This window comes from Myotis myotis, unplaced genomic scaffold (genome assembly GCF_014108235.1).
Source record: "Myotis myotis isolate mMyoMyo1 unplaced genomic scaffold, mMyoMyo1.p scaffold_m19_p_21, whole genome shotgun sequence".
Classification (NCBI taxonomy): domain Eukaryota; kingdom Metazoa; phylum Chordata; class Mammalia; order Chiroptera; family Vespertilionidae; genus Myotis; species Myotis myotis.
Window position 1 is genome coordinate 8,415,838 of NW_023416326.1, and position 144,179 is coordinate 8,560,016.

The 144,179-nt window shown below is 43.3% G+C and overlaps 1 protein-coding gene and 1 long non-coding RNA gene across 3 annotated transcripts; one reads left to right on the forward strand and one right to left on the reverse strand.

The window, feature by feature from the left end:
* Positions 1 to 323: 323 nt before the first annotated feature.
* On the reverse strand, positions 324 to 17,122 carry RRP15 (ribosomal RNA processing 15 homolog). Of its 2 annotated transcripts, XR_004975056.1 has the most exons (6): positions 16,953 to 17,122; positions 13,467 to 13,741; positions 12,271 to 12,368; positions 9,612 to 9,813; positions 1,680 to 1,977; positions 324 to 1,543 (listed from the first exon to the last, which is right to left on the reverse strand). XR_004975056.1 is itself a non-coding variant. In XM_036354971.1 (5 exons), the coding sequence occupies exons 1-5, from the start codon at positions 17,095 to 17,097 to the stop codon at positions 1,837 to 1,839; spliced, it is 861 nt and encodes a 286-aa protein (XP_036210864.1). In that variant the 5' UTR covers positions 17,098 to 17,122; the 3' UTR covers positions 324 to 1,836. The 2 variants fall into 2 exon arrangements, 1 of the variants encoding a protein (XP_036210864.1); XM_036354971.1 differs by having other exon boundaries at positions 324 to 1,977.
* A 66-nt stretch (positions 17,123 to 17,188) lies between these two features.
* Positions 17,189 to 90,981, forward strand: LOC118678844. Its single transcript, XR_004975048.1, has 8 exons — positions 17,189 to 17,248; positions 19,394 to 19,561; positions 77,409 to 77,490; positions 80,383 to 80,479; positions 82,179 to 82,414; positions 85,850 to 86,028; positions 87,811 to 87,872; positions 90,790 to 90,981. It is a non-coding gene; the product is annotated as an uncharacterized LOC118678844 (long non-coding RNA).
* Positions 90,982 to 144,179: the final 53,198 nt, after the last annotated feature.

Consider the following 144,179-nt stretch of genomic DNA (forward strand, 5'->3'; position numbering starts at 1 on the left):
TTTATCTAATAGATGCCAGAAGGATTTAGATACTTAGGGTAGAGGTCTGTAAACCCTCACCTAAAGGTACAGTTTCTAAAATCACATGCTCGTCCTTAGATTCATATTCATATATGGTGGCATTTTGCTTAAATATTTTCTTTATAGCCTCTAACATGTACTTTTTTTTTGTAGTGGCAACTCAATTTTATTTTGGAATAAAATAAATTCTGAAAGAAAATCTGCAAATATGTTTTTCCTCACCTTCAGTTTGAAAATCTTGTTCATTTTTTTTTTTCTAAATTAACCTAAGCACTATACAATAAGTACATTCAAAAACAACGTTTTAATAATGACAAGTTATTTGTCAGTTTTACTCAGAATTTTTGCAAAGGTTCAGTATGATGCAGAAAGAGTAATAAAAAAATAAAGCGTAATTTTTAATTCTGGGGAGAAAACAGTATTTTGGTGCTATATATATATATTTTCCCCCCAAATCACCTATGTGTTAGGTTATATGGAACTGAATATTCACCTGCGTTAAGTTACAAGTGGATATTTAACCCTCCTCTGCTACTACTGAAGAATATTTGCTCACATTTATTTATATTGCCCTGACAAATGGCAGTCCTATCATTTAATAAGGCACTCAAGTTCAAAAGCTGGAACAAATACAAAAATGCATTTGAGCTTTGCTGGTTTAGTCACCTGATATCGTAGGTGTACACCTTCCTTTATGATAACAAATGCCAGGCCGTGGACTAATTTAACTTCAGTTATGCAATGCCTGCCACACTCACCGGCTGAAGAATATAAACATCCCTTCTCTAGCGGAGTTTGGGGAGGGCTCTCCTTCGGTGTTTAACAGAGCGAGTGTGTGCATGGGTAGCAGGAGGGACCCATCTGTACTACGCAAGATGGACACAGGGACAGAGCCTTTTTAAAAAAGGGAAGAGATCACATTTATTGAACAATTCCCCTACAGATTTAGATCTTAGGCCCAGTTTTACAGAAATTTTGGAACAACACTACAGTCTATCTTTGCATTCTCCTTTTACTTAACAGACCCCTTGTTAGTTAACTACGACCTCACTGGTCATCCAATCATGAGAGAGAATTGAAGGTAACTCACAGTGTCTCTCTCTCTCTCTCTCTCTCTCTCTCTCTCTCTCTCTCACACACACACACACACACGCACGGAACATGTCACATGTGCTTCCTAAGAAATGACACGAGAGCAAAGATAGCCCAACACTTAAAATAAATCTTAAGGCATTGTTTATGTACATTACTTAGCACATAAAAGTAATAGAAAAGTATAGATTTGACACGTTTCTTATATATTTGCCAGAATATCTAAAAAAATATAAAAGCATCACTCCAAATCAGAAATACTATAATTTAAAACTTTACTACCTACGTTTTCTCAATAGGTCACCAAAACAAACACCAACCTTCCCCCCACAAACTATAATGCACAGATCTGTAGGTGGAGAACATTAACGTTGAGTTCATTTTCATGATGAAGAACACTGCATTTCCGGAAACGCTGGTAGTACAATACCTGCGACAAGACACCAAAACCCAAGACCAACTTGTAACCAGTGATGGGCAAAAGGAGCCTCTCGCTGGACAAGTCGAAACATTTCTTTTCACAAATGTTTTGAGGGACATTTCTTTTTACAAATGCTTAAACTTACACACAGGTCGAACACGTAACTTTAACAAAGCTTATGTGAGAAGTGCAAGTCTTCTGGCTTCCTGACACACGGCATCCTGATGGTCCGCCAGCTTCCGGAGCGAGAAGTGTTTCTCTAGGAAGAACAGAGCCATGTCGCGGCGCCTCCTGCACGTCCACTATGTGTCGGAGTCGCTTCCCCCGCCCGGGCTGCTGCCATCCGGCCCGTCACTCTCTTTGTCCCAGTCCTTCATGGACGCTCCCATCATAAAGTCGTCTCGGAGGATGCTCCATCCTGGGCCCTCTTCTCTCGCTTCAGTCTGAGGACAATCACAGAAACACAATTAAATTCAAGAACCAATTTAATTGCAGGGAGACCGAGAGAGTCCATGTCACAAAGCACACTTCTCAGCAACAGGAGTGAAATCAAGACAAAGCATAGAGTGGCCTTATTCTTACACTGTAATCATATATGTACAAACAGCTAATAGAGCTATCTGCTAGCGAAAGAATCATGGAAGCAAACTTTTTTTTTTTTTTTTTTGCAATAGGGAGAAAATATAGTAAGATCTAGGTTTGGTATCAAAAATTTTTTAAATTTATCTTTATTGTTCTAAGTATTGCAGATGTGCCCCCTCCCCGACCCCCTTCCTCTGCACCCACCCCTCCCAGGCCTTCACCATATTGCTGTGTCCATGGACTATGCATTTAAGTTCCCCAGTTAATCTCTCCCACTCACCTTGCTACCCCACCTTCCCTCTCAGATTCCTCAGTCTGTTCCATGCTTTTATGTCTCTGCATCTAGTTTGTTCATTAGATCCCATACATGAGTGAGATCACGTGACATTTGTCTTTCTCTGACTGGCTTGTTTCACTCAGCATAATACTCTCCAGGTCCCTCCACGCTGTCTCAAAGGGTAAGAGATCCTTCTTTTTTGCTGCCACATTGTATTCCTTGGTATAAATGTACCACAAATATTTTATCCATTCATCTACTGATGGGCACTTGGGCTGTTTCCAGATCTTAGCTATTGTAAATTGCGCTGCTATGAACATAGGGGTGCATACATTCTTTCTGATTGGTGTTTCTAGTTTCTTGGAATATATTCCTAGAAGTGGGATCACTGGGTCATATGGCAGTTCCAATATTTAATTTTTTGAGGAAACGCCATACTGTCTTCCATAGTGGCTGCACCAGTCTGCATTCCCATCAGCAGTGTACTAGGGTTCCCTTTTCTCCACATCCTTGTCAGCACTTGTCATGTGTTGATTTGTTGATGGGAGCCATTCTGACAGGTGTAGGTGAAACCTCATTGTCATTTTAATTTGCATCTCGCTGATGATTAGTGACTTAGAGCATTTTTTCATCAGTCTCTTGGCCTTCTGTATGTCCCCCTTTGGAGAAGTACCTATTTAGGTCCAGAAAAGGCATCTCAAAACTGTCATTACTCACAGGTAACATGATATTGAACACAGAAAACCCTAAAGACTCTATCAAAAAACTATTAGAATCAAAATCATCAAAGTGTCTATACTACCCAAAGCAATCTACAGACTCAATGCAATCCCCATTAAAATAACAATGGCATATTTCACAGATCTAGAACAAACACTCCAAAATTTATATACAAAAAAAAAGATCTCAGATAGCAGCAACAATCTTGAAAAAGAACAAAGTTAGAGGATCACAATCCCAGATATGATATCAATTTTTAAAATCTTTTGACAAAACAATCTTATAATATTATTTCAAGTTCACTGATAATTTATTAGAAGACTTCTGGCAAATTATTTAAAGACAAATAGAAATTTAACGAAGGCCTTTTACCCAAAGTAAAGGAGAGAAAAGGAAACCAACTGGGCTAGGTTTTCATGGATTCTATCTCATTTAACGGCTGGTAGAATGAGAAACAAATGGTCTTTATTTGGGTTATGGTCTCACTGTCTGACCTAATCATGTAATAAGAAAGCCTAGTCACATGCTAAAATTACAAATGAGTGAGTGAGCAGGCAATAAGCAGAGGTAGACAGTTTGTTGTTTCTTCACAGGATTTATGTAAAACTACACACAGCTGAGCCTAAGACAGCCTCTCATTTCAGGTACAACAGCACCACCGTGTGGTGGTAACTGATACAATCCGTGCAGAACTACAAGCTCTGGGATTTCTTTCCCTCTCTCCGTAAGTATTTACTGAGAACCTGTATGTGTCTAGGGCTAGGCTCTGTTCAAAACAGAGTCCCCGTCTCCGTGAAGCTAAGAGTCACTGCTTTCCTATTTATTCCATCCACAGAAATACACAGCGCTGGACAAACCTCTCTAAATATGAAAGATCCCATACCTTTGGTTAGAACATACTATCTTCATGGGGGTCATAAACCATATAAAAAGGAATTTTTAAGAGAAACGATATTAAAGACATTTGCTGGGTTGCCAGGGTTTACTTATTCTGCTGCACTTCCCTTTTAAGAACACAGCCCGGAAAGTCATTCCATGTAGTCACAGGATGCGTCACAAAGAGGAAAGTGTCCCCCCGCCCCTCCTCCATCTCCCTGGGACCAAGGGATGAAACGGGGCTGACAGCACAGCATGCGAATGTCCGCCCAACTGCAGAACTGACTAGAGAGCCGGACAGTGCACTCGGTGCTAAAATAAACAACGTGAAGACACACAAACACCACATGTGCTGGTCCAAGAGCGACAGGAAGACCGCCCAGGGCCACCCCCGCAGGACAGCGATAAAGGAGGAAGGGCAGTTTTAACCCCTTGCCTGGCACACGCTGACACCGCCCGCCCCTCACTCCTACACACCCAACCCACTGCTCTGATTACAGTCAGCTACCCAACTGGACAGACGGCCATTTTCCCCGATGCAACCCGTGTTCTCTGCCGGTCTCCTCACCTCACATAAGAGAAAGAGCTGTTCCCAGTGAACACAGGTGCCCTTAGGAGCAGCAACTCTGACACCTCTCCTGCCAAATGCATCACTCACACTTTCAGTGAAATCCTAAAAAGCACACGTTTCCTTATCCAAATGTCTGACTGACGAGGAAAGGCTTGTCCTGGCACCGATGTCTGTGTTTACATGGGAATGCGCACCATCTCAATGGCAGCCTCCGTCTAGCTAACTACACCCAACATGCCATCCACATGTCACCAGCTGGAGCGGCGGACGCCCCATCACCGCCCGAGTGCAGAGTCCCACAGGAGAGCTCCCTGCCCGTTAGCGTCACAACAGAAAGGAGGGAGGGACGAGCAGGGACAAAACACTAAACGAGTCCCTATCCTTACCCTTGGGGATACGTTCCAAGACCCCCAGTGATGCCTGAAGCGGAAGCTCGCACTGAATTCTGTATGTACCGTTTCTATACCTATCCATGGCCAAGTGTAATTCATAAATCTGCCATAGTAAGAGACTAATGGTAACAATAATAAAACAGACCGTAACAGTGCACCGGAACAGAAGCTACGTGAATGTGCGCTCTCTCAACATCTCATTGTCCTGTACGCACCGCTCTTCTTCTAGATGGGAGACGACACAGGGCCTCCGTGATGAGATACAGGGGCGTGGACTTTTCCAGTGAATACCTTCCGGCTTCAGTTACCCTGGTAACTAAATCCATGGGAAGTGAAGCCATGGGTAAGGGGGTGGGGCACCACAGCAGTGGAGAGAGAGAAAGGAAGGTCAGTGGGCCAATGGGAAGAAGAGTTCGTTAATGGAAATGTCACGATCAATTGTCTCACCATCCTGGTCTGGAAAGACAATTACGGGTGTAAACGTGTACTTTAGGCAGGAAGATCCACAGCAGGATAAATTCAAAGCCCCCTGGCTTGTCCAGCCTGAAGGGGGACAGTGAAGCCAGGCTCTCTGGGAGCAGTGGGGTGTTTCTGCTCTGAGCAGTCAGGGGCAACGTGCTCTCCAGGTGTGGGCCCAGGCCAGACAAGGGCATCTCCATCACTTAGTAGAAATCCATTCTCCCGGGCTCCGTTCCTGCTGACCCAGAAACTCGGGCAGAGCCCAGCCATGGGCCTTATAAGCCCTCGAGGTCCTGATGGAGCGAAAGCCTGGGCCCACCAGGGTAAACATAACCTAAGACACAGCTAACCGTGCCGTAGGGGGCAGCCTACAGGGTCGCGCGCTCCGTGCCCACGGCAGCTGAACAGTGATACTGATTAGATGCAAAAACCTAATGAAAACCACATGAGGCAGGGAAACAAAATATTCGCCGCCCTCCTCGGCCTGGCTTTCCACAAATATTTCATTGAGATCACACAGCAGTCTGTGCCGATCTAGAAGACGAAGACAACGCTGAGAAATGTCCATCAGCTTCCACTTCAAGGTTCCAACACCCACGGGCAGCTACTGCCCAGAAGACGGAAGTGAGGCTTGGGATTCCTCATTGGTCTCACACCGAATAGTGACGAGCTTAACTGCACCCAGCTTTGAAGGGGAAAATTAGAGTCAAACCCTAAAAAAATAAACAACATAATCCATCTGCATTTCGCAATCAGCAATACTTGATTTCTTGGCTTTTACCCAGAATGTTCAATTTTCACTTTAATTTAGTTTCACCTAAATTAAAAAAGGTTCTGAACGCTGGCTAAATGCATCTTAATACCTTTGTTGTTGCAAACTTACAGTGTAAGCTCTCTGCAACTGTTGTTAGTAATCTCCCTGCCAACCATTAAAACCCACCTGAAAATTCTGCCTGAAGTGAGGGTACGAGGAGAATCCTTTATCTAAACTATTTGCAAAGATGGGAACATAAACAGCATGGTGGAGAAACCACTGAGAAACCCCTTTCCTGGGTGAGTAAAACCCTGCAAGTCACAGTCAGCTCAGCCGTAGCTTGAAATGGGGACAGAGCTCTAGGTCTAGGCCCCCCAAATCTAGTTTTACTATTTTGTAAGGATTATACATTACTAGACCAGACACACCTAAAACGAGAGAACATTCCAAATCTAAACACAAGCTTTATTGAACTATTAGAGAATTCTGGGGTCACCCAGTAATTCAGAAGTAGTCAGTTCCCTTTCAAATTGGATTCCCACCACAGCTTCATCTTTGACTACCATCTGGTGGGAACAATAAGAACGACACGTAAAGAACTCATTCTCAGGACACGTGTTTGCTGTGAGCTCAGCATGGCTCCAGCACCACCTGGGTTAAGTCCCGGGACCCTCACAGTTCAGGAGGTGGCTGTCACCACTGGAATGATGACCTGAGAACAGGTTAGAGGCTGACGCACAATGTGGGTGAGGGACCCAGAGGGCGGGCCAGTGGCCTGTGCCACTGTGTACAAAGCATCGTGCAACCCCATCAACATTCTCAACCGCCCACAACTCAAATTACTATTTTTTGAGCAAGAAACAGTAAAATACTCTTTTCAATTTTAAAAATGCACCACAGCCTGACCAGTGCGGCTCAGTAGCTGAGCAACAACCTATGAACCAGGAGGTCACGGTTTGATTCCCAGTCAGGATACGTGTCCAATTGCGGGCTCAATCCCATCGGGGGTGTGCAGGAGGCAGCCGATCAATGATTCTCCTCATTGATGTTTCTATCCTTCTCTCCCTCTCTGAAATCAATAAATATATATTTAAAAAAATGCATCCTAAGTGCAAACACGTGGTACACGACCCACTTTATGCAGGACAGTCAGGTTTTTAAAGGGCCTCAACCTCACTGGTGAGCATCCTCTGCGGGCAGCGGGCAGCTACTTCACAGAGAACAGTTCCTCAGAGAGGCCCAGCAGGTGCACGGCCCACCGTGAACTTTATTCTAAGGTAACTAAGGATTCCCACCGCCGCTCTGGAAGGGTCCTACGTCCTCCCCTGACCCACACTCCCCGAGTCAAATGCTGCAGGTGCCACCCTGCCCCACCGGCTCACGCTGCTCGCACCAGACACCGCCCCAGAGCAGCTGACCGGCCCCATTCGGAGGCGAGCACAATGGGAAACTGGCTTTCGCGCGTTCCCAGAGACAGCCATGCAATGCTAGCTCTCAGGCAAACTCGGAGTCTCCCTTTTGTCTAAACTCTAATCTATTTAGGCATTTGCCGTAAACAAACATTGAGCTGGATGATTTACAAAGCGGGGATTCCACGCATTCCTGCGAGAGCAGCTTTGATGTGAAAGCAGCCAGTTGCCATGCGAGGCAGGGGCAACCTGAGGACAGCACCGCTCTGCCCCTGCCTGCCGTCCACACCCCCCTCCATGGGAGAAGCAAGGCCCAGAGCTGCTGGGACCACCTGGGGGCCAGCGTGAGGCGCCCCCCCATTCCTAGCGTCCTGCTTGGGAGCAGGACTTCAGCCAGGCCATGAGCAGAGGACTGGACTCTTTAAAAGGAGATGGCAATTGGAGTCTAGCTCGCGTCACTAGGATCCCAAGAAGCCCGTATGCCACAGGCATTCCCACCCCTGAAAACCAGCTCTGAAGGATCACCTGGTTGCCATTTATGAGAAATGTATGCGGACAGAGCCCCTGAACTCACTTCTGTTTGACATTCTTCACAAAAACAGAAAAATAAATAAATACCTAGTCTCTCCCAGTAACTGATTTAACCGAGGGATTTTGACTGAAATGTGTTGCCCCACAATCCATCACTAAGAAAGCCCTTCCTAACAGAAACTGCCAGCACTTTCCTGTTCTGCGAAGTCCCGAGTGTGGTTTCCTGACAACAAAACAGAAGCTGACAGTGTCATGCGGGCCAGTTCAAAGCAATGAAGACCTCGCACACAGCCTGTAATTCAAGACATGACACAGTCAACGCTTTCCTATCAGCAGCCAATAGGGGCTCCTTCGAGGAATCCTACGGGCTGAACGCTGGGGCCCCAGGCTGTCCCTACAATCTGCTTCAAGAAGGTTGGCAGCGAGTTCCTCCGCCACGTGCAGGCAGCATATTGTAGGTTCTTCCCTGGAAAACTTTCAGGGCCCCAGAAGGAACAGGACAGGCCCTGCCAGTGGGCACCCCCCATGAAAGAACCAACGCCCCTCAATCCTGAGCTCAGCACCCAGAAGCCTCCGGGCTCACAGTGGATGGTCAACCAACTCTATCCACGTCACTCTTCAGTCTGAGTGGAGGGAGAGGGTCACCATGCAGACACAGGGCGTTTCTTTTCCCATTTCCCACCCGCTCCTCGTGCAAAGCGGCGGGGTCCCCCCCCAGTTCTCGGTGAAAGGTCACCAGTGAGAACACGCCTGCCTTCTTACCTGAAACGTGTAAATCCCCAAACACAGCTTTCACATGTGTGCACTTCCTTCTGACCAACACTAATTACATAGATCCACCATCTGGGCCCTTAAACTTGTCAAAATTAGGCAAAATGGCAACTAAATCAAGGAATTTGGAAAAACACCTCAACACTAGACTAGCATGCAATTCCTACATGCTCTTCCTGCCAGGGTTCTTTCCCCCAAAACACACACACACACACACACACACACACACACACACACACTGACGAAACTCTCACTTCCTGACTGAAGTTCTCGGTTGGCAACAGAAAGAAGCCAGCATGTATAACTATGTACTTTGCTTTACTTATTTCTTTTTAAAACAGTCCTCCTGAGATGAAAGCCCATTTCAGAACTTTCACCTGGTACATCATTACAAATGGAAACTATGGGGGCCCCGGTCAGAAAACCAGACCAGCTCAGCCGCGTCATGGTTCTGCTGCCAACATAATGGAAGCTGCATGTCCGTCTTCAGACAGGACAGGTACCTGAATCTAGTGGCCCCTGAGTTCTAAGAGCAGGGGAATGGCATCCATAACTGGCAATTCCCACACTGAATAAACCACCCTGAAACTTAAGAATCCACGTTTACTAGGCTGTGGGCATGTAATTGTAATAAAATCTGAAAAGCACTGTAATTCTACCGTGTGCCTTTTCACCCCCAGACGCGAGTGTGAAAGCTAAGAGGCTGATGCACTGAACTTGGTATAAAAGTCTCACCTGCTTGGCCTGTGAGCTCTTTCCGGTCGAACCTTTGTCGCTGGCACTTCCGTCCATGCCCCTCAGAACGCTGATGAAATCTTTCTTGGAAACGGTTGATATCAACTTCGCACGCTTCCTGATCGAGCTCCCGGCCTCCTTGACCTTCTCATCAACGTTCTTCTGATGTTTCTGGACGGCATTGAATAACTGCACCACACCCCTGGGGACCACACGGTGGCAGAACAATGTAGTTAACAGCGATGACACTAGACCAGCGGTCCCCAACCTCTCGGGCCTCACGGACCACCAGTGGTCCTCGCGCCACCGGTTGGCGACCACTGCTCCAGACTACAAACTCCGAGGATAGAAACAGTGTATTTGCACTGCTTAGGAGAGAGGCAAGCATTGAGCAGGCAAGCCGATGAAAACAGCTGACTGGTTAGATACTTCAGGAAAGTGATCACGCATTTCAATGAATGAATGGAAGTTTATGAACGCATTAATAGATGAACATATGTGGATTGATATGTGATCTGTTTTGTTTCAGTTCGGGTCTTTCTCTATCAACTTTTATGCAATCAGAACTAAGAATTACTTTTAACACCAGCACCCATTTCTCCAAGTGGGACTATATGCAGTTGGGGCTCTGCAGCGAGTAGGAGCACCTGATGCTAGGGAAGACTTTCTGGGTCTTCATTTCATTGGGAAAGGGTTAAAGTGACACCCAAGTAGCTCAAAAAGTAGTCAGCTACACTATTTGTAACTCTTAGGATATAAAACTAATCTTAAAACCCAATTTTTAAAAATATTTGAAGACTCAGTATGAAAAAGAATTTTAGAATCTCAATAATTGTTTTATATCGATAACATTGCAATAGTAATCATTAGAATGTACTGGGTAAAATCAACATGTTATTGAACTTAACTTCACCTCTTTTACTTATTCGGACAAATCTACATGACGTATGTGGCTCACGTTCTATTTCCACTGGGGCAGCACTGATTTAGACCATTCACATCCCTCCCAACTCTAAAATCCTGTAACCTGTTCATTTCCTGCTACGAGAATCACAGGGAGAGGCGATGCGCCACGGGCCTTACCACCCTGCGCCCTCTTGTTGGGTTTTTCACCAATTCGGGCCCTGACTGCTCTTTAGCCAGAACATTTCTCAGGGTTGTGTTTGCAGCACGCAACCTTGAGAAATGAGGTAACGTCTCCCCCAGACAAAGAGCAGGCTTGTTCCCATTCACCGTAAAAGCAAGAGCATTCCCCGCACAGCGTTCCCCTCCTGTAACATGAACCACTGCACGAGCAGGCGGCCACCGAGGGCACCTGCCCGGCCGTGGGGACAGGGGGAGCCAGTGGGAATGAGACGCTCGGCGACCACCTTTGCCGTGAGTAATGGAGTCCCGTGTCTCTGACCCAGAAGTCTCTTGTCTCCTGTCAGCATCCAGGAAACTCTAACAGGCGAGTTTAGGCTGCAAACAGGGCAAAATCCCATCCCCTCCCAGCAGGGCGGGACCAAGGTGAACAACGTGAGGTGCCCAGGACATAAAACTAAAGAGGCACTTACTCCCTGCACCAAACCTGCACTTTTCTAAGCTCTTCATTCAGTTCTCAGAGAAACCCTATGGGGAGGTATGATATTCTCCTGGTTTCACAGATAAATAAATGCGGAGACACAGAGGCATTAAGTAACAGGCCCAAGGGCACAGCTCGTCCGTCAGGCTGGAATCTGAACCTAGCAGACTGGCTCTCCCGCTCACACACTTAGCCATCACAAGATGCCTTAGAACAGCGGTTCTCAACCTGTGTGTCGCGACCCCTTTGGTGGGTCGAAGGACCCTTTCACAGGGATCGCCTAGGGCCATCAGAAAACACATATATAATTATATGTTGTTTTTGTGATTAATCACTATGCTCTAATTATGTTCAACTTGTAACAATGAAATTGGGGGTCACCACAACATGAGGACCTGTATTAAAGGGTCACGGCATTAGGAAGGTTGAGAACCACTGCATTAGAAAATGACCCAATAACGCAGGTGACTAGGCAGTTAACGTCAGTCCACTACACATAACTGCGATGTTCTTTAGGGAGGAACGAAAAGCTACCTCCGTGAACTTGCCCGACTCCCCTGTACCCTCTCCTGGGACCTTCCCCATCACCAGATGCACCTCGATTCTCAGGCGACGAGAACTCCTCCGGATGGGTCGGGCAAGGACCCCTCAGCGGCCACCAGATTCTACTTATCTGGACACACAGGGCATCAAATAAATGTGTGGTGCCAATGATAAAAAAGTGCAGACTGAAAGGGTAGCATGAAGCTGCTATAACGTGAAACCCACGCCATAAATATAACGCAAGATAACAAAAATCGCCAAGTGCCATAAATTTAGACACCAGCACGAGAGCCATGCAGTGAGTATTCTGATGACACTGTTCTCGCGACTACAAACAACATGATGTGAAATAGGGTCGTGCCGATCACACACTTAGCACATTGTACTCCTTCCCAAGAGGCCCACAGCCTCTGGCTGAACTCGGGAGCAGCAGGCTGGCTTACACACAGCCACTGGCTCTGAGAATCGAGTGTGTGTGTGTGTGTGTGTGGGTGTGTGTGTGGGGGGGGAGTGCAGTGTACTGAGGGCTTAAGGGCCACACCTCTGCCTTACCTCGTGGCGATCCTCTGCAGATTCCTCTCGGTGTCTTTGTCGGTGACCACATCTGGCTTGACCCTGCACATCATTTCCCACTCCCGCTTCTTATCGAGCTGTGTGACAGACAAGGTTAGGAAAGAACCTCAGGCATTTCGGAAGGGGCAGCACTCGACACGATCCTCCGAGAGGACAAAGGTCACCAACCATCCGGCTCGGTGTGTCTCGGGGACTTCGAAACACCCGCGCTTTAGGGGTTCCACACGGGAAGCCTGTGGTTAGCACTCAGCCTGGCATGTAAGAGGCACCGGGTGGGTTTCCGCCGGGCTGGCAGCGGGGCCCGGGACCAGGCAGGTGTGGGAGCTGTGGTTCTGATCCGCCCTCACCGATCAGAGGGGGCACCAGGAAGACCCCAAGCCCCCCTCCTGTAACCACAGTTTACACACTGTCGCTTTTTAGAAACGGGCCTCGCCAGCAGGCAGAAGGATGAAGACTCTGTATCAGCTTTTCAATGGACAGCGTCATATCCAGATGTAGCCTATTTACACAGCAGCTGCTTTCCTTTTCTGGAAGCATTGAAATCCACCTTTTACGGCACATCTGACCATCGTCCTGGCCACATGTGGCAACTTGGTCGCAAATTACAGCACACAGATTCTTTCCCACCATGCAGAAGCAGAAGGGGGCCCAGAAATAAGAAAACCCCACAGATAAAATAACCTAATTCAAAACCGCCTCTCCAGACCCCCTTTAATGCGTTACTCTAACGCCTATCATCAGAGATTTGCCCAAAGGTAGACTGAATTCAAGGCAATCTAGCAGCGAAATAGTCGGTTTTCAGAACTGCAACCAATCCCTAAGGACTTCGTCACAGATCTTTATTATAAAATAGGTTTTGGCAAAAAAGCAACTAATAGGATGATCAGCCCAGCACCTAATAAAGTTAGCACATGGCCAGCCTAATGGAATAAAAAGACAGGGGTCAGAGCCACATGGGTAGTTCCTTGATTTTAAAAGGATAAACTTCCTTGGAGTTTATATCTCTGTTGCTTTCCAGGTGATTATGAACAGAACCCTGGTTATCCAACCCCACAGACAACAAGCCCAACGCTGGAATGTTCATTGAGCAAACACTGCAGGGACAAGGCGGCCAGATAAGGCCTGAGAACCAGGCAGACACACAATCTAATCTCCAGAGCAGCCGGACGACATACCTGCTTCCTCTTCTCTAGTCTCTCCTGCTTTAACTTCTCCTTTTCCTTTTCCAGCTCTCTGTTTTTGACCAGGATGGTGGGTTTGCTCTTAGGGGTTTTCTTGTTCAGGATTTTAGCCATGGCGTCGGCCCAGCCCGAGCTGGTCCCCGCGGCGGCTCCAGCAGCATTTTCGCTGTCGTCGTCACAGGGTTCCAGCTCATCTTCATTGTCAGCCTCCGCTGCTTCGTCATCAGAAGAAAAGTGTCGCTTTTGTGACGCACGCCTTCCTGTGGAACCTAAGAGAAGGAACAGGTTAGACTCTGATGCTGGAGGCAGAGGTGGCCCTGTAACCGTTCTCCATCCGCCCCCATTCTCTGGGACAGTGACAAGTACCACAGCTGCGGGGACAGTGGAGAGCAGGGACAGTGGGACCCTCCACCCTGGCCGCCAGCCTCTGAAGGTCTGGCTCAGCCGTGTTGACAGGGGAGGCTGTAGGGTCACAGGAGCCAGGACCCAGGCAGCAAAAACCCCCCCAAAAAACAATAAAAAAAATCCAATCCCAGAAGTGGAACTGCTGGGTCATAAGGCAGCTCCATTTTTAAGTTTTTGAGGTAATTCCATACTGCTTTCCACAGTGGCCGCACCAATCTGCATGTGGAATCTAATGAACAAAATAAACTATCAAACAGAACAGAAACGGACTCATAGATAGAAAATAGACTGACAGCTGTCAGACGGGAGGAAGGCTGTGGGCCTGAGTGAAAAAGATGAAGGGATTAAGACCTAAGAACTAGGCAGACACACACAAAAACTCACGGACACAGAAAACAGCAGGGGGAATAAATGGTGATGGAAGACCTGGGGTGGTGAGCACACAACACAATATACAGATGATGTATTATAGAATTGTACACCTGAAACCTGTATAATTTTATTAACCAATGTCACCCCAATAAATTCAATTAAAATTTGTTTAAAAGAGAGAAATGATGGAAAGAGCTGACCTTTTAGCTGGTCGTTATAATACTCCCAATGTTGGCATTACCTTTGCACAATACCTTTATTTTTGAAGTGCTGACAACTCATGAAAAGGATGTAAAAAGTAAATATTTAATATAGTTCAAAAAATTTGTAACGTATTAGAAAACAGCCAATAAAAACACAGTAAGCATTTATCTAAATGTAAAGAACAGGATGGCTTAAAGGTTTATCAGTGAAGAATACGGGGTGATGAAAAGCAGAAGTCTTGACCAACTACAACACTGACATCTAGTGTTTTGTCCTGATGAATTCTCACACGAATCGCAGCACATTTCACGTTTTTTCAGCTGCACTGTAAAGGCGGCCAAAGGCTTCGCGATTGTGTAAGCCACTCCGACTCTCCACTTCTAAACGGACTATTTTCTTTGGTGTGTTTCCTCCCCAGCTTGGCTACCATAACACTCACATATGGGAACATGATACATCTGTGAAAAGTTTTCTAACGCCAGGTTATAAACCAGCACTCACCCCACCAATTAAAAAAAACAAACCAAAACCCAGAAGAAGTCACTAATGTCATAGTTTTTATTTTATTTATTTTTTTAAAAAGAAGCTTTAGCCCAGAAGATTTAAGCCAGGCATTCACTGCCGATGGAAATGATTTTTATGTAATTAAATGAAAAACGCCAATACAATGAGTTCTTCCAGCCACTAGAATGCAGGGCAGGGCCTACTGCTAGGATACCAAAGAGAATCACCATGCGGATCAGAAAGCAGAACTGGTTCTTAAAAGTATACTGCATCACATACAGGTGAGATTTTTTTTGTTTTCAACTAAGTAATCTTTATTTTATTTTTTTAAAAATTCTTTATTGTTTAAAGTATTACATATGCCTCCTTTTCTCCGCATTGAACTCTCCCCGGTCACTCCCACCCCCTAAAATAAGTGATCTTTAATAGCAGGAGGTAAGTGGATATAACCACAGGTCTCAGGGAACCAGATACGAAAAAAAAAAAAAAAAAAAATTCCTCTGAAGTCCTGTGCGTTATTTTAAACATTAACTCTAACCTGAAATTCTATTTTAAAACTGGAAATAAGGAAGGACTAGAGAACGCCAACATTGGAAGTATTATAACGCTACTGAGAATCACCAGGAGAGGCGATCCACCACAGGCCTGACCATCCTGCACACTTTTGTGGGTTTTTTTGAGAATTCGGGGCCCTCGGGGAGCAATAACCAAGGGTTCCAAGTAGACCTTTCTGCATTCCCGGGAAGCCTCCTGCACGCTTCAAACCTGGAGTTTTACGTTTTACTTCATTTTAATTCATGGCTAACATCTAGGGCAGGGCAGCAGACACTGGCATTTCTCATCTCCTCTCCCTTTCAAACTCGCCATCTGTCCCTGATCCCCAGATACATGGCCACAGGCCGGCAGGAGAGCGAGCCACTGACCTTATTCGCCTCTGGAACGGGGACCCAGTTTTTTCTTTTTGTTTTTTTTTTTAAAAAAAATTTATTTTATTGATTTATTTACAGAGAGGAAGGGAGAGAGATAGAGATTTAGAAACACCGATGAGAGAGAATCATCGATCAGCTGCCTCCTGCACATCCCCTACTGGGGATATGCCCGCAACCCAGGTACATGCCCTTGACCGGAATCGAACCCGGGACCCTTCAGTCCGCAGGCCGACGCTCTATCCACTGAGCCAAACCGGTTTCGGCGGGACCCAGTTTTAAGAAGCCTCCCAGCCCCTGGATATGATGCGCTGAGTCCTCAGGGAGGATGAGGGAGGAAAGGGGAAAAGAAAAAATCCTCCAAGTTTCTCTCCCTAAAGCAGTGGTTCTCAACCTTCCGGCCCTTTAAATACAGTTCCTCACGTTGTGACCCAACCATAAAATTACTTTCGTTGCTCCTTCATCACTGTCATGTTGCTACTGTGATGAATCGTCATGTAAATATCTGATATGCAGGATGGTCTTAGGCGACCCCTGTGAAAGGGTCTTTCGACCGCCAAAGGGGTCGCGACCCACAGGTTGAGAACCGCTGCGGCCTAAAGGCATCACACGCCTTGGAGGGTAAGATAGATCAGTTCAACCAACTGCAAAAGTGTGTGCAATGTTCTTCTCAAAGAAAGACAATGAAAAAAAGAGCGACCGTTTGGGGGTATCGTCCACAAAGCTGATACGCAAGTTTTTGTTTGCTTTTTTAAGGGTAGAGCAAGGGTTTGAACAAGAGACAAGAGAAGGGAGGAGGCCAAAGAAGTCAGATGCCGTAACCCCGGCCAATGCAGAGGCCGGATCAGCGCGTGCAGAACCAAACTCATCCCGATTGGGGCCAATGCTCTGTACGAAGATGGAAATTGCTATCGTAAAGGTCATGACTGTCATCCCAGCCATGTATTATAGGGCGCCCCGCGGGGGTGAAGTCCGGGCGGCTCGGAGCCAAGGCGCCGCATCCCCGGCTGCCCGCAAACTCCGCCCGGCCTTTGCTGCGATCGGCCACCGCCCCGCCGCGGCACGTTACCTCCCACGTCGGCAGCGTCTTGGCCCTCATCTTCCAGCTCCGATGCTGCAGCCTTGGCTACCGTTTTCATCTTCTTTTTCCTCTTGACGGCGTGTTTCAGCTTCTTCCCCGCACTCCCACGTGAGTCGCGCACGGCCGCGGCCATGTTTTCCCAACCGGAAGTGCCCCAGCAGAGCTGCGCCGGATGGGGAACGCGAGGAACCCGGGCCTCGAGTTCCGGCAACACAAGGTTCCGGGGCGGGGCCAACTAGCCCGGAAGTCGCGGCGGCAGCCTCAGGCTTGCATTGCAGAGAAAGGTCTGGCTCCCAATTGCAAAACGAATAATAGAATCTCGCGTTCCCCCCTCGGGTCCCGCGTGGTCAGGGATTCATCTCACTTTTCTGCCCCAGTGCGCGGGTCCCTCCTCCGCGGGGTGCTCCTCCTGCCTCCCTCCCGGGCCAGCTTAGCCCTAGCAGCGGTTCTCAACCTGTGGGTCGCGACCCCTTTGGCGGTCGAACGACCCTTTCACAGGGGTCGCCTAAGACCATCCTGCATATCAGATATTTACATGACGATTCATAACAGTAGCAACATTGCAGTTATGAAGTAGCAATGAAAATAATTTTATGGTTGGGTCACAACATGAGGAACTGTATTTAAAGGGCCAGAAGGTTGAGAAACACTTCGGGCCTAAGGTGAGCTAGTCACCTGCTGTTGCAGCCTCATGCACCCTCCAAGCAGCTGCCACAACCGAGCCCTAATTTCCTCCCTAAATTGTTGGCTCCTTGAAAGTAGGGACCATATCTCATTCTCCAGTTTATCCCCCATGGCCAGCAACGGGGTCTGGCCCACCTTGGGAGCCCTCAAACTATTTTTGGAAGGAAGAAAGGTAAGAATGAGTGAGTGAATGACAGAATACATCTATTGGTAAGGTTAATGAGCCAGACGGATAAGATTAATAAACCCTTGCATCGTGTTTTATTTATTTTAAAATATATCTTATTGATTTTTTACAGAGAGGAAGGGAGAGGGATAGAGAGTTAGAAACATCGATGAGAGAGAAACATGGATCAGCTGCCTCCTGCACGCCCCCTACTGGGGATGTGCCCGCAACCATGTGCAAGGTACATGGCCTTGACCGGAATCGAACCTGGGACCCTTGAGTCCGCAGGCCGACGCTCTATCCACTGAGCCGAACTGGTCAGGGTCTTGCATGTTCTAAAGCAGTGGTTCTCAATCTTGGCTGCACATTAGAATCACCTGGGAATCTTTTTAAAATCCTGATTTCTGGGCCTCTTCCTCCGGAAATTGTTTCTTTGTTTCTAATGTTGTGGCCTCACCCCATAACCAAGAAACAGAATTTTTTGTTGTTTCTGGAAGCCCATGCTGCCCGGTGTACACCTTTACCCGCCCTTGTGTGTTGGCCTTGAACCTGTGTCCTGCTGACTTTCCTATTTAGCCCTTTTTTTTTTGTCTGGTGATATGGAGTTCAAAACCACGTTGGGAAAGCATTGGAGAACACCATAGAGAAGAAGCAAAGTGAGAGAGAAAAATGACTACAGAGAAGAGGAGAGGGCCATGCATAGGAAACACCATTTATTAATATCATTTGGTCATCACCAGTCATGTTTAGAGCATTTGCTATCATAGTAGGATGGTTTATGTGGGGGGATTTACTATGATTAGTTACAATTTAAGAAATTGCTTGGTGGGAGAGGCGGGTGAGGTTGGTTGGTTTGTGACATATTCAAGTTTTTCTTTAAAAAAATAACAATAGGCTCCAGGTTTCCCTGCAGAAATCTGATTTTTCAGAAAGGGATTACTGCTAGCAAGTGAGATATTTCCATGTTAATTTATCTAATTGGCACAGTAAGTTGGGTACTAGTGTTCCCATTATACAGATGAGGAAACCGAGGCACAGGCAAGGTGAAATCATTGCTCAAGGTCATTCAGCCAGTAAGTGGCGGAATCATATTCAAACGTAAGCAAAACCGGCTCCAGAGTCTGTCGGTTCAGCCACTGGACAGGCTTGGGTTGTGCTGGCCTGTTTGCACTTTCACACTTAGCAAGGATGTCCTGAGAACAGACAATGGAAATTTCTGGCAAGCCCTGGGATTCATAAATTAGAAAGAAAAATACATCCTGGCCCTCACAATGAACTAAAATAATTGACAGGATGCAAATAGAATGGGCACCGAATGGCGGGAATAACGGATGTCACCCGTATACTCGTATGAGGATTTGTCCGGACACCCCTGTGCCAGTCACCAGCTTACTGCCTCTCAGCTGCACGTGCATCCTTTTTGGCTGCTCGGTGAAAGCACAGTGGACCCCTTTAAATATTTTCCCTCTGCCCGAACCCTCCGGATGTTCAGTTTTGTCAGCAGAGGGCACTGTAGTGACTCTAGTATAAGAAGAAGGAGCCTGCTTGCTGGTCACAGTGTGGGTCTTTCTGTCTGCAGGCTCCTGGGGCACAGGCGGCTTCCCCAGCCTCTGACTCCTGCAGTGGCCGGGGGTCCCCAGCGTCCAGGGGCCAGCAGCTTCCCCAGGCCACCCCCTTGGGCAGTTTCATCGCACAGAGCGCCTCGGGGACACCTGCGGGCGAACACCTTTCTCCGGCACCTGAAAAGGTATGAAATTTGTCAGATGTGCGCTCTGCTAACAGCAGGCGCTCATTATCCTACGGGCTACCTGTTTTTGAAACTACCTGTGGTCTAGCTCTCCTTTACATCCCACGTCTTACTAACTGTGGACATAGGGAGGGAGAAATCTAGAAGAGAAGCTGAATTTGTGTTATTTCAGCCCGTCTGGGCCTGTGAAAAACAATACTGTTGCTTCGCTCCCACCCAACCGACGCTAACGAGGAAAGCATGGGAGTCTTGAAATCCATGCTGGCAGGTGGAGTTGAGCGAAACTCAGGTTTTTCAGTTAACTCTGAGCTGTAACAAGTCCTGGGGCATCGGCCTCAGGAGTGGTGGACACGGAGCTTTAGTTTTTGCACCTGTTCTAACCTCGGAGCCTTTTACTCACGTGCGACCTGTGTTTGTTTGCGAACTGTAGGTAGAGCTAACTTAAAAGCTTGGTTTCATAAACATTTAGCCTCCCCTTTGCTCCCCCCCTCACCAAAATAAGGCACAGACCTGACCTCTCCAATAAGATCTGGACTTGGGTTGCGTGTGTGTTTGGCGGGGTTCGAGGGGGTGGCCTCTTGCTTGCGGTATGATGAAGACCCAGGCAGTGGCCTCATTATTCCTAACCAGACAGGGGCGATAATGTTTGATTGCCTCTTTATTTTTTTTAAATATATTTTTATTAATTACAGAGAGGAAGGGAGAGGAAGAGAGAGATAGAAACATCAATGATGAAAGGGAATCATGGATTGGCTGCCTCCTGCACGCCCCCCACTGGGGACCAAGCCCACAACCTAGGTATGTGCCCTTGACCGGAATCGAACCCGGGACCCTTCAGTCCACAGGCCGACGCTCTATCCACTGAGCCAGCGGTTCTCAACCTGTGGGTCGCGACCCCTTTGGCGGTCGAACGACCCTTTCACAGGGGTCGCCTAAGACCATCCTGCATATCAGATATTTACGATTCATAACAGTAGCAACATGACAGTGATGAAGTAGCAACGAAAATAATTTCATGGTTGGGTCACAACATGAGGAACTGTATTTAAAGGGCCCGAAGGTTGAGAACCACTGCACTAAGCCAAACCAGCCAGGGCTGATGCCTCTTTAGAAGCATCCCCGTAAGCAAGGACGGGGCAGATTACATCATCTGGTTGTGTTAAACAACGGAGCAGGTGAATTCTGGCAAGACTTGAACAGATTACTCCTGGTCTCAGAGCCTGCGTTAGTGAGACGGGTTTCCCTGTCAACAAGGAGGCAAACTTCACCTGCATAAAACCTTTCCATTAGACTCACCTCGAGCCCTAGCCGGTTTGGCTCAGTGGATAGAGCGTCGGCCTGCGGACTCAAGGGTCCCAGGTTCGATTCCGGTCAAGGGCATGTACCTTGGTTGTGGGCGCATCCCCAGTAGGGAGTGTGCAGGAGGCAGCTGATCGATGTTTCTCTCTCATCGATGTTTCTGACTCTCTATCCCTCTCCCTTCCTCTCTGTAAAAAAACAATAAATTATATTTAAAAAACTCACCTGGAAATGGGAGTTAGCCATCTCCTAGGTGGTATTCGTCAGTAATGACAAGGTTTGTTTGTCCAGACTTTCTGAATGATCAAGAAAACAGAAAAGCAGGCTACCTCTATCCTTCCGGGCCTTCAGATTCTCATTTCTGTTAGTCGCAAGTGTCCCCCAAATTGTATCCAGGGGACCCACTTCCCTTCCCACTGTGATGGTTGAACTCATCCTATTAAAATTTCGATTTTCCAGTTTCTTGGCCTCCACTATTGAGGTCAGCTGCTCGGGCTGTGGTGATGTCATGATGAAATTTTCCCTCTAAACTTAGGATTCCTCCCTGGGTTTTCCTTGTGAAGTGAATCAGGGGAAGGTGACAGGCCTCCAGTCATCCTGCTTCCCCCCCCCTCCCCCCAGGAAAAACAGGGGGAGCCTTGGAAGGGTTGGTGTGCCCTGATTGTCATCTCAAGAGGAAACGCAAGCAACGTCCTTAGGGTCACGGACAGTGTCAAGGTCAGTCTTAGTAATAAAAAGTGCTGAGTTAGAAATTACAAAGAGAGCCCGGCTGGTGTTGCTCAGTAGCTGAGCGTTGGCCTATGAACCAGGAGGTCACGGTTCGATTCCAGGTCAGGGCACAGGCCCAGGTTGTAGGCTGGATCCTCAGTGTGGGGCATGCAGGAGGCAGCCGATCCACGATTCTCTCTAGTCATTGATGGTTCTCTCTCTCTCCATCTCCCTCCCTCTCTGAAAGCAATAAAAATATATTTTAAAAAATTACAGGGATAAGCCATAAGTAACAAACAAAGCAGATCTGTTGAATCTGAGCAAGAACGCAGCTGACGGAAATCAGGTGGGGAGTAGCAGGAGCCTTGCTGTGGTGGCTCCTCTCCAGGCCTTGAGCAGGGACAGACACAGTGAAAAGGATCATAAAACAAGGCACAGAGCAAGACTCTCAATACAACTTGTCTTCCTCTCCTAACACCTCATGCATCTCTCAGCGTCTCTCCATCTGGAGGCCTCTTTCTTGGTCCAAATCTTCATTATCCCTCCAGTGGAGAACTTCTTGCAAAGCCCCACCCCCCTCCCAGTCGGTCTCTGCATGTACTGAGCAGATGGAGTGATTTTTTTTCCAAATACAAATCAGATCCCACGGACTAATCATTCCCGGCGTGGCCTGCAAGGCCCTGCAATGGCCTGGGGGCCCGGTGGTTCTCAGTCCCAGTGAGTTTGTTCCCCAAGGAGCCATTAGGTGGGACAGAGGTGACAATGTCTATCATAAATGCCTAGTTCCAAGAGGGACAGTTACCGGATTCCAGTGTTTTCATAGTTTTGATGTAATTAAAGGAGGCCCCCCTACTGTCATTGAACCCGTGAACATGAGAAAGTGTATCAACCCCACAAGTCACATGTGTCTTGTCATGGATGTGATGTGATAAAGCCATAGTTGATAATTTACTGTGTAATCAGAACTTAGTGTTTTTTTAAAAATATATTTTATTGATTTTTTACAGAGAGGAAGGGAGAGGGATAGAGAGTTAGAAACATCGATCAGCTGCCTCCTGCACACCCCCGACTGGGGATGTGCCCGCAACCAAGGTACATGCCCTTGACCGGAATCGAACCTGGGACCCTTCAGTCCGATAGGCGATGCTCTATCCACTGAGCCAAACCGGTTAGGGCGGAACTTAGTTTTTTATAAAATAATAAAAGCCCAGATTTGGAAGGAAAAAAAAATTTTTTTCTGCTGACATTGGAATAACAGGAACTAAAATGGAAGAAAATTATGCTCCCGAAACTCGATCGGAATAGCAAGAAGTAGATAAAATGCTTTTGGCTTCGTTAACATCGTTGCATGGTGACTACAGCTGTTATTAAAGAGAGAATTATGTATAGGACATTTTTAGCACAAAATAAAATTTCTAGGCATCGGAAAAGCTATGCTTTCAACCGTCTTCGCTAAAGTAGAGATCTTAAGAAGCGAAAATAAAACCGGGAAAACCATGTTAACGTTGACACAGGAAGCCCCTGATCCCATGAGAATATCCCCATCTTGCCTCCTTCATGGTGATGTCGCATTTCCTGCGTGGCGATCTTCTTGTTGTTGTTTTTTTAAAATATATTTTATTGATTTTTTTTTTTCCCCAGGAGGGAGGGAGAGGGATAGAGAGTTAGGAACATCGATGAGAGACATCGATCAGCTGCCTCCTGCACACCCCCTACTGGGGATGTGCCTGCAACCAGGGTACATGCCCTTGACCAGAATCGAACCTGGGACCCTTCAGGTCTGCAGGCCAACGCTCTATCCCAAACCGGTTAGGGCTCTTGTTGTTTTAATGGGCGGACATACAGACCTATTTCCATGGCCAAGTTCAAGTACGAATGGCATGACGTCGAAGGGAGTGGCCCTTTCCAAGTTCACAGCCTTCTGTCCCGTAAGACCACACTGGGACTCAATGAAATGCACAGCCACGTCTGAAATGTGCACACATACTGTCCCCCACCCTGCGCCCCCCGCCCCCCGCCGCCCTGTCACCCCTGCCATGGTCAGCTCTGCTTCCCAAGTAGCTCCTTTCTCCCTCTCCCCGGGAAGGGAATGCCACCCGGCCTCCCTCTCCGGGCGCTTTATTTGCATGCGCTGGCCTTTTTATTGCAAATAGGGCTCTAAATCTTCCGTTGGAAATGGATATTGCCCAGTGTGCGAGCGCACGCGCGAGCCAGGCCATCAATAACGTTAGTTATGAAAACCTGATCATAAGTGTTTTTAGTCCATTAGCCATTTCCCTTTATTTATGTCCCCTCTCAGGCAGGATTCGAGGCCAATATTCCAAAGATGGGGTTTGGATGGAGAGCAGCACAAGGGGTATAAAACACTGTCACGTTCTTTCAGGCTGGGAAATACTTCTTCCTTATGTTATTTCTTCACGCGGTTCCCAACAGTCCAGTAACCCCTAGGGCAGTGATGGCGAACCTATGACACGCATGTCAGAGGTGACATGTGAACTCATTTTTTTGTTGATTTTTCTTTGTTAAGTGGCATTTAAATATATAAAATAAATATCAAACATATAAATCTCTGTTTTACTCTGGTTGCAAATATCAAAAAATTTCTATATGTGACACGGCACCAGAGTTAAGTTAGGGTTTTTCAAAATGCTGGCACACCGAGTTCAAAAGATTCACCATCACTGCCCTAGGGCAAGCATGTCCAACTCAAAGGCTGACACGGGCCAAATAAGCAAGGTTTAAGTATATGTGGGCCGCAAAAAAAAAACAAACGCTTCCATTCTCATAGAAACGTAGGTCTATCTCGATAGAGACATGCAGAATACAAAGGGCTGAAATAAAGGAGTCGTCGTTAACATAAAATCGTAGAGCATTTTAATAAAAATTAATATTTTTTCTTGAACATGAACTTACCAGACACTGAATAACTGCACAAATTAATAAGTGTAACGCAAATAAACCTATTTTTCTTGTTCTCCGAAAGCGAGATATTTCCTGTTGCGCACACCGAGTCAGTCCAAGACTAATGACGTGGCCATCGGCTGCTAAAATATTCGCTGCTGGTATTAGTGGGGAGAAATGGTGTGCCTGTGCGTAAGGCGCGTGTGTAAGGCGTGTGAGGGAAATGACTGAAACGCGATTATAGTAACCAGTCATTAGCGGATGTTGTAGTTCGTTATTAATAATTATGTATCACAGGATATTGTAAAAATTAAGTTAAAAAATCTTTATTAAAACGTTTCCAATATACCATTATATTGGCTGGGCCGCGGGCCCTGAGTTTCACATGCTTGCTGTAGGGGAACGAGAGCAGAATGAGGAATTGGGCTGAGGATAGGCAGTATTTAATATCTATCTATTTATCATCTATTTATCTTCTTATCTATTACCTACCTATCGTAATATCTATGTATCTATTATCTACACATGTACGTGTCTATCTTTCTACCTATATCTCTTATCTAGCCATCTACATATTATCTACCTATCTATTATGTCTCTATGTATCTAGCTATTATCTATTATGGATGCATGTATATATCTATCTAGCACCTCTTTCTCTTTTCTATTACTGCAATCATTACTTTTAACGAACATTACCACATTTCAGAAAAACTTATGACGCCCCCAATAAACGTCCCTGTTGGCAATTGTGAGCTATTTCGCTCCATATCAGCGTCGAACAGAAACCCAGCTGGTGATTGGTTCATAGAATCCCGTTGTTCTTGCCGCTGCTATGTCATAGCCTGCAGCCTGGGCAGTTGGCGCTTCAAAGAATGTGTCCCATGGCTTTCCTGGCACGCTCAGTGGCTGTCAACTGTTGAGGCTGCCGGTGTGTGGGTACCAAGATAATGTACCCTCAAAGCCCTAGTGGGTCCTGCCCCAGCGGGGAGTGTGTGGAAAAGTCAGCCCAGGGACTGGTCTTAGTGCATCACCCCAGCCATGGGCAGCAGGGCTGTGGGCACCATTCCCCGAGCTTTGCCCAGTGAGCCAGGAGAGAAAACAAGCCTGGCTAGAAAAAGGGTGCTTTGCATAATCTGTCTTCTCTGTCACATTAAACCCCATCATAACAGAAATGCAAAAGAGAACGCATGCTCTCCACTAGGTGAATAAGCATTTGGGGGTCTTTTAAGAAAAGAATCAGCCCTGACCGGTTTGGCTCAGTGGAGGGATTATCAGCCGGCGGACTCAAGGGTCCCAGGTTCGATTCCAGTCAAGGGCATGTACCTTGGTTGCGGGCACATCCCCAGTGGGGGGTGTGCAGGAGGCAGCTGATCGATGTTTCTCTCTCATCGATGTTTCTGACTCTCTATCCCTCTCCCTTCCTCTCTGTAAAAAAATCAATAAAATATATTTTAAAAAAAAAGAAAAGAATCAAATGTTTGGGCCAATGTCCAAAAACAGTCGGCGACGTTGTAACTCAGTGTTGGGCCGGTTGCCTCATTTGAGCTGCGCGCACATCCTAGGGCAGTGATGGCGAACCTTTTGAGCTCGGCGTGCCAGCATTTTGAACAACCCTAACTTCACTCTGGTGCCGTGTCACACATATAAATTTTTTGATCTTTGCCACCAGAGTAAAACAAAGACTTATCTTTTTGATATTTATTTTATATATTTAAATGCCACCTAACAAAGAAAAATCAACCCAAAAAATGAGTTCGCGCGTCACCCCTGACACGCGTGTCATAGGTTCGCCATCACTGTCCTAGTGAGTGTCCGACGCCTTTGCATTCATTCCCGTGAATGAAAATGCAGATACGGTGTTTTAAGTCCTCGCCGTGCGGACTCAAACGAAAGCCAACACAACCAACACAGGCTCCTGGAGTCGCCCCGTCCTTCTCTGTGGAATCGCTCCTAATTGAATGTTAAGATCAAAGTTGAAGTTTATAAGAAAGAAAAACAAGTTCAGATAAATAGTTATCATCTGACACCCTTATGAAAATTCACGACCTGCAGTTTTATCGGGGACCTTAGAAGAATTCTGATGCGAAGTGTGCGGAGCTATTAAATGGCTCGTCCGCGCCAGTCTCTTGGTAAGAAGTGAGTTAAATAATTGTCCTGTTCCACTTGTGCTTGTTAACCTTTAAGGTCAACTAGTTGGAACATACGTTTAATGAAATTCTGGAGCCAGAATTTATGATACTGCTGCTGAATGTTAAATTGGACAATTTACATAAGCAGGACATTAACCTTCTGAGCGCTAAATAGCATTTTAGCACTTAGCCGCTGGGGACGAGAAGGGACATGTTCTATATATTTGTGATTAGCTTGCCTGGAAACTCTCCTGGTGACCAATTGGCCTACCAAGTTTAGCAGCATAATTAAATGAATGGACTCGGCCTAAGTAAATTATCAGTGCTGTGTATAGTATATCATTACAGCGCGGAGGAAAAGGAAGATATGAATAATTTAATAATACATGACTAATTTATCAATGCTAAGTGACTTCGAGGAGGCTCTCTGTAGTAGTTCATTGTTTTAAAGCTGAGATTTGATTTGCTGCTTTGGGGATTAAAATGGAACCGATTTCATTTCTTACCAGAAATAGATAGAAGCTGTTGGTTTTCTTTTCTTGAGGCGAGAGGCGTGGTGCGTTTTGCTTTGGCGATAGGAACAAATACCTACTACGGTGCACTGATGAACATGTAAACTGGTCATTTGTCACAATCAAATGCATGTGGTCCCTACCACTTGGGAGCCTTCCTAAGGGGAGGGCGGGACCCCGTGTTGCTCATAAACCCGGCTTAGGACACCGTAACCATGGTCATTATGGTTTGGAAGGGCCAGGCACCAAGGAGGGCAATTGGCACTTCAACTGAAAACATTCCTAGTGATTATGGATGCCCAGTTCACTGCAGGTGCATTCTGTAAGCTCGACTAACATCCGGGTGCATTGAACTTCCACGGCTGACTACCCATTTGGAGAAATAGTAGGACACCCTGAAGTCAGCCGGGGCCCTGCCTCTTAGACGTCTAAAGTGAACCTGGGCCCTAGCCGGGTTTTCTCGGTGTCGGCCTATGGACTGATTGGTACCGGGTTCGATTCTGGTCAAGGGCACGTACCAAGGTTGTAGGCTCCACCCCAGCTTGGGCCCTGGTCAGGCGAGTGCAGGAGGCAACCAATCTATGTGTGTCTCTCACGTCGATGTTTCTGTCTTTCCCTCTCTCTTCCATCCTCTCTAAAAATCAATGGAAAAATATCCTCGGGTGAGGATTAAAAAATAAAAAGAAATAAATGAAATACAGTGAACCTGGCCCAGATCTCCACCCGTGTAGGTGATGGTCCAAGACTCTTTCCTTTCTTCCTGAAATGCCCTAGGTTTTGACTTTCTTGTGCTTCTCTCTCTCAATCTCTCTCTCATTCTCCTTGTCTCTTTTGTCTTGAGAAACCTATAGATCAGGGGTCCTCAAACTACGGCCCGCGGGCCACATGCGGCTCTCCGAAAACATTTATCCGGCCCTCCGGGTGTTTTTGCCGCCGCTGTGTGCAGAGGAATTTGTTCATAGTTTCTTTTTTTAAACTATAATCCGGCCCTCCAACGGTCTGAGGGACAGTGAACTGGCCCCCTGTTTAAAAAGTTTGAGGACTCCTGCTATAGATACTGACTTAGCCTTTTTACTGGCTTCCCCTGAATCTACTTAACTCCTCCCAAACTCCAAACTTAACTTCTTCTCGTTGTTAGGCAGCCACTTGGTGCTGTAAGACCTCCTAGACCAGTGGTTCTCAACCTTCTGGCCCTTTAAATACAGTTCCTCATGTTGTGACCCAACCATAAAATTATTTTCGTTGCTACTTCATCACTGTCATGTTGCTACTGTGATGAACCGTCATGTAAATATCTGATATGCAGGATGGTCTGAGCCAACCCCTGTGAAAGGGTCGTTCGACCACCAAAGGGGTTGAGAACCGCTGTCCTAGAGCTTTCTACTGGGAAAACACGCTTTCTTCCGACTTGAAACCTGATGGACGCCTGTGTTGACAATGTGGCTCAATGGTTTTCTCACCATTGTCACCACTCGGGTAACATGCCTTGAGCTGGCTCAGCGGGAGCTGTTCAAACTCCGTCCATTTCCTTCTCTTCCTCGCCTGTCTCCCTGAGGCCTCCAGCACATCGCTGCGTGTTCTGGAAATGCGCAATCGCTAGAACAGCAGCCACATCGAAATGAAATGAGAGAGGCAGCTGGCTTCGGAGAAGCTCGATAAAGCTTGCTCCTGCATTCAGAGCTGAATAGACGTGGTGTATGGGTTAGCGGACAGTTCGGATGAACTAAACCGACAGTCTCCTCTAATAAGTTTGATACTCACCAGTTAAAGGTGTCAATGCTGGCTTGAGTCTTGAGTTCTCCTAATTCTTCTAAAATGCTCCCTTGTTTAAGGTAATTTCTGGCCAACAGATGTGGTAAGATAGTATTTCCATTCTGGCTCCCACCTCTTTTGTGGCACACCTTATCTTGAAAATCCTCCTATAAAATAAAAGGCTAATGTGCAAATTGTCCCCTTAGGAGTTTGACTGAGAGACTGGGAGTTCAATCGCTCGCTATGACGTGCGCTGACCACCAGGGGGCGGCACGGAACGAAGGAAGGCCCTGATCGGCCCTGATGGCTGACCAGGCCTAGGGACCCTACCCATGCATGAATTTTGTGCACCGGGCCTCGAGTACATCTATAAGTTAATTTTTTTTAGAATGATTAGGCATGAAGAATAACTCTTTCCCTAACTGGTTTGGCTCAGTGGATAGAGCGTTGGCTTGTGGACTGAAGGGTCCCAGGTTCAATTCCAGTCAAGGGCATGTACCTTGGTTGCGGGCACATTCCCAGTGGGGGGTGTGCAGGAGGCAGCTAATCGATGTTTCTCTCTATCAATGTTTCTAACTCTCTATCCCTCTCCCTTCCTCTCTGTAAAAATCAATGAAGTATATTAAAACAAAAGGAATAACTCTTGAAACAGGCAGATCTTGTAACTTGGAACCCAAGTAGTATCTATTTCAGAATCTCTAGCGCCCCCTACTGGTTACCATGCTCATCCGGGAGTTACTGAGCCAGACAGGAGAAGAACATTCATTCAGAATATTTTTCAAAGGATACAAATAATTGCATTGCCCTCTTTTTATGGGCTGGTATCATCTTCGCTAGGAATGCTTTTCAATAAGCATTTGTGCCTTAATAAGCAGATTTCCTTGTCTCTCCTTTTACTCCTCTTTCACGTTCCCTGTATTTTCTCCCTTTTGGGGCTTGGAATATATTATTTCGTTGAGCAAGGATAACGTTACATTATTCCCAATCAACACCTGGCTGGAAACATATGCCGACAGATTTTTTTCATCGATAAGGACAAACTCAACTTGAAAAATGAAAGCGTTGGTGCAGCCACCTGAAAAGACGTGAAACATCCTGCCCACTTTATTGCAACCATCAGACACTTTGCAAAGAACCCACTTCCTGTTACCAGGAAGGAGATGCAACGTCTCTGACATATTCCCCGTTCAGCCTTTTGTAGAGAATTCCTTTCATGGCTTTGGGAAGTCAGTCACACACACAGGTTCCAGTTATTCTGTCCCTGCCTCGGGCTAAATAGCGCCGGTGACAAAAAACCCTTTCAGGTTGGCAGGTGTTAACGTGAAACACCCCGAGACCCGCGGATTCATCTTCATCTAGTTGACGAATGCTTTCCCCGTGCAGTTACATGTTGGTAAATTAAAGAAACCTCCCGGACAGAACTGTCAACAGTTTACTAAAAGGCTCCTCGTTCGTGAGGTTGAGCCGTCACGTGCGTGTAATTTAATCCTCTTGAATTATCACTCAAAAATGCCCAAGTGCTTGGTGTTTAGACACCGGACGGGAGGTTTGCCGGTGCCATAGTCACGTTTCCAGCTGGTGAGAGGGGAAATGAGCAAAACATATGCAAGCCCCCTGTCCCCTCGCCCCCCTCAATACAGTGATCCTCATGTCAACTCCCGAACAGAACATCGCTTTCACTGTAGATGAAACGCATCCCCGTGGGTCTTTATCTTTGAAAACCCAAGGAATAAAGGGTGAATGCGGATTGATGCCTCCCTTATTTCCTGGTTCACTAACGGAAGGAATCATTGCTGCAGAGGCTGGCCTGAGCGAGGGGTTCAGTTCTCAGAGTCTACGTGTGGCATTTCTCTGATGTGAATAGAACTGCTTACCGAGGTGTTACTATGTGTGAACAGCTGGAGGTGGCGTGGTGTTTGATGGCTAGCAGAACGGCACATGAGATGAATTATTTTCCTTTAGTTGTATCTTCATTGCTGTTGTACGCTGTTCTGAGGTGAGCCGTGTCAAGGGCAAGGCAAGAGCTGATTAGCAAAGACGATGTATTATCTACAGTTGTACACTTGAAACTTCTATAATCTTATTAGCCACCGTCACCCCAATGCACTTCATCCAATTTTAAAAAAGGAAATGAACACAGACTGCGTAATGCCCCGGAGAAATGCCTTGTTAAGCTTTCCTGTCCGGAACATATTTGCAACTATTTCCTCAGTTATTCAGATAATTATGACCAGATGGTGAGTTTTTAACAGTTGTGACAGGCCAGGTTGATCAGCTTAACCCAGCAGTTCTCAACCTGTGGGTCGCGACCCCTTTGGCCATCAAATGACCCTTTCACAGGGGTCGCCTAAGACCATCCTGCATATCAGATATTTATATTACGATTCATAACAGTAGCAACATTACAGTTATGAAGTAGCAACGAAAATAATTTTATGGTTGGGTCACAACATGAGGGACTGTATTTAAAGGACCAGAAGGTTGAGAACCACTGGCTTAGCCTATAGAAATTGGGGAGAGTCTCTTTAGTAGCTAAAGACGAATGGCTGCCTGGCTGGCATGGCTCAGTGGTTGAGCATCAACCTATGTATGAACCAGGAGGTCATGGTTTGATTCTCGGTCAGGGAACATGCCTGTGATTTGGGCTCAATCCCCAGTAGAGGGTGTGCAGGAGGCAGCCGATCAATGATTCTCTCTCATCATCAGTGTTTCTCTCTCTCCCACTCCCTTCCTCTCTGAAATAAATAAAAATATATTAGCCCTAGCCAGTTTGGCTCAGTGGATAGAGTGTCGGCCTGTGGACTGAAGGATTCCACGTTCGATTCCAGTCAAGGGCACATGCCCAGGTTGGAAGCTCAATCTCTAGTAGGGGGCGTGAAGGAGGCAACCAATCAATGATTCTCTCTCATCGTTGATCTTTCTATCTTTCTCTCCCTCTCCCTTCCTCTCTGAAATCAATAAAATATAGATATTTTAATAAAAACATATGAAAGATGAATGGCCAAAATATTATAGGTTGACCGAAAGAAATTAGCCTGACATAGCAAAGATACACTGGTGAGGTATCCTATATAATAAAAGCCTAATATGCAAATCGACCGAATGGTGGAACAACCAGTTGCTATGACACACATTGACCACCAGGGGGCAGACACTCAACACAGGAGCTGCCCGCAGGCCCCAGGCCAGCCAAGGCGGGTGCCAGGGGGGGCCCCCCTGATTGCCCCGCCAGTCTCCCCACAGATCGGCCCTGATTGCCGGCTAGGCCTAAGGACCCTACCCATACATGTATTTCGTGCACCGGGCCTCTAGTCTATCATAATTATAAATACTAAGCTAATCAACTTTCTAAGCTATTGTTTAGTATGTGCGCACATAGGCCACCCTGGTACTATGCATTTTACAGGGATTTGGTTTTGTTTGTTTGTTTTTTCATTTCTCTTAATAGTCCCAAGCATTTGACCCTGTTCTTCTGACCATTCCATGGTTAAGGAAGCTGCAGAGATGTAGCTCCTCAGGTCATCCGGCTCACAATGGCAGAGTTGGAATCTGAACCCAGAGCCTCATGCAGCTAACAGCTCTGTGGCATTGTGGTAACAGGTACGAAGTCCCAGAATCAGAGCCCGATCCCAAGTTCTGGGCATTGTCACCCGTCACTGGGGTCGGGTCTCCCGAACAAGGTTGGCCACCAGGCCATGCCAGTCCTGTCACTTGCACTTGGCCTCCTGGTTTGGGGGAAGCCAAGCTGTAGTGTTGTGTGTCTTTCCTGCTCTGTCATAGAGATTGGCTGTGGTCCTATAGGGGGGTGCAGGTCCTGGGATAAGGAAATGAGACCCTGTAGCTTTAAGGCCTTGCTAGCACCCCCGTGACAGGGCACTCGACCTTATCTGCTTGCTTTTCTGGGCGTGCGGGTTGTAAATTATATGGCTGCTTTTGTAGAACCTCTTACCGTCTTCCAACCTCCCTCCACTGACCCTCTGTGTACCTGTCAGGCTTCCCCAAAGAGGCACTAAATTCTACGTGGTGGGGAACTGACTCTGCAGAACATGTGGGTAGAAAGGTCCATGGAGTCTTCCGTTCCCATTCAGACGGCAGCCAACTTTGAATACGAAGGGAACTGCTTGGGAGAAAAAATCACCGAAAGAACACATATGTTCATACTCATTTTTAAAAATCCTCACCCACGGATATTTTCCCCATTGAATTTTCAGAGAGAGTGCAAGGGCAGGAGGGAGGCAAGGTGGAGGGAGGGAGAGTGGGAGGGAGGAAGAGAAAGAAACATTGGAAGCATCTGAAATAGCACTGGCCTAAACATTCCTTGCCAGATATTTAATTTTATAACATGCTGCCCCATAGAAAGGATCTCGACATTTCAATGTGACTTTTCAGTGATAGGAATGAAAACTGAGAAAAAAATTTCAGGCTTGCCTACAATCCAATGAGTATTGGTTGAATACCTCCTGTGTGTTCCGCACTATTCTAGGTACTTGGGACAGAGCAGTGACCGAACCTTCTTCTGTCCTTAAAACGTATACGTCCAACATATTCATTTGAGACTGGAGGAATATGGAAGGAATAGCTACTAAACATTCTGTTTTGCGTTTTTTGACATAGCTAATTATTTGATGATTGGATTGCATAGGAAAGAATTAACTTCATAAGGAAAGAATGATGGATTATTTTTGTATTCTTTCCAAATAGTTGAGACGGAATGGGTTGAAAGCCATTGTCTAGAATGCTCCAGTGGTGTATCGGTGAATTCCTACATACGATGATGTTGTACTCTTTCTAATTTAGTGTCTTCCTTACATTTAACCGCCGTTCATTGCCTGGAAGAAATATAGTAATCACACATAGTGTGACCTCGCTACATATCTAGGTGATATTTTCAAGGTTTGCTCTTTTATTTTGAAGCTAGTGGCCCAGCGTGCGAAATCATGTGCAGTAGGCCCCCCGTCGCTTCTGTGGGAGTTGGCGGGAGCGAGCCGCCGCCACCGCAGGGAAGGCTGGGGGTGGGGAGGGACTGAGAGGTGCTCCATGCATCTCCTCGTGACCGGTCGCGCATGCAGCCCTGCCCACCTGCACACACCTCGCCATGCACACAGCCCCGCCCACCCGCGCACGCCTGCTGCACACGCAGCCTCCTGCTGACCGGTCATTACGCGTGAGGGCGTGACCACCATTTGCATAATAGCCTTTTATTATAGAGGATAAACGCACAGAAAATTTATCCTAGGATAGGGAAAAATAAGCACACACACAAAAACAACCTTACCTCTGGTCATTAGTGTAAATCCAGTTGTCTGTGCATTAGGGGGAATGTGTCGCTTTTTAGAAAGAGCTTTTAATTGCTGAATCTCAGCAGTGTGGGCCATGGCAGACGTGTTTTATTTTAGGGCCTCTCTAGCCCACTCAGAAGATGTAATGGACCTCATTTTCATTTAGTGTAGGTCCGTGCAGTTCCTAAAACAGCTAAATGGCTATTAATTTAATCAGGTAATTTAACTGTAGCTCCAGAAAAGGCCACCAGCTAGTTGTCATGCAATGATTATGAAGATGACATTTCTATCCCAGGATGCCAGGGGCAGACTTTGATACATCATTTTCTTTTTGAAGGTTAAACTCAGATAACCTGCCTTTGGCATTTAATTAGCTACATATTAAACACTCTTTTAATAATAAAATGATTAAAAATTTTATTGCTTCTCAAATGAGGCCCTTTCACATAGATTTAATGACTTGGTTAGAGCTCTGTAGTTTGCGAACCAAACCATACCGAGGCCGGCATGTTGTAATGATATGCTTTACAGCTTGCAAAGTCTGTATTTTATTCAAATGATGGCCATAATCATTTCGGATAAAACTTCTAATGCTTTCCTCTGTATTTTTAAGTCTCGCTGTTAAATGTCATTGGACAATAACCAGAAAAAAAAAAAACACCCATTGATTCCAAACTCCCAGCGATGATCAAGTTCAAGATTAGTAAAGAGACTCTGAAGTCTGTCTAATGCGCCGAATCTTATATCCGGATTGTTTACCCTTTGAAGAGTCATTCGTCACCGTAGACCACCTGCCAAAAAAAAAAAAAAGTTATAAAAACTGTGTAGAAATGACGGAAAAGTATGAGTGGACTGCAAATCGCCATCCGTATTTTCAGCGAATATTAGCCGTTCAGGGAAAACGATCAGCAAGAGGCCATTCACTGTCCGCCCTTAGCGCGAGCTGGGAGGGAGGAGGGGGCGCTAAGATATCTGTAAAATAGTTTTTGAAGAGACAGAAGGTTAGCACAAAAAAACATGGAGTGCCAAACCGGTTTGGCTCAGTGGATAGAGCCTCGGCTTGCGGACTGAAAGGTCCCAGGTTCGATTCCGGTCAAGGGCATGTACCTCGGTTGCGGGCACATCCCCAGTAGGAGGTGTGCAGGAGGCGGCTGGTCGATGTTTCTCTCTCATCGATGTTTCTAACTCTCTATCCCTCTCCCTTCCTCTCTGTAAAAAATCAATAAAATATATTTAAAAAAAAAAAAAAAAAAAAACATGGAGTGACTTCAGTCTGAATACCAGTGACCATTTCCTCTTTACGCCTTTAAAGTTTTCATTTCACCTTGAGTTTCTTTTACTTTGAGGATGTGCGCAGGGTGAAGTGCCCCGTTCAGTGAGATTTGATACAAGTATATATTCCTATAACGACCACCTCAATCAAGTTACGGAGCAGTGAACTCACATTTTTACCCCTAACACCACCTCTTGCCTCTTTCCCTCGGCTTCCCACCACTGCCCGACGATTTTGAATCCTGTCCCCATCACAGAATTTTACTTATTGTATAGAACATCTTGTAGATGTAATCATTGATGTCCTCACAGTGCCTCTCTGGGCATACTTTTGCTGATGACATTAATTTTTACGTTTACACCCGTTTCTGTGCCTACCAGCGGTTCATTTCTTGTTACTGCTGTGCGAAGTCCCATTGTGCGCGTTCGTCGCAATTGTTTATCCATTCACCTGTTGATGGAGATGTAGGTTGTTTCTGGTTGTTTACTGTTGTTAGTAAAGCTATGAACATTCTTTTTTGAGCACATAGTTTCATTACTATTGAGAAAAAGCATCACGGGTCGTTAGAATACTTCTATGTTTCCCTGGAGGAGAAACTGCCAATACCTTCAATTTGTTTTTGTTTTTTAATCTTTATTGTTGAAAGTATTACAGGTGTCTGCTTCTCCCCCCCCCCCCATTGACCCCTTCTTGTCCACCCTTGTCCCCCACCCCAGGCCTTCACCACCCTATTGTCTGTGTCCATGGGTTATGCATATGCATACAAGGTCTTTGTTTGATCTCTTCCCACCCACCCATCCACCCTCCCCCGCCTTCCCTCTGAGATTCCACATCTGTTCCATGCTTCTGTGTCTCTGGATCTATTTTGTTCATCAGTTTATTTTGTCCATTAGATTCCATATATGGCTTATTTCGCCCAGCATAATACTCTCCAGGTCCCTCCAACTTCGTTCTTCTTTCTCAGGATTGCTGCAGCCATTCGGGGTCTTTTGGGTTCCATATAAATTTTTGGAGTATTTGTTCTAGATCTGTGACGTATGTTGTTGGTATTTTAATAGGGATTGCATTGAATCTCCAGATTGCTTTGAGTATGTGGACATTTTACTGATGTTAATGCTACCAATCCATGAACACGGTATATTCTTCTACTTGTTTATATTTTCCTCTGTCTCTTTTTTTCAATATCCTGTAGTTTTCCAAGTACAAGTTTTTTACCTCCTTGGTTAAGTTTATTCCTAAGTATCTTAGGGTTGGTTTGTTTCATTGCAATGGTAAATGGGATTACTTTTTTAGTTTCTCGTTCTGAGAATTCATTATTGGTGTATAAAAATGCCATTGATTTCTGGGTGGTGTTGTATCTTGATACATTGCTGAATTGCTTTGTTAAATCTAGTAGTTTTTTGATGGAGTCTTTGGTTGAGTTGTATTGGCCTCTTATTTCTGGTTTCTCTCTGGAGAATTGTCAGGGAGCTCCCATGATTTCGTGAGGTTTGAAGAAGAGGTTTATTATAAAAAACAGATGCTCATCAGCTGGCTCTGTAGGTCATGGGCTTCTTTCTCAGGGTAGGGGTCGACCAGAAGCCCAAGCAGCCCTTTCTCCAACCTCCTCCTGGCTTGGATCAAGTTGCTTCTCTCACTTTCAGCTTAACATCTCCAGCTCCACTTGTCTGCAAGCTATAAATCAGCTTTGGAAAACATGTTTTTCTCCAAGTCCATAGGAAGAGAAACATGAACTTGATTTCCTCACAGTGCCTCTCAGGGACAGAGCGAGGTTGATTTGTTTCCCAGAGCAACAGGAGTCTCATCAGTGTGATCGTATTAATCTACTTCTCCAGTCAACAAACATTCCCAGCAGGGGCTTGGTTACTTGTAAGGCACAAGCCAAATGCATATTTAATGACCGAGTCCATATTTTTAGTTTTCAGTGTGACATCTGTAAATTGGAGATGTTTATTAAATGTAATATAGAGTCTTTCTTCTATTAGAGCCTGGTGACTGGTTTGATTTGTATATATATTTGTTATAGTTGTTGCTCTGGAAACAAAATTGCAGCTACTTTTTAATGTGAACATTGGGACTGATTAAATAACTTACAATATATCCATACTACAGCCATTAATAGAGAAATCTGGGGAATATATTTGTAGACACAAAATGATGTTCGAAGTACGTTCTTAAGTGAAAAAAAGGGAAATTACAAAACAGTATCTACAGTATGGTCCCAGACTTTCAGAAAAATATCTGAGTATCTAGACACCAAATTATTAATTATTATTAATTGAAGTTAGTAGGAAATGGGAAAATTTTTTTGTGTGTTTTTTTACATGTTCTCATTTTTATACAATGAAACATGTTTATGAAAGATATGTTGAATCAAGCTAAATACACAAATACAATGAATACTGTAATTAGGCATTTTGCAATTTTAATTGACATTTATCAACATTGAATTGATATATTTGTGAACATTTTGTTCTATTTATTTTTAAGTATGTTTTTATTGTTTTCAGAGAGAGGCAGAGAGAGGGAGAGAGGGAGAGAGAGAGAGAGAGAGACATCAATGATGATGATCATTGATCAGCTGGCTCCTGCACTCTCCCTGCTGGGGATTGAGCCCGCAACCTAGGCATGTGCCCTGACTGGGGAATTGAACTGTGACCTCCTGGTTCATAGGTCGACGCTCAACCATTGAGCTACACTGGCCGGGCAACATTTTGTTAAAAAATAGAACAAAAAGTAATATGAATTAACCTTTCAACAAATACTGCAATTTCTTAGGTGCCTACTGCTTGGGAGGTGCTAATTGAATTATATTAAAACGTTTAGGGTAAATCTTATTATACCTACTTGACTGATGAGGAACCTGAATTCAGAGAAATTAAATAACGTGTACAATTCCCTGGAGTTTGTAAATAATTGAGCAAGGATTCAAACCTGAGTCTCATTCTGCCACCGTAACCTACCTCTCAAGATGAGGGCCACAGGCCTCGAATCACTTTTCCACTGTCTCAGCGAACACATGGCAGATCTGACTTTTACGTGGGTCTTGCTGACTCCAAAGCCCAAGCTTTCTCTACCCCACTGCTCTGGGGTGATGTTTGCTGATGTCCTATTGGTCAAAGCAAGTCATGGCCAAGTCCACAGGCAACTTAGGAAGGGACTAAACAGTGGGGTGGATATTGGGCGGTGTACTTACTTAGAGGCCATTATTGTGCATATAGATTACATAGAATGAAAGAAGTTTCGGAGAAAAGTAACTAAAATGGTTGGGAAAATGTGACTGAAGAAAATGAGCTGTTCTGAGAAGACTGTCAAGGTTAGGGTTTAAAGTCTCCCTAGTTTTCTTGCCTCTGGCTGTTTCTTTTGCTGTATCCCTACCCAATAAGGCTTATCTGGGGAGAATATTCTTACTGCCCTTACCTAGACCAACTTTCTTTCCTTCCCTGATGCAGGGGCATTCCTGTGACGCAGTCCTATGATTTGGGAGGGGGTTTTGGTTCTGTTGAAATCTCTGTGCCCTTTGTGGGCCTCCTGGGGTTAGAACCAGCTCCTGATGCTGGCTGTGAATCCCTGTTTGAATGAAGAGCTGGGGATGGAGGGCAGAGGGCATCCTACTTCTCTCTTGATTTTTAAAAAATATATATTTTATTGATTTTTTACAGAGAGTAAGGGAGAGGGATAGAGAGTTAGGAACATCGATGAGAGAGAAACATCGATCAGCTGACTCTTGCACACTCCCCACTGGGGATGTGCCCGCAACCAAGGTACATGCCCTTGACCGGAATCGAACCGGGGACCCTTGAGTCCGCAGGCTGACACACTGTCCACTGAGCCAAACCGGTCAGGGCCTTCTCTCTTAATTTTGCAGGACCTATGTCTTTACTTTGCTGATCAGGAAGGAAGCCTCAGATGTTAGAACATCCACAGATACACATGTTTTTGTGTGTGTTTTTTCTTTTTTAAGACCAAATACTCACTAGAGGAGAGGGCCATCCTGCCAAATGCACCCCCCACACAACGCTTGTAGTTGCCAGTGGTCATTAATGCTCTCAGCCCGAGAGCACATGCCCCCCTCCCACCCCACACAAGGGTTGAAATTGCTTCCCAGCTGTGGCCATAACAGGGCATCGATCCTCATCTGTTCCCCACCACTGAGTCCTCCACTGTGAACGAGGAGCGAGCAGCGCCCTCCGACACCAGGGGACCTGGCTCTTAGAAGTAAGATTGAACGGCTATTAGACGGGGCGACGGGCATGACCTAACACTGCACAGGGAAACTGTGGGGAGGAAGCGACACAGGGCCGGCGAACGGTAGGCCCTGGGCCCCTTGGCCTGCGCAGGTGAGAAACCCAGGTCCAGAGAGGTTAATGGACTCACCCAAGGTCCTGTTGTGAGTTATCGTCCTTTTGTTGTTCCAGCTCACCCTTCAACAAAAACATTTTTTTCCCAAGGTTTCTAAGAGTTCAGAGTTCATCGGCTATCATAGTTTGAAATGCTTTTTCCTGAGAACTGATTCATTCGGCAGTATTTAACGGGAACCTACCGCAAACGTGTTCCATGTATTAGAGGCGATTAAAAGAGAACAGAGGTTCCTGCACTTACAGTAGCTTACAACTTACTATATTCAGTGTTTTCCATATATTATCTCACTTCATGCCCCCCATCATCTTATGAGGTGGGTACTGTCATGATCCCCATTATCCAGTCAAAGAACCTGAAGTTTAGGAGGTTCAATCGACTGCCTAAGACATATCTAGAAAACACGAAAGCTGAGATTTAAAGCCAGTTACGTCGACCTCATGGACAATACGCTAACCATTACACAGTGTTACCGCCTGGCTTGCGATAGGCTAGGAGGCTAATTACTTTTAAGTTGCTGTGGTCAACATGCTTTATGTAGGGGTTGGGTGAACAGGAAGAGCAAGGAGTGTGTGAGACGGTGATAGGGGTTGGGTGAGGGGAGTGGTTCATTGTTATTGACTCCAGCCAAGTGTATTTAACGCTAGATTGCCCAAGGAAGTCATTTTGACTGCTTTTTAATTTCAATTAGAAAAACAATTATGTATATAAGGACACAATGTCTTAGAATTTTGTGACTTTGTGTACAACATATAAATGCGTTTATTAATAATTGTAGTTACCTCCCCCCTCCTTCATTTCCGGTATATATATATGTGTTATACCTATATTGCCCAAAAGCAGTCATTTTGACTGCTTGGGGGAAATTATGACTCTTATTATTGAATTGAGTAAATTTCTTATATGACCAGTTCGGCTCTGTATTGAAATAACAGTTTTCATTTTTTTTCGATTACCGTCACATGATAACATACAAGTACATGATAAGTTGTCGATACTTGATAAGTTGCAGTTGCTCAATAAGCTAAACTAGTACTTGTTATTCGAATCTTTATGCGGCGATACTTGTTCTAATAAGTTGTTTATTTTCTTTCTTTTGCGCCCTAAATTCAGGAAAGAAATGTCGAATAGAAGTGAGTTATTGGAAAAGCTAAGGAACATAAGTGAAGAGTGCTCCGATATTATTTCACAATGCAGTCATTTTGACTGCTTTTGGGCAATATAGGTATATACTAAGTTTCAGTCTTTCTAGTGTTAATGACAGTCTTTCCAGGATTTTTGCGACTGGCCCATGACGCCGGTCTTTCCTATCCCAGAGGCAGAGGCGCAGGTGCAAGGGGTAGTAGACACGCTTCTGTCACAAAACCACGCATCTCCTCACCCAGAGCTCCGAAGCGATCTCATTATTTAAATTTCTGATCTGCGGTGTCGTATGAAATACTGTTCAGAGCTCTGTGCTTCAGGATCTGTGGAATAGCAACACACTTTCCCAGCCTGGGGCTGAGTAAGGTATGTGACCACATTTCCCTTCCATTTCTCAACGCTGTTCAAAATAATGACATAGAGCACCCCTGCTCTCCAAGAACGTAACAGGCCAATTTATGATTCTAATTCTCTGTTTGGTCATCTGAAATATGCGATTTGAGCAGCTTTATGCCTCTAACTGGTATTTCTTAGAGGCAATTCCTTCTTGCATTACCGTGCGTAAATGTTTTGGCTCCAAAGCGAAAACGTGCCCTTCAAACAAGTTGGTTTCTTGCAGGGTTACCTCTGCGTGTGCATTCCTAGGTGCTGACGGCCCCGCGTTCCCTGCGATCGTCTTCTCAGGGTTCAATTCATTACCCCTGTTCATTATTCAATTTGTTGGGCTCTGAGCACCTGAATAATTGAAAGCGATGCAAGTATTATAAATTATATCGTCCACGTTCATCATCCCCATTTGAGAGTTTATAGCTTCACCGTAAAAATTCACGGTGTTGGAACCTGGCATACAAGGTCTTATATTGAAAACAAATTAATTTATAAATACATTTTTTTTTCTTCCCCGGACTCAATATTTATCAAATCTTACATTTTTCAGTTGTGGTTTTTATGGCTTTTACTGCCACAGCAAGACCACTGGTGGAAGAAATTGTCTTACGTATTCACTTCTTCATTCTCTTTTTGCAACAAATATTTATGGGAATGGCTGTTCTTTTGACAGTGGGAGGCTGAGGCTGGGTCAGCCTGATCTCTTTGAGAAGAATATGAGGGTAAGCAGGCTTGGTAGGCCTGGAAGTTATGGCTTCCACCTCCTGCAGGCATTCCCAAAACAAATAAACAAAAAAACACACAAATTGTCAGCAGCCCTATTTCTGTTGCTTCTGATCCTTGAGTCTTCCTGGGGACATGAACTTGATGGTTCTCTAGTCTCCTTGAGACAGGTTGCCCAATTCTTACTCTGCAAAGAATAGTGGAATACATTTCTTAGTGAAAGTGACAGAACTATGCTTTAAAGCTTGAGAGAGAGAGAGAGAGAGAGAGAGAGAGAGAGAGAGAGAGAGAGAGAGAGAAGAGAGAAGAGAGAGAGAGGAAACATGTGGGTGAGTTTTCATGGACTGAGGCCTGAAACGGAAGGCAGGCTGCAGGTTCAAGTCTTGGGGATGCAAACCCAGGGGAGTTTTAACTTGATCAGCGCTACCTCCGCATTTGCGTGATTGAGGAATTTAATGGATTTGTTTTACCGCATTAAAAATAGCTGTATTGTTTTCCCCCCTAATTATAAAAAAAGAATGCACACCAGTCTCCTTGTAAAAGGGGAATCCGTGGGTGAACACATAAAGTGGAAAGTAAAAATCACCAGGACGTGAGTTTGTTGAGCACTCGTTCAATAGGTGTTTCTGGAGCACACGTTCTGTACCACGGGGCTTGGTGGTAAATGATACAGATGTGGTCCCTGTCTTTAGTTAGCGTGGACTTGGTGAAAGACACAAGTAATAAACAAGAAAGCAAAGAAATGAATGTATATTACACTTTTATGAAGGCTGAGAACAGAGAGTCATGACGGGAAATCAACAGCGGAGAGCCGGCATACTGCTTCCTACGTATATGTTTAGACACTTTTATTTTTTACAAAACCAAGATCATATATGCGTATTGTTTTGCAACTTGCCCCTCAGTATAACCATGTTCATGTAACTCTTCCATGTAAATAAGTGTAGATTGAGAGGACAATATTGCATGACTATACCATAATTTTCAAAAATCAATCCTCTATTGACGATTATTGATTTGTTTGTGGCTGAGACAAACTCCCTTCAACAAATCCCTTGGGGTATATTTATTATTATTTCTTAGCACAGATATATAGACATGGGATTTCTTTTGTTTTATTATCTAAAGTTTTACATATGTCTCCATTTTACCCGATTGACCCCCCCCCCCCCCACCGAGCCATTCCCACCCCCGAGGGCAAGCCCTCACCGCCCCAGAGTCTGTGTCCATTGGTTATGCTAACATGCATGCATACAAGTCCTTTGATTGATCCCTAACCCCCCCTGCCATTTGCCTCTGGATCTGTTTTTGTTCATCAGTTTATGTTGATCATTATATCTCACATATGAGTGAGATCATGTGATATTTATCTTTCTCTGACTGGCTTATTTCACTTAGCATAATGCTCTCCAGTTCCATCCATGCTGTTGCAAATGGTAAAAGTACCTTCTTTTTTATAGCGGCGTAGTATTCCATTGTGTAGATGTACCACAGTTTTTTAACCCATTCATCTGCTGATGGGCACTTAGGCTGTTTCCAAATCTTAGCTATTGTAAATTGTGCTGCTATGAACATAGGGGTGCATATATCCTTTCTAATTGGTGTTTCTGGTTTCTTGGGATGTATTCCTAGAAGTGGGCTTACTGGGTCGAATGGGAGTTCCATTTTTAACTTTTTGAGGAATCTCCATACTGTTTTCCACAGTGGCTGCACCAGTCTGCATTCCCACCAGCAGTGCACGAGGGTTCCTTTTTCTCCGCATCCTCGCCAGCACTTGTCATTTGTTGATTAGTTGATGGTAGCCATTCTGACAGGTGTGAGATGGTATCTCCTTGTTTTGATTTGCATCTCTCAGATGATTAGTGACTTGGAGCATGTTTTCATATGTCTCGTGGCCTTCTGTATAGACATGGGATTTATGAGTCAGAAAGTATGCACATTAACAGTGTACATACATGTTGTCAAAATGCCACAGGGACACCTGTACTAGTTTATACTCCCTGTAGCATTGCGCTCATGTGGGAGGCAGAACAGGTGGCTGATTTCAGAACGTGGGATTTGGAGTTAGATCGCATGGGTGCGAATCTCTGTCCAGCACTTATGAGTCAGGTGACTGGACTGGTTCCATTCCCTCCCAATATCTTGGTTTCCTCATCTAGAATGAGGCATTAGTGAGTTATGGATAATTGTGAAGATGAAGTGAGGTAACCCATTTTAAGCCTTTAACATATGGCCTATGTCCTCAATCAGTGTTGGGTATTGCTGTTGTGTCCCCTATGCCCTTGTCAGTACTGGATACTGTGATGTCCCTGTGTTCCTCCCCATGACTGCCATCTTTTCCTTACCCCAAGGCAACCACTGTGCTAAATGTAGTGCTCTCCATTGCCACACATTTATTTCTTAATATATTTTTATTGATTTCAGAGAGGAAGGGAGAGAGATGGAAACATCAATGATGAGAAACATTGATCAGCTGCCTCCTGCACACCCCCTACTGGGGATCAGCCTGCAACCCGGGCATGTGCTCTGACTGGGAACTGAACCGTGACCTCCTGGTTCATAGGTTGAAGCTCAACCACTGAACCACACTGGGGGGCCATTTCCATACATTAAAAACTAACATATGCAACGTGTAGTGTATCATACAATAGCGAGTGTTGCTTTCATTGTTTAAAACTATACATACACTAGTAAATGATGCACCATTGGGTCTTGTTTTCTCAATATTTTATTTGGGAGAGGCATGTGTGATGACCCCTGGAAGGAAGGTTAATGCTTTTCCACTGTTCTACAATCCCGCCTTATGGGAATATACCACTATTTATCCATTCTTTTCTTTTTCTCCTTACAAACTCTGTTGCTATGAACATTCTTGACCAAAAGTGTAAAACGCAAATTGCCATTCAAATGGTTGTACCAATGCATACGCCCACCAGCCCTGAAGGAATGATTTTATATCATTGCAAACCTACTTAACTTGGGAAATCAATTGATCCACTAATATTTATTGAGCACCTACTGTAAATAAGGATCATGTCCTAGGCATTGATGATAAAATACAAAGAAATACAAGGGAGTCAGTCCCTGCCATCTGAGCTAGAGCAATAGGAGATATATGCCCCGTGGAGTTCTTTATGGATAAATAGCTTGTTAGATAAATACTACATGCCGGGTACTGTCCTAGGCTTTAGAATTACCAAAATGATTCAGAAGACAAGATCTGAGCAGAAAGGTGAGGACAGAGTTGGAAAGTAATTGGAAGGTATTCCCAGGAAGATACGTTCCGAATGACCATTCAGAATGGCGAATAATATACCACACTGATGAATTCTCCAGTTACCAAGCAGGACAACTGTAAAAAGAAAATATGTCATACATGTTAAGAGATGGCTTGATTAAGGATATTTTGTTAAATTGCTATTGGTAAATTCCAGCATCTGAGACAACATGTATATTTAAGCAAGTAGACTTTTCATTGTTCTAAATGCACTTTAGAAAAGTCCAGCTTTTGTTTGCTGAGAGCAAGAATTGTTATAAGAAGATAGAAAAGCTACTTATTTTTTATGGGACTTCCGCATAAATCTTCTCCGGATAACACGATCCGGCGACATAAATTTCAGGAGCTTGTTGCTGCCTCACCTGCTAGGGAGCCGGTGCAGGCCGACAGCAATATTCAGGCCTGGAATTGAGCCATTTGCCGGGGTCATAAATAAGAAAGGATGTCATGGCTGTTTTCATTTGACTGAGCAGTAATGGAGTTAATTATACTTTCCGTCTCTTTGTTTTTGATCTGTGTTTCCAAAGTCATCTAAGCTTTGGGGAGTTCTCAGATTTTAACTCTTCCCTGGGCTGACGGGATTCTGCAGTGATCAATGATGACTCTAAATTTTCGCCTTTATTTGCAGCTGGGTAGCTTGTGTTTCGCCTGCATTCTTCTGCAGAGGACTGTGACAATTGACTTTATTTTGTACTTGATAATGTAGCTTTTCATTTGAGCATTTTGTATACCGAATCTATAGGGAGGGAAGGATTTTGGTACAGGTTTCTAGTTGAGACGGACACAGGAAAGACAAGTGACTTCTGTAATTCAAGAAGATGTCAGGAGTGGAATTGAAATTTTCTAAAAATTTATTTTATTGTTGGAAGTACTACAGATGTCCCCTTTTCTTCCCTGATTCACCCCCTCCATCCCACACCTCCCCAGTTTTGTTGCGATTAGGAACCCTTGTTGAATGCAAAAGGGCTTCCATGATTTTTCTGCCAAGCCATTATTGAATTGAGAGATTATCTATAATAATAAAAGCGTAATATGCTAATTAGACCGGACAGCCAAACGACCTCCCGGATGTCCTTCTGGACAACCTTCCGGATGAAGCCGGGGCTGCGAGGGCCGAGCCCCTTGCACAAATTTTGTGCATCAGGCCTCTAGTATTACGTAAGTTAGATAAATACACATGTACATACAGGGTGGGTCAAAAGTAGGTTTACAGTTTGTATGGAAAAATAACACAACAATTAGTAAATAATAATACAAGAATTAGCTGTGTTTTGCATACTCACAACTGCAAAGCTACTTTTGCCACACCCTGTATAGTATATAAACATTTGGAGCCATCAGACTAATTTCCCCCCCCATTTTTTAAAATCCTCATGTTTTTTAATCCAAATGTTTATTTATTTGGGAGAGAGAAGGAGAGAGAGAGAGAGAGAGAGAGAGAGAGAGAGAGAGAGAGAGAGAGAGAGAGAAATAATTGCGCCCCATTTGGTGACCAAAGTCACAATCTAGGTATGTGTCCTGACTGGGAATCGAACCTGAGACCTTTTGGTGTACAGGACGATGCTCCAACCAACTGAGCCACAGCAGCCAGGGCACCAGACTCATTTTTAATATCTATTGATTTATTTCTTCGAATCTACATAGCCTGAAATAGATTATTAAATCAACATGGACACTTTAGTTTTAATTGATTATCCTCTAATTTTTTTGTCTATGTAGATATTCTCTCATTTAACTGGCAGCTAAGCTTCTAAAAACTTTTTGAGGAAAAGATCATTTGCATGTTTTATTCTTATGACAATAAATAAAGAAATATTTGGAAATAAGGAGATTTAAAATTTTTCATTTTTATCAATTCCCAGACAGTTTAGATAACTGAACCATGGGAAAGCAGTCTATGCTATTCTCATACATATACACACATATACATACATAATAAATATAAGAATAGTAAAACAAATCTACAATTTTATGGTTTCATTTTATTTAAAATGTGACTTTGCTTTTCAAGAGGTACAGCTTTTCCTTGGTAATGTTCCTTCACTAATGAACAGCTTCCCACAAAAGCTTTCTAATCCATCATTCAGGTTGAGATTTGCTTTTAAAGGTGATTTAAAGCAATGCTCAAGCTGCTGATTTTGAATCCAATTAAAAATAGTTAAGAAATCCTGACATACAATCACCTCATCTTGTCTTCTGTCTCCTGCACAAATGACGTTTCCTCGTAATCATGCTCTTACCATGATTGCCATCGTTTTTATGAAGAACCCGTGAATCAGTTATTTTTCATCATGAAAGAAAAAAAATAGGTGAAATCAGAAGAACTACATTAAAAATAGAGCTGGGCATCATGGAGAGATTTTGCTGAAATCAAGGGAGAGGTCCAGTAGGGATCCACTGTAACGTGGAAAAAGATTTTTCAATTTTGGGCCTGAGATTTTACCCTAAGAAATTCATGTCATTCTCTTCGTAGGCAGGAGTGTGGATGGGTTGGGTTCGGGTTAGTTGGCAAGCATTTTGTTCAGACCTGCGGAGGATAAAGTAGCTCTGGGTCCTGAGGAATGACCCTACTTGGTGTCTTTGAAGGTTTTGGTTGGATTTCTTGTTGTTTAGGTCAACTCTGAACTCACTATAACAGATCCAAGCGCTGCTCTGGCAAAATCGCTTTGCAAACTGATAGGGAAGTCCCAGGGTGAGACTCCGCACCTCGTCATAGGACATACCTGTTCAATGAAACCTTCTACTCGGAAAAAGGTGTGTGTGTGTGTGGGGGGGTCAGCATTTTGCCCTAATGTAATGGCTTGATTTTGACGTGATCTCAATTCAATTGGAACTGCTGTTCAAAAGAAAAGAACGGAAATAAACTCACCCAGCACATGCCCCAAAGCGTGGAGTTGAAAAGGGTAAATCCATCCACCCCAGGCCCCTCAGTAGCTGCTAAATTTCAGCCTCAGCGTTGTAGGCCTTAATGTGGATGAGTGGGGGCGTGGGTCTCTTGTTTTGTAATGGGAACATGTTCCCATGATGAGCTTCAACCGGAGTCACTGTGCAATTGGACCCATCTTTGGCATTTAGAAGAAAAAAACATTGCAAACTCGAACCCCAGCTTGCTAGTGTTCCCGAAATTCCGTGCTTTAAAAAAATGAATGTATCTAAGCAACTTTCTCTGAGGAAGGTCACATTTTCTTCTCGTTGAACTCTTTCAGGCGCCCAACCTGGTTTGCATATTGAGCTTCCAGAACTATTTTCAACTGCCCGGAGCAGCTGGGCATGAAGAGCACATTCTTATGTCTTTAGCTACAAATTGGTAAGCAAATGGGCTCTGGGAGCCCTGGAGGGAGGGGGCACCCCCCCCCGCCCCCTTAAACCCAGTCTGTTTATGACGGAGGAAGTTCTGATCAGGTTTATAGTGTGAAAGTCTCCAACATATCAGCTCCGTCGGAGAGCGGGACAAGCCATGGTAAATAGGAGCCATCAAAGCAGTAGCCATTGCAATGAAATGAAGCAAATCAATTGTTTTTGAGAAAGGTGCCTTTCAGGTCTCCTTCCTCAGGTTCTGGGCTTCTGAGCCAAGTTCATAAGGAAACAACTGGCGCTAAGAACTTGGGGTTTCAGCTCGGGATCTTGGAAGGTCAGGGAGTTGGCCGGGAAACCATACTTTCCCTAACCTGTGGCCAGGGAATCAGCTTGTGACTTGAAAGCCATTTAAAGAAATTCAGTGACATTAGCCTCAGAATAAACAAATGCCAAAGGGCTCAGATGAGTATAGTTTCTCATGTGGCGAGTTTGCTTCTACCCATCAGTTGCCTGCTATTTAATATGGCATTAATTGCTTTTCCCTCCAAAATAGGTTATGGTTGATGAGAATTGATAACTGTGTCAGGTGCATGTAGACTTAGAGATGCTATTATTTTTTTTTTTTTGCGGGGGGGGGGGGGAGAGGGGAGGAATCAAAACATCTTGGGCACCTTTATCTGAGCTTTGTGTTCTGTAAGATAATTTCAGCTGCCAAGAGAAAGCAGAGTGTGGTTTCTCTATAAGCCAGTAGGGGAGTGATTACTATATCCTGATGACTTCTTTTAACACAGCAACAGACTGCCTTTCATGTAGCAAACACTGAATCGCACGCCCTCATATGTACCGGGGAATGTGACTATGATCACCTCCATCCGCTGTGGGGCTTACAGATCAGAATCTTGTTTTGTAAATCTTTGCTGAGCCTTAGGACCAAGCGAAGTGCCTGGCCTGTCGTAGGTACTCAGTCTTTCTATTAGACTAGAGCAGTGATGGCGAACCTATGACACGCATGTCAGAGGTGACACGTGAACTCATTTTTTTGATTTTTTTTAAAATATATATTTTACTGATTTTTCACAGAGAGGAAGGGAAAGGGATAGAGAGTTAGAAACATCGATGAGAGAGAAACATCGATCAGCTGCCTCCTGCACACTCCCTGCTGGATATGTGCCTGCAACCAAGGTACATGCCCTTAACTGGAATCAAACCAGGGACCCTTGAGTCCGCAGGCCGACGCTCTATCCATTGAGCCAAACAGGTTAGGGCTGATTTTTCTTTGTTAAATGGCATTTAAATACATAAAATAAATATCAAAAATATAAATCTTTTTTATACTATGGTTGCAAATATCAAAAAATTTCTATATGTGACACGGCACCAGAGTTAAGTTAGGGTTTTTCAAAATGCTGACACGCCGAGCTCAAAAGGTTCACCATCACTGGCCTAGAGGCCTGATGCACGAAATTTGTGCAAGTGTAGGTCTTCCTTCCCCTAGCTGCTGGCACCGGCTTCCCTCTGGCACCCAGGTCCCGGACTTCCCTCGCAGCCCAGGCTTTTGTCTGGAAGGACGTCCGGTCTAATTAGCATCTTATACTTTTATTATTATAGATAAATAGAAATCAATGTAGTGAGCGTTTAAGAAAATTAATTTTGGGACTGAGACTTTGAATTCAAATGTTTAATCCTTCGGAGAGGGCAAAACCAAAGGGATGAACTGGCAGACCTCGCTGTCCCCATGTGGCCACACCAACATTCTCTCGTGTTTTGGAGGCGAAGGCCCCTTTAAAGTTGGGAAGGACTGACAGGTAAGCAATACATGTGTTTGTGTTTCAGAAGGTATTCAGCATAAATATGTACCAGTAGTGAGGTAGACAGTTTGGTGCTTGCCACTGTGGCCGGAAGGCAGCGGGCTGTCAGCCGGTTCAGGTGGGTGGGTAGGAGAAGGCTTGGGGGTGGGGGGCGGGGGAGGGGGAACTCTAAAACCTAAAAGGTTTGCCTTCCCGATTCACCACCTCGAGGCAAAGAGGGGCTTCTCAAAAATGTGTGCGAAGGAGCGTTTTGGAAAGAGCCCTTGGCTGCAGGGTGGACACCGACCGGATACCAGGTACATCTTTTAAAAGGTGGAGAAGAGGAGAGATGCAGGGATTTGAACAAAAAGTTCCGAGACAGAGGAGGTTCAAGCAGGACTTGGGGTTTCTGATTTGGGCCACGAGGCGGGGATGGGGCTGTGGTCCACGGACATGAGTTAGAAAATACGCTCACCTTAAAACACCTGGATGGTTGGGAATTGGGATTGAATGAATACAAAATACTTTAAAAAGTATGAGATTGAGTCCGAGGTCTGTTGTCGCTTCGCTGTGTGACGGTGGACAAGTTACCTAACTTCTCTGTGCTTCAGTTTCCTCCTTTATAACATGAGGGTAATGATGGCCTATTTCGATGGTGCCAGGAAGGGTTTAGTAAATAAATAGGCTGCCGTTTCTTCACTGACTCGAAATACCACCTGTATGATAGGGTCATGTACTAACTACATAATGACATTGTGATCAGTGACGGATTGCATCTACAATGGTGGCCCCGTGAGGTGATAATGGAGCTGAAGGATTATAATTTCCCAGTGACATTGAGGCCATTGTAACGTGTGGTGCAACTTACTGCTTACGTGTCTCTGATGATGTTGGTGTAAATAAACAACTTCACTGCCAGTCTGACATGAAGTGCTGCATACAGTATTTTCACTGTCCCCTTTCTGTGGTTAGAAATGTCTAGATACACAAATACAACTGTGTTATAGTTGCCTACAGTGTTCAGTACAGTAACATGCTGAACAGGCTTACAGCCCAGGACCAATAGGCTGTACCATGCAGCCTGGCTGGGTCGTAGCCTAGACCAGTGATGGCGAACCTTTTGAGCTCGGCGTGTCAGCATTTTGAAAAACCCTAACTTAACTCTGATGCCGTGTCACACATAGAAATTTTTTGATATTTGCAACCAGAGTAAAACAAAGACTTATATTTTTGATATTTATTTTATATATTTAAATGCCATTTAACAAAGAAAAATCAACCAAAAAAATGAGTTTGCGTGTCACCTCTGACACGCATGTCACCTCTGACACGCGTGTCATAGGTTCGCCATCACTGGGCTAGACCATCTAGGTTCGTGCGAGTGCACTCTCTGATGTCCATGCAATGATGAAATCACCTAATGACACATTTCTATAGTCCCTGCTCTTTTTTAAAAAAAAATTATTGATACAGAGAGGAAGGGAGAGGGAGAGAGAGATGGAAACATCAATGATGAGAGAGAATCTTTGATCGGCTGCCTCTTGCACACTCCTGCTGGGGATCGAGCCTGCAACCTGGGTATGTGCCCTGGCCGGGAATCGAACCCTGACCTCCTGGTTCATAGATTGATGCTCAACCACTGAGCCATGACAGCCAGGCCATCCCTGTCTTCAGGTGACACATGGCTGTATATTGATTTCTAGGTGAGTCACTGGGTATTTGTCCAACGCATCTGTATGACACAGGCAGAAGGTCAGTGTTTGAGGATGATGGGACTGGCACAAATCAAAGAAATCTAGAAACTCTCAGGACGCTCAGATAAGTGTGTAGCTGTTCCCATCCTCTACGGTAGAGGGATAATAGTACGGTGTCTTGGGTGGTTTATTAGAGCTCCCAATTCTTGGTCTTGTTGGCTAATACACACTCAATAATAATTCAGCCCATCTTATTTCCTTATCTAGATGGCCGAATTGGCAACTATAATGGGAGGAACAAATGAAACATGATTTTTAAAAATTATGCTACATATGTCTCTCCCTTTGGTACTTGGATTCGTATAAATGAAATGTGAGTGGCCAGTATAAGAAGTCGGAGGTCTTGCCCTGGCCGGTTTGGCTCAGTGGATAGAGTGTCAGTTCTCAGACCAAGGGTCCCGGGTTTGATTCCGGTCGGGGGCACCTTGATCCCCAGCCATAGTCGGGGCATGTGCAGGAGGCAACTAAATGGTGTGTCTCTTTTACATTGATGTTTCTCTCTCTCTCTCTCTCTCTCTCTCTCTCTCTCTCTCTCTCTCTCTCCTTCCCTCCCTCCCTCCCTCCCTCCCTCCCTCCTCCCTTCCACTCTCTCTAAAAATCAATGGAAAAATGTCTTCTGGGGAGGATTCACCTAAAAGAAAGGGAAGTCAGAGGTCTTTAAATTTACATCTATTCTTTTTTTTTTTAAAATATATTTTATTGATTTTTTACAGAGAGGAAGGGAGAGAGATAGAGAGTTAGAAATATCGATGAAAGAGAAACATCGATCAGCTGCCTCCTGCACATCTCCCACTGGGGATGTGCCCGCAACCCAGGTACATGCCCTTGACCGGAATCGAACCCGGGACCCTTCAGTCTGCAGGCCGACGCTCTATCCACTGAGCCAAACCGGTTTCGGCTACATCTATTCTTTATTATTATTATTATTATTAAACCCATGACTCACCCTGGTCGGTTTGGCTCAGTGGATAGAGCGTTGGCCTGCAGACTGAAAGGTACCGGGTTCGATTCCGGCCAAGGGCACATGCCCGGGTTGCAGGCTTGATCCCCAGTAGTGGGCGGGCGGAAAGCAGCCAATCAATGATTCTCTCTCATCATTGATGTTTCTATCTCTTCCTCCCTCTCTCTTAAGTCAATAAAGAAATATATTTTTAAAAAAACCATGACTTAAAAAATAATCTACTCTTCCCCTTTTCCTGAAGGAAATATGGAAAAATGTGTCTGAGTGGTTTCTGACTATGTGAATGTGAAAAAAAAAAAAGAGAGAGAGACGTGGCTTCTGGCCTATAAATCGTTCCTCCCCTTCATTGGCTACTGTCTATTTTATGAGCTTTGGCTTAGCCACAAATACTCGACCAGCATCAAGCCCTCATTTAGTTGAGAGGCTAAGGAGAGAAATGTCTCCTACATTCTACAGGCAGTGAAACACCCTTTCAGGTAACATGGTGATGGTGTTTGCATCCCCCCCCCCCCCCCACACACATATCCAATCATCCTGAATGAATTAATGGAGGTCCGAGAGTAGAAAATGTACAATTACCTGACACACGTACGCAGCTCACAAGTATAAAATATTCGCGTTGAGCTCCACTCATCACATTGATGGTATTTCCCATGTTCGTTATGACTGTAGGCTCAAATGCTAACGGCCCTTTGCCTGGCGAAGACACTGGGATGCAAGCAGTTGTGTGGCAGTGAATCCTTCTAGATTCATCTGGTTTCCACAGGTTAATGGAGAATTTAAGATTATTATCTGTCGCCCTAGCCAGTTTGGCTGAGTGGATAGAGCATCAGCCTGTGGACTGAAGGGTCCCGGGTTCGATTCTGGTCAGGGGCACGTGCCCGGGTTGCGGGCTCGATCCCCAGTAAGGGGTGTGCAGGAGGCAGCCGATCCATGATTCTCTCTCATCATTGATGTTTCCATCTCCCTCTCCCTTTTTCTCTGAAATCAATACAAAATATTTTAAGAAATATTATCTGTCACCTTAAAAATACATGAGTAATTCTTACCACTGAGAATATAAGAGTAAATGAATGTAACAGATGAATTAGTCAGGGTTGGGTCAGAATATGCTCTTTCTGGTTCCAGCTGAGTGGTCCTTTCCCTGAACATCCCTGTTTGGCTGATCCCCCAACCCCATGTTTGTCATCTATCTTTTATTACCTACTTGAGGCCTGGTGCACGAATTTGTGCACGGATGGGATCCCTTGGCCTGGCTGGCGATCGGGCCGATTGGGGCCATCTGGCCCAGTCCCAATCAGAGCCAATCAGGGCCAGCCGTCCAGGGGGAGGGAACGCGGGAGGTTGGGTGGCTGCGGGAGGTTGGCTGTGGGAGCACACTGACCACCAGGGGGGCAGCTCCTGCATTGAGTGTCTGCCCCCTGGTGGTCAGTTCATGTCATAGTGACCAGTAGACCAAACATTCGGTTGTTCAGTCACTTAGGCTTTTATATATATAGATAACCCTTTGTGAACCTTTCCATAGCTCTGATTAATCGTATGGAAATGACCTATTTTTCTAACTTATTGGCCTATAGTTTTTATTTTTCTATGACCAGTGCCTAGAAAAATACTTGACACATACATACTTATTTATTCAATAAATAAGTTTATTGAACAATAAATAAGTTTATTGAATTTATTCAATATTTATTGAACTAACCAGCAGGATAGTTTTTATAGATAATGTCTATTAAACCAAGTATTGTATGAAGATAAATAAATTGAAATAAGCTTTTCTGAGTCTATAAAATATAAGCATCTCGCCTGGCCAGTGTGGTGGATTGGTTGAGCCTTGACCTGTGAACCAGGAGATCACGGTTTGATTCCTAGTCAGGGCACATGCCTGGGTTATGGGCTCGATTACCAGTAGGGGGTGTGCAGGAGTCAGCTGACCAATGATTCTGTCTCATCATTTTGATGTTTCTATCTCTCTCCCTCTCCCTTCTTCTCTGAAATGAGTAAAAACATATTTAAAAAATTTTTTTAAATATAAGCACCTTTAAATCATTTTCCTCATAATTTGGCAGGGGGGACTGTATGATTAATTTTTAGAAGGGCCGGCTGATGCATCAACCTGCAGAATGAGCGAGAGTGGCCTGGAGGTAGGTTGAGGCGATGCTGGTCAGACTGGTGAGGAGTACACGGGATCCCAGAAGCTCAAAGGAGGATGGGCTCAGATGTGTGTCCTTACAGGTGACTCCTGACTGGGGGCTTCCTAAAAGCAATAGCAAGTATTCACTAAGAATGACTAGATCTGCCCTAACCGGTTTGGCTCAGTGGCTAGAGCATCAGCCTGCAGACTCAAGGGTCCCAGGTTCGATTCCGGTCAAGGGTATGTACCTTGGTTGCGGGCATATCCCCAGTGGGGAGTGTGCAGGAGGCAGCTCATCAATGTTTCTCTCTCATCGATGTTTCTAATTCTCTATCCCTCTCCCTTCCTCTCTGTAAAAAATCAATAAAATATATTTTGGAAAAAAAAGAAAAGAATGACTAGATCTGTGCTCTATATTGAGAGCCCCGCTCCTCCTGCTCCCCAAATCTACAAACACCCGGTATGATAGACCCAGACAACTCCTCGTGCCTTCACGTTGCCAGGTTGGTGCAACTCTACCCTAGAAGCCATGAGAGAAAATGTGTCTGGCCCCGTCTTACGTGAATCTGCTTGTATTCTCTCTCATCATCTTGATTTGTGTTTTCCATTGATTTTTCTCCTCTGTAACCTGTACTGGGGCATCTGTTTTCTTGTATCAGTAATTTTAGGACTGGCAGAGGGAATTCTTGTTCTCATTGTTTGGACTGAGACTGTGAGGACAGTCTCTTGGGTTGTTAATGGCACAGAAAGTGGGAGACTTCTGCACAGTGGTGACAGGTTTTTATTAGGTCGGGACCAGCGCCTTTGTCCATAGAACAGTCCTCTCTGCAATTCTCTAATTTAGGGTTTCTTAATCGGGGCTGCAGAGGAGAGCTCTGGGAACCCATGGGGGGTATGCAAAGTTTAATCTTTTGAATAAAAATTGCTTTACCTTTTCACCTCCCTGATCCTACCAAGGTAATCACTTTTAACTGTTTGTTTTAGGCCTTCATGCATTGATTCTTTTTTAAAAATTACCCATTATTATCTGAATATCTATGGATATCTATCTATCTACCTATCTAATTCCATTTCATTTTGAATTCACATGGGGATTAATTTGGATTGTACTTGGAGATAGGTAGGTAGATAGATGATAGATTGATAGATAGATCTATAAGGAATTTAATGAGCGTTTTCAGTGTGCAAATCATGTTTTTTGTTTTGTTTTGTTTTTTTAGCTCTGGAAAATGTTTGTTATCACTTATCTGTTTCTTATTTAGCTTTTTCTATCTGTTTTCGCTTCTGGGCTTTTGGGTTTGGTTTTGCTTTTAACTCCTTTGGACTGAGCATGTGACTTCCTTGGTGCTTCTACGTAGCTCTTAACATTTACCTGGCTCACTTGCATCTCATCAGCTCTGAGAGCACAGGCTCTGCGTCATCATCATTGCAACATCTCCAGCCCTTGCCTGACTCGGAGTAGTTACACAGGAAATACTTGTTCAGCCAAGGAGTAAAGGGATGGACTTCCCCCTCACTTGTCGATGCTCTACATTCTTCATTTTTTAGCCTTCACGTCCAGGGTTTTTTATATATATTTTTTTATTGATTTCAGAGAGGAAGGGGGAGGGAGAGAGAGATGGAAGCATCATCAATGAGAGAGAATCATGGATCGGCCGCCTCCTGCACGTCCCCTAGTGGGGATTGAGCCCACAACTCAGGCATGTGCCCTTGACCAGAATCGAACCCGGGACTCTTTGGTCTGCAGGCCGACGCTCTAGCCACTGAGCCAAACGGGCCAGTTGTTTTTTTAATAGTATTTTGATTTCAGTAATCCTATTTTTAATTCACTAGAGCTCATTCATTTTTTTTCATTGGTCTTTTCTCAAAGAAGTGCGTTCTTTTATGAATTGCAGTATTGCCTGAGCTCTCTCTAAAGACACGGCTTGAACATTTGCAAGCGTTGTCTTCTGTTCTCTGAATTACAAGTTTCCTTTCGCATCTGTGTGTGCTGTTTGATTTCCTCAAATCAATATTTGAATGAATATTGATTCATTGACTCTCAATATTTTTTAATGAAAGAATGGTTTATTAACATAGGGATTTGATTCTTTGTAGCTATTTCCCCCCTCCAAATAGGTGTTATTTGGGACAGGTTTGGCTGAATGAAAAATTGTTTGGATGATGAATGATGAGAGAAACCTCAAATCCCTTGTGCAGGAGAACAGTGCTTCTCCAACTTTGATGTGCAGCATGTTACCTGCGGGACTCATGAACGCAGATTCTAACTGAGTAGGGGCCGGAGATTTTCAGTATCTAACAAGATGCCTACATAGCTGCCCTGAAGATCACACGTTGAGTACCATGGCCCCAGCGATCCTCTAGTTCAGTGGTTGGCAAACGGCGGCTCGCGAGCCACATGCGGCTCTTTGGCCCCTTGAGTGTGGCTCTTCCACAAAATACCACGTGCGGGCACGCACGTACAGTGCGAAGTTGACTTAAAACTTTAAATAAAGTTTATTAAGTTAATTTTAGGGAACGTTGTGGAGTGAAAGAAGATGTAGTGTCGAGGATTGAGAAAGGCATGTTGAGATGGTTTGGACATATAGAGAGGATGAACGAAAGGAGATGGACGAAACAAGTGTACAAGACGAGTGTGGATGGGAGAGTTGGAAGGGGCCGACCTCAGCGAACGTACCTCAATCAGATTGAGGACGTTTTTAGCAAAGGCCAGCTTAGGAGGACCCTAATTAAGTTAACAATGTACCTACCTATATAGTTTAAAAAAATTTGGCTCTCAAATTTCAATCGTTGTACTGTTGATATTTGGCTCTGTTGACCAATGAGTTTGCCGACCACTGCTCTAGTTTCTGAATGTTGAGGATTTTCCTAAAGCAATTATGGCCAGGCATGTAGATTGTGGTTCTGTTTCATTCCAGGTCATTTTAGAGTGGCTGTGGGGATTAATTCGGATTGTTCTTGGATACATTTCACATGAATAACCCAATGATGGTCATGGCATGACACAGTAATCACCGGGGCGCAGGGGGGAGGAGGGGATAAAGTTGTTTTAGATCAACAAGGACATATTCTGGAAACATTTCCTCCATGAACATTAAGTCTGATCAGTCTTATCAACCGATCCTTCTCTCCTAAGCTGGAACACTGTTCGGCAAGAATGATAAAGGAAGCAGCTTTCGTTGAGCCAAAGCCAACCGTGTCAACCTACATTCATTTGGAAACTCACCAGCTTCTAGAACAGCGGTTCTCAACCTGTGGGTCTCGACCCCTTTGGGGGCCGAACGACCCTTTCACAGGGGTCGCCTAAGACCATCGGAAAACACATCTATAATTACATATTGTTTTTGTGAGTAATCACTATTCTTTAATGATGTTTAATTTGTCACAATGAAAATACATCCTGCATATCAGATATTTACATGACGACTCAAAACAGTAGCAAAAAATGACGGTTATGAAGCAGCCACGAAAATAATGTTATGGTTGGGGGTCACCACAACATGAGGAACTGTATTAATAAAGGGTCGCGGCACTAGGAAGGTTGAGAACCACTGTTCTAGAAGAAAGAACGGAAGTGTGCGTACCACACGTAGAGGGAGCAGCCGCAGGGCAAGTGACGACAGGGTTAACCCCGGAGTGTGTGGGCCGCTGAAGCACAGGCCACTTTGCAGAATAAAAATGGTGTGTACCTTATTAAAAGCCGCCCGCCGGGGTCAGCGGCCTAGTCACAGACTACCTACCAAGAACAATTTCAATTTTAATGGGTTTTACTATGTATTTCATAAGCCGGGCCCATTGAAATTGAGTCATCAGAGCTGCCCAGTTTCCTCCAAGACAGATTTTAGCCTGAGAGCGCGGAGTAATTATCCCACTGGATGTTAGCCTGTGTCGCTATTTCAGCCTCGTCCATCATTTCACACAGCGACATCCTCTGCCTGCTAATTTCTTCCAATGGATTAGCTGCTCTCGCTTGTCTGTCTTTTTTTTTTTATTTTTTATTTCTGGGGGTGGGAGGGTGGGGGGCGGTGAAATATTGCCTGCCGCCCATGTTTTAATAAGCTGAGCCAGGCATGCACCGCTGCACTGCGCCTCGCTCCTATTTCTTCCAGCTCAAAGAATGATCTGCTGGGGGGGACAGCCGGCTGTGAACATGAAGGTGAAAGCTTGGCCGGGGCTCCCTGCGGCCCGAGACCGGCTGCTCCAGAGACCAGGGCTGCAGGCCGTGCTGAGCTGGCCGCTAGGCATGGATCTGTTCCCCATGCATCCTATGCTATGTCGCTCTGTTACTTGTCTCCTGCTCCTCTCGGACCCCGATCTTCATTCCCACCCTATCTCCCGCCCCCCCTCCCCCCTGTTTCACCTCTGCCCCGCCCGCCCGCCTCCCATCAGAAAACCACACGCACCAGTTCTTTACCGTAATGGCCCCGTTTGAGCGTTTGGTGATTTCTTCCTTCTTTGACCTCTCGGCGGGAACACAGTTTCCCACGCTGGGACCATCACTCCTCCTCAGGTGGGAGGTAGGAAGGCAGGGGTCCTGGAGCCACAGCGAGGAGGGTTTGCATCCTGTCTCTGCAGCTCTGTGGCCTGCGGTGAGGTGTTCGACCTTGCGGAGCCTTCGTTTTCTCAGGGTTGGAGCGCAGTGGTTCTCAACCTTCCTGATGCCGCGACCCTTTAATCCAGTTCCTCATGTTGTGGGGACCCCCGACCATCACATCATTTTCGTGGCTACTTCATCACTGTCATGTTGCTACTGTTATGAATTGTCATGTAGATATCTGATATGCAGGATGTATTTTCATTGTGACAAATTGAACATCATTAAAGCATAGTGACTCATCACAAGAACAATATGTCATTATAGATGTGTTTTCCGATGGTCTTAGGCGACCCCTGTGAGAGGGTCGTTCGGCCCCCAAAGGGGTCGCGATCCACAGGTTGAGAACCGCTGGGTTAGAGTGAACATTAGCAAGTGCGATGGATCTTGTGTATCTGCCACATAGTAGGCCTCTCAGCGCCTGGAGCTGACGGTGTTTTCTTTACCCCCGTAATTGAACAGACGGGCTTTCCCCTTGCACTTGCTGTTCATGAGCGACTAGGGCTTTGAGCTTGGCAGTGGATCCTAGAAAGTCGGATGGAAGGAGGGCAGGAGCCGAGGGGGCTTGCTTACAAGTCTGGTCTCACGGTCACGGCCATTTTCAGGGGGGGGTCTGAAGCTCTGTGGAACCTACCCGTCTACAGGACTAGACTTCTCTCTCAAGATCCCATTTGAATGTCTGGACGCTGGTTTGGAAGACACATGTGCCTGGCCGGCGTGGCTCAGTGGTTGAGCATCAACCTATGAACCAGGAGGTCACGGTTCAATTCCCAGTAAGGACATATCCAGTAGGGGGCGTGCAGGAGGCAGCTGCTCAATGATTCTCTCTCGTCATTGATGTTTCTCTCTGTCTCTCCCTCCCCCTTCCCCTCTGAAATCAATAAAAATATATTTATAAAAAAGAGGAAAAAGAAAGGCACATGTTTTCCCTGATTGAAAACAGGTAACAAACAGCCTGGCCAGTATGGCTCAGTGGTTGAGCGTCAACCTATGAACCAGGATGTCGCTGTTCGATTCCCGGTCAGAACACATGCCCGGGTTGCAGGCATGTGTCCCCGTGTGGGACACATGCAGGAGGCAGCCGATCCATGATTCTCTCTCATCATTGATATTTCTTCTCTCTTTCTCCCTCTCCCTTCCTCTCTGAAATCCATAAACAGTATATTTATAAAAGAAAACAGGTAACACACAAGACCCTGGAACCCCAGGTAAAGGGGACGGTGGACGGACCGCTCTCTCAGATAAAGTCTTCAAACCGATCAAGGCCAAAGTCACGGAAGCTCAATCTTCCAGCCTTTAGAAAAGGCCAGGCCCCCGAGAGCTGGCAAGTGGAGGAAAGGCTGATGCGTGGACTCTGGGCCCCAGAACTCTCATGTAGCTGCTGATAAATTGGAGATGGATAATTTCTGTCCCGCACAGGAGGAAGTGGGCAAGACAGTAATTGGTAATTCTTAGAGAGAGTGGCTCAGCTCCCAAGTCGCTCTCAAGGGAGGTCTTTGGAAACGTGCTATCATTTGGAATTAGATTAATAAGAGCACCGCCTGGCATCAGAAATGTTGGAATTGGTTAGAAGTTTTTCTTTTTTTCTTTTTTTTCTCTCTTTTTCCCCCTCCACCTCTGCAGAAACATAAAGCGCCCATACTCTTCATTTACACGTAAATTATAGAAGTGGATAAAATCCTCCTCATTAGCGAATGACCTTGATGTTAGGACACATTGATATGATAGGTGATGCTCTCTGAAATTTTGCAAATTTTTGACATTAGTGATGGTTCAGCGGCAGTATCGAGATCATTAGTGTTGAGTCAAATACTTTTGTATTCGCAAGGCAGTAATTAAAATGACGCGTTCCAACTATTTATCTGTAGTTCATCCAATGAGATGTTATGGAGACTTAAAGAGGGATAGTTCATCTTCAGTTTGTCATTCTCTGTGGTCTCTCCTTTCCTTCCCCCGTTTTGGGGGCCATGGGTGAAGTAGGATGGACAAGCTGTATCCGTACTGGCAAAGAAAGGGTATAACCTGAAGACTGGCTAGAGAAACTCACCTGCCCCATGGGTCCTTCGTTCACCCCACTGAGAACATTCCCAGCATACGTGTTGCTTTCTTTACTTTTCTTGCTCTCCCTGCTCCCTCCCTTCCCCAACCAATGGAACAATTTGAAACAATTTTATTAAGAAAAAAACAAAACAAAAAACCAACAACACTGTCAATGGGCATATCATGATCTACTACTCATTTCATTTCTGTTGAACTTTTAGGCTGTTTCCAAACTTGCTGTTATAAAAAAATATGCCTTTTTATGTAGCTCTAATTTTTTTTTTTTTTTTTTTTTTAGGATTAGGATTCCAGAAGTCATATTACTGGGTCAAAGGCAGTGCCCTTTTAGGAATTCATGTTTTTCGTTTGCTTTCCAGATCAGTCATACCAAGTACAGTGGGGCCTTGACTTACGAGTGTCCCGACTAACAAGTTTTTTGAGATACGAGCTGTCTCTCGGCTGATTTTTTTGCTTTGAGTTGAGTTGCGAGCTAAAATTCGGGTTACGAGCCAGCTTCAGATACCCCACCGCTAGTTGGCGCAGCGAACGTCACAGTGATTTGACATACGATTAATTTGAGTTACGAGCTCCGTCACAGAATGAATTAAACTCGTAAGTCAAGGCCCCACTGTATACTCTGACAGTACCTGAGGAGCCTCAACTCATTGCACCCTCAATATTTTATTTTTGTTAATCATCACCCCAGGATATTTTTCCCATTGATTTTTTTTTTAGACTAGAAAGAAGGGAGGGAAGGATGGATGGAGGGAGAGAGAGAGATGTGCCTCTACCAAGGCCTGGGATTGAACCTGCAACCCAGGAACTTGCCCACGACCAGGAATCGTACCCTTCAGTGTGCGGGTCGATGCTCTGACCACTTGGCAACACTGGCCAGGGCTCACCCTCCATAATACTTAATCACATTTTCAGATTTTTCTACTTTAGATCATTGACGTGAAGAATGACAGCTTATTTGAATGGTGTTCACTCTTTTTTTTTTTTTTTAATTGTGACGTGTCCTTTCGCCGTGTGCTGCTTGGCTGTGTGTAGTTTTCCATTCTGCTTGTTCATGTTCTTTGCAAGCCGGTGGTTTTCTCAGTGATCTGAACGTCATTTTCATACACCACACACTTCATTCTTCATAGTTTTGCAAATTTCAGTTGCCTTTTAATGTTATGGGTATTTTAGCACAGAGAGTTCACATCTTCATTTAGTCAGATATTCATGTTCTTTATTGTTTCTTTATTTCTCCTTTACGTAGGTATACTGAGACTAAACACACGTTGACCTTTATTTTTCTAGTTTTACTCACCCCCCCCCCGCCCCCTCCCCGTTTGTGATTTAACTCTTTATTCTGTGGACTTGATTTTGTCTGTGATTTTTCATTTTCCCTGTGGGAGGCCTTTTTTTTTATCAAGGCTACACAGAAAGCCAGGGAGCTCAGGACATGGGCTCAGCAGCCAGTTACCAGGGATCTAAGGCTTTGGAGAGTGGGGTGCAGTGCCGATGGTTTTGAGGGATTCAAAAGTTATATGTGGATTTTAGACGATGGGGCGGGGGGGGGGTCGGTTCCCTTAACCCCCACATTTTTCAAGGGCCAACTGTATTTTATATCGCCAATCATATAAAAAGAAATCCTATGTGCTCAGATCTATTTGAAAACTCATAGGAGACAACATTAAAAAAATGTCATCTTATTTTCAGCTAAATTCGCCTGTGTTTCAAGCACAAATACATACACGTGGGTTTGTATGTACAAACATTGTTAATATGAATACTATCCCTAGCCAGGTGATCTTGATAACAGCCTGTGGGTATAGCCACGTCGAATTGTTCCAAGTTCAATGTTGCCTCACTGATGGGACAGAACGGAAAAGGAAAGTCGTGTTGAAGGCGCTGTAAGGAATAAAAGCATAATAATATTAGGTTTAGAACTTCCACATTTTTGGTCTTCAAGATCTTTTGCCAGTGTTAATTAATTAGTATTCATAGTGCCTTGGGAAGTAAATATTATCATCTCAATTTTAAATAAAATGGGAGAACGAAGGTTAAGTGGTTTCCCTCCGGCTGCAGCGGGATTACGTTTTATTTTTTATAAGGAAAATGAAAATGACTATCTAATAACATGTTAAATAAGATCAAGGATGTGGAAGTCCTTGTTTCCAACACCTGGCACCTAGTAGGCTTGCGATAAACGTCTTGAATTTTTAAAATCAGTATCTAGTTAAGGAGAAAAAGGTCACTATATCTGTTTCATATAGATGCATATATATTTTTCTATTACTTTTACATATATATTTAGTTAAGGATTTGAAGAACTAGAAAAAAAATTGAATGCATAAACTAGTTTATTCTTTTCTCTTTAGAAAGATGTAGCCTCTTTGAGACAAGAAGGCAGTTATATTTTTCAACATCTCCATAGAGTGAGATTATAGAGTCTTTTTTAAAAAATGTTTTTATTGATTTCAGAGAGAGGAAGGGAGAGGGAGAGAGAGATAGAAACATCACTGGTGAAAGAGAGTCATTGATTGGCTGCCTCCTGCATGCCCCCTACTTGGGATTGAGCCCACAACCCGGGCATGTGCCCTGACCGGGAATTAAACCGTGACCTCCTGGTTCAGTTCGAACACTGAGCCATACCAGCCGGGCTAGATTCTCTTTAGTACCTAATGACACCCACATTGATATCAAATTGTGTGGAAAATTCAATCAGGTCAATAAAAAATTCAGCAAATCATGAATAGGCTTTATAGATCTAACTAGAGGCCCGGTGCACGAATTCGTGCACAGGTGGAGTCTCTTGGCCTGGCTGGTGATTGGGGCCAATCAGGGCTGTGGGAGGTTGGCCGCCAGGGGGAGGGCCTTGGGAGGTTGGCTGTGGGAGCGCACTGACCACCAGGGGCAGCTCCTGCATTGAACGTCTTCTCTCTGGTGGTCAGTGCGCATCATAGCGACCGGTCATTTGGTCGTTCGGTTGCTTAGGCTTTTATATATATAGATACCACCACATAAATGGCCTGGTTGGATTTTTTTTCTCTTAATCCAATTGGCTAAAATTTGATCTAAATGTATTTGGGAGTGTCATGCTGAAACAGTCTCCCTGTCAGGCTCTTCTTCCTGACAGCTAGCCTAGATCTTTCTGACACCTTGAATATTTCTTCTGGTCTCTGTCGGCCAGGAGCTCGGGAACGGGGTTCTGTGGGTCTTGAGGGACATAGCGAAGAGCCTCCTTCCCAACTGCGGAATTCAGTGACGCACCATCCTCACCCTCCTGTGTGGTCCTCTCCTCAGTCTTTCCTGCCTTCTTTTATAGTAAACAGTGCTTTCAGCTGGGTTGTTGTATGAAAGAAATGATGACTTAAAACTGCTTTGGGGGCTAGTCTCATCCATCTAAACTCACCACCTCCTTACTTGTTCAGGGATGTTATTTGCTTTAGATAGTTATGAAGTTTCCCAGTTCTCCTGTGGATGCTTGAATCTGGCTGTTGACTGAACATGTGATATCGGCAGAAAGCAACCAGGTGAACGATGGAGATGCAGGGTTTGAGGCAGGGTGCGGATGGGCCCGGAACCTGGGCCTGGTCCACATGTGTGCTCCGTGTCCTTAACTCCTTGGGGGCAGCTTGTATTGTGTCTGAGGCCTTAAAGAATAAAACATGTGACATCATTGTTTGAGGCCTAGTTCATAAAAGGGATAGAAGTGAGGTACCACTGTCAGATGGGTTTATAATCCACATTTGCAATTGTATGTATATCAGGACTTTTCATCACCACCAAACTAGCTCTTAAGGAATAGTGGAGGCTTGCAGATGTTAACATCTGCTTCTTTATAATACACTTATTATAAAAAGTGAATTTTTGGAGAAATGAAGGAGAAAAATGTCTCTATCTAATTATAAAAAGTAAGCCCCATAGACTTGCCTACCATAGTGATTGAATGGAGTCCGAGGAGCAATTTATCCAGATACTTAAGGACCCAAATGCCCTCATTCAGTAAGAACAGTTTGTCAATTCTTAGCTAATAAGCTCCCTTTCTTGACAAAATGGTCTATTAAATAATCCAGGTTAAAAAACTGAGAATTCACTGTATACATATATAGTTATGTATACACATGTAGATTATATTAAATCTATACTATAGCATATATACTATAGTGTACATATAGGACGATATAGTATATATCCTATGGTATATACTAGGATCTGAATACATGTATACAAATACATATATGTAGCTTATACAGTCAATAATATGTTCAAAGTAATTGATTAAGATCACGTGTCAGTCTTTTCAATAAAGTGACTAGTTGTTTCAGTTTATCACTTCATTTTGCTAGTAAAGTTGGTTATATGGTCCACTTACTGAACTCTTAGTAGGAGGCCCTGGCAGATGCTCTTATCGAATTACTTTAGTAATGTGTTATACATCTTCACCAATTGGAGAAAGGATGATGGAGCCAGAGGCTATGAAGTAAAAGGCCAGAGAAAACTTTAAATTTGCTGTGGGTACAGCCTACTCCCATAAACACTTGTGTTTGTGGGTTTTTTTTTTAAATATATTTTTATTGATTTCAGAGGAAGGGAGAGGGAGCGAGAGATAGAAACAACAATGATGAGAGAGAATTGTGGATTGGCTGCCTCCTGCACACCCCCTACTAGGGATTGAGACTGCAACCCAGGCTGTGTCCTTGACCAGAATCAAACCTGGCACCCTTCAGGAGGCAGGCTGACGCTCTATCTACTGACCCCAACCGGCTAGGGCTTATGTGTGTGTTTTTAAAGAGCTATTTAAGTTTTACTCTCATCCTGATCAATATGAATTGCAGGCAAATTGGGAGACATTCTGGTCAAATTTTGTCGTGGTTTTGTTTTTTTTAAAGCTACATCTATTGTTTTTTAGTGCAAGCACATAGGTATGTTAAGAACCATAAAATCACCAAATTCTGCCAGTATTTAATTACATTTTATAATATGGTATATCAGTTCTGACTTAAAAGAATAATGTTATATAATATAAACTTGCATTAATATGTGCATAAAAATATTCAGTAGGACCTATAGTTGTTGCAGGAAAGTATTCCAAGGGTTAAGTGAATAGCACAGTGGTTTCAAATCCTTGTTTAAAATATGCCCCTTCTGAGAAAAAAAAAAAAAAGAGAGAAGAAAAATGATGGGTATTCACATGATTGACAACCTTTCCAAATAGAAGTGTTGCTATAATTAAGCAATAATGTATGAGTGAGTGTACATTATGACAAATTGGAAGCTTGGCTGATTAGATTGAGCATATAAGTTGTCAGTATAATTATCATATTTTAATCATTTTTCTCCATTTTTTATAACAGCATTGTCTTCAGCCTCATTTGGTGCTTATTAGATTGATATTCTAAGAGGAATTGTACAACATAAAACATGTCCTTAAACAGGATGAACTTTAGATAAGGCTTTGGGAACGTCTATAAACATTTATAATGATGGCTGTTATGTTGCTACCTTCTTCTAGCCACTGTTTGCCTTTGTGCAAAAATGGAGATTTCTTTTCAAGATAAAGTGGGTAATCTTGAGCCTATATGTCTCTGTAAAACACCACTATATTTCAATAGAAGCAGCCAAAATATTTATTAAAACTGCCTTCCCCATATAGGGTTTCCCCCATCCACTGCCTGTTCTTATCTGCAGACAGATCGTTCAGATGGATAACGCAATCCTTAGAGTGGCTTCTTTGCTTCTCTTGCTTGGTTTGACACTCTGCAATCAGCAAGGTTGAATCTGCAAGACACACAGGAAAGGCACTTTGCGGGGAGGACGGAGATGGAGGTGAGGGTCCAGCTTCTACTTCCTCCCCAACGAGGAGAGGATGCTAAAGGGAATGGCAAGACACCACTTAGTAACCAAGATTTCAATTTCAGAGCCTGAAAACGGGTTATCCTCACGCTATGACATGGACATTTAGGAAGCACATTAAGTGACTTGAATGTATATATTTAAAAAATATTTTTTTATTGATTTCAGAGAGGCAGCGAGAGGGAGAGATAAGAAACATCAACGATGAGAGAGAATCATTGATCGGCCTGCCTCCTTCATGCCCCCCACTAGAGATCCAGCTCACAACCCAGGCATGTGCCCTGACGGGGAATCGAACTGTGATCTCCTGGTTCACAGGTCAACGCTCAACCACTGAGAAACACCCACTAGGCAGCCACTTGAATATTAATGTTCCTTTTCCTGCCCCAAACCAGGATGCTAGCTCTCAGTAGTCCCAGCAATCCTTCCTCCTACCATGGAGATAAAGTCTTCACCAGGCCTCCAGGTCTCTGCTTTTGTCCTGGCGAGTCACAATGAGTTAGAGTCGCCGGAAATGTAGGGTTTGGGGTGTATAAGAATGTGCACGTCTAGAACCTGGTAGAGTCTTATTTCCTCCAGTAGTTCAGGCTCGAAGAGAGAGATGAGGGCTTTAAGGACCTCCCTCCAAAGAGGCATTGCCCTTACCTTAACGAGTGTGTGAGCTACGATATTTTCTCATTTATTCATCATCTTTGACTGAAGTCCCCACTCCCCCCCCCCCACCACCACCACCAATGGAACTTGTTAGAGACGTTTATTGTATGGACATGAATGATGTGACGGTAACGTCATCACTACCTTGCATTAAGAGTGGTCTGGACTACTAGTCAGTTAGCATCCTAGCAGATCCACCCATCTCTGGCAATAAGTGGAGGATACATCACTCCTCAAGACGCCCAAATAGCTAGACCAGGGGTGGGCAAACTTTTTGACTCGAGGGCCACAATGGGTTCTTAAACGGACCGGAGGGCCGGAACAAAAGCATGGATGGAGTGTTTGTGTGAACTAATATAAATTCAAAGTAAACATCATTACATAAAAGGGTACGGTCTTTTTTTTTTTTTTTTAGTTTTATTCATTTCAAACGGGCCAGATCCGGCCCGCGGGCCGTAGTTTGCCCACAGCGGAGCTAGACTTACAAGCTGCTTTTCTGTTGTCCATAAGCCCATTTATAAAAAGATTTAGGAATTACATTGAGAGATTGTCTATATTTATTTTCATTAATGTTTTTCCCTCCATCAATGTGATGCATAAAACATCACAGCGTTTTACATTTTGTCCTGAATGACGTGGACTTGGTCATTGACATGTCTGTTCTACCGTGGTTGATTTCACTGTTTCTTAATTTTATAGTTACATCTAACATTTTACTTCTAATTGTATAAAACAGTGGTCTTATACCAAAATAGGAAGGGTTATATTATTTAGTCACTTTATGGCTCTAAGGTCTAGAGACTGAACTTTTAAAAATATGTCTTTATTGATTTTAGTGTAAGGAAGGGAAGGGGATGGAGAGATAGAAACATTGATGAGAAAAACATTGATCAGCTGCCTCCTGCTTGCCCCCTACTGGGGACTGAGTCCACAACCCAGGCAGGTGACCTCCTGGTTCAGAGGTCAGTGCTCAACCACTGAGCAACACTGGCCAGGCTAGACTCAACATTTTTAAATTAAATCTTTATTGTTGAAAGTATTACATATGTCCCCATTGTCCCCCCATTGGCCCCTTCTAGCCTGATCCCACCTGCCACCCCAGGCCTTCATCACCCTATTGTCTGTGTCCATGGGTTACACATATATGCATACAAGTTCTTTGGTTGATCTCTTCCCACCTACCCATCCACCTGCACCTACCCTCTGAGATTCCACAGTCCATGTTCCATGCTTCTGTATCTGTGGATCTATTTTGTTCAGCAGTTTATTTTGTTCATTAGATTCTACCTATGTGTGAGACCATGTGATACTTGTCTTTCTCTGACTGGCTTATTTCACTCAGCATAATACTCTCCAGGTCCCTCCATGCTGTCTCAAAGGGTAAGAGATCCTTCTTTTTTACTGCTGCATAGTTTTCCATGGTATACATGTAACACAGCTTTTTATCCACTTATCTATGGATGGGCACTTGGGCTGTTTCCAGATCTTAGCTGTTGTAAATTATGCTGCTAGGAACATAGGGATGCATACCTTCTTTCTGATTGGTGTTTTGGGTTTCTTAGGATATGCTCCTAGAATTGGGATCAATGGGTCATATGGCAGTTCCATCGTTAATTTTTTGAGGAAACGTCATACTATCTTCCATAGTGGCTGCACCAGTTTGCATTCCCAGCAGCAGTGTACTAGGGTTCCCTTTTCTCCACATTCTCGCCAGCACTTGTCATGTGTTGATTTGTTGATGGTGGCCATTCTGACAGGTATGAGGTGATACCTCATCATTGTTTCATTTGCATCTCTCTGATGATCAGTGACATTGAGCATTTTTCATATGTCTCTTGGCCTTCTATATGTCCACCTAGGAGAAGGGTCTATTTAGGTCCTTTGCCCATTTTTAAATTGGATTGTTTGTCTTCCTTTTGTTAAGTTGTATGAGTTCCTTCTATATTTTGGAGATTAACCCTTTATCAGATGTATCATTGCCAAATATCTTCTCCCATACAATTGGCTCCCTTTTCATTTTTTTTATGATTTCTTTTGCTGTGCAGCTTCTTAATTTGATGGATTCCCATTTGTTTATTTTCTTAGTTTCCTTTGCCCTAGCCATGGTCAGCAAACTGCGGCTCGCGAGACACATGCGGCTCTTTGGCCCCTTGAGTGTGGCTCTTCCTAAGCCTTAGGAGGACCCTAATTAAGTTAATAACAGTGTACCTACCTATATAGTTTAAGTTTAAAAAATTTGGCTCTCAAAAGAAATTTCAGTCGTTGTACTGTTGATATTTGGCTCTGTAGACTAATGAGTTTGCCGACCACTGCCCTAGGGGATGTGTGTGCAAACATATTGCTACTTGAGATGTCTGAGATTTTGCTGCCTATGGTTTCTTTTAGAATTTTTATGGCTTCACAGCTTACATTTAAGTCTTTTATCCATTTTGAGTTTATTCTTGTATCTGGTGTAAGTTGGTGGTCCAGTCTCCCCATTTTGGCTGTCTGTTGGGGTTTGTGTCTATGTATTGGTAGATCTGCTATGACACTCAATCTCTAGTGCAGGGAAACGTTAGACGCTGTTTCTGACTGAACCTGGGTCCCCTGTTTCGGGCTCTCAGCGGCCCACAGCTCGTGGCTCCCGCTGCTGGGGCTGGGTGCCTTTGGAAAGGACCAAGAGATGCCCCGGGGCCTGCTTTCCTTAGCCCTGGGCCCAGAAGGAGGTCAGGCAAAGACTGAAAGCCTCCAGAGATCTGCCTCTGCCTGCAGTCTCACTGTTCCCATCGGTCCCAGGCTATCAACCACAGGGTGGGGCAATTGCCTTCCCTCCAGGAAAAAACTGCCTGGATAGCAAAGGTCAGAAGGAAAAAGCTGTCCTCGACAGGATGAGGGAATTACTCAGCCCAGGAGATGGGGTGGCTGCCTTCTGAGCTCCAACCCCAGAACCCCCAACCCTGGACTCTCTTCACACAGCTCCAGTCCACTCTGCCCTCCCTCTGCGGGAGTCCAAGGTGAGTGGCTGCACACGAAATTGTGTGTGTTGGCCTTTTAAGAGGATACCTGCATTTCCAGCCGTCTCTCCCTGGCAGACAGCAACCCTGCTGCTTTTCACAGCCAGGTGTTCTGTGGGCACCTTTCTCAGTTCTGATGCTCTGGGCTGGGGAGCCCAGCTTGGGGTTTAGACCCCAGAGTTCTCAGTGGGAACCCCCACAGCTGAGATATCCCTCTGGGACTTCAGCTGCTGTGTGTGGGAGCCCGGCCAACCCATTCACACCTCTGCACTTCCTACCAGTCTCCATTCCGTCTCCAGTCTCCATCCTTGTTTATTCCACGTACTCTGATGCCATTTCAAATCTAGACTCAATATGTTTAATATAGAAACAGCATCAGCTGCTTATGGAAAAATGGAAAATGGCACCGAACTCCTGGCAAATCTTCACATGACGTGACCATCATCAGGCCTCTTTCTGCTATGAAAAGGGCACCTGCAAGGTCTTTAAAAATATACATTTTATTGATTTTTTACAGAGAGGGAGAGGGATAGAGAGTTAGAAACATCGATGAGCGAGAAGCATCGATCAGCTGCCTCCTGCACACCCCCTACTGGGGATGTGCCCACAACCAACATTCATGCCCTTGACTGGAATCGAACCTGGGACCCTTCAGTCCCCAGGCCAATGCTCTACCCACTGAGCCAAACCGGCTAGGGCTGCAAGGTCTTTTTGCCCCTCTCCCCGGCTTCCCCGCTTGGGTCTCCTGGAGTTTGCATACAGGTTCTCTCTTCAAGCCTCGTCCTCCGGTAACATTCACAGATTTGCAGGGGAAATGAAATACTGCAGCGACCTTTTTAATTCCCCCGACTTTTTACAATCTTGGAAAAGTTAACGCAACAGCAGGAGTTTAATCATATTCACGGACGTAAAAGACAAAATAAGGCACCTCAGCCTTCTGAGGGCAATGCGACCTCCAGGCATCAGACACTGTCCCTTGGGGAGCAGAAACCAAGCTTGCGTGCATCTCTTAGGACGCATGGCTCTATCCTGGGCTGTCACCCCCGTCTGCCGCTCACACGCCCGCGTCTGGTCTCTCTACCTTGAACTTCCTTCTGCATTGCCTGTTTCTTTCCTAAGCACGTCATCTTGATTGATTCAGAATGCTGTTGATTCACAGGTATCTCGTTTTGGAACTGTATCCTGTTACACTGGATACGTAAAGTCCTTCCAATACCAGGGACCCTGTGGACATGGCGCTCGATGCCAGATTCTCATTTGTTTACACGGGTGTCTAACAACTGGTGGTGATTCTTAAAAATCAAACGCAGTGGTTCCTACGAGTCCCTGGGGGTCTCGCAGCGCCCCATCATTTAGCCAAGTGTCATTGTGTGTGCTGTTTAGTCTTGGGTCTCAATTGTTGTGCAGTTGGGTTGATGGATGAGATGGCCTAAAGAAAAGTAGGAAAGAAAGAAAAAGAAAAAAAAAAAAGAACAGTATTCTTCGCAGAGCCCACGGTGACAGAGCAGATCGGCTCTCTCAAATCCCCGTCCACACGGCCATTGTCACCGAGGTGATGGATGGAGAATCCCATCGGCTCTGAGCTGTTGGTCAGCCTGATAGGGAAAAGCAGTCCTTACAGCCCTCACCGTGTTCCTGCCAACAGTCCTGAGAGGTCAGCAGCCCGGACATCTGTGCACTAGAGACGGGCTTCTGTCCTTCCGATGCACGCGAGATTGTCAGCTGGCGTGTCACGAGGGTTTTGCTTTAGGGGTAGTCGCCTCTAAAAAGCAGAGCACTGAATTGCTCATGTTCTGTAACTACTTCAAAGTCTTAAATCGAGCTCTGCTAACGAATGTAGATGTGTTAGTGCGACTGGGAAACTGATATTAATTTTTTTCAGCTTGTAAACACTGTCTACTTAGTGTGTTTTGTGGATTATACAGAGTCTTGCTACCCTTCCAGGTCACAGTTATCCTCTCAGACCACGGGTCCCCATGAAAGCTGGAGGGACAGATGAATGGACTACACATGATATACCTTTTATTTTATTTTATTTTTTAAAAATATATTTTTGTTGATTTCAGAGAGGAAGGGAGAAGGAGAGAGAGAGAGAAACATCAATGATGAGAATCATTGATTGGCTGCCTCCTGCACACCCCACACTGGGGATCGAGCCCACAACCCGGGCATATGCCCTTGAGTGGAATCGAACCTGGGACCTTTCAGTCCACAGAGCGATGCTCTATCCACTGAGCCAAACCGGCTAGGGCACCTTTTATTTTAAATGTTTAACTTTTAAATATATTTTTATTGGTTTCAGAGAGAAAGGGGAGAGGGAGAGAGAGATGGAAACATCAATATTGAGAATCATTGATTGGTTGCCCCCTGCACCCCCTCCCCCCACTGGGGATCGAGCCAGCAACCTGGGTATGTGCCTGACTGGGAATCGAACCAGCGACCCCCTGGTTCCTGGGTTGATGCTCAACTGTTGAACCAACCAGCTGGGCTATATGATTTATCTTTAGGTCTGATGTTAGTAGGCTCCAGGCATGATATATTACAGATGCTTGAAGAAAAGATTTTTATTTCTCTTTATACTGTGAAACAGATTTCCAGGAAATCATCAATTAACTCAAACATAGGCTATGTTAGCATTGACGAAAATCAAGTATGGTTGCAAGAATATATATTTAGTGAATTGATCGTCATCTTAATCTTTGATAAATATTTAAACTCTAAAATATCATCTATTCCTTATCATTGACCTGAAGATTTTTGACCAGGGAGTCCTTTCTCTCTATTTAAATTGCTTATTTCTTGGTTGAGCTGGAAGATACTGAAAGGGGGAAAAAAAAAAAAAGGTGTCATTGCTATGATCTGAGACTGGGGAACTTCAGGCTCCATAAATTTGTTTTATTTGATTTAGATGAGGCAGCAGGTAATGTAACTGGACACAGTTGACAAGAAATTATTTTTTATTTAAAGAACTATTTGAAGAACACGCTCATTAAAGAAAATTTAGGGGGAAAGTAGAAACGTAAGCGGAATGTACAAATACACAGATAGTTCTATCACCCATATAGGCAATATGGACTAGTATTTTAGAAGTGCCATTTGGCCTTTTGGACTAGACCAAGGCAAGAAGTGGCAGGCATATTTTAATGTTTTGAAAACAAAAAAATATTAAGATTGAAGGTCAGTAACAAACTTGGGAGAAAAACAAAATTTTAAAAGCAAATCCTTATAACAGTTCATTTTCACCCTGATTATGTCTAGTTATAAATATATTTGTGTGTGTGTATATATATATATATATATATATATATATATATGCATCTCCCTTCAAAATATTACGATCAACAACTTTGTGTGATATGGCTGGTGACATGCATTATTTCATTTCAGAAGCTATGCATCTGATTGATTATTTAAATGCTTATAAAGAAAACCATTGCAATAAGAAACTAAAAGTATATGTTAGAAATAAACAAGCTCTCAACACACACACACAAAACTCTTTTATGAGAATTATCTTATTAGGAAAATACAAAATCAATCCAATCTTTCAAAAGACCAGAGAAAAATGGGAACAACATTCCAGCAGATGGTGGTAACATCCAGTCTTATCTGTAAGTAAACCAGGTGTCATAGGGTCTTCTTGGCAGACTGTCCTCATGCCGTGTGACTCTGCTGAGGCCATCCATGTTGTCGTATCTACGAAAACAAACACACACAAGTCCAGTTTCACAGGTGTTTCTACGTCGCGGACCTCTTGTGGGGTGATGCAGAAGGGGGTAACATTGTACCCCCTTCTGTTTGAATCGCCACCACCCGGGGCTTCCTCTCTTCCGGACCAGGTTTCACTTTGGTTCTTTTTGATCTTGTAATTCTTCAGGTATTGTGCTGAACACGTGTTATGACCATAATATGTTTAATGATCTGTCTCCTGTTTGACTGTGTGGACATGAGAGCTAGGATTATCACCTCGCAGAGTGAACAGACAATGCCAGTAATGTTTTATTCAAAGAGGGAAATAATTGTGTGTGTGTCAGAGAGAGAGAGAGAGAGAGAGAGAGAGAGAGAGAGAGAGAGAGAGAGAGAGAGAGAGGGAGAGAGAGAACACATATTGGGAGAGGAATTAGGTAGAACTTGACCTGGGTTTGTAGTCCCATAGAGCAAATTGGACCTGGTGAGAATGGACCAGCAAGACAGGTTTTCAGGTCATTACAAGAAAGATCTTATTAAAAAGAAGAGCTTTCCCACAATGACTCGGGTTGCCTGAATATGTGATGAACGTCCTGAGGTGGAAATGCTAGCAGGAGCCACGTGAGTATCTCACAGGGATGATATAGAACGAGATTAAATGAACTCTAAACGCCCTTCTGACACCACGAATCTAATTCTAGTAAGGCGTCAATTCTAAATGGAGTGGCTAAGGGCAAATGACACGACTGAATAAAAAAAAAATTAGTTTAATTGAAAATGAACATGTTAAATTAGCAGCTACTATACGCAGACATGGTTCTAGCCATTTTGGATACCCCTCTGAAAATGGCAAAAAGGTCCCTGTCCTTAAGGAGTTTAGATGCTAGTGAGGGAGATAGATGACAAACAAGAGAGTCACACAAAATAATTTTAGATAGTGTTTAGTGCTATGGGAAAAAATAGGCTACTGTACAGAGAGTGACTGGGGTTGGGGCCGGCTAACATTAGATCAACCATCAAACAAGAAATACATATGTTTAATAATAGTCTGTATTGTATCTCAGTAGCATTTCTAGAAAAAACAATTTCCAGGACATACTTAGTGTTGGCACTGCAAAACATTAACATTATCTCTGGGACGCTGGTTCTGTGGATTAGGTGGATACCACAGAGGGAGGCAGCACCCTGATCTGGAGAACTTAGAACCATTTGGGTTTAAAAACAGTTTGTTCTTGCCCTAACTGGTTTGGCTCAGTGGATAGAGCACTGGCCTGAGGACTGAAGGGTCTCAGGTAAGATTCCAGTCAAGGGCATGTACCTTGGTTGTAGGTACGTCCCCAGTAGGGGGTGTGCAGGAGGCAGCTGATCGATGTTTCTCTCTCATTGATGTTTCTAACTTTCTATCCCTCTCCCTTCCTCTCTGTAAAAAATCAATAAAATATATTTTTTAAAAAGTTCTTATTCTGATACAGCAATATTTTTAGAAAGTATTACAATATTAATAATGTTCAATCATCAGAGGAAATGCCTTAGTAATATTTCAGAAACTAGATTTTTCTATTACTTTTATTCATTTTCTTTTTAAAATTGTGATTGTGATTTACTTACTGCATAATTGAAGCAGGGTTACTGTTAGATAGTATAAACATATTTCACTGTAGTGGGCTGTTAGTCTTGGGACATAGTTTGCTGAACCAATTTTGTGATTCTGTGGACCGTTTAATAAAAAGGTAGTATCATGGCTAAGAGCACATTACTTCTCAATGCTTCTTTCCTATGAATTGTCTTTTTAATGTTTCTCAGGAACGAGGGTTAACTTTGAACTGAAAGTTGAAAATCTTCATGTTGTCATTCTTTATGTTCTCGTTTAAAAATGACTTTAGCTGTCTTGGTGAAGTTTAAATGTTTTCTTTTGTTTATTGGGGAGATTTAGAAAAGGTTCATTTATTTTTCAAAGGTGTAGTATAAAAATAACTTTCTATAAATCAAGTATTAAACTATTTCTAAGTGAACATTATTTTACAAATAACTGCAAACTAGTATTTTCCATCCTATTTTAAAAAACATCTTGAATACAAACAATACTTAGGAAATAGAAATATAGAAGAGGACTCGTGGTAAAATCATTCAAGGGAGGTTATGTTCAGTGTCTAAAAAATAGAAAGAATTCTCTAACTTTTTATTTGGTTTTTATTATATAAAAGCCAGGAGATGCCTTCTCTTCTGATACTCCCCTTTCCTGCCACCAGGTGGCAGACTTTTACTGCAAATCTAAATTCCTGCCTGGCAGTGTAGCGATAGGTATTTTATCTGTAAATGCTCACTGTCCCGAAATCATTTCTCTTTTTCAATTCCAGCACACGACTTAAAAACTGGCCTTTGAATTGAACTCGTAGACATTGATTTAGCCCTTTTCAGACCCACACTCACAGTTTCTATGTAAGTACTCCTCTTCCGGTTCCCTCTTGTGAGATTTGTATTTATTTTGAGATGTCTGTTTTTGTTCCTACATGCACATCAGTAAGAGAGCTCTTCGTTTGAAAAGAAGTGACATAAATTTATGGCAAAAATAAGGCTATATTTAAAACAACATAGAAAAAAATGGAAAATGAAAATTTAAGAATATAAAAAGTGGTTTTTTTTAATTTGAAAAAACCTGGTGGGAAAATACTATTTGAGTATATTTTTTACATGAAATCTAACTATTGCATGGGTGTTATTTTTCACTAATATCTAAAAATATATATGCCAAAATTCCTAATTTTCTTATTGGAGAAATAAGTATAATTTGATTTAGCATATTTAATTTAACATTTTTATTTTTTTATTTTTTTATTTTTTTTTTATTTTTTTTATTTTTTTTTTTTTTTTTTGTAAGAAGAATTACAGTTTATTAATGGTAAACAGCTTTTTTTTTCTTACACAAACTTCATTCCCTTAAAATTAAATTAATAATCCATTTAGTGACAGAAAAAACACCCTTGGTGGATACAAACTAGATTTTCCTAACTGATTTGGATTAAAAGCAAAAAATAAAAATAAAAAAGCCATATCAGAAACATGTTGACATAATCAAAAAAAAAAAAGCAGTTGTTTACATTTTTGGGAGTCATTATAAATAAGTGAATGACATTTGAATGTAAAGCTATTTTTTTGTTTCTTAAAGATAGTCTCATTTTAGCAATATTGGGACTTATAGAAAGTTAAACTCAAACTTTAGTATACCTTAATTTAACATTTTTAAATGGCAAAAATTAAACAGAATTCTATACTTTTTATTTTGTATATACTTCGGCTCAAATAAATAAAAGTTATTAAAATTATATATAACTCAGTAAAAGAATAAATTTATATTGTGTTGAGAATATTGAATTTAGTGTAAGACTATATTTCATGTGTTTAAAGGATCAGGATTTTAATTTTTGTATATAATGCCTGAAATTAAATAGTAATATAGTCTAAGACACAATATGTAAAAATAATGAAAGAACATCAGTATTGTAGTTTTTATGTATATTAAGACTTTACTAGGTGCTGGTTTAATTAATATCTGATTCTATGCGATGCATAATCTAAATAAGAAGTGTGTGATTGAAACAGGATAAACCAGAAAAAAAGCAGGTCTTGTTTAGATCATTCACAACATTTTTGTGTTTTTTCTTTTAACATGACACATAAACCCTGTCATAAGCGTACGCACTGAAGTATCTTAGAAAACTGGTAAGGGCACATACTGGCCACAAGAATTTATGTTTCCGCTGTGGCATTTACAATAGTAAATTGTAAAATTACTAAATAACGAGTTATGACAAATTAACAAAGGACGGTTATGTGAAAAGAAAGAAAATCAAGCAGAACTTGCTGGAATGTGCATGAGGGAACTCCATTATTTAAACCCAGTCTCCCCATCCTGCTAGAATCTGCCTGCCTCTGGGCAGTGTTATAAAAAATGGTGAAATTAATGTTTTTCTCCTCCTCTGGTTCTGTGAAAACTTTGCATTCCATTGTTCTCCCCAGTTGGAAAATATCCATTTCCAAGAATTGCTGAAACTGACCATGGGTTGTCCTAATTTCTTTCTTGATTGTTTTTTATTTTGAAAGAGTTCAAAATACAAATACAAAAAAAGACTTTGTTATTTTTCATTGTTCATACCGTTACTTCTCAATCACAAATATATTGCCATTTCGTGAAATAGGCTTCTGGAATCTTCCTCTTTTTGACATAAACTAGACAAATTTATCATCGATTTTTACCTTTAATGGGGCGACTAGATGTCCCTTTTGATGCCTCTTTCAATCTGACCTCTTTTAACGAATATCCACGTGTACCTTAGGACGTGGATAAAACTTTGCTTTTCCTGATAGTCAGGAGTTAACCCCCATCATTGAGACTCTGGTCAGATTTTCATTTTAGAATCCCGAGTTTGCTTTCGCATGATCTACGCAGGGGCTCTGCTTACGATAATTGATGCATCCCACACTTCAAACCCACTGATCACACGACAGTTATGGGAAGGCATCGTAGCTATGGCAGGGTCGACTTACATCAGAGAAAGAAAAAAAAAAAAGGATGGAGACACCACCTACCCCCTTTAGATTCCTGCAAAATGTGAAAGAATTAGGTCATACCATGTATCAAAATAAAATCTCAGTACTGACCTTTCTAGACTCAAAATGTTGCCCTGGAAATATAAAAGTGTAAAACATACATCATTTGAGCCATATTTGCCTGCTTGAGAAGGAAAATATTTCCAACTTCATTATCTTTCTGTACCTATTTTTCCATTAGTAATTTTACAGTGTTAAAGGGACTGAAACACAGTTTGAACTTAAATGCTTAGATTTAAGTGAGAGTCCACAGAGAAGCTCTGAGAACCCCAAATATGAAATAGAGTATTTTAAGTGAACTGGCTGAATATTATGAACAAGCTGGCTTTTCTTTAAAGCATGTAGATGCCCTATTTCTTTATTCCAGATACTGTTCTATGAAAACAAATACAAATATTTTTAAAGCCAATTGATCCTATTTACCTATGATCACTGTCCCGAACACTTTGTTTTTACTGAATTTTTACCAAAATCCCCCAAAATGGATACAGACAGAGCTGCTTTTATATCCTAGTAATATTTAATAAAATAGAGGCTCTTTGGTGAAGGAAGGACTGGTTATACAAAGCAAACTGAAGTAGCATTTTTATTTCATAAATCATTTAAGGGCTAGTAAGGAAAGAATGGGTTTTTTTTTTACTTTTGTTCATTTCATGGAACTTTCATTACTACTGCAAAGCTTAAAAGCAATAATTAAGAGTAACATTGTCATTTTCTTCACAGTGGAAAACATGTTTTGTCAAGTGAAGGGGATATTTCTCTAAGAAGCATTCCGAAGCAGCCACACAGAGCTACAGGAAACGAACACTGCAAAAATCAGGTTGAGTCCACTTAAAGTTTATTGCGTATGAAACGTATTCTGAGCTAATAGAATCGTTCCTGCGAATTACCGTCTCCTGCTATGGGAGGGCGTTTATCTGGTGGGAGAAAGAAACTTAGGGTTTTCCTGTCAACTGTGAATATTCTTGATTTGGCTGAGGGGAGTCCATCTCCCAATCCTCATATCTTCCCGTGAAAGGAAACCTAATTCATTAACTTTTCCAAACGCTTTAAAAGTTTCTTTTCATCCGGGACCACTTTGACCTTCTTTATCTATACCACTCGAGAGATCAGAAATACAAATCACAATAAGTGATAGCCATTCGTTTGTGGCTCAGAAGCCAACGCTAAAGGTAAATTATCTCTGTACCGAAAGACCCATATTCTAAATGAACTGCTAGGCACGTGATACCGTGATGACGAGTATTCTCAGACCAGCGTCATGTTATTTTTAAATGTTTTGATTTTTAAAATGTGAGACAAAGTAGTTTCTAAAATGGTGTTCATAACAAAATGTGTTTTTAAAAATAGTTTCTAAAATGGCGTTCACAGCAAACTGTGTTTTTAAATGTCCTTAGAGAATTTACTTGTCTCTCTTCTCTCATTTATGTGTTTAAGCCAAATATTAAAAGCAAAGCTAACAAATGAACAATCCTTAGCAGAAAAAATGGGAGAAATAAGTCCTTTAGGCCTGGACAAAAATGAATTAAATTTACATATATGCCTTTTTACTGAATAATCTCTTAATACTTAGAACATGAGTATAAACTGCATTTTAAATAATTCAGTGGGTAATATCAGATGCATTTACCAAGAAATTTTAATCACTATCTAGAACTATTTCTATTTAATACTGCAAATAAAATTATCATTTAAAAGGTTTACAGTTCATTTGTTACAAAATCATCGCGTTATAAGCCAAGTAATGTTATGCAGAGTATTGATAGAAACAGAATGGGATTCTTGTGAGTCATATTTAGAATATATTGGAATTTTGCAGAGACAGTAAACAAATAATGTAAAGATTTTTAAAGATTAAGACAAATGAAGATGATATTTCAAGGTTACTTATGCTTTGGGGTGTTGCTATTGAATTTTCTAGATGTCAAATTTACATTTTTTTTAGTTTCACAAAGCTATGTTATAGGTACCAAAGGGGAGGGCAATATAAAGTGAGATTTCTTTGAACTTTTAAAAGATAAATGTTAATATAAATGATGTGTTACTTTCCTTAGCCAACTGACTTCATTAATGTGAGAGAAAGTAATAAATCTCAACACTAAGTTCTTAAAATAACGAAAGTTAGCATTATCTAGAAAATCTATTTTGAAGAACAACATTAGTGAGAAAAACTGTAAAAATCCATCCATTGTTTTAGAACTGAATCCCTAAGAGATATCATGGTAAAATGTTCTTAAAACTTACCTAATTTTCTATTAGCTGTGCCTGTCCCTTTGGTCTCATATAGCATTTAGGTTTTATATGCTCTAATGTAATACACTTTACTGAAATTATAAAACATGTAATATTGCCCTTAAACAAATATATAATGTAAACATTTCAAAGTACAGTAATCCTTCAAATGCCTCCCTCAAAAAAATGATTTAAAAGATGTAAAAATAAATTTCGACACTATAACATCACTGTAAGTTTTGCATCGACTAAAACATGTATTCATTGCACACTTTTATTTCCCATAGTTTGTTGAAATAGAAGACACCCCTGCATGGACTTTTGTTATTCACTCTTGTAGAAAAGACTTCCCCCTTTTCAAGAATAACTACCATCCTGAGATCACCCTCCCTTCCCTTCCGTAACTGCCACCATTGAGAAGCATTTGTGCGGCCCTGAGCTCACCAGGCAGCACCTACAGTTGGTCTGTACCTGACAAAGTCTGGATTATGTCTTCAGTTTGCACGAGGCTTCCTCTTTCCACGTGAGTGATTTTCCCTACTTCCCTGGTTTATTTCCTTAACCACCCCTTTCCAGATCTGTCCCAGGAACCACAGTGGTGAGGACAGACACCGGGTACCTAGACATTTTCCATGGTCACCTCGTAAGGATCTTGCGTTACTTGGGGTGCTTTCTCGTGTCCCTCTACTGTTTCTCCCGTGCTCCTTCCTTAGGGCTCTTACCTAACGGGGACCCCCCTCTCTGTTAGCTGTTGATTTTATCACTCACCCCCCAAATCAAATGCTGAACCGCTTGAAGGACTCCTCCCGTAAAAGTTACTGTGCCTGTCTCATTTCTGTAGGCGGATATAGTAACTTTAATTTAAATATGGGATTTCTTGCCCTAGCCGGTTTGGCTCAGTGGATGGAGCATCGACCTGCGGACTGAAGGGTCTCAGGTTCGATTCCGGTCAAGGGCATGTACCTTGCTTTCGGGCACGTCCCCAGTGTGGGGTGTGCAGGAGGCAGCTGATGGATGTTTCTCTCTCATTGAGGTTTCCAACTCTCTGTCCCTCTCCCTTCCTCTCTGTGGAAAAATCAATGAAATATATTTTGAAAAAATAAAAAAATGGGATTTCTTGTTGGGAATAGGTGCCCTAAAGCAATCTCTCTGCGTTGGGAACCGGGGTATTCTTGTTTCGTTTCCACGCCCCATCATCATGATGCCACATAAGGTGGCACGGAAGAGGTTTGGTAACTATAGGTCCACACAGTGGCTTCCTGTGTTCATGCCCATTTCCTGAGCAGGATTTTAAGGAAAAAAGAATACGCAGAGAGGAGCCCCCCAAAATGGTTGGCATTTTTTTTCTCTCATTTGCATAGCAAGATTTAATTTCCATCCCTTAAATATGACGAATTGCCGAGATTTTCTCCAGTTAATGCTTTTAACAGCTCCCAATAAACTCCATTAATCAGGCGAGCTCCAGGCCCAATGTGCAGCCGGGAAGCAGCTAATTTGCTTGATGAGACCCCGACTTTGGTGAATAAACAGGTGGATAATCTGAGGGCTTTATGGCCTTAATTACAGTCTAATCAGTTCGGCGGTTGGCAGGCAGGAGAGGAAGAAGAAAGCGGGTGGTGATGGGGGTAGGTCAAAGCTACATCTCCTACAAGTGGAGACCTGCACCCTTAAGACACCTCGCTTACTTCTCCAATGGAGTTCCTCGTTTCCTTTCCATTTTTTCTTTTTCTGTCTCCTCCCCTCTCCTCTGTCCCTCCTGCTTCTATCCCCGCTGACCTGGCTGCCCCCTGGGCCACCAGCTTCCCGCCTCTGGCCCTGCGCCCCCGCTTCTCCCTCCGCAGCTTCTCCCTCCGCCGCTACTCCCTCTTTCCTCCCTTCCTTTCCCGGCCCCCCTGCGCCCCCCAGGGCCTGCCCCCACCCCCTCCCCGCCAAACAGCCTGGCCGTCACCCGCAGGCCGCCTGACAGATCCCGTCAAGGGCATCCCCGCTTTGAAGGACGGACGCAGCCTCGGCATATGGTCCAGGCCCCAGATGTGTCTCCCTTCCCTCCATCCCGCCTCCCCTTCCCCTTCGCGGTCCGTTCGCGCCGCCTGCCCTGCCGGCTCCGCGCGCCCCAAGTTCATTGCCGGCGGAGAAGTAGCTTTCTGCCCGCCAGGCTTTTGTTTGCCGGCTCCCCTTTCAGCCGATCGGTGATCAGGCGGAGGACCGTGAGGTTCCTTTGAGCCTCAGGGTTTATGGGGAACTCTGCGCGCAAAGGGAGTCCCCCCGAGTGAGGCGCAAAGGGGCGCACCCCGCGGGCTGCCCGGGAGAGGACGTGCGGGGCGGTCAGGCGCTGGCCCAGCTCTGTCTAAGGGCCCTCACCCTCTAAGGGGTGAGCTGGGGGCCTTCCGGGGGGGCCCCGCACCGCCGAGAGCTGGGAACCCCTCTTGAAAGGAGTGGAGGCCGCCCCCTCTCCACCCCCCACGCCTGCACCTCCAGGCCCCGCAGACAGACTCCGACTCCGGCTGCTCAGCTGGGGCGGGGGTGATGGCGGAGCGCCCCCACTTTGGGGATGGAAACTGCCGCGCCTTGGACGGCAGGGGAGGGGGCGGCCAACTCCAGGGGCCAATCCATCCCCCCAGGCCACCTGCCGGGAAAGGGAGCGACAGGCCCCGGAGGAGGAGGGGGCGACCCGCGGCCAGGCCGGGAGCAAGTGCCCCCAAAGCTCCCGACTCCCAGCCGAGCGCATGGCCCGCGGATCCGCCCGCCTGGCTCCCCATTTTGGGGCGCCAGACCTCCCACCTGGGGTGGCCGGTGGCCTGCTGCCCAGGACAGGGGCTTAGGGTCTAGAGAGGCGCGCCCAGCTGGCCACCAGGGCTTCGGGGCGAAGGCTCTGCGTTCTTGCGCCAAACTGGCCCGCACTTGACTTTATTCCACACCCTCAGCCTCGTCCCCGCCCTCCAGGCACCCGGAGAAAGCAAACCCGACCCCCTTTCCTTCATCAGCCGCCTCCGTCTATTTATATTCGCGCAACTTCGCTGGCGACGGGTCAGCAAAGGCGTGGAGCCTGGGCCAGTCCCCGCGGTGGGGACAATGGCGCGAAGGGACCTGTGTTTGCACACGCGCCACCCTGGGAACCCGGTCGTCCTCCGACTCGCAGCGCTCCGCACCCGCAGCCCCTCCATTTCTTCCTCCCGATCCCACTGGCCTGCACTCAGGGAAAGTGAAGGTCACAGTCCCGACGAGGAAAGATAAAGGGACAGGACAGCGGTCCACAGTCCACTCACTCGCCAGCACAACATTTTTTTTTTTAAAAAAGTCCCATTGCCCCGGGGAATGGGTTCAGACCAAGTGGAAATGCTAACCTGAGAACTGGAGTTTACATATCCAGATTGGCTGTGTTTTTATTGTTAATGGTCTCCCTCCTGCCCCTTTGGGGAAGGGGAGTGAGTTTTCCATCAGTGTGGTGGGTGTTTTTCTCTTTGTGAGACAATCTTGACAGGTAATCTTATTTATTTTAACAAAAGCATTCATGTAAGTTAGTTAAGAACCCCCAACTCGAATTATGTGAACACTGTATATAGTACAATATAGTATCAATATGTTTTTCTTCTGTAATAGAAAAAACACGGTTCTACTAAGAAGGCTCAACCCCAAACCCGAATGCTGTAAAATAGGCACTTTAAAAGACATTTTCACCAATGACATGCTTTCAGGAACCGGCTGAATTAGCTGAAAATGATTTAAACTGTATACACTGTAATTGCAATGTCTTAAAAAGCAGATGATGCCACTTAAACCATTTAAATAACTTGATTATGATATTAAACCAGAGGTTTCCAAAATATGGAGGGAGAACTTAAAGCTGGAAAAAAAAAATGGATCCCTTGCCACCCTAAACTACGTCGGATTAGACTGCCGTTTCGGACAATCGGTGAGCTTTGACCTTTTGTTCTTGTTCTTACATGTGATCCTAAAGGAACAGATATCCGTTTCATGACTGGGTGAGTGAGACGTCTCCAAAGGAATGGCCGTGGTCAGCATCCCGGACTCATCAGAGCTAAATTACCGCTCGATAATATTGCATTTTGTGCTGCACGGATGCTCTCGCACACCTGAGCGGACCGGGGCGCTCCGCTGTCTAATTTCTCCTTTGTGGTACGTCTCGATAATCAAAATGCATTATTATTTCTCTTTCAAAATACAATGGGGATCCCTGCTTCCCTGCCCCCAAGTGCTGAAAATTCTCAAACAAATACAAATGCGCCAGGCGCCAGGCGAGGCAGGCCCCGTGTTCAGCACTCAATCATGGCCTGTCACAGGTGCAACCGCTATGCATTATCCTGCCGTGATGGATAGAGTGGGTCTGGGCTGCCCGGGGAGCTGGGGCTCAGGTGGGGGTCCTGTCATCTGGGCTCCCTTCCCCACTACCTGTGGGGAGAAGGGAATGCTTTGCAGGGATTGGCTGTGGCGTGAGTTTTAAATTTTAGTTCCTCGTATATAGAATAGGAAGGTCATTTTTTTCTAGAAGTTCAGTGTAGCGCTGAGCTTGATCTCAGCATCAGCTTCAGACTTCATTTCGTGCTGACCACCTCATTTCCCATAATTACATTAAGTGTAAAAGGTATTTTCCTTAAATCTTAGTTTGATTGTGTTTTCTTTTTTGGTTAAACCTCACCCAAGGATTTTTTTTCCCCCCATTGATTTTTAGGGAGAGTGGAAGAGAGCGAGAAAGACAAAGATAAACATCGATATGCAATCAAGGTACGCACCCTTGACCTGAATCGAACCTGGGACCCTTAGGTCCACAGACTGAGGCTCTATCCACTGAGCCAAACCGGCTAGGACTTAAATCTTAGTTTTTAAACAGAAAAAGAACTTAGACATATTTGATTTAATGTATATATACATATACTTAAGCTTAAGTAAACAACTACCTAATGTTGAACTTGATGTCTCTACATGAGGTAAAAACTGTACTTGCATCATGGTGAATCACTTTACTAGACAATGAATGATTCATCCTTTCATTATATGCCATTCAATAATCCACTAACATAGGAAATACCATGTCAGATAAAGCAGGGATTTTTATCTTAGAAATTGCGGCCCTATTTCATATTAGCTGGGCACCAGATTTTGGAGTCTGCTTGCGCTATGATCAGTCAAGATCTTAACTAATTACTGTCAGATCAAAGTTGACAACGGTCTCACCAGTGTTCTGTAAAACCCTCTAGGTCCTTCGTTTCTTTTTGAAATGGCTCAAGGCAAAATGATTTGCATGAGGAGGTCTCAGATTTTAAAATGTGGAACTTCTTTCATTGGGATTATTAAGTGGCTTCCAGTGATGCCCACAGATGTTCACAAGCCCACTGAAATGCTCTTCCATTTTTCCTCGTGCTTTTTAGGTTCAGCCTGAGAGATGGAATAAAATGGTAGAGCTGGAGTGGGCAACACAACAACCTTTATTTTATTTTTAAATATATTTTATTGATTTTTTACAGAGAGGAAGGGAGAGAGAGAGTTAGAAACATCGATCAGCTGCCTCCTGCACACCCCCTGGGATGTGCCCACAACCCAGGTACATGCCCTTGACCGGAATCGAACCTGGGACCTTTCAGTCTGCAGGCCGACGCTCTATCCACTGAGCCAAACCGGTTCCGGCCACAACCACCTTTAAAATGTTCCCTTTTTTGGACACCAGAATATTCTTTTACAGCAGTACATCTGAATTTTATAATTATAGCAAATATTAAATGTGTCCAAAAAATTTTGCCAATTAGATTATATTCTCAAACACAAATTTATGCTTTTGTGTAGTTGTCTTACACTGGCAAATTATATGTAGAAAGGATTAAGCATTTTAGCTGATAAACATCTTTCTAGAAAGCAGGCCTGTACCTCTGAAGCATTTTTGTTTTTATATTCCACCTATTATAGCAACAGTCTGGCGTAATCCAGGAGTTTAAACAACCGATGGGCCAACTGATCCACAATTTGGGGTATTTATATAAGAACATTTTTGAAGATATCTTGATAAATCAAGTTCATTTATATTGCCATTTTCTCTGTTTAAAAAAGTAAGAATTAAAACGGAGCATAAAATGGTACATGTTTTCTGGTAAGCTTCTAATGACTAGAGAATTAGTGATATTTGAGCGATTGTGATGCTGAATAAACGTGTTGTTTGCTGTGTTTGTGGATAGATGATGTGTGAGTGTGGTACAGACAGTGCCAACCACTGTCTTTAAGAAGAAGTGCATTCGTTTCATTAAAACAAGACTCCCCTCCCCCGCCCCTACACATACAGAACTTTAAATATGATTTGGATGACCTTTACAAATTGTAGCCATCAGAACAGTCCAGTTTAAGAAGCAACTTTATATGCACACGACTTCATTGTAATTAGCATCAGGCTATACTAGATTGATAGCTAATTCTGCCCATTTCTTTTATATTAACCATCATGCAAGACCAGTAGTTATATAGTGTTCACGATACAGAATGTTCCTTGAGCATGCCGTCCATTATTATAAGATGAAAAGGTCCTCTTCCTTATATTATAATATCACTGTAATAAGGTTCTCATTCAATAAGAAATAACTTTTATGTACACGTAGAGAAACGCCTGCTGTTTTCTAGAATAGCATTGAGTTTCTGCTCTGCTTCGACTTACACTTACGACTTACCAATGAAGTGGATACAGACAGAAAGACAATCAGACTAAACAACACAGACACCTTATGAGGGGGTGAAAGAAACTTCGGCGGGGGGTGCGAGTCTGTCTGTCCTTTTTGCACTGGGTTTTTGACATCTTGCTTAAAGAGGATAAACAGAGACCCAAAAGTTGATAGAGAAGCCAAAAAGATAGCACACAGGAGGGAAGTGAACCTCCTTTTGCCTTTATAAATCAGTGACACACTCAGAAACTGGCCCACAGCTGCCACGGTGGCCGGCCACTGGGTGTGTCAGCAAAGTGCAGAAGCTGTCAGAGGGAAATGTGTTCATTGTCTTCATCGCTGCTGGTTGTGAGATGACCTCAGAGGCAGGAAAGTGATAGAGAGTACTGTTCAGTGAATAAAGCATCTATACGTTTCCATTTTCCCCCTCAAAAACACACACACACACACACACACACACACACACACGGGCATTCTTTAAGGAATGCTGTAATACCACATTGGTGGGAGTAAAAAAGGAAAAATTTATATATATAAAACAGGAAAAGCTGGAGTCTCAAAATGCATTTGGTCTGCTAGAAAACTGCATACTATCTTTTGTTTGTTTGCTTCCATTTTTGTTTTGGGGGGCTGCAGCACCTCACTGTCAACTTTGGGTTGAGAGCGAGGCTAATGCCTTAAAGATACAGGTAGAAGGGACAAGAAGCCACAGGGAACCGACCACCGCCGAGCTCTCCACCGGAAAGCCACGAGTCCCACTTTCCTACATCATTTGTTTTCCCCAAATCCCCGTGCAGCTATTTTTTTCTTTTTGTTGAATGTCTTTTAGCTTTTGATTTCTTTGTGCCTTATAGGCTGGCTGTCTTGATTTTTTTCCATAAGGTATTGTGCACATAGCTTGTTTGTGCAAATTTTTTTGAAGACTGGCATAGTGATTTATTAGTAATAGGATTAATAATAATATACACAGGACTCTTTCTCAAGTGAAAGCAATATAATTAGGATATAGAGCAGTGATGGCGAACCTCTGACACACGTGTCAGAGGTGACACGTGAACTCATTTTTCTGGTTGAATTTTCTTTGTTAAATGGCATTTAAATATATAAAATAAATACCAAAAATATAAGTCTTTGTTTTACTATGGTTGCAAAGATCAAAAAATTTCTATATGTGACACGGCACCAGAGTTAAGTTAGGGTTTTTCAAAATGCTGACACGCCGAGCTCAAAAGATTCGCCATCGCTGATATAGAGACTGTGGAAAAGACAGGATCCTAGTGCCTGTCTGAGAAAGAGGCAAGTAACATGTAACCAAATCAGGATACAGACCATCTACCCTTTCAATTCAATGCATCATCTCAGAATATTATACTTCCTTGCTTCCTTGCTAGCTTAAGAGTAACTTAGAAAGTTTTTCGTTTCATGGAAGAGAGGATGGGTGCTTATTCAAAATATAGGAAAGCCAAAATGAAGTGTCTGTTTGTCCTAAGTGAAAATGGAGTTCCAAGAAAATGGAACTGCTCTTAGTTGCAAGTAACAGAATCCTAGAGAAACTGGCTGAAACCCAGAGCATACTCAGGTTAAAACTGAGTGGTCTTTGGGCTGGCATCTGTTAAGGCCTGAGTAGCTCAGTGATTCATCAAATGTCTTTTTCCTTCTCTTTTCCTATTTTCAAAAGTGCCAGCTTCATTCCAGGCCTAGCTTTCTCCTAGTCCCGCAGAAGCTCTTAGACCCGCGTGCTTGCTCGTGCATAGGAAAAGAGAACATCTTTGCCCCAGCATTTTTGCAAAATATGAATAAATTTTGTATGTCTATCCCTAATCCAGATTTGCCATCAGTGTGTTAATGAGTTAGTTCAGGTTTCGAGTGGCAGTATTAGAGCTGAGGATGCAGTCGGCATCCTTGGAACCACAAATATTAAGAAGGAACTGACTTCTGAAATAAGGGGCGAATAAAGGCTGTTGTAATCAAGGAGGACTTCTTGTATGAGGTGGCACCAGGCTGGCTGAAGAAGGGCTGGTTCAGAGGAAAAGAATAAGCATGGATAGTGGGAATCAAAGTAGTCCTGACGAAACTAAGGCATTCATGTTGGAGAGTACTGTCGGTGTTTGGGGTCACCTTGTACGGGAGACACCAGCTTAGATTTCACGGGACAAGCAATAAGGAATTATTCAAGATTGGTTGAGTGTATAAGTATCCCCTTATTCTACTCTGTCCTTTCTCAAACCAAATTACACAGGTCCCTGGTTTTTTTTGGAGCAAACAATTATGTGTGAGGTGCTGGACATGCCAAGATGAAAACGCAGAACCAAGTTGAGAGTTTCCAGCTCAGTAACCTCCATCCAGGTACCACCATGCCCAATCCCTGTGCAACTTCTACCACACTAAGGCATTGATTAAAAAGAGAAAAATGGCCCTAACCGGTTTGGCTCAATGGATAGAGCGTCAGCCTGCGGACTCAAGGGTCCCAGGTTCAATTCCAATCAAGGGCATGTACCTTGGTTATGGCCACATCCCCAGTAGGGGGTGTGCAGGAGGCAGCTGATCGATGTTTCTCTCTCATCGATGTTTCTAACTCTCTATCCCTCTCCTTTCCTCTCTGTAAAAAATCAATAAAATGTATTTAAAAAAAGAAAAATGTCATAAAATAGAATTTCGTGTTTTTCTAGAAAATAATCATATTCCCTGAATCTTTAGATCTTCTGATGTAAATAGGCCTTGCTTGGTCTCTGGCCACATTCAAATAAACCCTAAAGAGCTGTGTGTGCAACGAAGAGGTTGAGAAGCCTAAGGTAGGAGAGGACTCAAGTATTTTTTGGGGAAACAAAAAAATCAAAACCCCAAACTTGCAGCCATGCCCTACAGAGGAAGGTGCAAGGCTCCGGGCAGCCCTCCTGTCTCCCAGGGGTGGGCAGCCTGGCCGCCCACTTCTGGGGGAAGGTGACAGGCGGGGCCAGGCCGTTGACAGCAGGTGAGTGATTGCGCCTTCAGCTTCCTGCCGCGATCCATCACGCGGCCGCAGCCGCTGAGGAATCACAGCTCCAGCAAGGTGCTGAGCCCAGCAACATATCATTAAACAAGGTTACCGCCGGCAGATCTGTTCCCATGATCAATCTGGTCAATAACCGTTCCACCTCACTGTCCACCCCCCCTCCCCCCCCAACATAAACAAGCATTAGGGAAGCACTTGCAGAACAATGTGAGGCCTGGCGAAGTCTTCATTTCTCCCGTGGCATTCCGCAAGCTTCTTTCAAAACCCGTGTAAATCATGAAAAATAACCTTTTCTGCAGGATACATCCTCCGGCAGGTGCTCTACCCGAATCCCATATTTTATTACCTGATACTGACTGATTTTTTTTTTCTCTCCAATTGATTACCGAATAGCATCGGGACAATTTCTTTCTTTATGTCCCGTCGAGTCTGCATAACTCACTAGTTTTTTCCCACGTAAGAAGTCCCAGGTGAGAGAGAAGTACGGCAGCTATCGCTGTTACGGCTCAACTTGAGTTCTTGTGTTTTGCATTTAACTCTTCACACTCAGTAGCATTGGATTCTTGCCTGACAGGTAATATCTTGGCTTCTTTACTGTGTCGTGGAGACTGGTTAATAGTATAATCATTAGGATTTAGAAAAGCGAACAGGAATAGCATGAGAACAGTCTCTGGGACTCTCTGTTGGTGAGTTTGAAACAAAAGGCCTTAGTATGTATGGGAATAAAAAACCACCAATGAAAAAATCCACAAGTGAGAGGGATTATTCCAGAAAAAAAACACACAACAACACACAAGACTTTCCAAATATAACCCCTTTCTGGCTGGGTCCCCTTGAATATTTTAGGAATTTATGGCTGTAAGTATATAGCCATTGAATTAAAATAGGTTTATATGATTAAAATAGACACACTGGTTTTTGGCCTATTTTATTGATATATTGATCAATCTATTGGGAATAATAAAGTAGTCCTGATGAAACTAAGGCATTTATGTTGGAGAGTACAGTCAGTGTTTGGGGTCACCTTGTATAGGAGACACCAGCTCAGATTTCATGGGACAAGCAATAGGGAATTATTCAAGATTGGTTGAGTGTATAAGTATCCCCGTATACACTCTGCACATTTTTTGATCAATAATTATTGATTAATATATCATTGATTTCAGAAAGGAAGAGAGAGAGAGAGAAACATCAATGATGAGAGAGAATCATTGATTGGCTGCCTCCTGCACGCCCCACACTGGGGATCAAGCCCGCACCCCAGGCATGTGCCCTGACTTGGAATCGAACTGTGACCTCCTGGTTCACAGGTCGACACTCAACCACTGAGCCACCCGGCTGGGCGGTTCTTGGCCTTCTTAAAAACAATGATAGTTTACCTAACAGAACTGATTAACTGATTGTGGAGAAAAATCACAAATCTGAACTCAAAATCCATTCCAACTTCTAAAACTTGCATGACTACAAAAATAAAGTTCTTTTCCCTACCTTTAGGCAAGGCCCCCTTACACTGTCCCAGGGAGAGGGAACAGATTTCTTTTTTAAATCCTTCCAAAAGAGGGTTTCTTAAAAGCCCCTGGTAAGTAATTGCATGAAATAATAATCCAGATAGAAATTCAGTTGCCTAAACTAGTCTTTTTTATTCAAATCATTTCCTTCCATCCATCCATCTTCCTAGTGGAGATGAATTCCAAGTAAGTGTATTTCTGTGTAAAACACCATTTAAATTAAATGATTAACTTTATCTTAAGCATTTGTGGATGGAAGTTAATTCCCTTAGATCAGCGGTACTCAACCTGTGGGTCGTGACCCCTTTGGCGGTCGCACAACCTTTTCACAGGGGTTGCCTAAGACCATCTTGCATATCAGATATTTACATGACGATTCATCACAGTAGCCACATTACAGTGATGAAATAGCAACGAAAATAATTTTATGGTTGGGTCACAACATGAGGAACTGTATTTAAAGGGCCAGAAGGTTGAAAACCACTGCCTTAGATGCTCAAGGTACAAAACATACCAATGGCTTGATAAGTCCGAGACTCCTTGCCAAGTAAAACTATAAACATTTAGAGAAAGTAGAACTCATTGTTGAGACTTCAGAAACATTGTTTCTCCTTAATGATGGGTGATATAGTTCCTGCTTAATAATGGGTGATATAGTTCCTCCTTAATAATGGGTGATATAGTTCCTGCTTAATAATGGGTGATATAGTTTCCTAAACATGAATGGAATGCACTCAACATTATTGTTTAAAAGTGTTTATTCTCTAGTCTGTTTATGACTATTTGTGGAGTAATCCTTGCCAGTGAAGCGATTTTTTAGAAAAACAGCTCACCTATATTGACCATTAAGAAGCTGATTGCCTATGGGTGTAGATTAAAAGTGTACATTATTCTTTTAGAAAATGTGTTAGTCTATTCTATTCTAACGTGCGTTCCAAATTCCCTTCGAGAATATCATTTCATACATCAGGGCTGATGACATGATAAAAGTGTTATAGATTGGGAGCTCTTAATTCACATATAAGAGAAAAACAGCAGAGATTTCCAGTAGGTCCCGGTTCTATCCTCCGCTTAACAAATATTTATCGAATGCCCACTGTGCATGAGGCACTGTGTCTCCGTTTTTCCTTATCTTAAGTCCGTGGTCACAGATTACATTGCTATGTTCAGAAGATACTAAATCTGAGTCATGTAGTTGAGACTTAATTTGGTTAAAACCTAGATGACTTATAGGCGAGATGCAATATTCATGGCAGCTTGGTAATGGGCTTAGGTGGCTCCTATGGTACAATAATGCAGAAAAATGGGAGGAAGCGATTGCTTCCATAATACACTATAATTTCACTTAGGCTCTGCGTAGATACAGTCATCAATAACTCCGTAAAAACAATTTCACATCTAAGCATCTAACGACAAAAACGCCTCAACTCTCTTCAGGAAGGTGATGGAAAAACAAAGCATTCCTTCTATCATCCGTTACTCTTCTGCCATTGATTGAACTAATGACTGAAACTCACATTTAGAAGGACATAAATGAAAAGCCATACAGATAAATGAAAATAGATTCATTATAGCTGGCTGTAAAGAATGCTTTTGTAGCATTTTTAAATATAAGATTATTTTCAAGCATTAGGAAATATCCAAATAGTGTTAAAGAACAGTGTGTCATTTTTAATTCATAAACATTTTCTTTTATCACCCTGGACTAGATATATGTTCCTATTTAAGGATCTTGTGAAACCTCCCCATTTCTGTGTGTATATGTGCGTCTTTTTATGTTTCCCGGGGTGCCCATTGAAAAACCCCAGGTGTGCTTCTCACAAATTAGATAATTTTCAAAAGCCCTCCAACATAAGAAACAATCAAACTCACTTAAGTTTTATTCTCAGTGGAAATATTAGAGAGAGTCAGACAAATACGTTAGAGAGTCTATCATGACATCTACCTCTCATTCTTCACTCACACATCTTTCCTAGGAATTGCTCTCACCTCAAATCACATGCGTTCCTGGGAAGGCACTGTGAATCCTCAGAGTCACTTAATCAGTGACCATTTCAGCCTCCTTCCACATTTGTTTTTCTGGGGGTCATTCCCTTCAGACGCCGTGTATGGTCAATGCAACATCTACCTATATAAAAGCCTAATATGCAAAGTATCCCTTTGGGAGTTTGATTGCTTGCTATGATGTGCACTGACCACCAGGGGGTGGCACACAATGAAGGAGGCCCTGGCTGGCAGTCGGCAGCCACTAGGGGACCCTACCCGTGCACGAATTTCGTGCACTGGGCCTCTAGTATCAAGCCTTGAGCTTAACAGAAATCGACCCCCTTTCCCATCTCTGGTACATTATATATTACATATTGGCATGAGATTCTGGGCCAACTTATGTATTTTAGGCCATTCCCTTCTGACTATTTTGAGTTCTAATTTCTTCTCGGTAATAACATATCACATATGTCCTTTAGGTACAACAAAACAAGCCCCCCTCCGAGACAAAGAGAAACGGGTTTAGCTAAGCACGGATGAAGCTCTGGGTGGGGATTAGGAGTTCGTGGGAAGGCAAGATTTTTGTTTTTGTTTGATTTTTAAATTCTCTTCAAGACTGAAAGCAAGCACGCGGAGACATTGCATGTGGATGACTTCAGCGCTATGGAGACCGACATTTCCTACGTGTTTTGGATGATGCTAATGAGAGGTCAATCAGGTTATCTCTAAAGACTTTGTCTTGAGTGTCCTGTTATGACCCTTTAACTTCCGGCCACCAGAGCTTGCATACATCCTGGTTTCTGCCTGTTAAGTCAATGACCAGTAGTCAGCACACAGAGGCCTGGGCGCCCCGGTAACACCAACTGGAAGATCCCCCATAGATATGATGCCGGACTTAGAGGCCTTCAGTTGGTAACACTCTGACCTAAGTTGAGATTATAGGGTCATACGGGGTACCTCTCCCTCCCCAACATCAGGCGGCTCTGTGGTGTGTTTGTTCTCATTTCTGCATAGAGTTGTGCGCACCATGGCAAAGCAAGACTAATTGAGGGTTCCGTGTGCCCCATCAGCCATGATGCATGAAGAAGGCTAACCGTGAGCAGCAGGGACCTGCAAGTTCAGGCCCTTGCCATTCATCTCACTAGAGTAGACAAGCTGCAGGATCACTTCCACTAAAGCCCTAAATAAATACACTTGATTTTGCCGCATTCCTGATGTTCTGCTTGCTCGCTTCATTCAACAAACACGACGGGGGCCTTCTGCAGGCTCTGGGGTAACTGGGAGTCTAACAACACAGCTCCAGAAGCTCAGAGTCGAAAGCAACTACCAGAAGAGGAATGAGACCATCCCAGGGTTACATGGTAAGAGCAATGGCATGGGTACGCAGAGGGAAGGTTCCCCGAGTGTAGGAGTCACCCCGGTTTTGGGAAGGAGTTAGTTAATACTTTAAAGTAGGAGACTGCCCCACCCCCCATACACACACCAGAGAAGCGGGCAAAAGGAATAGCATGTAGAGGAGATATGGATAAAGCCAGCCCCCAGCCCCAGCAAGTGCAATAATGCTGGTGAGCCCAGATATAATGGCTTGTAGAGAGACAAGGCCTATCAATGGGCAAGACTTCTCTTTCCTCAAGAGATGGGCTGAGAAGTCTAAATAAAAGGCTGAAAGGGAGCCAAGTAACTCATCTGTGGCCTTAGGAAAGGATTTCCCCTCCTTGGAAAGAAGACTTTAATGTAAGGCACCAACATGTGTTTTAAAAATGTGTTTCTCATAATATCACAATTGTAAAAGCAACTAATTCTCACCGTCACTTCTGAAAAGCCTTGCTCTTCCTTTATTGGACTGGCTAAGACTTCCAGGGCAGTGTGAACTAGGGGGCGTGCAATTGCCGTCCTTGCTTTCTTCCTAGCGGGGAAACGCGTTCTGTCTTTCACCACTGGATAGGCTGTTACCTGGAGGTTTTTCAAAGATGCCCTTGATCAAGCTGAAGACATTTCCTTTTAGAACTAGTGTTCTGATTATGATCATAAAGGGCTGTTACATTTTAAATTGTATCAAATCCCTTCCTGAATTTATTGAGATAATCATACAGGTTTCTTTATCTATTAATACGGTGAAGTACATTGATCGATTTAAAAATGTTAAACCTTGCCCAGCTGGAGTGGCTTGGTCGTTGAGCATTGGCCTATGAACCAGGGAGTCACGGTTCGATTCATCGTCAGGGCACATGCCCGGGTTGTGGCTCAATCCCCAGTAGGGGGCATGCAGGAGGCAGCTGGTCAATGATTCTCTCTCATCATTGATGTTTCTATTTCTCTCCCGCCCCTCTCTTCCTCTCTGCAATCAATACAAATACATTTTAAAATAATAAATAAAAATGTTAAACCTTGTATTTCTGGCATAAAGGCCACTTAGGGTAGATTATTGTATCAGTTAGGGTTTGATCTGCTCTAAATCGTACACAATGTGGGATTTATTAGAGGAACTTAACTGTAGGGAACTGTGGGGGCAGTCCAATATTTAATGTACATCTCCTACTTCTCCCCTTGGTGCTGGGACTGGCCCAAGAGCCTGGAGAACCCGGAGGAGGAGAAACCACATGAGCTGGAAGAGTCCTGGGCTTGGCGGCGGCCCCAGGAGTGGCGCGTGTTGGCCAAGGACTCGGAGAACCTGGAGGAGGAACTCTGGAGGGAGCTGGAGGAGCCCAGGCTCAGCTGCCGCTTCCAGGGCTGCACACTCTCGTCCTGGACTCCGAAAATCGGGCAGATCCAGTAGGAGCTGAAGGAACGGAGGGCCCAGAAGGCGAGCTAGCAGGTCAGTGACAGCGTGGTGCGCAGCCATGGCGCGCAGGGAGCCCCGTCAGCCTGCCACGCGGGAAGGCAATCGGGCGCATCCTGCCTCCTCGCAGACCTCTCTCTTCGAGCTAATGCTAACTTCAAATCAGGGGAGGATGAGAGTTCTGAAAACTCGGTTCTATAATCACAGAAGCTCTGCATTTTTTTTAGACCTTTTCTTTGGTGCTTCAGTTTGGATAACGTCTATCGCCATGTACACGCATTCACCAATCCTCTCTGCAGAATGGCATCTGCTATTAATGCCGCACAGTCCGATTCTCATTTAGGATATTGTGTTTTCCACCTCTAAGTTCTATTGGGTTCCTTTATTCCTCTCCTCAGTGTAGCAGTGTTTTCTTTTAATCCTTTGAGCGGGTTTCAAATAGCCCCTCAGAGTCCTTGTCTGCTGGCTCCTCCATCTCTGTCGTTTCTGAGTTTCTATTGATGGGTTTTTCTTTCTTTAAGGGTATCATTTCCCTGCTTATTTTGTATGTCTGATCATGTGTATTAGATGCTAAATATTATGAATTATACACTATCAAGTGCTGGATTTTATTGTGTCTATTTAAAGACTGTTCTGGTTGGAAGTTAAATGAACTGAGGATTCTTTTTTAGACATTTTAAGGTGAGCCTAGAGCAGGGTAAACTATTCCTATGAAGACCTAGGTAGTGAATATTTTAAGCTCTGCTGATCAGATCCAATCTCTGTTGCACACTCTATATCCTTCTTTCTTTTCTTTTCCTCCTCCTCCTCCCTCTTTTATGTTCCTTATTTTTACAGCTTTTTAAAGATGTAAAAAGATTTTAGCTGTGGATCCATACAAAGAAAGGTCAGGGACTGGATTTGACCTTCGGACCATTCTTCCTCAGTCTCTGATTTAGAATATTGTTGACTCCAGGCCTGGTTTACTGTAGCATCACTACCCAAGCCTGACCTCTTTGGGGTCTTCAGTGCAGGCGCCTCTCAGACCTGCATGAGCTCTGGGAACTTTTCACCAAACAGCTCTGGAGTCGCTGTCTGGCCTCACGTGTAGTTGAATTTTCAACAACAGATTTGCCGGGCGCCTATGAGTATTTCCGGAAGCCTTTCCCCACACAGCTCTCTCCTCTCTAACCACCTCCAGCTCCCAAAGCTCTGACCTGTATTTTCTCCACCGAGACTGCCATCCTGTGTACGGGACCCCCTTCCCCACTGCCCCACAGGCAGGAAGAAGCCCGGGGAAGAAATCAGGGCGGGCATATGGCTCACGTCCTGGATTTCCCTTCTCTCCTGGATGAGGCCTGCACTCGCCAAAAACCATTGCTTCCTCCTTTTCCCACACACGGTTCTAGCTGTTGCAGTGGGAGGTGTAGTTGGTCCCAGGTGGTCCAACATGTCATGAACGGAAACTTCTCCCCCACAAGTATTTAAAAACATGTCTACTTCTCTTGAAAACAAAATTCAGGAAAAAAAATATAAATTGTCATTATTGCTGTTTGAAAGTCTCTCAGATTTCCCCTTTGTTCTCTATTCTTTCTGCTGTTACACAAGAACAGCCTGGTACAGCCTCCTTCTTAGACTACTGACGCGGCTAGATGATAAAATCTTTTAATCCCATGACTCTATCTTATATCTGTGATCTTGACTAGATCCTTGCTCTCTCTTCTCTCAGCTAAGTCTAGGCCAGGGGTCCTCAAACTACGGCCCGCGGGTCACATGCAAATACAAATATTGTATTTGTTCCCGTTTTATTTTTTTTTTTTTTACTTCAAAATAAGATATGTGCAGTGTGCATAGGAATTTGTTCATAGTTTTTTGTTTTTTTTTTAAACTATAGTCCGGCCCTCCAACGGTCTGAGGGACAGTGAACTGGCCCCCTGTTTAAAAAGTTTGAGGACCCCTGGTCTAGGCTTTTTAATATATACTATTTTTTCATGGAATGGTTTATCAAAGTACCAAACACCTGAACTTTGAAAAGAAGAAACCAAGTAAGGTTAAAAACCAACAACAAAACAGGTGAGGGACTATGAAAACAATATTTTTAAATAACAATGAGAGGTAGCATGTGTTGAACCAGGCGCTATTATATACCTTATCTCATTCAATCCTCACATTATGCTCCTGCCATAAAATATGTTAATGTCTACTTGAAGGGTTACATTCAGTCTCCCTTAAACACCCTGAGTTTGGTAGATCTCAGTTTGCCACTTTTGATCTCATTAATCAAGGGACTGGAAGTCCAACCTCGGTCACCCACTGTGACTTCGCAGACTGTGTAGCTTGATGATTAACAGCTGAAGCTGAATCCCAGCTCCATCATGTCCCATACACACGGCCCTGGCCAGGTACCCTCTTGGTATCTTTCTCAAGCAAGGGATGAGTGACAGGAGGCCTGTTCTCCGTGCTTAGAGGCTCATGCCTGCAAATGCACTTTCTCACCTGGAAGGGCTATTCCCACGGACAGCAATGGCAGCTCAGAGGAGATGTAGAATTATGCAACATTCTGGCAGAATGTCGCGAGAACCTTCCAGAAAAGCTGGCCTCAATGCCTTCCCCGTTGAAAATAAAACAAATTGAGTAAACTCCGCCTTACTCCGTGCGGATTATTTATCATAAAATAACTTCCAATTCAGCCCCAATTGGCATGGTTGGGGGCAGCTGTGCCCTGAAATTAGGAGGCTGTGTCAGGAATGAGGACCTGCGCTGTGGCTTGAGGAAGGGAGAGCCATTGTCACCATGCCATTGTCTACCCTTTGGCTCACTTCAAGTCCCTGCCTTGGGAGCACCGCATCTGGGAATACAATGCTTCTGCCTCCTCTAGCTTTAAAGGTGAATTTTGCAATTTTTGAAAAGGTCCTTAGAATCACATTGCAGAATTAAAGGGTGTATTATAATTATCAATATCAATAGTAATAAAAGTTTATTAAAGGTCATTAAAATGAAAGGGGATGGCTCTCGATCCCATCAATCTGAATTGACTCCCTCCTCTTGTGTTAATTAGAAAACTCAGATAATGGTTCTATGGGGGAGTACAGGGAAAATTTAATTACGAAAGTTTAATGGGCCACTCTCTACTTCCTGCCAGATTAAAAACTGATGATTTACACAATTTTAGATACTACCATGGGCTTTTCTAACAAAACATGTTGCAGACTAAGGTAAAAGTTTGCTGCTGAGAGTTCTCCACTTATTTCAAAACAATGCCAGCAGAAGCCACACCGCATGCTTCTTTTAAAAACAAGCCACCACAGACAGCCTCTTCGATAAATGGTGCTGGGAAAATTGGCCAGATATGTGAAAAAAAAAAAAAAAAAAGAAACTAGACCACCAACTTACACCAGGCATGAGAATGGATTAAAGACTTAAATGTAAGATGTGGAACCATAAAAATCATAGAAGAAACCATAGGCAGCAAAACCTCAGACATATAGCAATATGTTTATGGATATGTCTCCTAGGGCGAACCTATGACACGTGTGTCAGAGGTGACATGCGAACTCATTTTTTTGGTTGATTTTTCTTTGTTAAATGGCATTTAAATATATAAAATAAATATCAAAAATATAAGTCTTTGTTTTACTATGGTTGCAAAGATCAAAAAATTTCTATATGTGACACAGCACCAGAGTTAAGTTAGGGTTTTTCAAAATGCTGACACGCCAAGCTCAAAAGGTTCGCCATCACTGGTCTAGGGCAAAGGAAACCATCAACAAAATAAAAAGTATGGCAGAGTATATTTGGCCATGGTACATCTAGTAAAGGTTAATATCCAAAATAGAGAAGGAATTCATACAACTTAAAAGGAAGACTAACAATCCGATTAAAAAGTGGGCAAAGGTCCTAAGTGGACACTTCTCCAAAGGGGACATGCACAAAGCCAAGAGACTGATGAAAAAATGCTCTAAGTCACTGATCAGCAGAGAGATGCAAATTAAAACGACAATGAGGTATCACCTCACACCTGTCAGAATGGCCACCATCAACAAGACAACAAACGACAAGTGCTGGCGAGGATGTGGAGAAAAGGGAACCCTCGTGCACTGCTGGTGGGAATGCAGACTGGTGCAGCCACTATGGAAAGCAGTAGGGAGTTTCCTCAAAAAATTAAATATGAAACTGCCATTTGACCCAGGGGTTCCAATTCTAGGAACATATCCTAAGAAACCCAAAACACCAATCAGAAAGAATGTATGCACCCCGATGTTCCTAGCAGCACAATTGACAAGAGCTAAGATCTGGGAACAGCCCAAGTGCCCATCCGTGGACAAGTGGATAAAAAAGCTGTGGTACATGTACACCATGGAATTCTATGCAGCAGTAAAAAGAAGGATCTATTACTCTTTGCGACAGCATGGAGGGACCTGGAGGGTATTATGCTAAGCGAAATAAGCCAGTCAGAGGAAGACAGAATTACACGATCTCAGGCAAATGTGGAATCTAATGAACAAAATAAACTATTGAACAAAATAGATCCAGAAACACTGAAGCATGGAACAGACTGTGGAATCTCAGAGGGAAGATGGGGGAGGTGGGTGGGTGGGAATATATCAACCAAAGACCTTGTATGCATACATACATATATGCATAACTCATGGTCACAGACAATAGGATTGAGAAAGTGGGGGTGCAGAGGGGTTAGAAGGGGTCAATAGGGGAAAAGGGAGACATATATAATACTTTCAATAGTCAAGATTAAAAAAAAAAAATAAGCCACCACAGAAAACATATATAGGGTGTCCCCCAAAAATGTGTACACACTTTAACAGCTGATAACTCACTTAATTTTTACTCTTTTTTATCTTATTTATTGTTGATAATTGATATAATGAGCATAGCATGGTATGAGCTATGGTTGATTAGACTTCATTGGTTTTGAAAGTTTTGGGTGAATACTTTGTAATGTAATGACTTGAAGGTCTGGCTTTAAGGCCTTAGCTTATCACAGGGTTTTACGGAATGTCATAGCTGGAAAGTGGTACCTCACAAAGATGGATCCAAATGGAAGAAGTTCACTCTTGGCTCATCTTACTCAATCATGATACTCATTTTTCAATCCCAAACTCCCATTATGCAATGGTATTTACTGTTGGCAGGCCTGTCGGGTAACAGACACCCTCACACATTGCTGGTGGGAGTGTAAACTGGTACAACATTTATGAAGTCAAGTTGGCAGTATCTTTCTAAACTGCACACACACACACTTTTGGATCCAGATACTCAACCTTCTAGGAATCTATCCGAATGCCATACTAGCATGTGTTTGAAATGGCCCACAAAAAAAGTTGTCCCATGCAGTGTTGTTTGCCAAAGCAAAAGGCTGGAAACAACATACATACCTATCACTTGGAGGTTGGTAAAACAATCTGGTATATCTTTAAAAAAAAAAAAAAAAGATTGTGCAGTCATAAACAAATGTGAAAACTCTTTAGGTACTGATAGGGACATAGGAAGTGAAACAAAATTAAGGCAGAAAATATGAGGCTGCTGTGATTTCTACCATAAAGGAGAGAGTGAAGGGGGAAGATGGAGCTCGACCAGCCTGTTGTGTAGGCACTGATGTCTCTGGAAGGATCCAGGACAAATCAGTGCCTCTAATCACCTCCAAGATGAGAAGTGAAGGTTAGAAACGAGAGGGGCAGGGCACGTTTACATACTTGATGTTTTTAAGTGTTTTAGATTTTGTATAATGTGAAGGTATTACCTGTTTAAATTTTTTAAGTTATTAAAGGGAGTCATTGTTATAAAGTTAACATCCTATAGCATAGACACTGCAATATATTGCAGTGGAAAGGTGAAGAGGTAAGGATTGGCCTGTCTCATTTTGTCACTCTCCACCCTTTTCTTAGGCCACATCAGCTTCTATATGTTACTTCTGGACCAAAGGTGTAGGCCAAGCATGTCAAACTCACGGCCCACCCAATAGAACGGTATATCAGAAACATTTTAATAAAAATTTCATAACTTAATTTTGTACAATATCTGTTATACATAATTATTAATGAACTACAACGTTCACTAATGACTGATTACTATAATCGTGTTGCATTCATTTCCCTTACGCGCAGGCGCACCATTTCTCTCCACTAATACTAGCAGCGAATATTTTAGCAGCCGATGGCCACGTCATTAATCTTGGACTGACTTGTTTGGTGTGTGCAACAGGAAATATTTCCTTTTCGGAAAACAATAAAAACAGTTTTTTTTGCATTATGCTTATTAATTTGTGCAGTTATTCAGTGTCTGGTAAGATAATGTTCAAGAAAAAAATACTAATTTTTATTAAAATGTTCTATATTTTATGTTAATGATGACTCATTTATTTCGGCCCATTGTATTCAGCGTGTCTCTATTGAAATAAACCTACGTTTCTATGAAAATGGAAGCTTTTGTTTTTTTGTGGCCCACAGACACTTAGACCTTGTTTACTTGGCCTGTGTTAGCCTTTGAGTTTGACATGCTTGGTATAGGCAGTGTCAATCCCTATATGAAAGAATCCCTATAATCATCAGTAGAGCTTTTGCTTTTTACAATTTATACCTAAAATAATGATCCATAAAAGTGGTACTATTACTAGGTTGTTCTTCCTAAGGGGTTCACACCAACCTTCCGGATGCGGGCGCCTTGCTCTGAAGGCCAACCCAAGAACTGTCAAAAGTCCCGGTACCATTGAAAACACAGCCACCCATTCTCATAAACGAAGAGGTAAGAATTTATAAATGTGTCCTCCATATCCACAACAGCCAACTTCCCACAATATGAATTCTCTATAGCGAGAGCCAGACACCAAGTCAGCGGCAGGGTAACGGACATCTCCGAAGTTCCCCGCCGCCAACCGTGGGCGACACTCGGGTCCCTGGGACATGGCAATGGAATAATGGCTCTTGCTTCATCAGATGAATGTTAGAACTATTTTTCTTTTAAAAGAAAGAGACATTTTTACAAAGGACAACACAGGAGGTGCCCCAAAGCAAAACAAGGGGACAGAACGACACGGTTTGTGCTATTGCCATTACTGGCTGGGTTCTGATGTCCCCAACTGAAGAATCCTGCGTTATAAACTCAGGGCTGGCTGTCAGTTCTAATTTAGGGAGTCGGGGACAGTTTCCCACAGTAGTACTCTGGCCTGAAGCCATCTGTCTGACTTCTAGACATTGCTGTGTCAACAGCATGCCCTTGAACGTTTCGGGTACCCAGCGAATTAGTGGTTCATACCAGAGGCAGGATCCTGGGGATTGAGACACCAGACAATAGAGGCATCTGGTGAAGGTAGATTTTAGAATTTCCTGCCAGTCTTATTTTGGAAGGCCGATGAGTCTCAGGACCCAGATGGAGCACAGAAAAGTGGGGATCCCCCGAACACTTGGTCAACACAGTGCCAGGAGCTTTACCAAGCACTCAACGTTTTCTAGGAAGAGGAAGGAATATGACTAATCAGAAGAGCGTAAAAATGAAGGGGAAAAATGGTCAAGTATGTATCACAGGACTGACTATGCCTCCCATGTTTTTATTTGCAGGCTTTAAACTGATAACCAGACTCGTACTTCCCATCTTGTCCATTTGGCCAATACTTTAGTCATCCTCCAAGATTCTTCTTGACTGCAGCCTTCCTCAAACTGATCAGTCCTCACTCCAGTCTGAGGGATGCATGTCAAGTGCTCCTTCTGTTTCAGTCGCACTTTGGGGCAATGTCTGTTCTTGCTCAGAGATCTTCCTTCTGGTCACTCCTGAGAGCAGACAGCCTTGGCCCTGCAGGCGATCTTTCAGGCCACGTCGGATGACGTTCAACTACTAAGCCACACCAGCCAGACAGTAGCTTGCCATCTTGACATTGTGTCCCTCCTCCCTGGGCAGAACCTCATTTGACAATGACCTTAGGCATGGAGTTCTCCAGCTCGGTTCTGAAGCTGTCTGTCCGACTCCTAGACATTGCTGTGTCAACAGTATGCCCTTGAACGTTTCGGTGCCCAGCGAATTAGTGGTTCATACCAGAGACAGGATACTAGGGACTGAGACCCAGACAAGAAAATACTAGGATTTTCAGACCCAGGCGTCTCTGGTCTGAAAGAATGCTGGGGTGGGGGGATAGGACCGGGGATTGGTATTTAAGCCTGAATTTCTCATGTCCCCGGGTCAGAGTAAGTTATTGTCCCTGCATCGGAATAGCTTATTGGTCAGCCAGTGGTGGGTCAGAGGGCTCCTGCCCTTCGCTAATGGATCTGTGTGCGACTTGGGACATGCTTTCCAGCCTGTCCCTGTCCTTCTCCGACTGGTGCTGTGTAGGTGCAGCCGCTGCATACCCACAAGCTTCTAGACCACAGAGCTGACTGTGACCCCTGGAGGCGCTTCTTGGCTAAATGCCTGGCTGCACTGTGATTCTGCTTGTTTCTGGAAGCCAGCAGACTCCTCCTAATTGTGTTCTCCACCATGGTCTCCATTGTCTTTGACAATGACCTTAGGCATGGAGTTCTCCAGCTCCGTTCCAAATGCAGCCAGTCCCTCAGGTGGAGCTCTAGAGCTTGCCATCTTTTTCTTCCTTCATTCCTCCCTCCCTTCCTCCCTCCCTTCCTCCCTCCCTTCTTTCCTTCCTTCCTTCCTTCCTTCCTTCCTTCCTTCCTTCCTTCCTTCCTTCCTTCCTCCCTCCCTCCCTCCCTCCCTCCCTTCCCTTCCTTTCTTTCTTTCTCTTTCTTTCTCTCTTTCCTTTTTTTTTTAAAAAAGGTCTTTATTGATTTTAGAGAGAGGAAGGGAGTGGGGTGGAGAGATAGAAACATCAATGATGAGAGAGAAACATGGATTGCTGCTTCCTGCACTGCCTCTACTGGGGATGGAGCCAGTCACCTGGGCATGTGCCCTGACCAGGAATCGAACCAATGACCTCTTGGTTCACAGGTCAATGTTCAACCACTGAGCCACACCAGCCAGACAGGAGCTTGCCATCTTGACATTGTGTCCCTCCTCCCTGGGCAGAAACTCAGGGCCACTGCACCACATGGTCTACTTCTCCTGGACTGACACCTCTGCAGACCCTGCAGAGGAGAATACCGGCTCCTGCTCTTCTAGGCTGGCCCCGCCCAGTATGGCATCCCTGGTCCGTAAGAATGCTGGGGTGGGGGGATAGGATAGGGGTAACTGATTGGAACACTGAAGCTAGCATCGGGATTTCACCTGAAGAACTGGGTGAGGAAAGGGGGCGCAGTCCTCTGGACTATGGCCACCCAGAAGAGAAAGTCTGCAACATAGAGCTGGGGGTGGGACGGAGGGATGAGGAAGGAGGGCCAATGCCTCAGGCCAAAAGCTGAGAAAAGCTTCTCTGATAGACAGGGGAATATAGGGACAGCTCATGGCCCACATGCACCAGAGTCTTGTTCTTACCGAGATAGAGAGGATTTTCTTTAATAATGTTTCATGATTTGCTACAGGCTCTTATGTCAATTTCCAAACACTTTGTTGTTGTTTTTTTAATTATTTTTTACCAGTTAAATGGCTGCTTTACTGAGAAAAAGGTTGGCCAAGCAACTCACAGAGCCATTCTAGAAGCGCTGGCTCTACAGATGCAACATTTTAATGTTGGAATATTAGGAATAAGTTGATGCCAAGAAGTTAATCAGTGTGGATGAAATGAATACATTTCTTGAAAACCACAAGTTATTAACATCATTACAAGAAGAAACAGATATAGTAGCTAAGATTCAGAAATAGCCCAAGTGCCTGTCAGTAGATGAGTGGATAAAAAAAGCTGTGGGACATTTACACAATGGAGTACTATGCAGCTGTAAAAAAGAGAGATCGCTTACCCTTTGGGACAGCATGGATGGGCCTGGAGAATATTATGCTAAGTGAAATAAGCCAATCTGAGAAAGACAAATATCACATGATCTCACTTATTTGTGGCATCTAATGAGCAAAATGAATTGACCAACAAAATAGGACCTGAAGTAGGGAGGCCTGGAAAAGACTGACATAACTCGATGTGGGCATTGTGAGGATGAGAAGAGATAAACCAAAGAACTTATCCTGTATAATAAAAGGCTAATATGCAAATTGCCCCCTCGACCCAGAGTTCAACCGGGAGTTCAACCAGGGGGCGGGGCCAGCAGCTAACCACCCACAGCCCCTCCCCCAGTTGACCCCACCCCCAATTGGCCCAATCACCTTCCGATCGGGGCAGGCCAGCCAGAACCCACCCGTGCATGAATTCGTGCACCGGGCTTCTAATATACTTATATGCATAGCCCATGGACATAGGCAATAGGGTGGTGAAGACCTGGGGCTGGGTGGGTAGGGAGAAGGGGGGCAAAAGGGAGGGAGGACTAGGATATATCTATAATACTATCAACAATTTTAAATAATATATATGTTTTTAAAAAAGAAACAAATAACTCTGTAAGTTGATATATTTTCTTTAAATATTATAGCTATTAAATACTATTTAGATATTGTAATTGATAAAAGATGCTGCAGCTTACAAGATCTATTAGAATGCCTATTGATAAATAGTTGGAAGGAAGTGGAAAGAAAACCACGCTGTCCATTTAGTTGATGTTTCATTTAGTTCTTTGGGGAGCAATTCTGCTGTAGGCTACCTAGTTGGAAATATATTTTTTAAAATAGAGCATTACTTCTAATATCACTTAAAGACTTATATTTATAAATAAAAATGTTAACAATAAATTACATTAAAAAGAAACCATAGACATATTTTATAAATAATAAGTCATTTGAAAACCAAAAACATCAATTATTCTAGTTCTTCAAAAAGACCCCAGGAATGAGTGGTTCTAAGAGAGCTGTTTTGTGTTTTTTGCTATCTCACCGCTACCCTTGAACACCTTGAGATCACAATTTTCAGATCTGCCTAATCCATAAAATTAGTAGCGGGGAGTGAGTTTACACTATTTTCTGTTGTTGTAAGGAAGGCTTTACTAGAGATGATGGTATGGAGGGAGCCATGAAAACAATTCGAATCTAAAAATACGACGGAGAACACATATGTAGTTTATTATAAGTTGCTGACTTTGTGGACTATTTCTACTCATGAATAATGAAGTAGAGAATGGCTACAATTTTCCATACAAAATGTTCCTAAAAGTTCCAAGTATTCCTGTTTCAGTAATGAGGCTGCCGAAGGGGAATTGAACTTGGATATGTGTAAATTGCCTCCGTTCCCTAACACACGGAATGAGTAGACACCACCTGAGAAGAATTAACGGAGGCGGGGATCCTATAGGTACCTGACAGCTGCTCTTCCCAAGACTGGAAACGGCATCATTAAGGATGATAAATGACAAAGTTGAAGGACAAGAGGTGAAATTGGCAGGTTATCCTGAAATATGGTAATGAAATGTTATAATAGCACTTGGATTGGCTTCAGCTAGACTGTGCGCAAAAATTTCTGACGCATCTGGTGTCAAATTATGGAATTTTATCTCCCAAAAAGGACCGATATGAAAATGTACCTGGCTCCTACTGGCAGTGACAGGGACTTAAGAAGAAGTCAGTAAATAAACTTTTGAAGTTTGTGTTAATGCTATACAACACCATTATTTGGGATCTTTTGCAGATCCTCAATAAAAGCTCTTTTTTTTTTTAAATAAATGAACTTCTGTCAAAGACTCCCCATACCATAGTTAATTGAATTTTTCGTCCATTATTCTTGTCTACTGAGCCTTGTTGAAAGCCTGCTTTTACGATCCAATAGATAACTCCAGTAGGCACACTGTGACCCAGTTTCCTTATCTATAAAATGGGGTTAATACTAATATCTAATTCAAAGGGTTCCATATAGTGAATGCGTTAACACATGAAAAGTTTATAGTACACTCTCAATATTTAAGATATTATTGTTCATTAAATTGATTTAGGATCATGACAAACTCAAACCAAGATAAAACTCCACATGCCACTACACATTTTTTTCCCAGGGAATAATGGTCTGGCAATCAAAATTATTTGAGTTTACTATTTTTGCCAGTGACAATCCATGTCACGGGATCCATTGCCAGCCAATCCAGTGGTTGGACCAACACTCAGTCCATCTCCTTCTATCGAGAATAAAATGGTAACAGTTGTCATATGTGTTGCTTAAATCAAAGTGCCCTATGTATTCTCCTGAGATAATTAATAATCCTAACAGAAACATAAAACATAATTTCAATATATATGACTTTTCCTCTGTGAATATCTGGAATACCAGAGACCTCACTCTCTTTCATAAAGGTTTTGGTATTCTTCATGAATTCATTCTTCCTTTCGTTTTGATGAGTATGTTCTATGAGGTAGGCAACGGCCCACATATTTAAAAGAAATTGATGTATATTATTGTCTTGGATTTCTTCCAGTCTAAGGAAATACAGGGCATTGTCATAAATCTATGGAGAAATTATGACTAGGGCCATGCAAGTCCAGAGGGTCATGTGAGATTTCCTCAAGGGTGTGACATGTGCTTGGTCTTGAAGACGAGTGAACCCCAGAGAAAGGGGAGGTCATTCTAACATGTAAGGTGTGTGTAAAGGACAGAGGTGTGTGGGATGTGCAACTGTTGAGACAAGAGAAATAGTGGGACCTATAGGGCTGTTGGGAACTGGCAGGATATGATGCTGGTGTTGTGGGAAAAGTTGATATAAATTACTTAGGGAACAACACCGTAGAATGCATTCCTTAGTGCCTGATTCCTTGTGAAAGACTGTGATGTGAACGAAGTTCAAGGTCAGAGATGGGAAAACTTAAAGAGGCTTGCTGGGCTATGTCCTTAACCCCTAGAGTGCCAGGGAGCGCTATTAAGCTCCTCCTGCAGTGTCATTATCAGATGCTAGTAGTTCACTCTTTATTGACAGATGGCACCTAAGTGCAGATTACTTATGATGCCAAATTTTGTAGTTCTAAAATTGACCACTGGCATTTACCTGCCTAATTTTTTACAGGTACTATGATTTTATGAAGTTTACTCAGATTTTGTAGCCCTAAAGCTTCGAAATGGCGTCCAGGTATAAGTCTGCTTTTATTAGTGATGATGATATTGCTAAATATGTCAATTCTTGCTGCGAAGATGACGATTTTGTGGAAGATATTGGAGAAGGGTGTCCCTCTATTTTAACATTATATGTTTTGTTCAAATTTTTCTACTAGTATTTTATAATACAATCAGAAACAATGTATGTCAAAGATGAAAACAAATGTAGTAAAGGTTTCCTTAAGTTTTTGAATATGTAACTTCATTTACTTGCGATTCATAATTTTTTTCCTAAACTGCTGTAAAATCAGCAAAGATGCCTTGGCAATTTCAGCATAGCTCCTAGGATACTGGTTGGCACTCAAAGGGCTAACTCAAGACTCTTAACCTCTAAAGACCCCTCTTCTCTGGAAAAAAGTCATGAGGCCCAGGGGGTCTTGAAAGCTCTCATCCACCACCCATGTGGGTGGGAGGACTGACTATGGCATTTCCTGTCCCCACTGGTCGCCCTTAATGCAGGCAGCCCCATGTGAAAGTCGTTCACGTCTTCCCCGAAGAGGCAGGAACTAGTACAACTGGTGCCTTCTTGCACACCTGAGTTCTTTTGTTCTCCACACAATGAGAAAGAAAAATCTGTGAGAAGCACAACTGATGCTAGAGTTGTTGTCCAATTTCAACCCATTCTTACCTCAGGCCTCACTTCTGCCTTGCAAAACTTTCTGTTTGAATCTCACAGTCCCCTTTTTTTTTTTTTGAAACGATTAAAATAATGAAAATAAGATGCTCTTTACAGAAATTTTAATTCAATAAATTTCCTAGGGCCTGGACATTACAAGATGGGGGAAATTTTCCTGGAGTTCGAGCCAAGACTTCACTGAGGGATGTTATATTAAGGGTCCAACAACATCACCAACCACTCCCACCAATTCTTTCTTAAGCCCACCCCGCATCAGTTTTAAGAACCCGGGAAGTGTCTCACTTCTTAAGATTGTTGTTGTCACAAAATCTTAATAGTCCTTTCAAATGAAAATGTACCTCCCAGGCCTAGTAACTGACCTATTTGGTTCCACCATAGATCATCCTCATTTGACACGGTCACTTATGTTAGAGTTTGATTGCCTTCCTTGCCTCCGGGTGCTGGAGGAAAAAAGGGATTTGTGGCTGAAAGGGTTAAGTGGGTTTTATTATAATGTGCTCCCATTTCATTTCCCTCCCTTCAGCTCCTTCACAAAATGTTAATCTAATTGTGATACTATCACTTTGATGACAATATGACAAGACAGACAAATTTGATTTTATTCTCCACAGAGCAAAGCATATGCTGCTTGGAGGTTTTGACAGAGAGAAGGACATAAAACAAATGGCGTTCATGAATATACAATTTTTATTGTACACAGTAGCGACATCCAAACTTCAGAGACATGGTGGGTGAGACAGAGGCTTTCCTATTGAGATTAATGGGTATGCGAAGCCGGGCCAACGGAGAATACCACGGTTTATGTGAAAAACGTCGATGTGGATACGAATAATTTTCTTCTCAAGATGAATGATACACTAATGGCTGCGAGACACTTGTGCCCAGTAGCGGTTCGTCCCAAGTAATTTTCCCGTTGTTATTGTAAATTGTATAATCTGAACTGCAATGCTAGTCCTGCTTAGGTAAAGGTCAGGTTAGTGCTGTGGGTGGTTATAAAGCAAGGAGGAAATTGGTGTGTGGGGTCCCCTGTTGATAGCTTATGAACGATTCCAAGATGATTTTTTTGGTAACTCTATTTCTCGTTTAATGTAATATAGCGAGGGAAGACGGCACACATTAACAAAACACAAATTAGATTTTTTCCAAGTCAACATGCGTCTTCCGAAGGAGTGGAGGGTTGTTGGGGAAAGGACAGTGTGAAGGTCAAAGACAGCGTGCAGAACCGGGAGCGGCTTGTTGTCAAGAAAAGAAGAGAAGTGAGAAGTGCTGGGAAGTTCTCATGATTGGACTTGACTCATCTCAACACAAAAGTCCAACAGGAGGTCCTGGCCTTTGCCTTGAAGAGCCTCCTTGGATATGAAGTGAGGTCCAACCCACCTGGCCTTAAACCAGGATGGAAATGGTTGCATATCCTGGTTGCTAAACGGTAGTTTGGATCTTTATAGGATAATGAGCTCAGAGAAACTTGGCACAGGTCAAATTTGAAACTCAAAGTTTCTTCTTAATTTTTTAAAGAATAAAGACCCAAATGATAACATGAAATGCAAAAGCAGATTGTCAAACTTTAAAGACTTCAAATATGTGTGTGTGTGTGTATACTCATTTCCTAACATTACAGACCTAAAAAAATATACTTGGAATTTGGTAATATGTCTCAAGAAGTACAAGACTTTATAGTTTAACTATATAACTTCCTTCCACTTAGGCATTCATATGACTCTCTGGTCAACAGGAAAACTTTCATACAATACAATGTTAAATGGAAAGGGTTAGACTAGCCTTGGCATTGAAGGTCTTTTTTTAAAAAAATTTTCTTTTTTTATTGTTTAAAGTATTACAAATAGTAGTACATATATCTCCTTTTTTCCCTCAATTAACCTTTCCCCAACCTCCCCTAACCCCCGGCACGTGCCCTCACCCACCTCCCAGTGTCTTGCGTCCATTGGTTATGCTTATATGCATGCATACACGTCCTAATAACTAAGATATTGAAGGTCTTTTAAGATAATCTAGTGTAACCATAGTTTCCCCCCTCGAGCTGACAGACCCTCTTGGCCAGCCAGAGTCCATTGGGGGAAATGCCTCTTTCTGAATCAGGTGGGGCTGACTCCACCTGGACGAGAGAGTGGGCCTATGACGCAGGCATGCCCTATCCCCGCCCTCCTGGCATCTTCAGTGGAACACTCTGGCAATAAGCACTATCTTTTCTTCCTAAGCAGTTGGCCTCTATGTAGCCAAGAAAGCTCTTTGTCACCACTTGAGGGGACCTGCTTGACAGTGACCCCCAACACGAGAGAGAGCAAATCTGAGAGGAAGAAAAAGTGGGCGCACAGGTCCTGGACCAAGCCGTAGCTACACGACTGAACACCCCAGTGGCACAAGCCATCAAGTTTCTTTCTCAGTGAAGCAAGACAAAGCTACGTTTTCCATCCTTTATACATGAGAGTATCCCAAGCAATTCTTTGAAGACCATTTCTGCTAATTCTCCTGTAATACCCCTCATGTGTAAGTGGAAAAAATAAATCAGTATGCTAGGAAAGATTAGAGTCTGTGAGTAGCTTTGTTACTGACATGCTCTCTCCCTAGAAAATTCACTTGTCTTTGCTGTCTGGTCCTTCTCACAAGAAATTCTTGTCTTATTTCTTCCGATGTATCTAAGAAGGAGATCGTGTCTGCTAAACCCACCAATAGATCACAAAGTCATTTTCCTGTTTTCAAATAATTGAGTATGCTTACATTTTTGGTCATCAGAGTTTTAGATCAGTGGAGATACCAGTTCTAGTGTTCTAAATTCCAAATTCCAGCCAAAAGCAAATTTAAAAAATATATATATATTTTATTGATTTTAGAGAGGAAGGGAGAAGGAGAGAGAGATAAAAACATCAACAATGAGAGAAAATCATTGAATCATTGATTGGGTGCCTCCTGCACGCCCCACACTGGGGATCAAGCCCACAACCTGGGCATGTGCCCTGACCGGGAATCAAACCATGACCTCCTGGTTCATAGGTTGACGCTCTACCACTGAGCCATGCCAGCCGGGCATCAGTATTGTTGAGAGCAAAAGATGATAGGCACATTGACTGGTGACCAGTAGGTCGCTACCACCTGTAGCCATTGCGGCATCATAATGCACAGAGCAGTATTTCTCAACCTTCTGGCCCTTTAAATACAGTTCCTCATGTTGTGACCCCAACCATAAAATTATTTTTGTTGCTACTTCATAACTGTCATGTTGCTACTGTTATGAATTGTCATGTAAATATCTGATATGCAGGATGGTCTTAGGCGACCCCTGTGAAAGGGTCATTCGATCGCCAAAGGGGTCGCGACCCACAGGTTGAGAACCACTGGCATAGAGGCTCTTTGATAACTGAGAAGATGATAGACAGAAATGAAAGAGGAGAGCTGAGAGGAGGCTAGCCTGGTAGCAGTTCACCTTACTGCTAGTCAGACCACTGTGCTCCCAGGAGCTATAGAAATAAAGTTGTTTCAATATTTTCCACTATGACTGTAAGCACTCGATCCACTTCAAAACATGGGAGGATTTTTTGCCAACACATTTAGGGATCCCCACTGCAAGGAACCCGTGTTCTCTGGGAGACCCGTCATGAAGCCCTAGAGTACAGAGCAATCAACGGCCTCACTGGTTTCCTCAGTTTCCTGTGTGCCCAACTGCCTGCTCCTAAAAGCACACTGTCATTTCAAGAAACCTGTGTGAACTACATTTTGCAGTAGGACACAGTGTCCAGAAGGTCCCTGGCCAGCGTCCTACAGAAGGTAGAAGTCCATCTGATGGCTACTGTGGCAGATAGCAGCTTTCTTGCAACCTAGTAACGTACGGTCTATATTCTCTGCGGTGAGCGTGCTGGTCACCCCGTGGCCGGACCGCTGCACCAGCCAGTTCTCCCGGCCTCGGGTTCGGCTGACACGGATCGCCATTCCTGAAGCATCATGTTGTCTGTGTCATGCCCCCATTCAGAAACGGCAGCGCAAGGGACTAACATGTATTGTGCATCACCCGCCAGGTATCACCCTGCTGGTGGCTTTCTCACATGTTACCTCACTGAGGGGTCACAAGAGACCCACGAGGTGCCCAGGGACCTGGGATACCATGTTCGTACTACTCAGGTTCACATTCCAGCTCCTCAGATGCCCACTGAAGGCAGACGGCCAACCCAGCTCTTACTATTCCTGTATCGTTCCAATTTTTAGTATATGTGCTGCCGAAGCGAGCACTCTTATTATTCCTTATACTAGTCCTTGTCACCTAGGGCAGTCCCTCCATGCTTGTGCTGCGTGTTTTTGCCAGAACACCCTCCTTGCCCTCTCCACCTATCCAGGTTTTTAACTCCTTCAAGGACCTCGCCCACACCTCCTTCTCCAGAGCCATTTTAACTGAAGGCCGCTTTCCTTTCAAAGTGGGCTTTTTCCTCTCAGACGTATCCATCTGTGAGTCTGTACCTTTTTAGTACAGACGTGCTTGTGTATTATTTTGAATAAATAGTTGTCTACGTTTTTTCATAACTGCCCCTTTGAGTAGATTGCAGTCAACTTATACACCTTATTCATTCTCACTCTCTCTCTCTCTCTCTCTCTCTCTCTCTCTCGCTCTCTCTCTCTCTCCCCCCTTCCCCACATGTTTGTTTTTTTCTAATTTATAGGGTGGCTCTTGTAGTTTCAGATGCTGAAATTATTCATTGAATTGCATCCTATCTGTGAAAGAAAATTTAGGTGGATTTGCTTTGAGCGTCAAGTTCCATGACTCTGAATAGGAGGATGATCGCCTGAACTTGGGTGGGAAGGATCATTCAGTCAGTGGGCTTCCTGTGTGGGGTTTCCTGGTTCATGAGGAGCCTCGGGAGGGTCATTGCTATTGTCTCAGATGTCCTTCTCTGCCCAGAGTGAGCAAAGAGTCATCCCCATGCATGATGTCATTCCTCCTCCATGAATGATGTCATTCCTCCTCCATACATGACGTCATCATTCCTTCTCCAAGAATGATGCTGTGGCAGCTCAAAAGTGCTTCAGACATTCAAGCCTGTTCAATCACGGCGAGACCAAGACGGTCAAGCCAATAATTTGAATGAGTATTTCTAGTACCTTCTAGAAAATGAATCAGGGCCTCAGGTCCTTTGGTCACAGCATCAGAAAAAGCCTTCCTTGGGCAAAGGGATACGTACTCTCTTGAAATCAAATGTCCTACATCAGCGAGAGAGGGTGTCTTGGTGCGGACGGAGGGTGCTTAGCCAGAGAGAGCATCTTAGAGTTACAACCCCTAACTCGCAGTTGCTTCGGACCCATGTCCATGGCTCATCTCCACCTTGTTTTTTGTGGCCATTGAGAAGATAGTTCGCCCGTGTCTGCTCTCCATCGGAATGAAGCAAAGAAGCCGGGGCATCCCAGGGTTTGGGGCTGGTTACTGTCCTCAGCAAAGATGCTGGAATTCATTCTCATCTCATTTGCTGAGCGCTCTATCATTAAAGTGTCATTGAGAACTGACACCACTTAATTTTAGCAGCTTTCCATTCCCGTTTGCAGCCAGAAGAGCTTTAAATGGAGAGGAGTGCCAATGACAGAGAGAGGGATATTTTTACACCACACTCAGCATTTTATCAAACAAAGCAGCCCCCCGGGGAACGGAGGACAATACATTATCAAACCAAACTCTCTTCTGATCCCAGTAAATGGGTATTTAATCTTCCCATTGCAGGCATCCACTCTGATGGGCCTGTAATGAATATACTGGCAGGGACATTATCTGAGCTGTTGTGCTTTCCGACTCCTTAAAATATCCTTGGTTTTTATTTGGGGTGTGGTCAAAATTAAAAAAAAAAAATTAAAAAGAAAGAAAGGAAAAAAGCTTCGGGGCTCAGCTGTCCCCTGCAGGCCATGGCAGACCCTTTACCTCTCTGCAAATTACACAGCTCTGGAGACTTCTCCCCTATTAATTGCATAATTGCTTTTCCTGCCAAAGTAATTTGAACCCTTGGGGGTTAAGAAAATCACTTACTGTGAAATAGTGGCAATTTTTAACCCATTCGGCTGAAGTTTCTTTGCCCAATTAAATGTAAAATGGCTGTTTGCTGCCCATGGTGTGTGTGTGTGTGTGTGTGTGTGTGTGTGTGTGTGTGTGTGTTTTCAGATGCTATTCCCACAGCTTTGCACTAGAAGCTTCGAGTATTTCAACCTTGATGGACCGATTACGCTGAGCTCTCTCTCCTGTGTCCTGGCTCCTCGCATCCTTATTTTATGCAGGAAGAAAATTTTCTTTAATCACTGGCTGATCTCTAATATGTGTGTCTGTCTTTCTGTGCATGAAAAAAAATAAAGCCATCATCTGTGAGAGGGAATATTCAGGCTGCTGGGAAAATACCCTGTCGCGGGCGGGCTTTGGAGCCGCTAGGTGGGTTTTTACAGAAGTCCGAGTTATTACCCCATGTTATAAAAAGGTCACACCTGAAGTCAACTTTCGCGGTCCCAAATTAGCCCTGCCTTTTTGCCTCTTTGTTTCTTGCCTTAGCGTAAGTCACATCCTTAGAGCAGGAACCATTCGTAAGAAGCAGTTTAACCACAAGGCTTTATGGTTTTCACCACTAGATGTAATCTGGTGTTCTGAAAGATGTAAATTTTGCCCGCAGCGAAGACTTTAAGCACAGGAATCCATTCAAAATAATGAATAGCATCCTGGGATGTGAGATCTGGAAGGCAGTTAGGATGACAAATTTGAGGCTTTATAGACGCAGAGACGGGGTATCAAAGAGATCCAGGCAACTGACTTGCCTGAGGCTTTACCGCTAAGAAGGACCAGTGTTGGGGCTCAAGTCTTGGTCTTTTGATTCCAAACACATTGCTCATCTGCTCGTGGCTGTGATGAAAGTGCCCAGTGACAGCCAGCTCTGTGTGTGTGTGTGTGGGGGTTCTCATTACTGAAGAGCCTGGTCAGGCTGGACATCCGGCTTCCATCCTTCATTTCCGGTGGCCACTGCGCTCTTCCCTTATTGCTGAAGTTGGCACATGCTCAGAGCAGATCTAGCCAAAGACCCGTAGCAATGAGAGTAGAAATGAGAGGGAGAGCAAATAAATAACCCGAAGAGGAATGATCATAATATTTTCGGATCATGGGCATCCGTGGGGCCCTCTGAGATAAAGACACCATGGAGAGGAACATGGTGACAAGTCAAGGTTGTCCCCAACCCTGTGGTTCTTCATTCCTGCAGCACAGAGCTTCCGGGCGCTTCAGCCTTGATTTGTTCGTGTTTTCTTGGATGCCTCCTGTATGTTGCCACTCACCAGTGTCACGTGGGACTCTTTCACTTAGCATCGCAGCATGAAATGCTTTAGTGCAGCGGTTCTCAACCTGTGGGTCGCGACCCCTTTGGCGGTCGAACGACCCTTTCACAGGGGTCGCCTAAGACCGTCCTGCATATCAGATATTTACATTACGATTCATAACAGTAGCAACATTACAGTTATGAAGTAGCAACGAAAATAATGTTATGGTTGGGTCACAACATGAGGAACTAACTGTAAAGGGCCAGAAGGGTGAGAACCACTGCTTTAGCATAAACTGATGCTCAACAGGTCTGGGCTGCCCTTGCAGGCAACACTGGCCATATGCCCGGCTATGATCAGAGGCCGTTGACAGAATGCATAGCAATGAGCCTAAAACTTAGGGCACTATGACGTGTGCTTGGAACATTGCACACGAACACAAAAATTTCCAATTTAATTCTATGCTAGATGTTGAAATTGAGTAGTTTTAACAGTGTTTTCCAAGAATTTTTTTTTTCCATTCCAATAATTTAACTAGAACTCCATTTTGACAATATAGGGTGTTCCCTAAATTTAGTATTTTATTTTACATGATAAGGGAGCAAGTACCATGCAGACTCTGTCTTATGACATTTTCTCCTAAAAGAACCTGAAATTCCACAGCATGCTATGTATGCATGTACATCTATCATCATGCAGGTCATAGATTAATCTGCTAATCTTTTTAAAAATATATATATTTCTTTATTGATTTCAGAGAGGAGGGAGAGGAAGAGATAAACATCAATGATGAGAGAGAATCATTGATTGCTGCCTCCAGCACATCCCCCACTGGGGATCGAGCCCACAACCCAGGCATGCGCCCTTGGCCGGAATCGAACCTGGGACCCTTCAGTCTGTAGGCCAACGCTCTATCCACTGAGCCACACCAGCTAGGGCTAATCTGCTAATCTTCAAAGCTTGCATAACAATCATCTGTTTCTCCAATGGGCTTCTCTCCTTTGCATCACCCTTTGGAATTACTTGAACTCTAATGGGCATGGGCTTGTCCTGATCCATCTACCTGACTCATACAACCTGCTTTCAAATGATGTCTACTTCTAAGGAAGCCAGGAGGAGTTACAGGTAGAGCCTGGAGTCAAGGAGAGAATGAGACAATACAACGTCCAACTGCAACCCATTGTTTTAAGCAACTAAATCATCCAACCAAAAAAAAAAAAAAAAAAAAAGGCTACTGAGGTGTCACTAAAATACACTTAGGCCACCAAAAGGGCTGATATTGCTGATGACTTTCATCTAGTGCTAGGACAATACGATGGATGCTATGTCTCTTTTTTCTTGCATCTCTGACCCCTCCTCCTTCACAAACCCACTGAATCAGGACATCACAATTCCCTCTGCTCCCTTCTCCAGTCCTAGTGTTAATTCCTTTATCATGCTGCCGCTCATGGTTATTAGATTCCCCTTGGACCTTTATTCAAAAAGGTAATACATCAAATATACAACTCGCCAAACTTCTCTACATACGGGGGGAAAAAATGTGCTTTTGTGTATGATAGGCTATCCTCATACATAAATATATTTGAAATCGAAGTGTCCTCTTTCAGTCCTTTTTTTTAAAAAAAAAAAAAAAAGCCAGAAAGTAGATCATGGTTGGGAAGGATGAGGATGGGGAGGGGTGTGAAAATTGAACTTTCCGAGATCAGTACTTAACATAAAAATTTCATCACAATCTTTATCATCTTGCAGCGGTTGCAGAAAAGGCCTAGGCCCCCCTCCACCTTTCACTTCCTAAAGTCGCCTCTTTTACCTTCAAATCTGATGAAGTGTCAAAGTCATTTACCGGTAATGAGTTCTGCTGCAAATTTTATTTTGCTTGGAATTTAATTAATGGGCCAAAGACTTTCCATTGTGATTTGAGCAAATGAATAATAAATCAAGAAAGGAGATTTGTCAGGGAAGGAACATCTGTTTCTTACAAGCGTTACAACATGACTACTGCTTGGTTGTGCATTACCGGCACAAAGACAGTAGGAGTCCTCTCCGGTGAAGCTCTCTTCATTTATTGCTCCACTGAAGGTGAACCGAGAGCGCTCTAATGGGCCTCCGGTGTTAATAAAAGCTTTGCGCTTCCCCAGTTCCCCTGTAGCCCCTTCCTTGAGGGTGCTACTGTCCTTAGTACATGGTTTGTTGAGCCACGTCAGGATTCTGCAATGTCAGTACTTTATTGGATGATTAATAAGGGAAAGGCAAATTCATAAGCAGAAACAATATGAAATTACCATCATATTAGTGTTCACTGTCATGCGTTTTATTTTGGAAAAGGGGGGCGGGGGGCGCGTTGGGTTTGTAAATGAGATCGTGATTGAAGTTAAGTACTTTGACTTGCAGTGTCAAAAAAGCAAAACTAGGTCACCCGACCTGATGGGCTTTGTCTAGTTAACCAATAACCAGCTATCGAGAGGGGTGTGAGTTTGGTAATCATGCCAAGACATCCAGTTGATGGTTCAAAAGGGGAGAAGACTTACTCGGACCCACCCATGTCTGCACCCATGGGCAAGAATGAAGAGACAGCAGTGCTGTCTCTGCTATTTTTTTGCTGGAATGAGATTTGCTCCTATATACCGGGGAGGTTTCAGTGCCCCCTGGGTAGGAATAAATCACGTTATGAACATGTGCACGGCAGGGCTCATGATGACCCTGGCGCTATGCATGGGCGCTGATGTCGTGCAGAAATAACACCTCGTCCGACGTGTTACCCTTTTTTAAAAAAACCTTTTTGGAAGGCTGGGATGATGATAAGGAGAATTTCAAATTTCATGATTTCTTTAGATGTCTCTGGAAGACACCTCAGAGGACTGTGTCCCTAATGGACGGGGCCATTGCCATCATTGGGGTAACATGGGGCCCCCCCGAACGATTCTCTCTAGCATCCAGCACAACATTGCTCTGTTTGATATGGCGTCCTTCATGCAATGTGTGTCTAAATAGCTCTACAGAGAGAAAGGAAAAGATGTCTCTATATAACTTTGTCTGTTTGTCTGTCTACACTAGCTGTGGGAGAGAAGGCACCCTGAAGATAGAGAAAGGGGTTGTTTGGAGAATAGAGTGTGTGCTGAGCCAATAAGACAGGCTGAGTTTGTTTCCAGTTTTCAATTTAGGGGAATCAAGGAGACAAATTTACCCCTACAATCAGCACACTGAAGACCCCACTCATAATTTCTCCTGCTCATTCCCTTTAATTATAACAAAAGTAAATTCTTAAACCACTCCAGGAAAAGGTTGCCACGTGAAATACTCAAATTTGAATGTCAGATAATATACTATTATCTATTACATACTATATAATATTTTCATATAAGTAAACTTATACGTATGGGCTATCCTCATACTAAAATTATATGTGGTCTTATATAAAGTTTATATAAACCTATAAAATATATAAGCTTGTAAGTATAAAGCATACTTATACTAAGAAAAATTGGTCATTGTTGATCAGAGATTGAAATGTTAACCAGGCGTCCTATGTTTTGCTTGCTGAGTCTGAGCATCTTATTCCAGAGAAAAGCTTATAATCTAAAGATGAAAATTTCAAGTGACCAGCACATTATCTTCAGACTACATTGATTTAAGAATATACTTGCGAAAGTAAGAGGAAAGAAAGGAAAAAGTAGACAAAGCCTGCTATTACAATCAATATGAAGGGTTATTTAAATGATAAACAATAATGTTTGGTGTTTAAAGTAAGCAAATACCTAATTTGAGGCAGGCACACGTTAACGCATTTAACTCTGAAATGTAAAGGTATACACACTATACCTTATTGTTTTTATATCATGTGGGCTGAACTATAAGGTAAGGTTCATTGATCCCACTGTTACGATTTTTTAAATAATTATTGAACTTGATTAAATAATTTGGAGATGCTTTTTGGAACAGTCAAAGGCCTACTTATATCATTTCAGAGGCTAATAGATACATAGCAATTTAAAAACGATATGGTGTCTACTCTCACATTTCACAACAGTCTTACTCAAACTCTTCCCTCCAATCTTTGACAATAGTGTCTTTGTCACCACCGAGCCTCACTGGCCATCAGTGACTATTACAGTGGCTTTCTTCTAAGCCAGGGGTGGCAACCCCTGGCATGCGTGCCAAACATGGCATGCCAGTAACTCTTGCTGGCACGCGAAACCCTCTCTTATAATCTTCCATTTACAATTTTTTTCTTAATATCGACTTTTGTATTTTTCAGATAAATTTAGTGTAGGTGCACCTTAGGTAAATAAATAATTTTACATAACAAGTTATCTTAAAGACCATAGACATGGACTGACGAGAGAGGGGAAGAGCAATTTCTATGCCTCTGCCTTAACTCTCCCTGCCTTCCTAGATCCAACCAGTGTTTTGGTTTCATCCACATACGCTTGTGAATCTTTGTTCTCAGGGATGAATTTTGTTAAGTCTCGTAATAGGAGTAGCCTGACGGATGAAAGTAGTAGCTCGTGCATATCTCTGAAGGTCACGAAATATAAACCTGATGTAAAATCTCTGTCATCAGTGATGCGGCAGCAAAAGTCCCACTGATAATATCAAACAGAGTCATAAAGTTTTCTGTCGGACTATCAGTGTACATGTATACATTAAAAAATAAATGGCCGAAACCGGTTTGGCTCAGTGGATAGAGTGTTGGCCTGCGGACTGAAGGGTCCCAGGTTCGATTCCGGTCGGGGGCATGTGCCTGGGTTGCGGGCATATCCCCAGCAGGGGATGTGCAGGAGGCAGCTGATCGATGTTTCTCTCTCGTCGATGTTTCTAACTCTCTATCTCTCTCCCTTCCTCTCTGTAAAAAATCAATAAAATATATTTTAAAAATAAATAAATAAATAAATAAATGTATTTTTCATCATCATATACTGTGTTTTTGTCACTTGAAAGAATTTTATTATTTCAAGGTTCTTCACATACGTACACCTTAAGAGATATCAAGTAGGCGTAACATGTTCTCAAAAAATTAGGGTTGGCACGCCAAAGAATTTTGAGTCAGAGATTTTGCTGGTTTTGGCACGCACTCACAAAAAGGCTGCCCAACCCTGTTCTAAGCTGTTTGAGATATAATACCTTGAAACCTATTTATATATGTAAAAGCCTAAGCTATCGAACAACCAAACGACCAGTCACTATGATGCACACTGACCACCAGGGGGCAGACGCTCAATGCAGGAGTTGCCCCCTGGTGGTCAGTGCGCTCCCACAGCCAACCTCCTGCGGCCCCTCCCCTGGTCAGCCAACCTCTCCCTGCTCCAATCAGCCTTGATGACCAGCCAGCCTGAGGGACCCCACCCGTGCACGAATTTGTGCACCGGGCCTCTAGTATATAATAGTGTCACTAAAAATATCACCCCAAACCATGGCAACCATTCCTATCACATATGCGTGAGTTTGGGTTTTATACATTTGAGTTCCTCACAGCATGACTGTTCATGGAATTGCTCTAAAGTGATCTTTAAAAGATTTGATGATGATGGTAGATAATATTAGCAATTGTGGTTTATGCTCCCAGAATAATTACTAAGCTGTGGTATACTTCTTAGGCTTTTTTCTTCCTAAGCTATTTCCATCAGCAATATTAATTGGGGTCATTGAGGGCTGCTCGTTTTTTCCCCCCTTAAACAATATATTCCTTTTCAAAATGAAGCAATAGAGTAACCCACTTGGATAGGAGAAAGCTCTTAAGGCTTCTTTTCTGAGTAACAATTTTTGGAAAATATCTCACTTTGTAATTGGCTGTGTAACAGGACTATGCCCATCACAAAAGCTTGCTGGTGGGGTTTGCTATGGGAAGGTGCAAGGTCATTTCTCACACTAACCTACAGTCTTTTTAAGCCCCATAGAAATGGCTATGCCAATTTTTCTTCTGAGTCACCGGAAAGAGGAAAGGCCTCCCCATTTGGATATACATACAATGGGGACTCAGAAATTGGGAATCCACCCAGGCATGGTCAGGAACAACACAATTAATCAAGGTAAAGGGAGCAGGGTTATAAGCATCTTATACATTTGTGGTTCCATCTTTCTTAATTGTCTAGGTAAATTATATGTTAAAGTGTGGGTAAGAGTTCTTCTATTTTATGTTTGAACGTTTGATATTAATTAAATGACCAAGCTCATGTGGTATATTAGTCACCTAATTCTGGATATTAATCTTTGGTTTAATATAGTTAAATTGTGTGTGTCTGCGTACCACGGCCTGTAGATACATGTATATAATACTAGTATGTCATGCAAATACACAGAACACTGAACTGGAAAACTACTTATTCATGGCTTTAATAAAAGCATAAGGGAAATTTACTTCTCAAATTTAACAACTGGCTTTTGTTTAGTTTTACATTCCTAAAGATGAAATGCATCTATTGGACTGGTTTTTGAAACCAATTTAAGATTTTCTTCTTAACTACCCAAGAAACTGGTACATTAGGGGATTGTAGAGCACAACAGAATATAGAAAGTCGATGTACCAAAATGCACATTAAATGAATTAACAGACAAGTAAAAAACAGCTTAAATGAGCACTACCTCCCCTCAACTGATTATGAAGAAAGGTCATTTTGTTTCAATACTGCTCACACAGTCATCAAAACTGACCAACTCCCCACCCCCGGGCTCCCTCCCCCCATCATTCTTACCCAGTGTTCTATCTCCGTTTGTTCATGTAAGCCCAGCCTTAAAATCGGCCTAGAGTTTCTATCGTTGAATGTGGAGGACTTAAATGCCATAATTGATGATGTCATTTTCAATGTGATGCTACCGAAACAGCTCACTCATAAAACGCCTCATTTCTACTTAGTCTTTGCCACTCGATGGTCCCCTCGGGGCACATAGCGGAGTCACCTGAGGGACTTTTTTCCAACCCCTTCCCTCCATCCAGAGCTGAACAGGCCCGCTCTTCCCTTAAGAATTACTCTAATATATAAAGATGGGGTGTGTTCTAACCCTCAGGTGAGTTGGGTTAGGAGGTCCACTGTGGTCGGCAAACTGCGGCTCGCGAGCCACATGCGGCTCTTTGGCCCCTTGAGTGTGGCTCTTCCTAAGCCTTAGGAGTACCCTAATTAAGTTAATAACAATGTACCTACCTATATAGTTTAAGTTTAAAAAATTTGGCTCTCAGAAGAAATTTCAATCGTTGTACTGTTGATATTTGGCTCTGTTGACTAATGAGTTTGCCGACCACTGGGTTAGGAAATAAGTTGAAAGCAACCAATCCGATGAAAAGCCAAACATCTGGTCAATTATCAGCTATTTCCCATTATGCTAGATATTATATGATTAAACATTCAGATAACAGATTTTTTGTTTTGTTTTGTTAATCCATTATTTGCCATCAGTGAAGTGTTGTTTTAGACTCAATGGAGTTTGTGTAAAAACTATTTCTTTCTATAGACTTACAGAAATGTTAACAGCCTAGCAGTCTTTTTTAAGTAACACTATTTTAATGTTACTTGTTTAAAAATTAGCAGTCCTCAAATGATAGAAAGGATATTGTTAAAAATGTCCATTTGCAAGTCAGTTTATTTGACATTTAAATGCTGTTCCAGGAAGGGAAAGGAGAATGGAAAAGAGAAAAGGGGAAAAGAGAGAAAATGAAAGAAAGCAAATAGGACAAAAGGTCACATCGATGAATGGGTGGTATACAGGACTCCATTGTACTATTTATTCTTTTAAATTTTCTGTAAGCTTGAATGTTGCCAAGTAAGAGGTCAGAGGCCATTCATAATAAAAGCAAACAATAAAATAATTAGGAATAAATTAAAGCAGAGAAAGGTAAGAGGAATAAACTAAAAACCACAAAACATTGTAGAAAGGAATTAAAGATCTAAATAGAGGGACAATATCCTGTGTCACGGATTGAATGACTTAATATTGTAATTTCAACAATACCCCCCAAATTGGTTTACAGAGTCAATGAAATATCTATCAAAATTCTAACTGCCTTTATTGCAAAAATGGACAAACTGGTTCTAGAATCCATATGGCAATGCAAAGGCCCCAGAATAGCCCCCAAAAATCTAGAAAAAGAACAAAGTTGTAGGCATCACTTTTCCTTATTTCAAAATCACTACAAAGCTACAGTAATAAGAAGGGCGTGGTACTGACATAAGGACAGACAGATAAATCAATGGAAGAGAGACTAGAATTAAACCCATGTCTATAGTCAACTGATTTTGTCAACCCTGCCAAGACCACTCAATGGGAAAAGAATAGTCTTTTCAACAAATGGTAGTAGGACAACTGGATATTCACTTGCAAAAGCATGAACTTGAACCCCTACTTCATATTAATATGAAAAGATTAATGCAAAATGAGTCAGAGATGTAAATGTAAGAGCTAAAGTTATAAAACTCAGAAGAAAACATGAGCATAAATCTTTGTGACCTTGAATTAGGCAACAGTTTCTTAGCTATGACACCAAAAGCACAAGCAACCAGAGGAAAAGTATATACTTTTGACTTCCTTAAAATTTAAAATGTTTCTGCATTAAAAGACAATATCAGAAAGTGAAAAGCAATTCACAGAATGGGAGAAAATATTTGTAAATCACATATCTGATGACGTTTCAGTATCCAGAATATACGAAGAATTCTTACAACTCAACAACAAGAAGACAGATATCTAATTAAAAAATGAAGGATGTTTGGGTAGGAGCTGGGAGGAGGGAAGGGGGGAGAAGAAATGGGAGATATCTGTAATACTATCAACACTAAAAAATATATTAAAAAATAAAATAAAGGATCAATTTGAATATATGTTTCTCCAAGGAACATATACGAGTGGTCCAGAAGCACATGAAAAGGTTGTTGAAGAATAGCAAGGGCAAAGACTAAAAAGCAGAAACATTCACATAACTAAACTGATAAATTGTGAACTCAAAGCTGAGAGTTAAGCTATTTTTAGGATGTCCCACGAGAAACAGAACGGATGCCATTGAGCATTTGGCTAGGACCTGAGATGGTACAAGGATTGCTGTTGTTTTTAGTAAATGCTTGGTTGACTGTTCAAATTCCTTAGAAGATAGAGGAAACGGTTTTCCTTTATAAATGCCTTAGAGAAATGAGAGGAAACGTATCAAAAACAGCAATAAGGAACAACTGATTCGAAGTTTCAGTGTCTTCTCATTGGAACCCATGTATACACATCTGACATTGGTAAACCCACGTCTTCCCAATGAGAGTGTTCATAAAAATACATCAGCACCACTCTGTTCCACTCCAGGTTCCCAGCCAAAATTAATTAGGGCCTCATCAAGAGAAGCACTCACCTTGACTTTCAATGAGCCACGGATAAATAATGAACTGAGTTTCAGTGGACGATAAAAGGGGCTTCAAGAGAAAAGGAGGTGCCAGGCTTACTACTCGGCTTGGAGAATGGTCACCCAGGCCCTGTCCCTTATTTTTCCTCTTGGTCTCTCCCTCTATGAAGCGTCATCATAGCCTTCTGTCGTGTCAAGAGAGAGCATGGGCCCAAAATGCAACGAGGTTTAGATAAAGGCAAGGTTGGGGTCATATTTCTGTCTTTGAGAACAATTATTTTTATAATATATTTTTACTGGTTTTAGAGAAGAAGGGAGAAGGCGAGAGAGATAAAAGCATCAAAGATAAGAGAGAATCACTGATAGGCTGCCTCTTGCATGCCCCCTAACTGGGGAGCGAGCCCGCAACACCGGGCCTGTGCCCTGCCTGGGAATCGAACCATGACCTCCTGGTTCATAGGTCGATGCTCAACCACTGAGCCACGTCGTCTGGGTTTTGAGAACAATCTTATGTAAGATAACCCATCTCTTATAACGAACCATCCACAGGAGCCACCGTGAGCAATGATCACCAGGAAGGATGAGCTATGGGTCTGGGCCTTTTCCCACTGAGATTTGATCACAGAATAAGTTTTTTCCCTCTGAACTCAGGAGGGCACCTTCATACCCAAAGCAGCCAGTCTCACCTCCCTACTGCATGCATTTCATTGTGTTTTGTGCAACAGGCTTCGATTTGAACTCCAAACAACTCTTAGTGCATTTTTAAATAATCATGCAAAGCACTCATTTATCCCAGGAATTCTATACTGCAATGATCATACATCCCCAAAATGAGTTAAAACTCACTTGTTTAGATAAGTTCACCAAATGGGCAAGAGTTTATTGACTCCACAGGTCAAGACCCATGACGCGTACACCCTGAACTGGAGTGAGAAGTTGGTGGGTCTGGAATTATCATTTCTCTCTCAACCATGTCCTATTTGGGAGAGGATAATAGCGCCCAGAAGATCTTTTGTTTGGTGCTTCTTATATATAGTAAAATACTGTAATTTAACAGCTTGCTGGGGGAACAAGAATTTGTTCCAGTTCCTGATTTAAATGTTTATGCTAATTGCTATTTATTGGCCCAGATGCAAATGATAGGTTGGCCAAAGTGAAATTTTATGACGAGCAAACTCCCCCCTTTTGTGCAAATTGAAAAAGTGAAACAAGAGGAGGAGGAAATGAGCCGAAGATGGTCTTAATGGCGGCTTTTTAATGGGGAAGATAAAATTAAGACTGATTTACGTGGCCAACTCCCCTGTTTTCTCGTATCAGCTCATTTGGCAGGAAAAATGGAAAAGTAATTGTTCCTCTTTCAATGTGGGCCTCAAACCATTATTTATTGGCGGGAATTAATCGCTGTTTATCCTTCACTCACGTGGAAAGCGCTCCATCAGCATTATGAACCCAGCAACTCAACTAGTCCCTTGCAATTTAGTCGGCAGCGAGCTCGGCTGCTGATGAGGCATGCCTTAATTTTCTGGGCTGTGGGAGTTAATGAAGACTCCTTCTGAGGTGGACATATTTGTATTTTTACAACATTAATAACAAAGACCCACACATTCTCTTCGGCAGCAAAAAAAAACTTTTTCAAAGGAAAAGAAAAAGAGGAGGATAAATTATTGAAAGGATGATGCTGGGGGGGAAAAAATTAACTGAAATGGTATCATGAAGCCAATTCGTTTGGACTTTCAAGCACATCTCAGATCCTAAGAGATGTGCAGACACTTGATGGGGGAGGGGGTGCTAAATGGACCCAAGTGGTCCCGGGAGAGGTCCCGCAAATTGGTAAAGGCAGAACGAAGATGCTACTGTGGGAGCTGAATCTGCCAGAGGAATAATGTCTTAGTTCTTGTTGGCCCCTTCTCAGCATCGCTCGATGCACGTAATTGGCAGCCTGAGGGTTTTCTGGGGCAGGCTCTCCTGGATCAACTCCTGCTCTTCCTCAGGGGACCATCTGGAATGGACAGTCTGTTCTCCAGACTCGTATCTTCCTCTTTCCAGTCAAGCGGTCAGTCCTCAAGAATCCGCACGCACCTTCTGCGCCCAACAGGCCTCCTTGGTCTCCGATTAGCACACAGGCCAGAGCACCCTCCGCATCCCCGAGAAGCGCAGCCAAGGTCAGGAGTCAGACTCCATCTCCAGGAAGCCTTGGGGGCGGGGGGGGGGGGGGGCAGGTTCCAATTGCAGGCTCTTCAGAGACACACGGAGGCTGCCCGAGGGTTCCTCCCGGTCCCAGGTCTGGCATTTTCCCGCTAAGACCTATCCTCCCACCCTTGCCTGACTGATTATATTCTAAGGATGTTGATCGGGGAGAATGTGAGCAAATGTTTTCACAAACCCCCAGTTTCCACAGTGAGAATTTACATGACCTTACCACGTAATAGCTTAACAGATGCTGTGAGCATAGATTCTAATTATAATTTTTTTTAACTTGGCTTTTCGTTTCTTTCTGAATGACAAACAGCGTGTTTCCTTCAAGTTCTTAATGATATTTAGATGTAATAGAGCTGTTTACTATATGCGCAACTTTATATCCTTTTTAAAGTTATTCATTCTTTCATTCAACAAGTATTTAAATGAGCACATACTATGTTGTCAGATACTGTTCAGGCACTAGGGGGCAGAGTAGTGAACCAAAAAGCGACAGTCCCTGCCTGCATGGAGCCTATATTATAGCGGACACTCAGCATTAGGAGGTGAAAATTCCCAAGTCCTTAAATTCTCCATATTCCGAATTATGAAGAGCCTCCATGTCATTACATTTAGATAACAGAGTTTACTTCGTGTACTATAAATGAAAGTCACTCATTTGCTATTATAAATAACTAGAGGCCCGGTGCACAAAATCCGTGCACTTGGGGTGGGGTCCCTCAGTCCGGCCTGCACCCTCTCACAGTCCAGGAGCCCTCGGAGGATGTCCAACTGCCATGGAGGCGGGAGCCGTGAGCCCGGCTCCTAGCTGAGCAGCGCTCCCCCTGTGAGAGTGCACTGACCACCAGGGGGCAGCTCCTGCGTTGAGCGTCTGCCCCCTGGTGGTCAGTGCGTGTCATATCAACCGGTCGTTCTGCCGTTCGGTCGATTGACGTATTAGCCTTTTATTATATAAAAATGCAGTGATAGTCATCTTTAGACCTATTTGTTTTTGACATTTTAAAAAATTTCCTGAGGATATGCAGATCAACTGTGGTCTGATTTTTAGGTTCTCAACCTGATTCCCCACCGGGATCACGGCATCCCAGGCTTAATGCTCAGCATGACCGCTAGGCCCCAGGCCCTGTGTGTTTCCAACTGTCAGCCGAAGTTTGTAATAACTTGGTCTGATCGTGCAATGTCACTTTGCTTTTTTAATTTTATACTTATTCATTATATTGTATTATCTATTATATATATTTTTTTGTTATATGTATAATCTCAAGTTTCTCTGGCTTTTACTATTATGGTGTTGTAATAAAACCATTGTTGAACAGCTGTCCTGTTGGTAGGGTTCCTATAGGTGCTGGGCTCAGTCTCTCTTATTCTGCTAGAATCCATACATTTTGCAAGTGAAAAGATAAAAGAAAAAGAATATTGTGTTTATCTCGACTGTCCCTAACCTTCCCCAAGAAGAATTTTCTCAAGCTATATTGCAATATTGATTTTAGAATCCATATTATGGATTTTTATTTACTGACGTTGTCTTTCAACTAGTTTATTGACTCTCCATTAACACTTAAGTGTATTAAAAGATAAACAAACAAAATCATCAATCTTCCTAATTCATCGGATGTTAAAAAAAAAATCCTATTTTTAAATAAGATTCCTTCTAAGAGTTGGAATCTAGTATCTTAGAATTCCTTTCTGTAGAAAAATTGTACAGTAACCTGATTTTTTAAAAATTGAGGGGTCTTAAAATTTAAAAAAAAAAAATCAGAGAAAAAGCAACCATTTGGATTTAAAATTTTACAGTCTAACGGCAGTAAAAGAATCTTGGACACCCATGTAGCAATGAGTTTTGAGCTTCCTGGTAGCCAGAACAAAAAGGGAAAATATGTAGTTCTTACTGGTCTAATGAAGTATACAAGTTCATTCAAAAAATCCTCCTCTGGCAGGTTTTCTGGGATGCAGCCCAAAAAACCTTGCCCATTAAAATGGATGGTGTTTTTTTGACAATCTGAATGATTTCCAGAATGTTTCCAGACTTCCTATTCCTTCCTGCTTTTTTATTCCCTTAATTGCTCCTCTTGTTTCTTTAAAATTTGGCATTTCTTGGATGACTTTACAAATAATTTATTGAGGAACATTGGTTAATGACATTATATAAATTTCAGGCATACAACATTATAATTTGACGTTAGAGTAGGTAGGTAGATAAGAGCAGCGTAAAGAAAATACAAACTGGCCCTCCCCCCGCAAAAAAAAACCAAAAAACCAGAACAAACAGAAATGCGAAGTTTCCGTGACTCGGGCGCCACTGGGGAGAGTTTCTATTCACATTCCTCCAGCGCGTGCTAAGTTTTAAGAATGGTGCCGAGAACTGTATGACTGAATATTTTCTCAGAACAGCCAAGGTTACCCTCCAAAGCTATAATAGTCTTTTTTTAAAAAATATTTTTATTGATTTCAGAGAAGACGGGAGAAGGAAAGAGAGAGAGAGAGAGAGAGAGAGAGAGAGAGAGAGAGAGAGAGAGAGAGACATCAATGATGAGAGAGATATCATTGATAGGCTGCCTCCTGTACACCCCCTACTGGGGATCGAGCATGTGCCCTTGACCAGAAATTGAACAGTGACCTCCTGGTTCATAGGTAGATGCTCAACCACTGAGCCACACTGGCCGGACAAGAAATACCATTCTTCATCCAGTGTCCACTCAAACAGAACCACCTCCAGAAGCCAACATGCTCTCCTTTCACCTTGAAATTCCTGTAGAAATGTGTGCATTCCCAGTGGCCCTCCTTACATACAGCCCCATATGATGACTCTGTCTGCATATCACCCCCTCATTGCCCTGGGGGGCGAGTCTCTCACCAGCTGGCTCAGTGCTTTGCACATGACAGGCGCACAGTACACCACTGTCCAATGACTGAATCTCTGGACCACGTAATGGGGTCTTGACGTTGTGATTCATTTAAGACATTAGTCACCAGGCCAACTTCAGTGAACCATCCTCGGGGGATTTCCTGAATTAATCCCATCCTTAAAGATGAAAGACCAAGCACGCCATAAAAGGGCCTAATATTTCCCTCGCCCAGGTACGTAGCCCAGAGAAAGGGACACGGCCCCGCAGGGAATTTTGACATGTCCTTGAAGGGCGTGCATTGAACACAGGTATCTCCAGGCTGTTAGCCACCGTCTTCTGATGTATGAAAAACTGCCCACGTGGATGAAACATCCATCACTCAATGGGTACTAATGGGAGCAAGACCTGTGGAGGTAAAGCACCTAAGAGACCGCAGCGTGAGGCTGCCGGGGCCGTCCTAGCAAGATGCTGGGCCACCTTAGGACCCGAGGCAAATAAACTTCATGAGAACACTTCCTTAAAGACACACCCACCCATTATCTGTCCTCTGCACAAGGACAAGAAACGCATGCGGGGTCTCTCCTTTGAGTCTGGAGGTTGCATTTATCCCAAAGTAGGCGTACGCTTACTTGTTAGAAATTGCTTCCTTTCCGAGTATTAAAAATGACATTATTTTTGGTTTTCAGCAGGATGCTGTCGTTTGCAACTATGATGGAGAAGGTCAGGTGTTATTTGCAAACTACGGAGAGAAGATAGATGTTATACAGACCCTAAGAATTAGAAAATACCACATGGGAACAAGAATTATACTAAAGTCCAATTTCCAGGGGAGGAGAGGGAAAAACTAAGGCAGTCATTGCTTTTAAATGATCTTTTCCAGAAAAATGATCTAGGGCTATTTTGTGTTTTTAGGATTGAATATTTCAAGTTCTTAGTCTTGCTCGTATAAATATAGATACCAAAAAAAAATATAGATGCGAGAGCAGAGGTTAAACCCACCTAGAATTTTTGCACACGAAACCTTAAGCTTCCTATTGCCCCAAAGACCTGTTGTCTATTACTTTAACCCCCACCCCATCCATACCTGATTCCTGAGGGATAATACTGAGAACAACAAATTCTTTATCTTGCATGTTTATTGGAGGGAAATATTTCCTACATGTGAAAGGCAATTCAATAGTACTAGAGCACATGACTTAAAATATGTATTGTGGAATGACCCTTTTTAACAGCTTTATGATGTAATTCCCTTGGCACACAATTCACCTACGTAAAGTGTATAATGCAATACGGTTTCAGTATATTCACAGATATGTGCAAGCACATTTCAAATATTTTCATCGCCTCAGAAAGATACCTGTACCCTTTAGCTTTCATTCCCCTACACTGTCCCCTTCTCTCCCCCTGGCCACACCCAAGCGCTCATTTACTTTCTAACTCTATGGATTCTCCTGTTCTGGAAGGTACGAATGAATGCAATGGAATCGCAGACTATCTGACCTTTTGTAAGTGGCCTTTTTCACTTAGCATAACATTTCTAAGGTTCCTCTATGCTGTAGCATGTATCTGTACATTCACTCCTTTTTATGGCCAAATAATAGTCCATTGTGTGGATATATAGTTGACCTTTCAACAACACTGGTTTGAACTACACGGGTCCACTTATACACAGGTTTTGTTGTTTTTTTTTTCCAATAAATACTGTAAATGTCTTTTCTTTATGCTTTTTTGAACATTTTTTCTCTAGCTCACTTCATTGTAAGAATACAGTATATAATACATGTAACATACAAATTAGGTGTTTACCCACTCTGTAGGTTATTGGTAAGACTAGTCAACAGACTATTAGTAGTTGCGTTTGGGGAAATAAAAAGTTATATGTGGGTTTTCAACTGCACAGGAATCAGCACCCCTAACCCAGCGTTCAAGGGTGAATTCTACTATATTTTTTTTATTGATATGAGTTGATGGACATTCAGGTTATTTCCACCTTTTGCTTATTATGAATATTACTGACACCAGTTGCAAGTCCAAGGTTGACCCCCCCAGCTCTAAATTAGGTGCTCCCACAGCAACCCCCCCCCAGGTTTGATAACTTGTTAGAAAAACAGCTCAAAATCCTCAGGAAAGCACTTGTTATTACTAGCCTATCTATCTGACTATCTATCTATCTATCTATCTATCTACCTACCTACCTACCTATCTATCTATCTAAAAGCCTACGCGACCGAATGACTGAACAACCAGTCGACCGGTGCCTATGATGCACACTGACCACCAGGGGGAAGACCCTCAACACAGAAGCTGCCCCCTGGTGGTCAGTGCGCTCCCACAGCCAACCTCCCACAGTCCCTCTCCCTGGCCAGCTGGCTCCAATTGGCCCCGATCGCCGGCCAGGCCGAGGGACCCCACCCATGCATGAATTCGTGCACCAGGCCTCTAGTTATAAAGAATGCCCTAAAGGCTATAGATGAACAGCCAGCGAAGAGGTCAGTGGAGTACAGTCTGGATGAGTTCCAAGCAAGGGAGCTTCTGTCCCCAGGGAGCTGGGCTGCACCATCTCCTGTCACATGGACATGTTCCTCAACAAAGAGGCTGGGGATGGGGCCGAAAGTTCCAAGCTTCTCACGAAGGGTTGATACCTTTGGCGAAAAGCTCCCACCCAGAAGCCATCTCGTGGCCCACAGCTTTCACAGCTAAGACCTCTGGGACACAGGTTGAATAGATGTGGCAAGGATGTTTCCTTATTTAATTCCTGATCTAAAGGGGGAGCCACCAATCTTTCATTACTACATACAATGCCAACTTGGGTTTTCTTATAGAAGTTCCTAGTTTGTTGAGTGTTTTTACTATGGAAAAGTGGGTCAAATTTTCAGTGCTTTTCTCTGTCAAGGTGATTGTGTGGTTTTTTTTCTATATTCAATTAATAGGATGTTTTACATCCATTGATTTTGGGGTGTTACGCTAACCTTCCATTCCTGGGACAAATCCCACTTGGTCATGGCGCTTCATTCGTTTTCTATGTTGCTGGATACACTGTAGACTTTCTAAGGGGTTTCACACATTATATTGAGCATCGTCATATTCTTGGCTGCCTGATCATGCAAGAGAAATGCAGGCATTGCACTAAAGTCCTGCATTTTATATTCTTTACATTATGGTAACATCTTGTTGGCTTGAACTCTGACCATTATTAAAAAGACTTGGCTTCCTTTAGGATTACAAGGGAGCTTAGTCACGTGATAGTTTACCACATCCTTATCCATCTAAACCTCAAACACACATTTGGATAAAAAGCCCAACCCAGCCAGCTCCCTGCTGTGTACATATTTGTAGACTAATTGATTGATCTGTATTTTTTTTTCAACTGGACCATGAGACAAGCAAGCAACTCATAGGTCATGTCTGATATCGTGAGCATGCTCAGCGGCCTTCCACATAGAGAACCTCAGACTCAATGTGGAGTGGCAGGCTGGGATAGCCAGCTGAGAGATTTAGCGGGGAGCCACGCAAGCATGTAATGTTTAGGAAACGGCTCCAAACATTTTGGTAGGAGTTCTCTTGTGAGCTGAAGGGAGAAAGCAGATGTGGAACCGTGAAGCACAACTTGAATGCAGTTGTTGAGAAAGTGCATGGTCGATGCCTGTTGGAGGAGGTAACAGAGAGGACGGGACTTCTGGTTGACCTGTGAGCTGGACTCAGGCAACCAGGACTACTCACCCCCTTCCCTGTCTCTGGAAAGCAAGCTCTGCCCACTGTTCCCACAGTGGGAGCTGCTCCAAGGACTTGGCCTTGAGATAGGAAGGTGTTGCTGAGGCCACTGAATGGTATGAGTGACCGAGCCCAGGTAAGGCCTCTAAGTAAACTTTTAAGATTCTGGTGGGCGCGTGCAAGATCTACTTTTCTGGCCGTTGCCCAAGACAAGCCCCAAGTGTAAGTTCCCTAGCCTCCTAACTTGGAGTGGTCTGCCTCTTACCTCGGTTGCTCCTTGCCCTCCATGTGCAGGGGCCAGTTTGCAAACCAACAATCCCTTTCTCTGGGTTCCCATATCGTCTGTACAGGCCTCAATCGTAGCATGTATCACAACTCACTGCTGATTCACTTGCCAGTCTCCGTAACTAGAACGTCTGCATTATCAATAGGCTTGGCGTACGATAATCGCCCATGGAATGAGCAAAGAGTGATCTGGCTGAGGCACTTGGTGGGTGGCACTCCGAGACAGACAACTCTGACCAAGTCAGGTGAAGCCGCTTTCAGGTTCGAGAGGCAAGACTTTCACCAAAGATTCTTCTAGAACAGTAGCCACTCTGATCAAATCATAGGTTTCAACGGATCTGGTTTTAGCCAGAGTGTAATTTACACCCCCCCCCCCCGCCCCCGTTGGTTTTCGTAGAGAACACAAGCAATGCCATTTTATACTCCGAAGACCAAGCTGCCCTGCTCACATGCTTTTCTTCTCTCATTTCTGGAACACAATATCCAATTCTCATCTAACCCGCAAAAAGCAGCTTTCCCAAGATTAAAACATATCCACACAGATCCAGATTTTTAAAAAGAATGTTGCCCTGGCTGGTTTGGCTCAGTGGATAGAGCGTCGGCCTGCGGACTGAAGGATCCTGGGTTTGATTCAGGTCAAGGGCACATGCCCAGGTTGCGGGCTCAATCCCCAGTAGTGGGTGTGCAGGAGGCAGCCGATCAATGATTCTCTCTCATCATTGATGTTTCTATCTCTCTCTCTCTCCCTCTCCCTTCTTCTCTAAAATCAATAAAAATACATCTTAAATAAATAAAAGAATGTTTATACCTTCAATTTGTCCACTATATCTCCCTAATTCTAAGATGCCTTCAATGATAACAAATTTTCCATAATAATAATAATAATAATAATAATAATAACAATAAAAGGACTATGTTGACTATAACAGTGATTTCAAGTTGGATCCTAATTTTAGAAATATTACAAGATGCATTTTAGAAGCAAAGAAACGTGGCCCGTTTTCACTTTTCAGTTCAGGAGCTCCCACTAGAAAATCAAAAAGCATTTAAAACGTGTGCTTAATGTGGTGTGCTTTCTCATTATGTCACATCAAGATGACAATGACGCGCTCTAATGATAATACTGGTGACCACCGTACTCTTTAGATCTCCCTTGGATATTTACCCAATAGAGCTTCACTTGTAGGTAAATAGATCTATGCAGACCCTTAGCAATTACTCTTGTCCTTCAGATAATCAGGGCTTCTAGCTTTGTGTGTTTTCAAAAGAACGCATGTTGGTCTCTTAAACACAACAACCAGCGGCAAAAATGAGAGCAACGACACTTACATTCCTGGGGAAAGGACATTGGGCTGATGAAATGACAACATATGGTTTCCAGTGTGGCTTTCCCTGACTGAAGTTCTTGGTTATCAGTTCTCTTGGTTTCATCGTTGATGATTTATTTCCTTTAGGAAATATCAATAGATGGGGAAAAGTTTTAATCCTGTAACTGGCTTAGGGAACAGAGAGAGAACCCATTTAGTCTTTGTAATAGTTTCATTTCATCCTATGACTTAGTAACCTAAAACCTAAAGTCGTGGACCCTTTGAGTGTAAGGCATCTGAAAAGTCCAGCGGAATTTTCTAAAGGACCCACCTCTCCCTCCCTCCTGCATGTCTCCTACGCAGGAGATGTTCTTGTTAATCTTCTTTAAGGTCCTATTCACTTAATGGAAATGCCTAGCTGCATAATTGCTTTGGGCCTATTGCTATTCGAAATGGAAAATATAATAATCTAATGGTATTGTCTCTCTAAACGAATGAGCATTTCAGGAGTGGCTGTTGGTGCCACCCATGTGATCCAGAGAGGTTAATGCAGTTAAAGTTATTTCACAGTCCATTAAGGAGCTTACGGTGACCTCTCGACCTTTGCGCCAACAACACAGAATCCATTATCATCACAATGGAGGAGGTGTGGGTTCGGCTGACTTGACAATGGGCCCGGGAAATCCCAAGTTAGTACTTAGTTTTTTTAAAAAAAATGCACTTTTCTTTCTGCTTCTTGGGTATGGCTATTAATATGCCCTCCTGTAATTTGTAACATTAACATTGCGGAAGGAATAGAAAAGGACATTGAAATGAAGATGTCAAATCTGCTGACTGAGTTAGGTGCCTGGGAATATTGGAGAGGCATTGAAGTAGGAGATATCTCCCAGCAAAATCAAGATGAACAGAGTCGAGGAACTCAGGGAAATGAATGATAAATTATCACAGGTTGTGAAGTTCACTTGGGCAAGTAATAGCTTTCCTCCATGTTCATTGTTACAATCTCTTCTGAGATGTAGTATATGACTGAGAGAGAAACAAACACTCTGAATTCTACAATAGGAATGTTGGAAATAGGATTCGTTAAAACGTCATGAAAATATTGACTATCAGAATTCAAATTTCAGAGAAATCTGACACGCCACAAATTTTCAAGAACATCACAGCATGACAAATAATGTCATTCTACAGATATCAATCGTTTATCTTTCTTCTGTATGCAATTTGGTGAAAGACATCCTTGTCACTCACATTTAGAAACCAGATTTAAGGCGTGAGGTTAAAAGATCCCTCCCCCCGCCCCCAAATACTTGGTTGACATAAAAGTGTTAATTAGCATTTTTGTCCTCTAAAATGAACTTGACTGCACAACAGTCTCCTTTGGAGAAATAAGAAGCATGGAATTTAAAATTAGATTCTGCAGTGCTTTGTACCAATAGAAAAGCAATAGCAGATCAAAGAATGCCCATGCCAAAAAAAAAAAATAATTAAACAAGATTGTTTATAGATATCAAAGGTGAAATTGTAAACATAGGCCATAGAAGAACCAGTATATTCCTACAACCCCAAAAGGACACATTTCAAAATAATGTAAGGAAAGCATTTAAAGGTGATTCAAGAATCCAGCAGGAGGTTGCAAAGATAGCGATTACGGCTGATGGTAGTTAACACATCTTCTTACTTCATTTAAACACAATAAGGTTTCAGCACTTACCACAGCTCCAAATGCCTGTAATATAACCACACTAAGAGGGAAGCCAAGCTCCCAAGCTCCGGAGCTAATTTTCAGGAAGTGCACTGTGGTGATGTCTTTTTATGGTTTGCTATCTGAGCAAATAATTGAAAAAGAAAAAGAAAAAGCATCACCTACTTCTAATGCGTCAAAAGACAATAACATGCCGAAACCGGTTTGGCTCAGTGGATAGAGCGTCGGCTTGCGGACTGAAAGGTCCCAGGTTCGATTCCGGTCAAGGGCATGTACCTGGGTTGCGGGCACATCCCCAGTAGGAGATGTGCAGGAGGCAGCTGATCGATGTTTCTTTCTCATCGATGTTTCTAACTCTCTATCTCTCTCCCTTCCTCTCTGTAAAAAATCTGTAAAAAATCAATAAAATATATTTAAAAAAAAAAAAAAGACAATAACATGATCAAAGAGTATTTCCTAAACACAGCCCTCCTTGAAACCCATTTTATTCAATCATTCACAGAATATATTCAATTTCGTTTTGGAAACTGGTGTGAAAAGAATCTGAATACCCATAATAAGTATTTAATCATTTATTATTAAAGAAGTTTTCAGAAGCTACAATCACTAGACATTAAACCTACAGGGGACCTATTGCTAAAAGAGGACTTAACAGTATTTCAGCTTTTGAATTTTTCTTAAATTCTTGAATATGAAAAGCAACCAGGATATAATTTACAAGGCAAAAATGGCCAGATAATACACTTCAGTTATCTGCTCTAATTCATCAACCTGAAGTGTTTTTCAAGTTATTTGCAGTGGGAGGAAGGAGTAATTTTTCTTATGAAGGTCTGAAAGTTGTGTTTTTGGTTTTTCTTCCTCAGTAAATAAACATTTGTTTCGGGGATTCATCTAATTTTCACTGTTACGTAAAACATCTGCTTGGAAGCATTTTACTCTTTGAATGAGCCAGGATTCCAGACAAGAGGGGGAAAGGAACAGAATGAAAAATTGGCAAATAGCAAAGCAACCACAATCCATGAATTAAAAAGAGCATCTCTTTCAAAGGCGAAGCGATCACACAAAGTAATCACAGGCCAGGATTTCATGTGGACGAACTCTGCCTCATTTTGATGGGGTCCTCGGGAAGAATATATAGATGAATTTCCACCGTTTGCCTAGTAGGATATTAAAAAATAATTTCCAACACATTTAGACAGACAAGACCAACAGCCGAATAGCAGATCAAAGAATGCCTATGCCAAAAAAATAATAATAATTAAACAATAATTAGCAATTAGGGTGGACTTTCTCATATTGCCAAGCGTGTCCTGGATAGTATTAGCATTGTTGCTATCAGCCTCATCAGAAACTGAAGATTCAAGCATCGCTTTTGTTTTCCTTGAACTTTTCTTAGAATAACCCTGGCTCGGGTGGTTCAGAGCTATCACAGTAAGAAACACTAATAGGGGGAAAAGCCATGCTCCAAACTGTCCGCATATAAAAGGAGGCTCTTAGGCACGGACCACGTCAGGGAGCTAATTTGCTCCTTGAAGATGCCTCTATTTCGCTGTCGACTAAGTTACCCCTCCCAGGCTGGCGCAAAGTGCGAAAGTGGAAAACGAGGCTCCACCGTGCGTCTCAGACTCCAGCAGCCAGAAATAAACCGGCTCTTGGCTGAAGACGTCAGTGCGGTTGTGAAATGGATACCCCCTCCTTGGCCGGGTCCCAGACAATATGTTGCCTTTCGGGGGCTGATCAACATGATGGATGTGATCTGTGAAATGCAGGGGGGCGCTCCCCTCTCATCACACCCACTGTCCTCCACGGAGAGGCAGCTGCGGACGCAGGAGTCCTGTGAGCTTCCTCCCTCCGGGGCCCCTTAGAGATCTGACAGCCCCGGGAGGAGAAAAAGGAGGCAAGACAGACCCAGAAGGGACTCCCTCCTGGAAAAGGAGAGAAAGGAGAGGAGAGACACGCTATCGATTGAGACCTAGGTGGCAGCAACTGAGCAGTGTATTGCCTTCCAAAGAGACTTCAGACTTCACTTCTGGTGTCAAAACAAACTCTCTGAGGAGGTGCTATGTTTTCTTCTTCTTCTAAAAATAGGGATTTTTTTTCCTGCTTCAATCTAATAGTGGTGATCGGAGTCTACATTGTCGTTTTTGTTTTGTGTTTTTCATTTCCCTCTTTGGTTTTGATGTTTGCATCACGTATGTTAGAGTTATGGTAATCTGGCCCCAAAATAACACGTGAAGATAAACTCACAGAGAAAAAACTAGTGTGAAATCTCCCAGGGTATGGGTGTGAGCGGCCAGTTCTAAACACCAGCTCCCTGGTCTCATCATCATTAGCTTATCTGTCACCCATTCTCTTCTCAACTGCTATCAATGAAGGAATTGGAGTTTCTGTGTTTCCTGTGATAAATGTTTCTGAACCTGTACCTATTGCTGTTTCTTCTACCGTTAACAGTCAGGACTCAAATTGAGGTTCGCTTAAAAGATCCCGCCAGGGTGTAATTTCCACTTTCAGGGTTTCCTTTAATGTTGACCTCACCCCAGTCTCCTGCATTGTGGTCCTGTTTGCACATAATACTCCGGTGCCAGCCTGTCAGCTGATTATGTCGCCAGCAACCAGCTAACAAAGCACAGCTATTCTCGCCTGGAGAGTGAGCCTGGCCCAGAGCTGCTCCCAGGAAAAGAATAGGCCCCTTTCAGGAAAGACATCTGGGCTGAGGGTTTTACTGAACTCTGCGTTCCACTCCAGCACTGCTGTCTCCCCGAATAAGGATGCCGGTGCTGGCTGCTGCTTAAGCAGCGCGTGGGGGAGTCCCCTGGAGCCCCTGGTCCAGCAAGCATGTCAAACTCGCGGCCCACGGGCTGCGGGCCTCGTTTATTTGGCCCGTGTTAGCCTTTGAGTTTGACATGCCTGATCTCCAGGGGAGTGGGAAGACAGGCAACTATTTGGTAAACCTCTATGATGTCAATCTGAGAAATAAAAACCAGTGCTGTCTTCCCCCGAAAGGCCCTGTTGGCTTCATCTTTGTGAATGATTACCTCAGCTTTCTTCTGTGAAGACTGAATATGGAGCAAAAATACATTCTGTATTTTTTTAAAATTATTTTTAATTTAATTTTTAAAATATGTTTTCTGTTGATTTCAGAGAGGAAGGGAGAGGGAGAAAGAGATAGAAACATCAATGATGAGAGAGAATCACTAATTGGCTGCCTCCTGCATGCCCCCCACTGGGGATGGAGCCCACAACCAGGCATGTGCCCTGACCAGGAATCGAACCTGGGACCCTTCAGTCCACAGGCCGGCACTCTATCCACTGAGCCAAACTAGCCAGGGCAAAATTATTATTATTATTTTTTTTTTTTTTGCAAAATTATTTTTTATTTTAAAAGTTTTTTTAAAAATTGGTTTTTAGAGAGAGAGGAAAGGAGACGAGAGAGTGAGAGCAAGCGCATGTGAGAGAAACATCAATGTGAGAGCAAAACATCAATTGGCAGCCTCATGCCCCCTACCTAACTGGTAACCTTTTGGTGCCCGGGACAACACCCAACCCACTGAGCCACACTGGCCAGGGCAATGCATTCTGTATTTCCATGGAGATGAGATTCAGCAGAGAGAAGCAAACCGAGAGAATACCCTGATGGTAGAGAGGTTAGAATAGGGTAGGAGTTACCTGGATATTTTCAGTCCTAGGTGAGAGTGTCTGTTGAGTGCCTTGTGGAGAGCCTGCCCTGGTATTGGCACTCAGTAAAGACTGGCTTCTCCTTTTATGTGAGCAGACTTTACAATTAGTCCTCAGATTTGGAGTACACGCGCATTTGGAGGTACAGAGAGCTAGTCAAGGGATAGAGCAAAAGAGCCTGCTCGGATAAAACATGTGCGAAGAATAGATGAATTACATTGGTCTATTTCGGCCCATTCATCTCTTAAGGCTTTAATATTATTGATAACCTGATTGATATAATCATCATCACTTAATGAAGACACTATCTTAACTCCCTACGGGGGAGCAACACCACACAAGAAGTAACTGGATAGAACATTACCATATGCAGTT

Bases quoted from the DNA above. Each gene is read 5' to 3' on its own strand.
- RRP15 (XM_036354971.1), bottom strand. From the start codon at position 17,097: ATGGCCGCGGCCGTGCGCGACTCACGTGGGAGTGCGGGGAAGAAGCTG. The intron at 13,742-16,952 runs GTAACGTGCCGC...TCCTTCTCTTAG, and splicing joins AGACGCTGCCGACGTGGGAG to GTTCCACAGGAAGGCGTGCG. The intron at 9,814-12,270 runs GTAAGGCAGAGG...TGTGGTCCCCAG, and splicing joins CTGCAGAGGATCGCCACGAG to GGGTGTGGTGCAGTTATTCA.